Raw genomic sequence first — 144,179 nt, forward strand, 5'->3', positions numbered from 1 at the left:
CACTTTTTTTTTTTTTTGCGCCAGTAGTTGGTGACGTCAAACGCTCCCGTCGCCACACGTGTCGCGCGCCTTCTAGTCCATTTGCTAACCTTTAAGAGAGACGCAATGGACGGCGATGCGAAGAAAGTGTTCACTGCAGAACAAATATCGGACTGGTTCACGTCGGGAAATCCGTTTCATTTAAAGATTAAACTCACGGATGAAGTGACAGAGAGAAATACGGATGAAGTCCCGTCGAAAGAGGCCGGGTAAGAGCAAATTCGATGACAGAAAATCCTAACACGTGCTAGACAGCTAGCATCCTAGCCCCACCCATCTCACCACACCTGGGATATTAATTTCACTGGGTAATTGCAGCCCACAGTCACATCTATGGAAAAAAAAGCTTTATTTAGATTTTTAAAAAAATATATATTTAAGTGTACATTACTTATCCAAGCTCCTCAGGAAACTACTTTTTAATGTTGAGATTTTTCAGTGTCCATAGCTTTTTCGATTGTGTAGTTTTTCAGATGAACAGCAAAAAAAAAAAAAGGGCCTGCAGTTCATTACCAACCCCTTTGACAGGAAATTCCTCAATATAAATTTCGTTCCTGGGATTTAACATTCACATTTAATTTTATAATTAGGTGTAATACACTAAAGACATCATTGATATTTTTGAACATGTTTACAAGTTTGGGAGTAATATCGTTATATCTAATACTAATATCTGATATCTTCAGCTGTTACTGAAGATATTCAAAGTATTTTCATTGAATGTTCCGTTCTTCAACACCAGTGTTTATATGTGATTTATTGAGAATGTCAGGTTCATATTGCCATTACTGTAAATAAATTGTACACTTCACATGTGTTTTGCCATATTTTGTCCCTCCTTGCACACTAGAAAACCCTGATGGTTGCATCTGTTAGAACTGTGAAAATTGCTGACACACTCCTTTATCACAGTAGTCTACAGGTTATTTTCAAGCTGATTTTTTTTTTTTTTTTTTTTTTAATCTGGTCCCCAGTTAAACTGTCCAACAATGCAGCATTTTCATAGACAAGATTTACAGAGAAAATAATTAGGGCTAAAGAAGGAAAGAAAGATGTAATATCTAAATTAAACAATATCACGGTTTATTTTAGCTTTTTATTGTTAAATGTGTTCATAAGCCAAAGATAAATTGACATTTTCTTCACATACTGTGTTCTTTGACTAGAAATATATCCCTAATTTTACACACAAACCCATAGAAAAAAGGAATAAAAATTATAAAACTTTTATTACGTTGCCTTAAGTAATCTAAACATTTTGGTCTCATGCAATGATATATCTACACCTAATACAAATAATCTTTGCATCATGTGTCCATTATGTGGAAACACTGAGTAGTGTGCCCTCTCAAAGAGAAGTGCTGTGTGCCCCTTTGGGTCTCAGAGGAACTGGATAATAATATGGAAGGTCCCAGTCTCTCATGACTACAAATGAGCCGGAGTGGCGCATGACACGGTCCACATATCCAGAAATTGTTGGGATCTCTTCGAATGGGTGGTCTCCACAGCTTGGGACAGTCGGTGTGACAAAGCCCTGCTTCATTTTGTAGCGACTTGTCCAGGTCTCCATTGGTCGGGCTTGCAATCGCTGGACTGCCATGGTGTCTTTTTCATCATTTTCCTTTTGCCTTAGGAAGTCCCGTAGCACCTGCTTGAAGACAGATGCCAGCTCCCACGGACTTATGTTGTTAGTGGCAAGAACCTCACGGAATCTGTGAAAAAAAAATAGACCCAACACCATTATCACACAGTTCTTGAATTGACACCAGATCAATACAGTACACTGGTCATATCCTACATTTTGGGCTTATTATCTTCAGCTGTAATAACATAATTACTAAAATCACCGGACTGGGGTGTTGACTAGGTGAATTAGATGCCAACAAGCAGGCCAGTACGGAAAGGTGTGCCCAAAAAAAGTAATTGGTTCTCTATTGTATGTATGTATTGCATGAAGAGCTCTCCAATATTGCCATACATTTTATCAAAGTGAGTGTTTTCGTATCAGTTTATGTTGATAATTATCACAATAAATATTTCTTTCAGAGAAAAGTGTGGTTTCCTTTGAGCAAAAGTTGGAGAAACCAAATTATTTGTGTTTTAAATAATTAGCAAAAGACATTACACATTGAAGTGATGTAAAAGCTAAAGATTTGGCAATTACTGCTACAAAAATAAAAGAAACGACATAAAAGATGCATCAAGGCAACAACTCCTGTGGTCCTTGATTTTGTGATTTTGTGCTTATTATTTTTTATTTTATCAAAGAAAATTTGAGTGCAGTTTGATTCACCAAGACAAGAATGGCATAAACAATGGTTATTAATGATGTTAAATTCTTTGTAATGGGTAGAACATGTCTAACACAAATTCAGAACAATTCTAAAGATAAAAAATTTGCTGAATATTTATATGTACTCGAGTAAAATTAATTTGAATGACAATGTAAAAAAAAACCCAACTCCAGAAGATGAAAGAAAAATGTATGTTGTCAAAAAGGATTTTTATGGTGGTATTAAATTATATTATCATAATTAGGGTTTTATCACCCAATCCTTGTGTGCTATTATCGTGGTTTCAGTCACATTGAGCTTTAACACCAATTACAATATGATTTTTTTCGCCAAATTGTGCAGCCCTAATGAAAGATGTATTTAAGTGACAAGTGTTTCTTGGACTTATCTGCAGGTCTTGACCCTTGAAAATATACACATTAGAACAAATATATTAAATATGCTGTTGTTTGCTTATATGATTATGGAAGCACACAGTAGTGACCCAGAAATAGTATTGTGGAAAATAAGTAGGTCATTGTGCTTAACCATGTAGAACAATTCTGCACACAGTTTTTATATAACTAAGGCAAACACAGAGACAATGAGTGGAAACCCTGCAGTCTGGCTCCACTCAGCCTAACAGGGCATCCTTCACCTTCACATGTTCACACCACACTTTGCCTGCCCTTGTGACAGTAACACATAATGGCTTTCTTGGCAGCTTGCCCTGTCTCCTTTTCCCTTTGGGTCTTCCCTGCTTTGCCCGCTGTCAGCCCTTGTATTAATGCAATAGCAGCAAGCCAATGTTGACAGCACAATAATGTTAGGACGAAACACGGCACGGATGCTCCAAAACACCTGGAAAGCACGGTGGCGGTGTGGACGGGCGGGATCTGGGCACACAGAAACTCCAGTTGGTGGAGTTCGGATGTTGGGATTAGGGTCCGTAACCTGGGGTATTTCTGAAACCAGCGCAGTCCCAGGGCTGCATGGGCCAGTCTGTGCTCGCGCTCCATCTCCCTCGCCAGCCGCTCTCGTTCCTCCACATGCCACAAAAGCTCTGTGATCAACATCCGGCTGGGTAAGATCCCCTGAGACTTCAGAGGCTGAGTTTCATCCTCAGACTGTCCTCTTGTTTCATGCGGCCATTTCATCCAGCTGAACAGGGGCATGGCAGTCACAGCAGATGGTCCTGATTAACTGAAGAAGAATTATTTGTTATTTTGGATCACGAAGCATTCCATCTACATGTTTTCTACTGCATTTTAACATGAAGAAAAGTCTGCTTTTGTCATAGTGCAGAATCAACCAACAAAGCTATCATTACAAATAATTTTAACCATTTTTAATTTTGACCAAAATGTTGTCTTGGTAGCAAATCATAACTCGTACTTTTCAGTTATGAAGAAAAAGAAACTTTGGTACATTGAGATTTACAACTGTGTCGCCTATTCACAGTTTAAGTCAACACAGAGTTTCTGTGGTGGGTGGTATGACTGCCTCCATACCATATCATATGTACCAACCACATATACAAGTCATATTCAGTAACTGATAACATCCCAGGTGTGTGTATTTGGCTTGTTCTCCAGTCTGGTGAATTCCAGACAGCTTCCACCTGGGATTCAGATGGATTAAAGCCTGCAGGGTCAGAGGTTGTTCACTGTAAAACTGAAAATATTGACTTTTTCAGTCATGGGAGTACTCAGCATTTGATAGTGTAGTCACAGCTGAGTCTTCCACACACCTAAAGGAGCTTTCTGCACATTAACATCTAGCTAAGTAGTAAAAGGTTTAAAGATAAATAGCTTTTACTTACAGATAAAAACTGTCGCTGAAGATTGAGGTACCCAAAATTTTGAGGAAAAATAAACTTTTCACAAAATAAAACTTCCAGGTCTTTATCTTTGTCCCTGCTGGTCAGTCCTTGTAAACTTCTTTCCTCAACTTGCTTTCAACTGCGTCTTTTTATGTCAAATTCCATCAAAGAAGCAGAGAACCGGTGTGTTGGCGGCAGTCCTCTGCAGTCTTGGTTGTCTGAAGCTTCTTTTCTCTATGCTGTAGTTACGGTCTTGTTAACATCACTCCCGTTGTGCCTGTCAGGCAGACTTTTTCTAGGAGAATTAGTCACACTGAGCTTTCTGACTAAGAGCTGTCACCTCTTCTCTCCTTTCACCCCACTCTCCTCTGTGCAGCTTTGTCATGAGGTCTGCTGCTTTGTAGCTTGCACCAAATGTGTGCATTGGAGAGAAAGGGAGAGGGCGACAGTGCATGTGTGCACACAAGCTGTGTGTGTTGTATTTGGGTTCATCTTAGTGCCGTCAGGGTTTGTGCCTGCTGTTAGGATAAACCCCCACCCTTGTGCTTGGAGCGAGTGGGAAGAAGCAGCAGCTGGAAATGCCCTCCCAGCCTTCATGCTGTAGGGCTGGCTCAGCAGTCAGAGGCAGAACTCGGAGCAAAGTCTGAAATGACACCAAATAGTGGAACAGACAGACCTGCCCATGTTTCATCTCCACTTTCAGATATCAACATATCAGTTATTTGTGATGTCACATCAGTTTTGTCTTTTATGAGTAACTTATAATAAATGTCTGGCTTCTTCAACTTCAAATCAGGATAAAAATCATTTGTTAAACTTGAGGAAATTTGACATTTATCGTGATAATTAATATTGATTGGTACTGAGCCTTTTTTATCATAAAAAACTTCTTTTGCCATTTTGTTCTGCTGTAATTATGTTCTCCTAGTACCATGAACAATATATTTTTTTATCATTCCTGTTTAGTTTGCATCATTAAATGCAGTTTATTACATTTGAGCAAATTCTTCAGTCTTACCTGTTTGCGTCCCAAGCAGATTTTTGCACAATGTCTTATTGCAATGGATTGGTTAAGTAATCCTATAAATGTCTAAACAGCTTAAAATTCAATTTAATTTTGTTTCTTCTCAGTCCATCAAACGTTTCTGGTGATGACAGTCTTACAGCTGTGAGTGCAGATGGAGGGCGATCCCAAAAAAGGGAATTTGGGAAGAGTGAGTATTAAAGTTTCGATTATTTTTTCCTTTTCTTTTATACCTCTTACAGCTCACTTATAAAATGTGTATGAATCTGCATCATAATGTTAAAACCACTGTATTATATGTTTGTTTTATTATGATTGCTCAGGTACAGCGCCTCCTTCACTCGCCAACTATGAGTACCCCAGCCTGCCAGTAACCAAAAACAGACAGGAGGTAAACCTGCGTTGTTAATAAACTTTACACATAAACATACTGCCTGATGGTCTCAAAGTGCACTCATCCTCCTGTAGTTCTTTTTCTTTTGGTCATGTAAGGAGGTTTATTGAGTTTGTCATAGTCCTCAGGACACTGGTGCACTTACGCTTTTATGGTCACTGTTATTTTATGCCGCAGGACAAAAGCTAAGTTGAAATTCACTCATCAAAAATGTTTCATACTTGCTGTGTGTTGATTTTTTTTTGATCATGCTGTTATTTAACCTGTGCTTTTCTAATGCAGGTTTCAAAGTTATTTTACATGTCGTTCTTCATTATAGTAATAGAAATGGCCAAAATTGTGTACATATTTTGCTTGTGCATGTGCTTCCAGCTGGTTTCCCTCATAGAAAACAACTCTGTAGTGATCATCCGAGGAGCCACAGGCAGTGGCAAGACCACCCAGGTGCCACAGTACATTCTGGACCACTACAATGAGAAAAACGCCCCATGCAACATCGTGGTCACTCAACCCCGTAAAATTGGAGCCACTAGTATTGCCCGATGGGTTGCTACACAACGAAAATGCACCCTTGGAAGTCTAGTAGGATATCAGGTTGGTGCAGCTTTTGGATGGAATGCATTTATAATGGAATAACATTATTTCTGTGCATTCATTCTTATTTCATATCTAGGAATTTAGATGTAGGGCTATTGATTTTAGGTATTTAATATGTTTATTAATTTGTTATTTAGTTAGGAGTAGCTTTTTGTTTGGGTTCAGCTATGATAACAAAACTTTAAAAGCACATGAAATATCCTCTCAAATTACAATGCATACAAAAGAGGTATGTGCATTGTTGTCTGGATGTGTTGAACAGAGCTCTGAAACAGCATGTCTAATAATAACTGCTGTCTCCTCCACTTGCGGCAAACTTCTAGAGTTAGTGGTGATCTCACTGACACAGACTGCTATGAACAGTCACACTGCAGTATACTTTAAACATTCATTGTCCTTATTTGTTTACCTCAGAGGTGCTTTTTCACATTTGTCATGAGTCTGTCTGAAGTGTCTGTGTTTAGTGCAAGGCAAGAGTGTGTCTTTTTCTAAGTGACTAAAAAGTTGTTTTCATGCACAGAGTTGAGTCTGAGAACTAAAATAGTGTCTCCTTGAGGTTGAAGGTAAGTTAGCATTGGAGGTTATTACAGGTCACTGGTCTTTTCTACAGAACTGACCAGAAGTAGTCATGTTGGCATTTTCTTTTTTGTTTGTTTTGTTTCTGTTAAAGTTCCTGAAATCACAGTAATCTAGAGAAAACACAGTGTGTGTGTGTCTTGTGTTTTCTTTTCCGAGGCAGTATTATATAACCTTATTGACATAAACTAGATTTGTTTTATAAGAGATTTTACACCTTACTAACCTTAAATGCTGCTCACAGTGGAACTAGAATAATCACATTTTTGTGGTTGTATACATGTTTTAAATACCTGTATGAAATTACAAACAGTATATACAGCTTATATGGAATCTCTTGATGTGGTACTAAAACAAATTTTAACAGTTTATATTTGTAAATGAAACTATGCACACTTTAAATTACAGGTTGGTCTGGAGAAGATGGCTACTGAACACACACGGCTAATCTACATGACTACAGGAGTACTACTGCAGAAACTGGTTACAGCAAAATGTCTCACAGAGTACTCACACATTTTTGTAGATGAGGTACTGTTTTATGGTCTATGCTCCATTTCTTTGTTAGTTTGTATCTGAAATGTACATTTTAATGCATTGTCTTAAGTTCATGTTCCACATTGAATTAGAGTATTGTTATTCACTAGTGAGTAAATATTCATTTGCATATTTTAATATTCTCTTAAATTTGTTCAATTTTTATTGCGTTCTAAATATTTACAGTTTTATTTGTTACTATACTATTTTATTTTATTCTATGCGGGCATCGTTTAACCTCTGTCCCTGCGCTCCAGGTTCATGAGCGGACTGAAGAAATGGATTTTCTCCTGCTGGTTTTGAGAAAACTCCTTCATTCCAACTCTCGTTATGTAAAGGTAATTACAAGGAAAACATCCATCTGCTTTCCTCCTTTTGCCTTGCATAAACATTTACTTGCAGAACTAATGCCTTCACAGATTATCCTCATGTCAGCCACCATTAACTGCAGAGAGTTTGCTAAATACTTCGGCACTCCAGTTCGTGGAAAGATGAACCCAGCCTACATTTTTGAAGTGGAGGGGAGGCCCTATGCCATTGACGAGTATTATCTGGATGACCTCCACAACCTGTTACCGCAAAAGGTGAGAAGATGTTAAACTATGTTTGATCCTGCTGTTCTGTGTTCTGAAGTGACACCGTTTACAAACATATTTATGTCCTCACCAGGTTGAGTTGCCTCATCTAGATGACCCTTACATCTCAGTAGAAATGTATAATCTCGCCATCAGTCTCATTCAGAGCTTTGATGAATTAGAAGGCAAAGATTCCAGGTAAGGCCTCATCACACATGTTGTTAGCTACTGTTTGTGCTTGTGTGTATCTGTATGTATGTGTTTGTGTATGAGCAGCAACGCAGAGAATGGAGGTGGTGTGACATCATCAGAGAGAGGCAGCGTGCTGGTGTTCCTCCCTGGCATGTATGAGATTAGCTACATGCAGGAGGCCTTAGCCAAACTGGTCCACAAAAGGTGGGCACTTAAATTTTTTTCTTTGTTTGATTTTGTCATTGTGGTTCTTTATTGAAATGATCATGGTATTAAGCCTGTGATGTTTAAAGTTCATATTCTGTTTCTTGGTATGAGATTTCTGCTTGTGTCCGGTTTGTTTTGCTGGCTCCTTTCTGCAATAATGATCATATTTATACCCCCGCCCACCTATAAATATGGACATACCAGGAATAACAACCGTCTGTCTGAGATTTTTGTTCATCTCTATTCACCTGATTCTTGAAATTGTTTCTTTCTTTTTTTTTTTTTTTTTTTTTTTTTTACATTTTTAACTTGGAAAATTTGTCCAAATAATTCCTCATACATTATTCACCCTGTTCTGTTTAGATTTCACACACATGTTCTGTACATGTACCTTTCTCTTAATTTATTTTTATTTATTTATATATTTATTTTTACAAATTTTTAAAAAGTTTTTCAAAACTTTGAAAATGAGAGTCCAAATTAATCCCTGGGTAGGCAGGGTACCTGTGAGCAAAAGGGGCAAAGTGCTGTGTGACCGAGTGGGCGTAACATCACTAATTTCATTGTGCTGGCTGACTTGCTTCACCTTTTGTTTACTAACTGTGCTTAAATTTACTTATAGATTGCAGGTTTATCCTTTGCACTCCTCTGTGACTCTGGAGGAACAAAATGGTGTGTTTTTGCTGCCTGTGCCTGGATACAGGAAGGTAAAAAAAAAAGTTATATTCTGTCTTGCATATGTTTTGAAGTCTGTTGTACTGATCTCATCTCATGTTTCAGGTCATCCTTTCCACCAACATTGCAGAGAGTTCATTGACTGTTCCAGACGTCAGATATGGTATCGTAATTGACCCTCATGTTGTTTTTTTGTGATATAAAATTCAAGTTGTAATTCATACATATTTTTTTGTTGTTGTGTTGCCCCAGTAATTGACTTCTGCCTGGCCCGTCACATGGTTTGTGATGAAGATACCAATTATCAGTCCCTGCGACTCACCTGGGCATCCAAAACTAATTGCAACCAGCGCAGAGGTAAGCCGCCAATAGCGATGGCACTTCCAAAAATTCTAATTACATTTCATACAGTCATCTCAAAAATTTTTCCTTTCTGTTAGGTAGGGCAGGCCGAGTTTCTAAGGGCTACTGTTACCGTCTTGTTACCAAAGAGTTCTGGAGGAATGAAATCCCAGACTCCATGATCCCTCAGATGCTGGTAAGAGGAGTGGGACAACAGATGTATAATTTGTTTTTCTGTCTTCTTTTTTCGACCGCATTCTTGGATAACTAATTGTTGTCATGCTGTTGCCCTTTTTACAGCTCGCCCCCCTGGCCACCATCATGTTGAAAGTGAAGCTGCTGGACATGGGAGATTGCCGCTCTCTCCTCTCCACAGCCCTCTCACCCCCCAATCTCAGCGACATAGCGAGGACAGTGCTCCAACTCAAAGAGGTCAGTTAGAAAGTGAAAGTCAAAGAAAAACCAGGAATGCCTACTTAAAGGGGTCAAGACATTTGCACATATAAAGTCGTGACTTCTGATGAACCTTTCTCTGAGTATGCCATACTTGTTTATCACTCAAAATGATCTTTCTCATGTTATTGCTCAAAAATAGGGTTGAAGATGGACCTGTGGAGTTGAATTAATGAAGAATTCAGACCCAAGCATAGCATTTACAGTTTATGTTGACCACAGGGACATGTTTTAAAATACATAATTCCATTTTAAAAAAAAGCAAAATATAATTCCTTTAAGTACATGTTCTGGGAGAGTATGGCTGTAACAGTAAGTGTTATGTTGTTGTTTGGGCAGCTGACCACTGAGTTCTGACACAGAATATTAGACAGCGACTTCTGCTAAATGTGCTTTGTGTCAGCTCATGTTAGCATTGTTATGTCTGTTATGTGAGTGTATTGTGGGGCAGACTTTAGTGCATTTCTGTTGGGAAGAGAGAGTATGACATACCAACACCACAAAAATATTTAGTTTTCCAAATACAAATATGCATACTAAAAGAAAAAAGACAAAAGAAAAAGATGAGGAAAAAAAATCAAAGTTGGTGTAAAATAACTCATAAATACAAGTATGTTTAAGACTGAGGTGCTGCCTGATATCTAAGTCTGATATTCTCAGACAGGGAGTTCTAGAGCTGCTTAAAACCTAGAATTAAAATTTGTGAATTGTAAATATATTGTTAAGTTTACTGTTTAATATAAGTAGACCAGATGGATACTTTTAAGAAGTGTGAAGTTTTAAGGTGGTTCAAAACAATTTCTATAAAAGGGGTAGGTTTAATAAGCAACAGTCTCAGCCTACACCTTTTTTCATCTGTCTGTCCATACATACATTCATACGTATGAACCACCAGTCACTCTTACATTCACACCTACAGGTGATTTAGATTGACCTTTAACCTATTAAGGTGCATGTCTTTGTTTTGTTATTGTTTATGATTATTTATTTGATTGCCTGTCTGAGTGGTACCTATTGAAATAAACTAAACTGACAACAGCTACATGCCAAACAGTGATGTTAAATGTAATCAGTAATTTTTCTTAATTGTAATCGTTAAATGTAAGATGATACTAATAGAGCCGGTCATCCTGAAACTTGCTTTATGCATATTTTGTAGATGGGTGCACTGTCTGGAAAAAGTGATGGCAGGAGTCGGTTTGACGATGGTGAGCTGACTTTTCTGGGTAGAGTCCTGGCCCACTTACCTGTGGATCTGTACCTGGGGAAGATGATTGTCCTGGGCCATGTGTTTGGCTGTCTGGACGAATGCCTCATCATAGGTTAGACACTTATTTAGACAAACAGACACACTTATTTAGAATCCAAACCACTATAAGGCTTAGGTGCAGCACAGAGTCATTTATACCAAGATTTAATGATTTATATTTTTAAGTTTTAAACCTTTGGCTCTTGTTTTTATACATGCAATCTTTTCTAAATTTGTGTATACATATCTGGTAAAAAAAAAAAAAAGGGCTGAAAATCATGTGACATTGTATATATGTTTTTAGTTGAAGCAAGGGAAAATCCTGCTAGAGATGTCATTTGCTCAACAAATCTGTCATAACTGGGGCTTAATGCTTTCTGTATTAATGTTGCAATCTCCAAAAAAAATCTGTTTATCAGCTGCCTCACACTCTTTGAAGACCTTCTTTGCCATTCCATCGATGCAGAAGCTCGCTGGCCACAGGTGAGACACCATCAGCAGCTACAGATTGACTCTGCCAGCCATATTTGGGGCATGTTGTCACATAACCCTGTGGAGTCCAGACTTCACTGTAGGCTATCTGAACTGATCTGACACAGTAGTCAGCAGGGTTCCCACGTGTCCTGGAAAACCTGGAAAATGATTGACCAATTTTCCAGTCATGGAAAACATGGAAAATGAGGAAAAAAAGATCAAATGTCTGGAAACAGTTAAGTTATCCTAGAAAATTATTTATCCTCCCCCTGCCTTATGACCTTGTGTGCCTAAACTGAGATGAAACAAAGGAAATTGTTTTTCAGTGATTTATTGAAAATATACAAATATTTTTAGAGGAAGTACAGAAGAGAAAGTAAGAGAAAAGAGAAAGTTGAACTGGGAACTGCCCAATTGAACATTGTAACTCTAGTGTGTCATGCTAATGAAGTACTACGCTGTAGTCTGTGGATGTGTTTGCATTATTCTATAATACATTTGTCATAATTATTTTTCATCGATAAATTACAGCCATAGACTGCACATCAAATGTCTGAGTAATAAACAGGAACAATCTGGGTAAATGCAAGTTACTACTGTAGAAAAGAACATTTCCAAAGAATGAGGGGGACAGGAGAATGTATTGGTGTATGATATGATAACTTGTCTTTGTAACGGCTGAAAATGTCCTGGAAAATAATTTCAGGGAAAGAGTGGGAATCCTGAGTCAGCTGCAACAAGCACTCATATGCTCATCTGTCACTAATCACAATTAATTTAAGGCTTTAGTCCTTCTTTTGTGATATTGAAACAATCAACAGATATTGGCATATCACTAGTGCATAAGTTGCTTTTCAGGCAATGACCATTTAACTTCTTACTCCCAATGGAAATTATGACATTTTTGATGTTATGGATGGACATTTCCAGCAAATAGTAAAACGTTTCATTTCAATCTGCTGCAGTATTTTGTCAGACAATGTCCTTATTCATTCCTTTTTTATATTCCTTCAGCTGTCTGGTAACAGAAAGAGAAAAATATGCCAACTTGCCAATTGTAGTGAATTCAGCTGGATTGAAATGGATGATGTAAGAACACAGGGGAGACTAGCTGGGCAGAATGGACTTAACACTAGACAGTGACTATAGTCGGCAGCCTGTGAGAGTTAAAGACCTCAACAAGACTAAACCTTGTTACCTGTGACATTTGTATGTTAAACATCCTGAAAACATCTGTCTCTTTCTGAAACACAGAGTTGCAAAAAGTTTCAAATAATCCTCCAGATGTACAGAACAGGTGGCTGGTAGCTCTGGGTTTTCAACTGGTTTCACTTTCACTGCGTGTATTCATTGTGGGGTACATGGGGCACGGAATGCACCCCGTATACCCCCCCCCCCCAATTCCACGATCTCTCTGCTTTGTCAGATTGTCGATACCTTCTAATCCTTCACAATCTAATATCATCATATTGCACACCCCTAACATAAATGTTTCTATATTTTATCATTTTGTGTATCCTATTGATTGTCTGCTATTCATCAACTAGAAACATTGTGCCACCATTTTTATCACTAGTTTAAGTCATAATTTAATAGAATTCTATCCTTACACAAAAGGTTATTAGTTATGTTTATGATATGTTTTAGATTTTGATAAGGATGTTTTATTTAATTTTTTTAGTAAAACTAAAAGACACTCACAACTGGACATCAGTGAACGCAATATATACAGACTGAGAATTAAGGTGGTTCATTACTAACCATGGACACTCAGACTAAAAATTATGTTGGGTGAATTTTAGTTTAAGGATGTATGAGAATGAGTGAAGGGATTTTTAAAAAATAATTTTTTATGACGTAGTAACTAAATGATCAATCAAATCCAGACCAAATATTCTCTTAGCAAACTGTCAATTGCAGGCCCGCAGGCAGTTGATATTATCACTATATAAATATAATGATGCATGAGAATAATATTTGTTCTATGTATTTCTTGTTTAATATTTTTGCTCTGATAAATTCTATCTGAAATTTCAGGAGCAAGTTGGCTTTTGCCCGCGGTACCCCCAGTGATTCCATAGCTCTTGTTAATGCCTTCAAGGTATTGTGTTTGATGCCAAGTCAACTGGAAGTTGTGTTGTTGAAGGGATTTACATATTTGCCTATTGGTTGTTTTTAAATCCCTTTCCTGTTGTCTCTTACTGTTAGGCCTGGTACACATCCAAAAAGAAAGGACAGCTGAGACGCCCAAAGGTGAACAAAACAACAAACATCCGAGCATGAGCTCAGTGTAAAGATGCAAACATAAAAACTGTGACATTTTTGGAGAGGTAGAAATGATATATTTTCTGCTTTTATGTAAATTTTCCTCTATCACTCTGCCATGTTTTGTGTTCCTTTCAATGGGAGAAATGAGTGATTGAAAATTGATGCAAATTGAAAACAGCATCAGGAATTTTGTATTTATTACCTCCGCCAAGGAGGTTATGTTTTTACTGGCGTTGGTTTGTCTGTCTGTGTGCAAGATAACTCAAAAAGTTATGGACAGATTTGGACAAAAATTTCAGGAAATGTTGATACTGGCACAAGGAACAAATGATTAAATTTTGATGGGGGGGGCATGGGGGCCCACTGTTCTGCCTTGGCAGAGGTCTGCCCTCCCACCATCAAAAGACATGAACTGATAGGTTAATTGGTTAAACTAAATTGCCTGTAGGTGTGAATGTGAGAGTGATTGTTTGTCTCTATATGTCAGCCCTGTGATGAACTGGCAAAATGTCCAGGGTGTACCCTGCCTTTGCCTGTAAACGGCTGTGATTGGCTCCAAGCGACCCCCCGTAACCCTAGTGAGGATAAAGTGGGTTCAGAAAATGAATGAATGAATTAGGTAGACGGTTTTGTCTGGACTTAACTCACTACAGAACTCTGTCCTCTTCATTATTTCTTACTTAAATGCAAGTTTTTGTTTGTGCTGTTTTTTTCTCTCAGGATGAGCTCGACTGGGGAAGAGAGAACTTCATTCAGATGAAGAGAATCAGGGAGGTATTAAAAACCCAGGAGCTTAAAGCAGACTAAATTTAGAGGGAAACATTACAGTATATTTTGTCATCCCTCTTCCTAGAAAAACTGTCAGATATGTAACAATCCTAAGTTTCCTGTCCTGTCTGTGCATCAGTGTAATTAGTTTTATTGAATTACCTCTGGTGTTATAGTGAAAGTGATACAATCTGTGTGTAAATATTTAGTCCCTGTAATTATAGATTAGAATTTACATTTTTACTACCAGTTCAACTGCCTGAAAACTTCCTTTTTGTGCCAATATTCTAAAATGTAACAGTGTATAATGCGGTTGCTCAGCCGTCCTCAGCAGTAATTCATTGTCCAGGTTGCAGAGCTGTATGAGGATCTAAAGAAGCGTGTTGCTCAGTTCAACATGCTTGTGCCAGATGACACTCAACCCTCTGACTACACCAGTGTGCACAGACAGAAGTTCATTCTGCAGGTTAGATTCAGTGTTGTCCACAGCTGAATGTCCATCCAGTACTTTGTCATTCCGAGAGAAGTGGTCACACCTTTCTGTCTTTCCTAGGTGGTTATTGCAGGTGCCTACTACCCCAACTACTTTGTTCAGGGAGATATAGACGAAGACTTGGCATCCAGAGAGTTGAGTGGTTTTAACCACAGAACAACAGTGATGGTATGACCCAAAATGTTGGAGATGAGTGTTTCACTCGAATAGGCAGACCTTAAAAAATAACTGGCTCAGATTTATCAAGTATAGATAGATAGATAGATAGATACTTTACTGACCCCATAGGGAAATTAACAGTTTTTTTTTTTTAGATGGATAGATAGTGTAATGGTATTAATATCATGTATGTTAGTGTAAGTTGAGGTATGAGATACTTATTCATGGTCCATATGCAGTAGATGTGGACAGGGCCAGGAAAAATGATATTTAAGCCACCTAAAGGAGAACATAAACAGAAGTCGGCATCAGTTCCTATAGATCCGTTTCTTGAATTACTGCAGTGAGCGGCCATCTTGTGTGGCAAGCAGTCATGTTTACTTCTAGTCTAGTGACAGATATGGTTGGAAGCCTGAGGCTTTAGGCTTTCATATGATACCACGGACGAGTCTGTAACTCATAATCACTGTGCCAGAGTAGAATGTTCTTAAAATAGTTATTTGGGCCTGGCCCAGAAATTTGCAGCAGCATGGACGTTACAATAATGAGCAACAAATTAACACACCATGCACAGTAAACCTTATTTTACAGTAACAAAACACCCACAAGATGGTGCGCAAGGATTAATAAGTATGAGGGTTGCGCAGATATCAGCCATTTGGCTATAGCGATGTGAACTGACTGATGATGTGAGCTAGCTCACTGCACTGGTAATGACGTTTCTGGATAATTTCGTTTTGATTTGGAACCAGACTGAATGATACACAGAATTTAAATACATGTTATGTACAAAATAAAATGTAACTTTTTGATAGCTGATGGGAGTAGCCAATAAGATTTCTCCTGTGTGACTGTTTTGCTGTTTCTCAGTTTCACTGTTGCTTCGATGGAAAATAGTAGTGCCGAAACATGGGAACACACCTCACCCAATCCTGCCATGCACATACAATGTTCACAAATGCCACTCTTCTCTGTTATCAGCCAGGACACCAGAAAAGGGTCTGTGGTACATTGAGAATGGCGGACTCTGGCAGTGAAAACACACCTTTCTCCGATGGTCGCATGCTTTACATCTTGGACCCATCTACTTACAAAATAATTGTATGCTTCCAGAGACTTTCATCCTCTCAGTTCATCAAAAGTGTATGCACTAACTGTGTGGATGAGATACTTAGCAATGTCCATTTCCTGAACATTGGGGTACACCTCAGGATTACACGACCACTCCTCTTTCGACATTGTGCAGGGATCCTTTCCATTGATATAAAGCAATTTCTCGTCATATCTTGCCTTGCAAACATCGTCTAATGTGCCCCTGTAAACAGACTTCACTTTGTCGCCAGGACTGGGGGACCTTGTCGCCATGATCTCAACACTCAAAATTGGGTCAGTGAATGAACAGAAAGTAAACATGACCGCTTACCACACAAGATGGCTGCTCGCCACGGTAATTTAAAGAAACGGAAATGCATCTATACCTCCATGGGCTAGTAGAATCGTGTTATTATGTGACTTTTGTACAATATATGATTTAGTCCAAACTAACTAATCTGAATCCAGACTAACCAATTGCAGCAGCAGTAGAACCGCATCCTCTCTCTCCCTCAAGATCAAATTTACCAGCAAATCCATTCATACGCTCACTGACTAGGTGGACTATGGATAAATACCATACACAACTCCACTCCAAACTGACGGTTTGAACAACGCTAAAGTAATGTCAAATTACATGTCTCCAGGTGAGGAACCTCCCTCCTTACAGTTTCCTGTACTACAAACAGCTGCAGTCCATGTTCCGCTTGTGTGGCCAGGTCAAAACCATTTCCTTTGACTGCTCCAGGTACTAATGACATCTAGAGCAAACATAGGCATTTTTATGAGGGACATCAGGACAAAATATAGTAGGCTTGTTATCGTCTGACTTTGTATGTTCTTATATGTACACAGAGCATATGTGGAGTTCTACAGAACGTCCCAGAACTCGGGGGAGCTGCCTGAGGTGTCCCTTGCTCTCCTTCTGAATCAGAAGAGTCATACCCTGGAGCTGTCTGTCTACCCCATTGATCAGATAGAGATGTGTGCAGGGAACAGAGGAATAACGAATATGAAATATTCACGGTACTGTTCTGTCCACACATAATGCAAAATAGATGTTGCTCTTTTCTCTTATCTAAGTGAAAAGGTTGCTGTATAAATTTAAAAAGACTTTAAATATATATGGAAGAACAAAGGTTTTTGAGAGCTGAGATTGTCTTTTTGGAAAGTGGAGCTTGCACCACAGGGTGCATTGGTCAGTGTCCCTTCACTGAGCCTTAATGTAATCTGACATCTTAGCACTCTGCGTGACTCTCTCAGCCATCACTTGAACTCAGAGAGGGGAGGTTTGGGGTAGAGGCAGCAGTAACATCTTTCTCCATCCTGTGACAGATGTAGAAAGGGTGGCATTGACCCATCATTAGTTGTGCCACAAAATGCAGTGAAATCAGAAACTGTTTTTAGTTTGTTACCTTCCCTTTTAACTGTGAGACTGCCTTAACATTTAACCAGAAAAGCTACATTCAGACCCACATTTTGAAGACCTCAATGCATAGAAGCTCTGTCTAAAAACAACACTGAATGTATTTTGTTTGCTGTTGCTGCACAGGGTGAGTGTAGACTTCCAGAGCCAGACTGTCTCCCCAGTGGATGTGGTGAGCTGCATTATTGATCCAGACAAGATTCCTCCCAACCGGATGTTTATAGTCACCATTACTGAGGTCAGTCCCTTACATTCATCCTTACAGGATTCATGTTCTATGTGTCTGTCACTAAAGGATGTATATTTTCTCTGTATGTGGATACCTGGTACAGGTAGTGGAGGTGGGTCATTTCTGGGGCTTCCAGGCTGATGATGCTAGCTTGGAGAAACAACGCCACCTGACAACAGAGATAAACAATCGCACACTGGATCCTGTTGCTGTGTCACTCTACCCAAACCTGCTTTGCCTGGCTCCTTTTTCAGAGGCCAATGCGCAGTGTCTGTACTACCGGGCCAAGATCCTGCACGTGCGTGGGAACTCAGTAGAGGTAAAGAACACTGTTTCGCAAAGTATAGAAGACTCATGGAGGAATAGTGATCCAATGCCTCATTACTCTTATAACGCATCCTTTTTGCTTCTCTGGTCTTCTGGTTTGTGTATGAAATGTCATGTAAATTTTGCTAATTTGTTTACGATTTCCTGGTGGTAAAATAACAGTTTCAGTCCATGAACAAGTTTGAGTCCACTTCATACACTGCCTGTAATACACTGAATATTATAGCAACAGGTTGCACCATATTGTATTAGGAATTTTTCATAAAGCCATTGGTGTTCAGACAACAAAAAAAAAAAAAAAAAAGAAATCTTACAAAGAGAATGAAAGATAATAAAAATAAGGAAAAATTACCTAGGGGATCTGCAAAAATCACTGGTTTATACTGGCAGTAGTTAGGTTAAATGTTTGACTTTTATTACTTTTTTTTTAACTACTTTATTTTTTCATTTGGGATGATACTTTGCAACAGAGTAAAACTAAAAAAAAAACCAAACAACTAAGCGCATTTGTATATCATGTCTGTTTCTAGTTAAAGAAAAAAAACTTCTTAATATAAGTCTTCCTTTTGTTTTGTTATATTTTGTTAAATATCATACATTAGAACAAAAAGATGTCACATTTTCCCCCTTATTTTCACTATTCTTATTTCAAAATCCACACAAGTTTCAACTCCATTACGTTCAACCTGTACAAATTTACTTTTCATGAAAAGGACAGTTTCCCCATTACATAGGTTTCATAGATTGCTTTTACCAATCTTCAAGTTGTGGTGCATCTGGTTGTAGCCACTTCTTGTCAGAGCTTTTTTCCTTCCAATAAGTAGTACTCTCATTAAATCTCTGTCTCCTTTAGTTTGAATGTTCTGCGTCATGGCTCCCATCTACATCATCAAATCATATGGGATTGTGTGCTGACTTTTATTATTATGCAGCAAAGGAAGTATTTTGTATTTAGGAAAATAGTACAGGATTATACTGAAGAGGAAGTCATCTGTATGCCTGTAGGTTTAAAATGACTCATTCAAAATGAGGCTAATTACCGTACTTTCCGGACTATAAGCCGCTACTTTTTTTCTCGTTTTGAACCCTGCTGCTTATACAGCGATGCAGCTCGAGTATAGATTTATATGGGCTAACAGCCTCCAGGGGGCGCTCTAGCAGGAAGCGCAAAAGTGAGACAGTCAGGTGGAAGAGGTGATGCAAAGAGGAGAGGTTTTAATCTTAACTTTTAACAGCCATTTTGTGTGTCATGCACAAATGCTCATCATGGAAAATGCATGAAGAAATGCATATGATGCAGCTTTTAAGTTAAAAGCAATCGACGTGTCTGTCCAAGAAGGAAATAGAGCTGCAGCACAGAAGTACCATTGAGCAAGAACGGAGGAGAGATGCAGAAGGTGTGTGACGGAGCCTTTGAGGCTGTTAAACTCTGACACTGAAGAAGACGACTGCAGTGGTTTCAATGAGCAGAAGGAAGATGAAGATACAGATCAAAGACTTTTGTGGGTTTTTTAACCAGCCGTGTTACTGCTGTTTTACTGCCGTGTTACAGGCACTGTTTGGAAAAAAGCAGTTAAGGTATGGAAATAAGTATTTAAATAATCTTTCTGTTTACCATCTTTCTGTGTAAATGTCTCATGTCACAACGTGGACACCTGCGGCTTAAAGTCAGGTGCAACTTAAAAGTCAGCTGCGGCTTACAGTCAGGTGCGGCTTATATTCTGGTGCGCCTTATAGCCCGGAAAGTACAGTACCTTCTAGACTTGTGTGTGGCACTCGCATCATGATATTGTGAACAGGAGTGTATGGCACTGGTTTAACTACCATTACACAGTATTAACTGTGTGTTGTGCAGGTGTTCTTCCTGGACTTTGGCAATACAGCAGTTGTCACCTGTAGCAGTCTCAGAGAGCTGCCCTCTGACCTCCTGTCTCACCCATTCCAGGTAGATAAATACATGTTCTTCACTTTTCAGACTGACAATGAATAGGTCAAATAACTCAAAAAGTGAATGACTCAAAAATGGCTTGCATCTTTTATCAGGCCCAGGAGTTCCAAGTTATTGGAATGCGTCCGTCAGCCCAGTCCATGATCCTGGGAAACCAGTGGAGCAGCCTCGCCCGTGACCGCTTCATCATACTGGTGAAGGGCCACTCGCTCATGGTGTCTCTGTACTCTATCGTTCACAACATCATGCGTGTGGAGCTGCTCACCATCATAGACATGGAAAACACCAGTGTGGTAGACATCTTGGTTCGGGAAGGTCATGCTGTCAAGGTTGAGGAGAGCTATGACTCTAAGGTGACTATAATTTTGGATTCTAGATTCTGTCAGGTTTTCAGTTGCAGGTCCTTATTGACTGTGTAAACCAGTGAAGGTTTCCTGAATTTTACAGTAAAAGATCAAAACCAGCTTTTGTAGAAAAATCCCTCAGCTCCTGTAGACTTAATGTAAAAGATTTTTCTAATACTGCTGTGTGCTTTTTTTCATGTGCTTGAAGCAAAGCCACGACATACTGATGTCCCTGTACAAGGACATGGAGACAGGGAAATGTGTCCCCAATGTGGTCAGCAGCTTCTGGAGGGAACGAAAGAAAGAGGAAAAGGAGCACATTGACAACCTGCTTGACCACTTTTCCAAGAGCCGCCAGTCCTTTTCTAAGACAAAGGTATGATAAACTGTAACGTGCAGCACATGTGTGCAGCCAGACTAAGCCCTAGAAGAAATCTGATAATCTAAAATAGTGTTTTAATATGTAACACACATAAAACTATAGTGAAGTGACTGGGGATTATTCAGAAGTTTGGCTTTGATGCCAGTGCCCCATTCATTTTCCATTACAACATAAAGAAAATTACAGTATGAGAATTTTATTTTTCATTTGAATTTCAAACACCTTTTAGCATAAACATACACTATATTGCTAAAAGTATTGGCTCACCCATCCAAATAATCACAATCAGGTGTTCCAATCACTTCCATGGCCACAGGTGTATAAAATCAAGCACCTAGGCATGCAGACTGCATTCACAAACTTTTGTGGAAGAATGGGTCGCTCTCAGGAGCTCAGTGAATTCCAGCGTGGAACTGTGATAGGATGCCACCTGTGCAACAAATCCAGTCGTGAAATTTCCTCACTCCTAAATATTCCACAGTCAACTGTCAGCTGTATTATAAGAAAGTGGAAGTGTTTGGGAACGACAGCAACTCAGCTACGAAGTGGTAGGTCACGTAAACTGACGGAGCGGGGTCAGCAGATGCTGAGGCGCATAGTGCAAAGAGGTCGCCAACTTTCTGCAGTCAGTGGCCACAGACCTCCAAACTTCATGTGGCCTTCAGATTAGCTCCAGAACAGTGCGCAGAGAGCTTCATGGAATGGGTTTCCATGGCCGAGCAGCTGCATCCAAGCCAAACATCACCAAGTGCAATGCAAAGCGCCGGATGCAGTGGTGTAAAGCACGCCGCCACTGGACTCTAGAGCAGTGGAGGCGCCTTCTCTGGAGTGACCAATCGCGCTTCTCCATCTGGCAATCTGATGGACGGGTCTGGGTTTGGCGGTCGCCAGGAGAACGATACTTGTCGGACCGCATTGTGCCAAGTTTAAAGTTTGGTGGAGGGGGGATTATGGTGTGGGGTTGTTTTTCAGGAGCTGGGCTTGGGCCCTTAGTTCCAGTGAAAGGAACTGGGAATGCTTCAGCAGACCAAGACATTTTGGACAATTCCATGCTCCCAACTTTGTGGGAACAGTTTGGAGCTGGCCCCTTCCTCTTCCAACATGACTGTGCACCAGTGCACAAAGCAAGGTCCATAAAGACATGGATGACAGAGTCTGGTGTGGATGAACTGGACTGGCCTGCACAGAGTCCTGACCTCAACCCCATAGAACACCTTTGGGATGAATTAGAGCGGAGACTGAGAGCCAGGCCTTCTGTCCAACATCAGTGTGTGACCTCACAATTGCGCTTCTGGAAGAATGGTCAAACATTCCCATGAACACACTCCTAAACTTTGTGGACAGCCTTCCCAGAAGAGTTGAAGCTGTTATAGCTGCAAAGGGTGGACCCACGTCATATTGAACCCCATAGACTAGGAATGGGATGTCACTGAAATTCATATGCGAGTCAAGGCAGGTGAGCAAATACTTTGGGCAATATAGTGTATATTCATTTCAGGCAAGTTACATTTATGTATTTTGCTACTGCCCTTTATTGCAGGTGTCTAGACTCAAACAATCATTACTCCCTGTGGCTATTTTACATATAGGTACACACAGTTATTTTTATCTGTCTGTCTGTCGTAATGCTTCTAGAACAAAACAAGCCACTCACCATTAAATAAAATATGAATAACAAGATAACTGTTATGCATTTTATGGTACAGGACATTTTGCTTATTGCCTTATAATACTCCAAATCATTATGCCATTGGCACACAGTGTACCATTTTAGACAGACCTGCTGAGTTTGAGATCCTGATACTTGCAAATGTGTGTATGATGGTCACAACTGTACTGTCTGTTTTTGTTAGTTTGTCCAGGAGATGGAGCCATTTCATCATCTGACGCTTGTGGTTGTAAAACATAGTCACACCCAGTCTGACTCCTACAACAGTGACAGCACAGTTATTGCTCTTGTGACAAAAGAATGAGTACATTACGTCTGAATTTATCCTTCCTGTAACACCACAGGTTCAACTGCATGGACCAAGCAGTCCATATAAGGCCAACTTCCACAGCATAAGCCACAAGACCTACTACAAGTAAGTCTCATATTCACGAAAACCAACTGAAGCTGATGAGGTAACATCTCCTCCCCTCGTGCTCATCAACTTGTTCTCTTCAGGGCAGTGATAATCGACAAAAACAGCATAAACTCCCTGGCAGTGATTGAAAACCCTCACTACAAATTTCAGAGGATGTTGGTTGCTGGGAATGTGTCTGTCAGCTCGAAAGGTAGCACAGACACAATCATTACAAATAATGAAGACAAACATCGTCTTCCAGATTGAACGTGGCATTTATTTCGGTCAGTAAATGTCAGATTTGCACACATAGTAGCTTCAGACCTAAAAATGTCTTAATAAAAATTGGAAATTTAGGGGTCAAACATTACATCAACTATTATGATGAAATATTTTGTCAGCATCCAAATTTTCATGACTAAAATCAAGTAAAACAAATCATTTAAACATCTTAACTTTTGTAGCTGACTGTGTAAACAAAATAAACTGTAAAGACTTAAGATTCATATATATTTTAATATTAAATTATATGTAATTTATTATATTATAATTTAATATAAGATATAATAAAGTTTTTGCTCTTATGGACCACTCCAGGTAGTCATATTCTAACTGCAGTTGTACTTCTAGGAACACATCTTCTACTGAGGGACACCACCCTTATGCCAGACATCCCCGGTCTGCCTGCACTCACCACCATGCTCTTCACCCCCGTCATGGAGCTACGGTGAGTCAAACACACACACAAAAAAAAGAAGAAAAAAAAGCTGCACACTTTTCAAGATGACAATCAACCACTAAAACATTCCCTTCGTTGAAAAAAATAAATAAAGCACCAATGAAGAGAGGACATGCTACACAGGGGCTCTCTGTGGCCTGGGGTGGAACAGCCAGACACAAGAGGGCATCCTTCCTGAGCACGACATCGAACTCGCCTTTGATGTCAAGTTTGATGTGGAAGACATCACTGAGGTAATGGCTTTAACCACCAGAGGGCAAAATCTAGGGAAAAAATGTAGTTATGGTATTTATCTTTTCCTAAGATTACGTTTGTATTGATTTCTTTTGTACTGATGATTTAAGGTCCATGCATAACATTCGTCAGGCAGGTAAATTTACTCGCAGTATCAGGTATAAATAAGTAGTGTGGTCAGTGTTCTGACCAAGTTCTAATTGACTTTTAAGGAACATTATGTGCAAAAGGCAGGGGTGTGATTCTCTGGTTACTCTTGGTCTGAAACACACTCATTGGAGGCTGCTGACCTGTACCCATACACACTGTGTCCTGTAAGGTGTTTACTTATGTCGCCCAACAGCTAAGAAAAGCCTTCCAGTGCGTGTCAGGGGGAAGTGGATGGTGGTCTGCCATTGCCCACAGGCAGATTATTTTGAAAGAGGAAAAACATAAATGGAAGAGAAAAGTCTAGTTTTATTCAATCTGTCATCAAAGCAGTGAATAGAAAATTGGAATTAGAGTTGAACAGTAATTATGTCTACAGATACTGTAAGTGCAGTATGAGTCGTGATTTTAGAGGATGTGTTGATTTTTGCATTTGTGCACGGAAATAGGTTAAAAACATTATTTTTGTTACAGTGTGCACTGCACAAGTAACTTTCTTCAGGTCTTAAGTCCCTGTAGGACTACAATGTTTAATTTATAGTGATATGTTTAGACACATTTTACTTGTATCAAAAAATTGTAGCCTCTGTGATTCGGTTATTTCACTTTCACCCTTTACAGTTTCATTAATTTATTTAATCTTTTGGCCGTAACTGGCATCACATTCGATTTGCAGCTCCAGCTCTAATACATGCATCAACACTTTGTGCAGGTCTTGTTCAGGTAGACTGTTAACATGTATTTCTGTGGACTGGCTGCTGCAGATCGACTCTCATAACAGATTGGGGAGTGTGGGAATAAAGCGTCATTAGTACCTAGATTTGAATGTAGTGCAGGTTAAGTATGCATGTCATTTCTTCTCAGATGAATGCGTTGCGCCAGGCCATAAACCGCCTCGTGTGTGAAGGCCCCAACGGCACTCTGCATCTGGGGCTGGACAAGCTCGTTCACCTGCAGGACGACTGTCGAGAGCGCCTCACAAGGTCACACGCACACACGACTGTAGTCACTGATGTTCAGTTGTTCAGTGTGTATTCACTTATCTTTGTTTCATTTCAGATTGTACAGCAAGCAACTGCAAAGGGAAGTCGTCCCTCCAGAGTACTACAAGTTACCAGAGAAATGGAACCAGGCATGACATCAATTTGTTGCATTTTTATTTTCATCATTACCTTTGCTACATATTGTGTATTAACCATTTTCAATGTGATTCATCGTATGTATTGAACCTGCAGGTGGATCCTTATCTGAAGATGGACATTGTTCAGCCAGGAGATGGGAAAACCAGAGGGGTTCTATTCCAGCTACATCCTATTATTCTGCTCAACAGCTAAAAAAATCCAGTTACCTGTGCGTTTGTGTTGAAAATACTGTTTGTTTTGCCTGTTAAATAATGGTTGATTATGTTTGAAGGATTTTTAAGTTGATTGCAGCTTACAGCAGCGCAGCAGAATCGGTGGTATTTTCTTTTACATTAGGTGCATTACTGTAATAGTTGATCTGTGTTAAAATAAGCAGCTGCGAGGAATGTTCATGATCATTGATCCAATCCATCCATTGTAGGTTCATGTTACAGTGCATCAGTGGGTCATTAAAAATAGTCGAAACAGATGAGGCTTGTCAGTCGTCATTCAAACAGTCTCATTGTGACTCGACCCATGTTAAATTTGTCACAAAGTCACACACACACACACACACACACACACACTCTCTCCTACATAGGTTTGCCAGAAGTCACTGGTCTGTATTTATAGCTCACCATTCCAAGTGTCCAGTCCAGTGTTTTCCCTGTATACTGTAAATGCTGCAGAGTCACACGGTATTATCACCTCAAACTTAGCCACAGTGTCATTCAGCTCATCTTCACCAACGTGAACTCATAAGTAAAGAGGACATGTTATACATCAACGTACATTTATTTTCTTATTCTTGTAATTAAATACATACTGTAAGTGCAAATAGTTAAAGAGTCCAGGGTCTAAAGAACTACAGAGTATAGTTGAACATAGTACAAAGTTGGACAGTTATTCAAACAAGCTAAATATCACCAGATACTCCTTGTCTTCATAGTAGTTGTACAACAGTACCTAAAACATGAGCGTGTGTATTGTTCCTTATGGGTATACAAAAGCAAAAACCCTACAATTACCACATCTAAGACGCATATTGTTAAATTATTTTGTGCTTGGAAACACCAAAAGGAAATCATTTTGATATTTATATATATTGACATATACTGAGAGAAGCCCCATCTGCTAACTCAGAAACATGAAGCAGTATTTAACATTGGCAGCAGAGCACGTCTGTGGGCATTTAGCTTTTTTGGGCCAAACCGTACAGTTTGTGGTAAGCACTGCAAAGCAAAAAAAATGTAGCGTGATGTAAAAACTGCACAAAAGATATCAAATATTATTTACCCAAGGCTCGACTTCATGCACTTTATAATAAGCAACACAAAAAAAGTCAGTTTCTTTTTTTGTTTCAAGTGGTGTACTCGTCTACCTAGAAACAGGATTATGTACGTGTGACTGTGTTAGTGTTTTTTTTAGACTGCTATAGACAGGGTGAAGGCTTCTCCAGTGGATGCTTTTAGAGAACACCAAGATGACATAGCACTACGCCCCACAGATGACGACCAGGCTCTTGAACAGTGAGCGGGCTGTCTGCCTCTTGAGCTGGACTGGACTGTCAGCTTCACGTTGAGACAGACAGGTTACTCCTCCTTTCTCTTTGCCCCGGGGATCTTTGCTTGGATCCTAGACACAAAATATACACTTCAGTATCATGTTTTCAACACCTTTTGCTGTCTGTTTTGCTAGAAGATGTCAAGCTGATTTTAAACAGTTGAAGAACTGGAGCCACATTTTTTTGTCACTTGCAGAGTTTAAGAAAGTAAATCGACAACAAAAAACACCCTTAACATGAATGGCTTTTGTTATGTTGTTCTAGGATGCTCATTTTCAGCAGTGTCATGAGTCTACACCACTGAAACTGTCAGTTGTGCACAGGAACATTGGAAGAAGCTCTTATCAGCCATTAAACCTCAAAAACTTAAATATCCATTGGCAGCAAAAAGCATCTACTGATTTAAAATGTCTAATAACTTTTGATCCACTAATCCTATCAATACATGTAAATAATTCAGGTAAAATGCAGTTTGTCATCCTTACATGGACATCAGATATGACCCATTTGGACGTTCAGAGGCTCTGTAGTGTCATCTTCTGCAACATGGATTCACCAGTAAAACCCACGTAGTTTAATACATGACAGTGGTTGTAGATGCTTATTCTAATGTTCAGTTAATATGTTTTATTGAAAAAGCCACTTTTTGGTCAGTTTTCTGTGTTTTGATATAATAACCTTTGAGTGTAATCTGAGTTTTTATGAACATCTGCATGGTCAGTGTATACACAAAGAAAAATGCAGTAGATAGACTAGTAAATACTGACAAGTGAGGTTTGATGTAGGGAAAATTTCTGTTGGAAATCACTACAAAAATAGTTCTGGGTATTTAAGGCTTAAGAGTTAATGTGTCCCAGTCTCTGCCATGTGCATGAGTCATGTTGGGAAAATGACATTAAAAATGCAGCAGGTTACAGTTTATACAGGCTATCCACTTAAAAAATGTAGTGATGTTATTTTAATAATCAGAGTTATGTTATTTATTTCATGCAATTACTTTTCAAATCTTTTAAACTGGGCAATGAAAAGACCTAAAAATACATTGCTACAGTAATATTTGAGCCTTTTTTTTTTTTATTTCAGAAGGAAAATACTGATGAATTTCTGTCAGCTCTTATACCATCTATTCTCCCACATGATCGTAACAGTATGCGAAAACTGACTACCTGTTCCACCTCATCCACCTTCTCTCACGTGTTTCTTTTTTGTATCTGTCTCTACCTTTTTTTCTTGAGTATTTGTTCTTTGTTTGCCCTTTTGTATTAACTCTGTATCTGTTTTTACCCCATTTTTTTGTGTGTTTGTCCTTGGCTGCTTATTGTAAAGCGTCTTTTGAGTATTTAAAAAAGCGCTATATAAAACCGATGTTGTATTATTATTATTATTATTATTATTATAATACAATTGATCGCAATTACATTTATTTTGTACTCCTCAACTTTGCTAGGGAGTGGAAGGCATGTACTGAACACTGAGAGGTAGATGCACTTTGTAACAGGATCAAACTGGATAGGTGATAGGTCTGTGTGCCTACGTGGCATGTGAACTCAACACTCACTTCCCCACCACAGAGTTGACCTGGGTCCGTATTAGTCCCACATACTGGTCAATCTGTGCCTGAAACCACAAAAAGAAAAACCTGTCAAGAAACTTGTCAAAACCCACTTCATTGACATTCGTAACTGCGCGTAAACGACGTCCTACCTGATGTTTCTCATACACCACAGGCATGGTGAACATGGAGACCACAGCTGTAATGACATAAGGGGAGTAACGGTTCATGTGGAGGTATTGTGACATACAGCGAGAACACGATCAAACAGGAATACGTTTGTGTCAGCAGCGTCCACTGGCACATTACATTATCTAAGGTAAACTGGAAAAGCAAGCAGATATTGCACACGCCCGACAGCGGAGTAAACATGACCAGAAAATGAATAGATCTGCTTCTGACAGTCTGATACGGACAGAGTGGAAGTTTCTCATTCATAACAGATACTGTAACACGTCAAGTCTTATTGAAGAGTGAGATTTTGACACAGAAAACACCAACAGCCTAGTGAGTCCTCACCTAGGATGAGCAGTGTCAGGCCGTTGAAGAGAGCGCCCACATAGGTCAGCAGCCACATCAGAACAGCAAACTGAAACGCACACAGACGTCTAAATCACCTCCTTGTGTGACAGAATCTACAAATGTTTTATCAGATGTCTTTTTTTTTTTTTTTTTGTGACAGAAGGACCACTAGTGGCCCCATGAGGAGTTTGGACTACTCAGAGGTTACACACTGGATGAGAGTTCGAGGCAAACCTTCAAAGAGTCGACCAGATCTTGTACGAGGAACAGCCTACGGAGCTCCTTCATACAGGTGTTAGAGTACAGCAGAATTTTATCGGCATATTTGCTAATCTGGTCCTGGGACAGAGCGATTTCCATCTCCAGGTAGGCTCTGGTGACAAGTATGAGAGAAGAAAAGGCTTAACATGCACTTCAATACTTCAAATTGACCTGTTAGTGTGTTTAAAAGCCGGCTCACTTGAAAGGATGGCCCTCATCGGTTTTCTGCACGGCCTGAAGGACAGACTTGTAGATTCTGAAGCTGATGGTGGCGGAGAGGGCTGCCAGGGCTAAGTAGGCTCCAACGCTGACCACGCTGAACTGGGTCAGGGAGAAGAGGAGCAGAAGCACGCTGCTGAACACGGCTCCCGACTGCTTCACATTCCTCCAGTAGAGCAGGTCAATAGCTGTGGAAGAAGAAGAGGGGGTGGGGGGGGCAGAAGAAGGTGGTGGGTTAGGAATGGCCACAGCCTGACCCGACCTCCCGCTTTGTGACATACAGTACAGGCATCCACGGCAGGATCCTGTTCAAAGTAGACTAGGCTGCTGCTGCTACGCGCCACACATTTGGGTCAAATCACTGGAAGCTGTTCACAACTCAACGTCCTCGGAGAGCTTCGCCCGTCACGTGATTCTGTTTTAACCCAGCTTCCTAACCCAGCTTTTCATTGGGTTAGAGTGAGCTGAGGAACGGAAAGGTGGTACGAAGGTGTGTGAGTGATGAGTTCTGTCTTTTCCCTTTCGACACACAGTGAGTCACGCAGAGGTAGAACTGAAACAAATAGAACTTTAGTGGTACATTAACTGACTGTAATACAATTAAAGAGATATTTTCATATTTGATCACCGCCACCTTGATACTTTTCACCTATATTGCATGTAATGAATATATTTTACCAGGCAGATTTAATACTTTTACATGGAAACAAAGTAAATCTCCATCTATGTATGTAAATAGATGGACCCCCGATAAATTCACATGCATGTAACAATGCACTAAACGTAAATAACAGTAAATTACTGAAACAGGGCTGCAACTAACGCCCATTTTCATTGTTTTCATCGATAGTTTATTTGATCTGTAAAAGTCCTCAAATGTACTCAAAGTACTCAAATGTAAGAACGCAGAACCATAGAATAAGTACCTTTTCTCCCTTAAAAAATAGACTCTTTTACTCGAATTACTGGCTTTAAGAGAAAATACCTAAAAAAGAATTGCTCCCACATAGATGTTTTTAGGTTGGCTTCATGTTCAATTAGAGATTTATTGATTAGTTACTTTATTCAAGTATCTATTACTTTGACCTGGTGTTCAGTAGTCATAGTATCCAGTTCCTAATAGTGCCAAAGATCTAAGGGCCATTGATCTGTTATCAGTTTTCTCCTGCTTGAACTATCACAATACTATATATGCCTTTAAAAATCTAGTATTTAATTTTTTTATCAAAATAGCTGGAGATCAATTCAGTTCTCACATTACATATGTCATTGTAGTCACATTGCAAAAGTAACAGAAGACTCATTTGTCTGTAATCCATCAGTTCCAACAGCAAGGCTTCATATTTGCATCTGATGTGTGCTTATCACTGACACCTGGTGTGATCTCATACATATATAAACATACACACTGTAAGTGAAGGGGAGGACTGTTTGACTCTGAACGTACACCTGCAGCGCCTGCTTCCACAACAGAATTAATGATTGACCTATGCTCCGTAAAGGCAAGGGCAGGAATAGAAGCACTATCAGCATTTCACAGATAACGGTTCAATGTGACCTGGCCAGGCAAGCAGCTTTCTGGTCATTGATAAAGGATGACGATGCTTCAGTGCAGTATCTCCTTTATGCAAGAACACGTCACTCAGGAGTAAACTACTGAAATCGTAGCAATAGTACTTGTACACGTTGCTACACACCCCCTCTGCTCTCGAGTCTTTGGGTGTTGAGGCTTGTAATTCAAAGCTACTAGCTAAGGATGAGAGAGAGTGATAACTAAGGATTAGACCAGTGTACCATTACATGGTCCTCCTTTGGCAGCCGTCTGTGTCGGCTGGAAACACGGGCCGGTTTCCATGAGAACTGTCGGCTGCTGCTTCTTTCACCTCTGCTGAACCAGCTGCCTCCTCCAGTATCTCCAGCCGCATTGGCACCCTTCATCTGCTGGCACTGGCACTGGCACCTGGAAACCTAGTCTACAGTTTAAGAGTAGGAAGGTGAGCAGGGCAGGGATGATAACGTGAAGTTTTGTGCTCCTGAAGACCAGGAAAAAGACTGGCTAGGTCTCTTGGGTGTTTTACTCTTCTTCCTCTCTGAGCTGTCCGCCTGCCTGTCTGCTCTAATTTTAGCCATGGAGCTGTGAGCAGCATAGTGATGACGGCCATCTTTACTCTCCACTAAAAGGCATCTGTAGATGCCAAAACAGTCAGGGTAAAAAAAGAAAGCCATTGTGACTGAATGAATCTCTCACTGCTGTTATACTGTGAGAGAAACATGTACAGTCTAGTCTTACTCAGTAACATATCCTGACTTGTCTTTCACTCCAAATCAAAGACACTCTTTCAATGACAATAGAAATACAATCCTTGTGCCCTTAACACACTAATATGTCCACAGAAGGCATTTGTGCTGCCAGCACTGACAGGTTATGAATGAGATGCTCTGAGGAGGACACACACACACAGACAGGCACAGGTAGCACATACAGAGCAGCTGTACAAACACACCGACACATTAACAGCTCTGCTAGAGAGGCAGGCAGGTGTTGACCGGCAAAACAGCGACTGGTGATGTGCTGCAGAGTCTGCATGCAGACCCAAAAGTTTTTAGCAGTAGAAGCGTGTACTGACCTGCGGCTCCCATGGCTGAACAGGGAAAGAGGCAGCTGCTTTATCCACGGACAAAAGGAGAGCAGTGGAGGGGGAGTGCCCCCCCCCCCCCTGCATAGAAGGGGAGGGACCACAGCCACACCAGCAAATCAGCATCCGCCTGTGCAGGAGGGGGGGACTGAGGGAAGGGTTGGAAGGGTGGACGTCTGTGGGGTGCGGTTGCCAAAGAACCACATTGCAATCCAGCACACACACAACCGTACTGTGAAACTCTTTTATACCCAGGCTTTTAAACGCAGCCCCGCTGACACGTGACAAAGACTGCACAGTACCGACTAAACTAACGACAGTGTATCAAAATGGAAAATTAAACTGGAGTCTGTTTTTGTCAGTATTCCATCCTATGACTTCAGAGCTCACTGCCGCTACAGATGAAAGGGCTTTCGTAATAAATCATTTGCCTACAGTAGCTGTACTCTCCATTATACTGTTACAGAGGCAAGGATCTGCTGAGCACCTGCCTGATGCAGTTACCATAGTTACCGTGCTCCATTTTCTCCCCACCACTCACTGAGAGAAGACGGAGAGAGGGAGGCAGGAAGGGAGGGGCTGAAAGAGGAAGAGAGAGGGAGGGGAGGGAGGGGAGGGAGGGGAGGGAGGGGAGGGAGGGGAAAGTATGTTCCACTGGGAACAAGGAGAGACTCATTTGCTCGAATCTGGGGAATCAGCTGCACATAATGTGTGTCTACACCCCGACACTGGAAGACAGCCACTCCCTTTATTGTTGAACACAAAAGGACAGTGGCACATTTAACATTGGGCCAGGTTCATATTAACTCTAGCCACAAACAACCAAAGTTTTTGTGATGGATTTAGATGAATTACATTAGCCAGTAAGCTGAGATTTAGCTTTAAACTCATTAACTGCATTAGACTGAACCACATAGGTGATGGTGTTAATATAATTAGTTCAGGACTTTAATCTCGAGCAGACTGAACACAGGATGTTGAGTCAGAGTGCAGAGGAAGTACACAGCCTGCCAAGCCCTGTTTGTTGACCTCACACCCTAATATTCCTTACACATACACATCCCATATCAAACCAGAGCAAATGATTAAAACCAGTGACAATGATACGAGTCCCACCTCCCCCCAGTCCTGTAGTGAAACTAGTTTAGCCTGACCTCATTAAATCACTGAAGACATCCTTGTGGCCTCAAACAAGCCGTCAGCCCGAGTGAGCAAACATGCAAAGGGACTTCAGTTGCCAAGAGTTTTTCACAGTCGAGATGTAGGACTGGAATTCAGAAACGTACTTTTAGGCATCATAGCCTAGAATCCACCAGGTCACCAGTGATCCATCTGGGGGTAGGGTTAGGGTTACATTTGATCAATGTTTGAACTGATGTATATTGTGTTTCAGCCTCATGTCAAGACAAGAAACTAAAAGATGTGCACTCTCTAATGTAATCTAATCTAATATATTTTGGCCTTTCACTGCTTGTTACGACCCTAAGCAAAAGAAAACTGGATGTTAAAAGGTTCTTCCTGAGAGCATATGTCCAATCTATTACTAAAGGGATAGTTTGATTTGTAAAAATAAATAAACACCACCACATGCGCTATGGAAAGTGTCACCCATCTACAGCTTTCTACACTACATGTTAATGTGCTTCTAGTGCTAAATTCTACTTTCTGTTTGATTGAATTTGTTGGCTTACCATAAACATGTCTGACAATGACAACATTAGATAGTAGTCCTTCCGTCTGTAAAAATCTTCCTCAACTGCCAAAATTATGGCCTAAAAGACCACGTCACTTAAAGCAAATGCACTTCAGAGCATTGTTTTGCTTGACTAGTGACTCTAGTAATACAGAAATTTGAAGAGTATGTTTAAGTATCAGAGACTAGAAGCTGCTAGAAGTGAAAAACAAAATGACTCAGATTTTTTGTCTGCATCATTATTGACTAATTCTTGAAGCTCAATGCCAGTACGTCAGTGCTGTGCTGCTTACTGAGCAATCACAGTGACTAAACATAAAAATGCCTACAGTTTCAGTGCAGAAAGTAAATCTGGTGAATTTTATCCTTTGCTGTCCTGCCTGTATCAGCTTAATTTGATGCGGTTAAAATGTGGGCAGATCCCATCAGATATTCATCATATTACACAGTTTCATTTGGGCCAAATTAAAAGTGGACTGAGTTGGTGAAATAATGACACTTGAGGCTTGTTTTTTCTACAAGGCCGCACATGAAAAGTAATTTACTGTTATGGTCTCTATTCACACAATAAGCTGACCACTCTATTGCTTTTTCCACTGCTCAGGCAAACATAAAAAAGATGGGACGAGAGTCAGTGTGGAGAGCAGGACGCCATTTTCTCTCCCCTTCCCTTTTTACGAGCTCTCCATGCCATGGAAACCGACAGACGGAGGATGCTCTTCTCAGGCCCAGTCTCTGCAAGGTGCCATGGCAGCCGAGGAGATAGAGCTGATGTAATCAGGATGGGTGTGCCCTGGTTACCATGGAGACAGTCTGTCAGTACCGTCCGGATGCTCCGGCTGCCTCATTACACAAAAACAGAGCATACGCCATATAAAACCAGCTCCCCTGCACGGTCGCAAAACGGGGAGGGTGATAACAATGACACGCCTTAGTGTACAACACTGGCATCCATATTATCATGCACCCAAAACAGATGGCTCCCAGTATGCGTGTGTGTATACATTTATTTTCCACGACACCCACCAGCGTCTCTCAACATCTCTCCTCCTTGTGTGTTTTTTTTTTTGTCACTCACACAGCAGAAAAGATCAGTAATCAGGGCGTGTCCATGTGAAAGGAGGCGCAGGTAAATATTTGATCCCACAAGATGTGACAAACTGATGAAAAGACAAACGCACATGCAAAGCACACAACATACAGACTCTACTAGACTGCATCTCAAGTCTCATGGATATTTTGCCTACATGCACAGACACCAGCTTAGCTCTCACAGCCACGAAACACAATCGATAAGTAAACACATCGGTACCCTGGCCCTTCCAGCTGCTCCAGGAGCTTTCCTTCTTGGTCACGTCTGCAGTGGCCTGCATGCTGGTGATCAGTTACGTCCCTGTTCTCTCTTTCTTTTCTCCTTTATCTTCTCTGTTTTCTTCTTCTTTGTCTCCCTCTTCGGCAGCACCGACTCACTCACTCATCCCAGAAAGGCATGAATGGTCGAAAAAAGGATGCGGGAGAGTGGCTGAGACGACACAGAGAGGGAGGAAGAGGGAGGGAGGGAGGAAAAAAGGTTTCCAAGGTGCTGCCGGCTCGCGGAGCACACAGACTGATGCTGTGAAGGCAGCGTTGGCTAGAACAGAAGGAGCAGGGAATGTGCGTATGTGTGTGTGTGTTTGTGTGCGCGTGTGATGGTGGTGGGGGAGGGGGGTCAAATTGTAAACACCACAGCACAGTTGCTGCTGCAGCAAACCATCCATGCAATGATTAAGAGCCTAAGGGAATGAGAGGGTGGGTGGTGATGGTCGGAGGATAAGCCTTTTTTTTTTTTTCTTAAAAAGGAAGGTAGAATTGCTTTCACAATAAAAGCCGAAACAGAGTCAGAACAGATTGGTAATAGCGGGTGCACAAGCAGTGGGAGGGTTATCCCACATACGCTTTGATGAGACACCAAAAGCAGACAGATGCACTGTCATGCACTTTACAGCATGTGCTCTGGGTTTCCACAGCAATGCAACCAATGTAACAAACTTCATTAGAGTAATTAGGTGAACATGTCATAATTATATCATGTTAGTAGGAACACCAGCAGCTAATGGGATATTCAAGATAATTTTTTAAGATGCAACAATGGTGTATCTGTTGGCTGTATATGGCTAGACTGGAGACCACATTGTTAAGAAGATAGTGTTCAGTCCTGTTGTAATTTATATAAACACACCAATAGTTAACATTGTGCCAAGAGATCCAAATAGCTGTTTCCACTGACTCTGATCATTCAAGAGCGAAAGTGCTTCTACTTTAATAATTCATGAAGAAAGACTGAGCCTCACTGCACAATGGTTCTTGTTTAGTACCTCCAGGATGTGTTTGTGCGTTATGGTGTCCTCTTTAGAATATATTTGTAATGCAAATGGAGCTTTAAAAAGATCCAAGCAGCGTGGGATGTAAAACGCTAAAAAAAAAACAAAAAAAACAAAACAGCCCTGAGCAGAAAACAGTTCCTTTATGGATAGTTTGGGGAAGACGTCATTTTTGAATCTTATCTGAGCCATCAGTCGGACCCCCCTCTGTTGTCCCCCCCACCCCCCACCCTGCCATACCTCATACCTTCTGCTCACTGCAGACCTGACAGGCCACAGTGCCAATACCAACCAAGAGCGGTAAAAAAAAAAAAAAAAAATCAGGTTTCACTGAACTAGACTGAACATGCTCTCCCATCACTGTTGCTATGGTAACTGGTGTGGAAGTGCCCGTACTGATGAAAACAATTTCTGCTCATCTTTAACAGAGCAATGACCAAGGTGCGCTGTGCCCTCTAGTGGAGGAGAAAAAAACACAAGTGACCTGCTTTTTAGTATTTCCAGAACCTTCTCACTGTCTGAGTAAACAAAATAAGAGGTGCTTTTCTGTTTTTGATGAACCTATGTCAGTTTGTACATGTATATACTTCAAACATATCACTATTAACCACAGCAGAATTCAGTCATACACCGTCAGTTTCAGGATTTCAGTGCATTCATATATTTGGAAGCTGGAGCCAAAGCAAAACACCGTCATGCAGACATCATTTCTTCAGCACCAGAACTATGTGAAATTTACGTGGAAGCCCTCACAGCCTAAGCAGGAATGTGCCCCACTTTTGACAGCATAGGATTATGTAAGCCCAGTGTTTACATGCACAGAAATAACCACCAGTAGAAACCAAAATATCCATGCCAACATTAAATGTGCAGCTTAGACAGCATTAACTCCTGCTGACTGTGACTTATCTAATCCTTAAAGAGTGATGCAAGGAGCCAGATGCAGGACAAGCCTTTTATTTTAATATCTGCAGTTGTATCATTTTATGTCTGTTTCTACTGAGAGCAAAGAGGACAGTAAACAGCACTAATAATAATGTCACTGTTGAGGTTTTTTATCACCACACATTGATTTGATGTGGATTCATGCTGCACTCATTCAATTTGTTCCACCAGTGTACCACCAGGGGGAAGCAGACCTCAGGAAAGCACAAGCCCAAACCAAAGCACTTCCCACCCACCATTGGCACAGATGCACACCCAGCAGTGGTACATCCCATTTCTCTTTTAACAGTTCTTTTAATTCTCCAACCTTGTCAACAAAACAGTGTTGTGGCAGAACACGCAGGTAGCTACCAGATGTAAACAAACACAAACACTACAGTAGCGATGTGATTTCACATTCACTTTCTTCTATTTAGACACAGTCTTTATCCATAAATATACCTTGGAAGGTTCTCAACACAGCACAGATGCTCAACACATCCCCACCTGTTTCACATGATTGCAGTAGTATTTCTGAAAAGCCTGTGATTGTAGCCTATATAGCAACAAAAATTTGATGTGTTTTGCTGAATTCCAACACTGTAACAAAGAAGGGGACTATGAGGGTGCCCAGTTTGAACGAGAAAGAAGTTAGAATTTAGAGGACTAACCTTTTTGCTTATTAAATCCCTCAGGGAAGATGGACATTGCAGGTTTTCCCAGGTCGCCCTTGCCCTCATTGGTGTGCTTGAATGTGTCGTCCATGTGGGGCTTCTCTGATCGCACCTCTGGGGGTACAGCAGCGGTAGGGGGTTTGGGTTTGCTGGGGCGGTCCTCTTCTGTTTTCACTGGGGTCTTGACCTTTTCTGTAATCAGGGGCTCTGCTGGCACTGCCTCTGCAGGGCTGCGAGGAGGGGCAGCGGCGGGGACCAGGGGAGAGGGAGGGCTGGCTCCCTGTTTGGGGCCACCGAAGCCCTGCTCCCTCTTTGGGCTCTCTTCAGATGCAGACTCAATGAAGAGATCACTGTCAAGCTCTGCCTCTCTCTCTTCCCTCAGAATGCTGTAGGCTGTGGGTGGAGCGTGGTTGCCAGCCAGGCCGAAACCACCCTTGGCGACCGGGGGGTTGTCAAAGGGGTTGCTAGGCTGGCTGAATGCGACCTTGCTCTTAGGTGGCTGGGCGAATGGGTTGCTCTTGGCCTTGGTTGGTTCCTCAGACACCAGCTCAATCTCAGAGTCTCCAGACTCGGCACTGCTGCCATCGTGCTCCCTGCTGCCGGCCTTTGTGCCTGGACTGCTTCCGGGAGCTGCAGGCTTCACTGTATCGGCCTTGAACATGTCGTGGCGAGGGAATTCTTTCTCTGCTCAAGAGAAAAAATGATGTTAGATTTTTCATTCACATCACAAATATAGCAAACTGTTCTTAGAGAAGGCAGTTGCTAATTATGGTGATGCCAGTGGCCTTGACAACATTTTTTATGAAATACTTTCCTACTACAGGTGGTCTGATATCATGATAAAAAACACAAAAGGACATCAATTGGTGCTGCTTTTTTCTGGCAGGCAGTTAATGCTGTAATTTTTCAAGCACTATTCAGTAAAGGCATTGTTGCATATAACTATTACTAAAGAATTTCTTGGCATTTCATTCACTGAGATAGGCACATTTCACCTTATTTATCTGTGGAACAGAGCATGAAGACATGCACTTCCAAGTAGTGAATAATCTCACTGGATGTCGGATATGGACTAATAGGAGTATGACATAAAAGGAGAAATCTGCACATCACTAGAGCTCCCACATTAGGGTTTATTTTGTACTACTGCACGTCTTCACTGCAATTTTTTCTTGTCTTCCACATCTGATTTGTTTTCTAGAAACTTTACTGTATCACATACAGCTGTGCAATAACATGATATATACTATGTGATCATAGAAAAATGTAATTTCAGACTTTGGTTAGGCATTTATTTTGTTGTGTCGTAGATTGAAGTGTTTACAGTAATATGTTTTTTCATTTGTGTGATGCTTTACATTCTTCCACATAGTGAAGGTGCAAGAAATTTTCATTTAAGGTAACAAAAATGTTACGTAAGTTCGGACTGAAACAGAGACTACCACTGTTGCTTACCACTGTTTTACTCTTTTATTACCACCTCCTGCACACTAAAATATTTTCAGATTGTATACTTTGATATTTTATATTTTGTTACATTCTTTACTGAAAACTTGCACAAAGGTCTAAATAAATGGGGTCAAATATTTAGTCTTGACAGACTTTATTGTATTATTATGTTACTATATCAACTATCCTCACTGAATTTACAGAAAAAGTGCTTTATGAGAATATGTTTAATTGAAATGATCTGTTGTTTCAGATATTGGTCATACCACTTAGACCTACTATTGTAATGTGAACTGATAGATAAAGGAGCACATATCTACAGTATATCTGACCAAATGGCTGGTGTTGCAGGTGTGCTGTGCCTACGTGTTGGTGAAGCGTTAGGAGTAGAGGCAGGGCTCTCGTCTTCTGGCTCTGAAAGCGTGACAGTGGGAACACCTTGCAAGCCCACACTGAGGACGTTTTCACGCTCAGATACACTGACTGGTGAGGGACGCTTCTCCGGCTCAGCCTTGGTTTCTGGAGGCTTGGACTCGGTCAAGGTGATCTTCACTGGACTGGCCGTCTGAGGGGTGCCGCCCAGGTTCCGGTAGGAACGGTAGTCTGACAGCTCTTCATCAGATGGCTCCTCCACATATGGGAAAGAGTGTGAGCCCAGTGCCGGACCAAGGTTCTCCTCCTCCTCTTCATCCTCATCCTCATCATCATCTTTTCCAGGGTTCTTGTCTATGTAGCTGCCCAGTGAAGTGGTGTTGTGCACACCCCCCTGGTGTTTGTCGTAGCGCTCATCCCCATGGCTGATGTCCATGTAGTTGTAGGATTCTGTCTTGTCTGAACCCAGCAGAGATTTGGGCATATCATCAAGCAGATCGGAAGTCATCTTGGAGTTGGAGCTGAAGCTGTAGGTGTCGCTGGAGAAGTGGGAGCCAGAGGACGGCTTGGAAGGCTCAGACAGGTAGGAAGATTCACGGCCAGATGTGAAGCTCTGATTGGACAGTAGGGAGGTGTACACATCACCATCATCATTCAGAGGCTTCCGAAACATTCCAGACATAGGGTCATCTGCAGAGGAACAGGACAGTAAGAGAAAAAAAGAGCAAGTTAACAAATTAATGTGTAAATGATCTGACTGATGATTACATGGTTGTTAGAAAAACGGCCTGCCTCACATGATTAAATCAGACTTGACTAGTTACAACGAGTCGGTGGTTGGGCTGGTTCTGCTGCCAGGGAGTGGGGCTGTGGCACTGTGAGAGCAACACAGTCATGCTGGATGCACGGCTGTGCAGATCAGTGAGGCAGCAGTAACAGAGGGTACTTGTACCCAGTGCTGGACAAAGGGGGATTGTTCAGACCCCAAAAACCACACTACTACAACCAGAGTCTGTTCTAAATTGTGCAGGCAAAGGGGGTTGTCTGTCTGTGGGTACATCTCTGCTCTGTAATCACTACATCTGCTGTGCCCCCCCCCCCCCCCCGATCAATTACACAACTGTCGTGAACATAAATACACATATTGAAGCCTCAGAGCCAAAGTGCCATTAAAGGGTTTTACAGGAGAGCCAAAACAAATTTTGATCAAACTTGAATCAGTTACTGTCGCCTGGACGGAACACAAAATTGACCTTGTTGTGTTATCAGATCAGAGCAAACATCACTGTGAAAATAGTACTGCTACAGTTTAGTGAAAAATACATTGTATGGACAAAAATGTAATTGAAACACTATCATGATAAAAAATGTTAATGTCAGGCTGATTTTTGAGAGGTGAAGAAAACGTTACTTATTGTTTATAATTATTTATGGTCAGAATGTAACAAATATTTCAGAAATCTAGTGTTACAACATTTAAAACAATAGTAATCAAAAAAAGTCAGTGTTGAGTCAAATCGAGTTAAAACAAACTCTCAAACATTTCATAAGCCATTTGACGTGAACATAATCAACTCTAAAGACAAAGTAATAGCAGTGCAATGATATTTATCATAATATGAATTTATATCATGACATGTTTTATTATTGTTTTGTCGCGCAGACACCTGTTAGCAGTGAAACACCTGAATTAAATGTGTCCTTTTGTTGATATATGTAATGAGCGTTTTAAAATTGGTCACAAGATCAAACATGATGTTTTGGCAATAATATTTTCAACAGATTAATGCATAATATTGGTCATAATGGATCAGCTTAACCAAGCAGACAAACCTGTTCGATGATGATGATGATAAGAAGAACTATCATGCATTTAAGTTGTTAGAGTTTTAATATGTTTAGATTGTATTTTATTTGAAATCCCTCTATTTTATTGTGTTGTTGAGCTCCTTGTAGGCGTTCTTCCATGAAAGGTGTGAGATAGACTAGACTTAAAATGGACAAATTGTGTTATTGTGTAGCTGTGAATTTGTGCATGTTCTCTATAGCTTAATATTCACTCAGTGGATGTATGTGAAAGTTCAGTCCAAATATGTCTGCCAGTGCAGCAAGCGAAAGAAGAATTTACAGAAATATTGCTTTTATATAATCAGGCCAGAAGTCAGGGTCAAGTCAAGAATTTTTCACAAGTGTTTATTGAAATCCAGCTTCCGGTCATGATACCCTTTGATAAACACACACTCTCTGCTCATACAAACATGCACTCACAAACCAACAAATCACCAGATATCTAATGTCAATGTCTCTACTGGTTTGTGTACAAATCAGAGTTTATTTATACTTGAATAAAAACTGGGGCCCTCCTTCTGCTTTTGAGCCTTGCTTCTGCCCAGGCAGCGGTGGTCTATAAATAGTGTTGGTCCAGCTGCTGGGCTGGATGAGGGGGTTGATCTAAAATAACAGCCCTGAGGTTAGCGCTGGAGGATGCAGACTGACTGACAGAAGACCCAACGGGTCAGGACGTCCCGTCCTCTTCCTTCACTTCCTCTGAAAAGCCTCGCCACCCTTCCCTTCTGTTGTCCTTCCTGCTGCTGCTCTCTGTGCTCATGCTGTTGCACACAGTCATTAACAATACATCATACCGCAGTACAATGGCATAAACACAACACACCCATGCTGGGATACAGGGGGAGGGGTAACATGACATAGTGGAAAGCAGGCCCTCCTGAGCTTCAGGTTAAGACATTCAAGTAACTTGTAGAGCGACATCTGAAATGCCTCTGGATCGAAACAGCATGTAAAATACATGAACACAGCTGGTGAACCATGTTCAGATGAGTGACATGAATATCCCTGATGTGCAGCTAAAGCAATGTATAATCCTCTTAGCCTACTGCCATGGTATAGGTCCCCTCAGTCATCACCGCAGCAACACCAGAATAATCAAACACTGACTGATTTACTCTACAGATACATACTGCGCAGATGTGGGAAGCACTCAAAGCCACAACAAACTGTGAACAAAGATGAGGTCTGGAACTGCCAGTAGTCATGTGGACTGTCGTAACACAGTGCCTCTGTCTCTCTCATCCTATTCCTTGTTACAACAGACTAACTCACCAGCAGTTACATCAGGCTTGTGCAACAATTAAGAGGCTGGATGCATGTCTTTAACTGCCATGAGGGTATCCGCTCTGAGCGGACAGTTAACAAACTTGGTGCTGAGATAAAGGCATTTTAAATCTGCTGATATAATGTAGCACTGAGGCACAGGGGGAAAAAATCACAAAGCTGAAACAAACGCTTTACTGCACTCAGATGGGATTGGACGCGACAACAGAGGAATTCTCAGCTCACATTGTCGCCACATGGCATAATCATGTCACTGAAGGGATGGCACATTTAAATAAATAAGTCCTGGTGGATGTGCTGTGGAGGGCCAGTCCTTTTGTTGTCCTCTGTGCAGCCAGTGCAGCTCCGAAACTAATTCAGCCTGACAATCTGTGCTATGCCAGCGCTGGGCTCCTAATTATCAGGCTACACACAAAAACATGTGAGAACAAGCCATATCAAAAGAGCCTGACTTGGAAAATGAATATATTATCACTTTGAAATGCAGAGTTTACAGTGCTGCATAACTGTGCATCAGGGTTTCCCCCTTGAAGACACCTACTGAGCTGCTGGAGGAATAAAATTAATCAACTAACAAAACAACTGAGTGAGTGGCTGAAAAGCTGCAAAAATAATCCCTAAATCCCGCTTATAAACAGCTTTGCAGTGTCAAAAACATCATGCAGATTCTCCTTTTGCAGCCAGGAGTTGAACACACAGACAGAGGAGATGCTACTGGCTCATCAGGTCAAACACCGACGACGACAACAAGCCACATTTAGTTATAAAAAAAAATATGTTGGTTTGTGTTTCCAGGCACATATTACAATTCACCCGCTAATGTTTCAGCTTTCCTGTTAAACATCTTTAAATCTGCTGTGTGGCACTGACTCCATTTCTCTATCCCTCTGACACTGTGAGCTGTGGTGTCACCTTTCAGGAGTTCTCTTTCAGTCCATGACCTTGTGAAAATGACCCTGTCTAGAGGGCTCATTTGTGTCTTTGACAATAAATAATACACTGGAGCTTTATTATTTTGGGAGTAATCGATGTCTCAGTGTTGCACTACTTCTGTGTTGTTGAAATTTAAAGTACATGCAGATACTTTACATGAAAACATCAGCAACATGACAAAACTAGGGTGCAGATCTGGACAGAATTATTAGTTTTGCTGTAAATAATATATTTTAAAGCTTACCAATATTAATTCAGTTCTATCAAAGTATGTTTCCATTTCTAAGTTCTTATTAAAGTCAACTTTGTTACAGTATAGCTTTGTTTTCTTGGGCACCAGCCTTAGTTTACGCTCATAATGTATTGATGTAATTATTGGCAGAATAAATACATGAGCACAAGTCACACACAACGCCACTTTAATGGCTGTAAAGAGGAGGAAAATGGAGAACACAAAGACAGTCTATAGTGAGGGCTGAGGTACAGCAGAACTACTAACAGAGGTCGATACGGGAACAGCTGTGCTAAAGGTTTGAACTGCTCTGAGCAACATTGATCCTAGACAAAAGCACGTACAATTACTGTTAGAAACATCGGTACAGCTACTATTCTTGAAATGACTTAAGGGCTTGCAGGGCCCCAGCACCCTTTAGCAAACACAAATCAATCTATAGACTCTTTAAATAAAAGCTAATCTGTCCCTATTCTGAATCTAAAGCCATGCTATGTACAGTACCTGCATGCAACTGTATTGATCATAGTTTTCTTGCCTGGATAGAGCTTTCTGGATGGATGGAGAGGATGTGGGAGGATCCAGACTGAGTGTCTGCAAGCTGCTTACTTTGGTTCAAAGCTGTCAATTTAGCGTGACTTTGGATTGGCATTGCACTTTCATTGAACAGACAGATTTTTCGCATTAAATAGTACAGATGCAGGCAGGAGGGCTTGGCATGCGCAGGCTACAAAATAACCTACACACAAAAAAATTCACACAACTACTCTCTTTGTAAAAGCCTGTGCTGATAGTAGCTCTAATCCCATGGGCAGTTTTGCAATAGGCTGCTCAGGGATTACTTTACGACCGCAGGCTCAAGAGCCGGACACAGACAATATGATCTTTCCCAAAGCATCATATTTCACATACTGCCTTTTAATTGTTTTGGGGATGAACACAGGTGATCAAATGACATTAGAAATCTGATTTATTGATATCATAAGAGCAGCAGTACTTTTTTTTTTTTTTTTTTTTTTTTTTTTTTTTAACAGCCCCCTGCAGCTGAGCTTTTTGGATTTGGCCTGTTATTTTTTCATGTGTCCCTTTATCCCTTGGCATTAGCTAATTGGTCCTGGAGACAGATGAGAATGAATGGGATTGGAAATCTGTCAGGTAGCACATAGGATGAGCACTTAGGCTGAAATCATTCAGGGAAGCGGTGCCATCAGCTGCAACACAATATACTGGACACAGTTTATTGCTTACTTAATCATGCAAGGTGCCAGACAACACATTTTTAAGAGCTAATGGAGGTAAATGCAGAGGGTTTACAAACACTGACATCCAGCTGCCTTTCTCAGGCATCGACAGTTATGAGCCTGGCCCATGACCAGATCTGAGATTTTAGCATTTTTATAGTTATTAAGTTTTCTGATTAAATACATTTACTTAAAAACTCTCTACTTTGTCTCTAAGGCACTGCCTCCGTCAGTCTGACACATGGGAGGAAATTCTGGCAGAAAGACTTTTTATTGTGCCATTGTAAACGTGTCGATCTCTTCCTAAATCTCACCACTAGATTAGGTGCCTAAACCCAATCAAACTGCTTCTGAAAGGTGACGATTACAAAGAAAAAACTAAAAATAATAAGACAAGGCCTAGAATCGTAGTTTCCTAAGGGTGTGAACCCACTGTCTCCTTCATGACCTGTGTACAGTACATTCAATCGCAACAATCACCTTCACTTATGGATTTTTTTTAACTTTGTATACATCCTCGCTTGACTTCCTATGGCTGTTTTAACGTCTCCCAGTATCAGCTAATAAAGACCCTGTGGTTTTGAGCAGTGTCCTGCCCACATTATCTGATTGGGTATGGGCCACAAGAAGAACTTTGACTAATGCATATTGTCTAAAATCCATAGGGTTTGATGTGAAAACCAATATTATTAGAACATGCTCTCTGTAAAAGTTTGACTGTCAACTTAAAGGCTTTTCACTAAGGTTTTGAGATGTACCTTCTAGTTTGATGCCAAGATTTTCACTTTTACTCCAAATGCTTACCACTGCCACATATCGCTTATTGGTCTCTGTGATTACTAATATTGGTATTGGCCTGGATATTAAAACCAATCAGTTGTTCCCTTGCATTGGAGGCAGTACAAATATTTTTGCCTTTTCATTCCAGACACGTGAACTACCAGCTTTTGCCTTCACAGACTCGCCTCCCTCACCATTAAGCTGCCCCCCTCCTCCTCCCTTGTACTATCTTGCATCTTTATCATTTAGTCTGAAAAGACCTAGCGCTGTTCGGCCCCCTGGGAACAGGAGCAGAGCTCTCACCAGCTAAAGGCACAAATGCACTGTGCTGGCTTATGCAGTCCACTAAGTGCTTTCTCTATCGCAAAGATATGGAAAAGACCCAGCCAGACATATGCTGTCTCATCCTTGTCACTGATGATATGCTGAAATGGATAAAGACTCTAATCCACCTTTCAGGGAACTGGATTCTGGGAGAACATTTTTCACTAGGGATCCTCTTTGTCACAACATGATGAAGTGACCGTTATAAAGCATGTTAAAAGTGATTAAGAGCTGCTGTAGTTACAAAAATGAAAGTCATTATGAGGTGTCACTGTCTGTGTACAAGCGAGTAAATATGCACTTAGCTATTTTCTTCCATGCCAAGGAGCAGGGTAGTGCTATTAGACACACCATCTGCTAGTGATGAATTGAGCTGTGAAGTTTTCACAGCACATTGAGGCCTGATCATGATGCAGCAGTATCTTCCACAACTTTCCTTCTTAGGCTTCTTGAGTCACTCACAGGATGGGAAACTGCATACTGCACTGTCTCTGATCCAGGGCTAAGGTTCTGGCCTATGGTAATTTAATACAGCTGAAATCAGCATAATTGAAGTCCTGCGGGTAGATCACTGTTGTGAACAAGATTTAGGACAAGCACGGATCGATTACCTCAAGAAGAAATTGTAGACACCCTGATGGTATACAGTTTCTGGCTTCATTCTGTTAAAAGGTGAAACTCCTATGAATTAGCTCAAAGTTTGCCAAACTTGGAATATTTTTTAATGATGATGAGCAGGAGAGAAGCAAAGTGAGAGTGAACTGTTAAAGAAGGAGCTGTTAGAAATGAACGTCTTTGACAAAGATCCGAACAGACTATAACATGTCTGGTCAAGAGGAAAATGCCCACTCTGCCCTGCTAGATGTGATGAGATCTGCACTGTTCCCACCAAGAACATAAGTGACAGAGTGGATTTACTTCACTGGTTTGGACACAGCTCAGCAGGACTCACAGCAATAAGACAGCGCTATTCTCTCTGTTGAAGGAATCACAACACATTCTGTATGTGTAGATGTGTGTTATTGTCTCTGTTACACAACTTTGAGCCGCTCTACAAAACTATTATGAAAGTAAAGCGATGTCAAGACAGTCTAGGAACTGTAGAAACACTGTCTACTCAGTGAATTTTATTCTATAATTTAAAATCTTTACCTACACTACAACACTATCTACATCTTGCACTGTCTGTTTATCTTTGTACTACGTTTAGCTTAAATGAGCACTGACAGTTTTTCTATTATGTCTGCTTATCTGTAATCAACGACGCTCCTGTGTTTCAGTGATATTAAACATATTAAACTGGGGCTTTTCTAATGTTTTGAGACCAGTAGCAGCCGGTGGAATCAGACAGCCCTGAGCAGCAAAGAGAGGAAACTAGGCAGCGTTTTTTTTTAAACATTATCTCATGAATTTTTCAGTGAATCCGTGAATGAAAGTGCAGGGCTCTAGTTTGGCTTGCCAAGTGAGCCCTGTTTCTTCAAGATAAAAAAATAGCAGCATTAGCCGGGCTGTGCTGAGGATAGTGATGGACAGAGAACTGAGGTCTGCACGGTGTTCCCACAAAAACATTGCCTCCAGCAGCCAAAAATATAACAATATACCTGGCAGGGTCTAAAAGAGTGCTACAACAGACATGCAGGCTTGCTGTGACTATAATGGTTTACTATTGAATATCAGGCCGAGTAAAATCTTCCGGTCAACCCTGGGGTTACAACATGTTCTCTCCAGTCACAATACAATCTCAGGCTTAGTGCTATAAATAGATAATCATCCCTGTACCCAAAGCATATAGTAGCATTCATTTTCACAGAGATGGTACAGCAGCAAGGAACAGAGTGTTCATAGGCTGCTAAAAGTTCAACAGGCTATTTGCTGAATGAAAGCAGCATCCTCTGAACCCTCCATGCAGATTTACAGCTTCATCAGCCAAGTACCTGCGTTGGCTTATAGGGGAAAAGATGGAGCATCTACAATTCATAACACCAAAACTAAAGGCTGTAACTGGACCAGAGTGGGACTGATTTAGTTGGAAGACACAGACCAACAGGCCCACAGCATCACTGTTATGGGATGAGTCAGTATGTTCTGATGGAAGTTCCTTTTCTTTGTTTTCCAACAGAAGTTTGAAGTCAGCTGATAGACAAGCCCGTCTGTCTGTCTGTATGTGCATCAGAAAAAGCCTGGAGCAAAACCAACCTAATGTAGCTGAAACAATGCTCCACATACTGTACGTAGCCTGGGAAATGTGTCGAAACGTAAGTGCGATAACTGCTCGCTTCTTTACCTGTAGATGCAGTTTCCATAGCAACGGGAGGCCTTTTTCCGTCGTCCTGGAAAGGATGAAATTGTTGATCCAGGTCGCCTGTCGCCTCGCCGCCTCTTGGCTTAAAATCATCACGTAGCTCGTCAAACCGGGTCGAAGGGTTCCCAAACAGGCCGTTCCTCTCATAGTCATCCCCGAACCACTTCCCCTCCGAGCCGAGCTCCTCAGCAGACATGCTTTTTTTTAATTATTATTATTATTTTGTATTTGTATTTGTCCCTGTTGTCGGACAGAGGATAGAGCCACTAGGTTGTTTCCAGTGAAATCGGCGGCGGTGGCGGCGGCACCCTTTGCGCTAGGGATGAGTGACGGAGACAAACACACAACAATGCGGCTCCTCCTGGCGTCTGTCAACTGGAGCGGATGGGAGACGCCGCGGATGAGGCGGTGCGGTCGATCGGGGAGCAGGAGCCGGAGTGAGGGTGATTGTTTTAGTTCAGTGCTCCGGCGGTGACGTCATGGTGTCCGTTGGCAGTGGGCACTTTATATGGGGCAGAGTCAAATGTGAAAGGCACTTTAATACACAAATAAAGTGGCTGCAGATTCACTCAGTGACGGCAAAACGATGCTTGATACAGACGCCTGCGATTAGCAACCGTGACGTAGCATCACCTGCAACAAAACGAATACAAAAAAACGAACAGAGGGTGCTTCAAATTGCACAGAATGTCAAGTGTTGTGTTTTCTCTGTGAGATAAATAATACTCCGTATCTTTTATGGCTCTGTAGAAAATTATCCTGCAATGTGGCGCCCCCGCGTGGTAGTTTTAAGGACTAGCAACATAGACTAACTTTTTTTTTTTTTTTCTCCTCATACTTTATTTACATAATACTGTATAGAGCAGGGGTGTCAAACTCATTTTGGTTCAGGGGCCATATTTAACCCAGTTTGATCTCAAGCGGGCCAGACCAGTAAAATAATGACTTAATAACCTATGAATAATGACAAATCCAAGTTTTTCTATTTGTTTTAGTACCAAAAACCCCCAGTTAAATTATGAAAATATTTACATTTTACAAAAAAGATGTGAATAACCTGAAAAAACAGAAATTTCATTTGAAAAATTAGTGCAATTTTAACAATATTATACCTCGACTTATTATTTGTACATGTACATTTACACACAGTGTTACATAAACATTTGGTAACAGGCAGAATATTGTTAAAAGTTTGGAGTTTGGAAGTAAAATTTGAACAGTTTCTACAATATTACATCTCTTATTATTGTTAACACAACTACAGATCACAGTGGATCCATAAATGCTCAAAACATTTAGTAACAGGCAGAATATTGTTAAAATTGCACATTTCGGGTTGTTCATCTTTGTTTTTATGTATGTATTTATTTGCATTTTATTGTGAAAGAATAGTTTTGTAAATGTAAATATTTTCACAGTGTAATCTTATTTTTTTCACTTAAATTTTTTCCACATAATTTTTCACAAAAAAAATTGTAGTTGTCATTATTTATGGGTTATTGTGTTGTTATTTTTACTGGAGATCACATTGGTCTGTATGTGGAACCTGAACCAAAAGGATTTGGACAACCTGGACCGTTCAGGTTAAGTTTTGCTTTTTTATCCTGCGGACCAGAATGGAACCTTTGGCAGGCCAGATTTGGCCTGTGGTGTAGAGGGAATGCACTACGTCACTTCCCCCCTTGGGCCACGCCCCTCTAAGTCAGACTGAGTGGCAAAAACAAACCGGCTCAACATGGCGGAGCATAGCAGTAACTACAGCAAGACCTGGAAAAATGTGGAATATAACATGAAATTAAAGACAATTAGACTCGACACGGATCCATACAACTACCAAACAACAAGTGGTCTACGAACATTGATATGTGAAATCACATATCCTGAAATGAATATGTACCTGATTTCAACACCAGGAAAATCCCCAATGTAAAGGCTGAAAGCATACAAAAGCCAAAGAGTTGTTGACATCCTTGTCATCGTTAATTAGAGGATTACAGCTGGTGAGTGCTTTCAATTCAACATACTATTGTTTTCGAGGTTTTATGTCAGTGCAGATGTATTTTCTTGGCGGTGACTGCCAAGGTAAAGGCCCAGCAGTAGTGCTCACAGTTCACTACTGATTTACTGGAGTTGAACCCTTAGTATTGACCCAAGTGAGTGGATGATCTACTGGTACTGTGGAGATTTAAGTAGAGTTTACATCAAATACTTGATACAACACAGCTACAACAGCTTTGTGCTAGAGTACCCCCTTATTTGGAAAAATAGGTTAGCCTCAGTTTAAGCTAGTTTACAAATCATGTAGAGCACAAGGTTCAGAATCACACAACTGAAGACAAAAATGTTTCAGGTATGAAATATAGAACGAAATGACACTATGCTAACATTAAGAGCTTTACTAAGAAGTAACGTGAGCCAAAACGATATGTAATTTAAGGTATGATTTTACGCAAGAATACAGCATAAATTAACGTTACCTGACACAAATCCAGGTTTCGTTGCCTGGATTCCAGTTATTTCGACGAATTGCAGCAATCCATCTGCTTCTTCTGTCTTTGGCTTTAGGTAGCCGCTAAAACGATTGCTCCGAGTGATTTTTAAACCTATTTGTGCAATCAATGGTACGACAGCTCTTCCCGATTTTTTAGATTGTTCTAAAGTTTTTGCAGTATTCAAGCCAAAGCTGCTACTCATCTCCCTCTTTCTGCCACTCAGTGGGCATAACCGCAGTGACTTCCGCTAGCGGTGACGTCACGTGCATACCCTCTATACACATAGATCAGAACATGGCATGGAGGAAAAAAAATTATGCTCGAGGTGAGGCAGGAAGAAATTAAATACAATTACATAAGTAGGTAAGTAAATAAAATAAAAGTAAAGGAATAAACAAGAAGAGGAAAAAAAATAATAATAATAAAATAAAAATAAATAAATAAATTACAACTTAAATTCGTCACATAAGGCTTTAGTCTTCACAGCTTTAGGGTGAGTGGAAAAGTTAAGTGTGTCTAGGTAGGATTTCAAATAAGATTTAAAGACCACAAAGCTGGGTTTCTGATTGGCAAATTTGCTTGTATGTATATGAAATTTAGCTAATAAGGAAATTAGATTAAGAATAAACAATTTCCGAACAGGCAAATCAGTAATAAAGAAACCAAATAAAATATCTTCAATTTTGAAGTTAAAAGAAATATCCAGCTTTCTATTTAAAAAAAGATTGATATTACACCAAAAAATTTGACAAAAGGCACACTCCCAAAACAAATGAGTTAATGTTTCATCCGAATTATGACAAAATGAGCAAAAAGGGTCGACATTGATCTTATACTTAATCAGAGCTGAATTAGTTGGATGCAACATAGACTAACAGCTCCTTAGTAACCAGACGCTTTTACACGGACACAGGTTGATGCCAAAACACTGTTAATGGACCAGTAAGTATTTGCTAAAGGAGGAGAATTTGTGTCAGTGCGGGTTAATTTGTCTGCCATGTAAGCTGGGGTAAAACTTTTTTATCTCACTGTAAATTATATATAGCACGGACCAAATATCCATTATGTACTATATTCATAACACTATTCACCAAGCTAGCTACTAGCATAACTTTGTAAGATAGCAAAGTTAGCATCATATTGTGGTGACATTTAATTGCCTTTTATTACTTCCCCTGGCTGCAAGTGTAACTGCCATTTCCTTTTCTTTTGTCCATAGTTTAATTATCACTTAAAACATAGGTGTCAAACATGCGGCCCGGGGGCCAAAACCGGCCCGCCAAAAGTTCCAATCCGGCCCGCGGGATGACTTTGCAAAGTGCAGAAGATATTAACAGTCAAGGGCATCAAACTTGAAAAGAATAGCATAATAACCTAGAAATAATGACTCCAAATGTTCTTCTTGGTTTAAAGGTGGGGTCTGAGATCTTAGAAAATGGTTCGAGCTAGCTACATTTTGAAAATACTCAGTTCAAAGTCCAAACCCCTTTCTTCAGATGTCCCTCCGAAGCCACGCCTCCAGAGTAGTGACACGTGCAGTGCTTGTTCCTGAGGGTTCACGAGCGCTGCACAGCATCAATTTGCCGGCTGAGGCTCTGGACCCGGGTTGTGCTCCGACGCCGTCTACGGTCCGGTCCAGTCCGGCCGAACCGTCTCCGACACCAGCTGAGGCTCCATCCCCTGCTTCACTCCCGTACGCCTTGGGCTCCTACCCCGACTACGGCCCCGGCTGAGCCTCGGGCTCGCGTATCCATGCATATAGCTCATTCAGTTTCCTCTAACACCCCCGCTCTTCCAGAACAGCCCCAGTTCAGACCTATGTGACTAATGTTACATTTCCTAGTGGTTTATGTTAGTGACAAAACAGTTCGCTGGTGAACTTTCCATCCTAATATAACTAATATAGCCAAGTTCTGGCTACACTTCCTGTACAAGCGCTCCAGCCTCTGGGAACGCGAAGAGGGGGGGAGGGGTGAATGGCAGTTGAGTTTGATAGACATATCACCATCCAGTCATTTTGAGTGGGCGCTCAAAATGATTGGATGGTGTTTTTTCAGTCCTGCCAGTTCCACAGGTGACTGATTTTTTTACAATTTTTGTGTTAGAGCATTTAATTAGTTGTAATCGGGGTATGAAGGCGATTTTAAGGAATATAATAAAAAATTCTCCAGAAAAACATGTCAGACCCCACCTTTAATGTGAAAAAAATAATATGACGTTATGCCTATAAATAATGGCAACTCCAATTTCTTCTCTTTGATTTATTGCAACGAACATTAAACTCTGACATCCTTCAATAACTACACGTCAATAACCTGAACAAACATGAACAACCCGAAATTTCTAAAGAAAAATACGTGTAATTTTAACAATGTTCTGCCTGTTTTGTGTCTTGGTAGACTTGATCTGTAACGCACATGTATAAATCATAAGATGAGGCATAATATTAATCAGATTTTTCTTATTATTTCTTATTTTACTTCAGAAATTTCATTTTTAGGTTATTCACATCTTTTTTGTTTGGATAGTTTGTAAAATGTAAATGATTTATAATTTAATCTTATTTTTTGCATATAAAAAATTTGGAGTTGTCATTATTTATAGGCTATTATGCTATTATTTGACTGGTCCGGCCCACTGGAGGTCAAATTGTGCTGAATGTGGCCCCTGAAAGAAAATGAGTTTGACACCCCTGACTTAAAGAAACTCACAGAAATGAAACGCTGTAGATAATAGAGGGAGATTAATAAACACATTTTCTCAAAGGTAGGTCAGCTGCTGTGACATTATGATACAGAGCAAGAAAAAGAAGCCTCAGAGTGATGAGGAGGTGGTCAAAAAATTGGTGAGTATAATAAAACTAACATTTTTATCAAAATTCTATATCTTTTCTGTGTTTTCTTGTCTTAACCTCATCTTTGACATTACTACTCTAACCACAGAACACAACAGGTTATGTTACAGTTTCAGCTAACCTCTTGAAACCCAAATATGAGATTAACTACATTACACTGTAGGATTCATGCACTTTGGACTTAATTCTGTTGTCCTTATCAGTAGAAGCTTTTTGAGCCAACTAGTGGTAGCGAAAGTACAATACAAATATCAAGTGTAACTAGATGAAATCCAATAAAATGGAAAGTATTTTCAAGTGTTATGGTCGAAGCTTGTTAATTTATGATTATAATAACAATTGCAGTTTGACGTTGCATACAAATTTGCCAACTTTTAGGAATAGTAATAAGTCAGGACACTGATCATTAGGTTCTGGTGTGAGGACAGTGGGACTGAAATAAATGCAAAGCTGTAGAAGTCATATAGAAAACTCTAGGGTGTTGCAGAGAATAGGCTCTCCAGGGAAATCTAGTGTGCAGTGTGTTACAGGGAACTGAACATGATTGTGCATCATTTCACTCAGGCCAGTAAGCATAAACAGATTGATCCATCAGATAAAAAAGCAACCGTAGTATGGAGAGTGAAGCAAGGAAGATAAATATGTAGATGTGTTGTGTTCCAGCATTGAAATAAACACTTTTTTCCTCATTACACACTGATGATACACCACTGTTATATAGTAAAATCCCATTCCCATTAGAGGAAATTTGTTCAGTGACACATTTTCACACTTATCAGGTCCTACTTATCCAAATGCATACAAAATAAAAGCCAGGGTCTAAGAAAGATATACATTTTTCAGTGCACTTTTCTCTTGCTCTGAATGTTTTTCTTAACAGTGTATGGTCAATGGCGTGTCCTATGAAAAAATTGCACACGAAGGGATCAACATTAGCTCCCTGGAGATCTTTTTCTCCGGTTTCCCCCGCATGGTTGGTCTTTCGTTCTTCCCCAGGCTCTGCCATCTTACTATAGTCGGCCAGAATATAAAACAGATTGAAGGACTTGAGTGTTGTCCTCTGCTCTGTGAACTCTGGGTAGTGGAATGCCATCTGACTGTAAGTCTGTCATTCCAATTTTTAATTTCACAATAATACCATTTTCATCTCAGTCCATAGCTGTAAGAACTGTATGAGATATTGACCCTGACATGTACAGATTAGGATTTTCTCTTTTCCATCTTTGTTGCAGAAAATATCTGGACTGGAAAATTGTCTTCAACTAGAGAAACTCTACCTGTATGACAATAAAATCACTGAAATAAACAATTTGGAAATGCAGATCAACCTGCAAGTCCTGTGGCTCAACAACAACTGCATAACTGAGATACAGGTTTTGGATCTACCCAGCTAATTATCTATCTGTATTTATTTTATCGCTATTATGTGATGTTTTACCCTTTGGCGTTATACAATTTAGATATATCTGTTCATATTATTTCTTTCTCAAAGTAGCAGACCAGTTATTAGTTTTCTGCTTTACATGGTTGTTCTGTCATTTAAGGGCTTGACCAGTCTTCAAAACCCTGAAGAACTAAATCTTTCTGAAAATGAAATCGAAAAGATTGGTAGGTTTTTATGATCCCTTTTCTTCTGCTTATACTGCTTATATGTGTGTGAATTGATTTATTCATTTTTCTTTTCTAAGTCTGATATAGGTTCAGTGTGCTTCTTGAATGAAAAAATAATCAAATGTTTTTTTCTCTTATTTAAGGGCAAAGCCTTGATCTTAATGTCAGTCTTCAGAATATTAATCTATCTGGAAACAAGATCAGATCCTTTAAGGTAAGATTAAAAGCAGAAATATGCTTTTCAGATTGATTCTTTAGAAGTTTTCCAACTTATTTGGAAAAAAACAACTCCTTTAAAATCCTTGGTCTGAAAAAAGGGCACTTCCAGATTCTTGTGAAATGTCAGGGTCTCGGCCAGTTCAGATACTCAATCATTTTTTCAATTGACAATTTTACAAAACCTTCAAGACATATTAAGCCACATAATTTCATTTTTTTCATTCCAGTTTCAATGCTATACATTCATATTACATCTATTTAAAAAATAACTCTTAAAGAGTTTTTGATGTCCGGGTTTAATGCTTGTTAGGCCGTTATATATTGGAGATGACATTTGCACTGAGCCTTTGTCTTGTTCAAGGTCATACCCACAGGAAACACAAAAACTTATGTGGTTCAAGCTTTGATCGAAGTTAACATCTCAAATAATATTCTTGAAATCCACCTTTTGTCCCACCCTAGGTGGCTTTATAGAAGCTATTATTTTCATTCATTGCCTAGTATATTGCAGGGGCTACAGAATCAAAGATGGGTGTTTCTCAGTCCATCAAAGTGCCTATGCTTTTGTCATGACAATGTGACATTTCTTTGTTGTTGATGTTTAGTTTTTTTGCTTTTCATCACTTGTGAAGTAGGAGTGGGAAGAAAGGAATGGCAAGTTCCAAAGGAAGTATCTTGGCTATTATGGCATGTGTCTAGCATTTACACTTCACTTTCAGAACATGATCAAAGAAACAGAGTCTTCAGAGAGTAGCTTCAACATTACACATAATTTTTTTTTTCTTATTTCTCTTATAAAAGTTACCCTATGAATCAGACTGGTGTTCACAGTTTCGATCCTACCACTTTACTCTTTCTATTTACTGGTAATTCAGTAATTAGTGGAGAATGTTTTTGGCTTTTTTTTTTTTTTTTAATATTTTATTTATTGAGCATCAATGTTACATGGTGCATATCTGCACATGGCACATAGTGTTCACATAACAATCATAGAAGTTCCTTCAAACAATGCTCTCTCTTTTTTTTTTCTTTTTTTTTCTTCTCATAATACACCCCCATTAATCTAAATTGCCCGTAGGTGTGAATGTGAGAGTGATTGTTTGTCTCTGTATGTCAGCCCTGTGATGAACTGGCGACATGTCCAGGGTGTACCCCGCCTTCGCCCATAAGTAGCTGGGATAGGCTCCAGTACCCCTGTGACCCTAGTGAGGATAAAGTGGGTGCAGATAATGAATGAATGACTGAATTCACCCCCCACCCCCACTCCCCCAAGAACATACAGGGCAACAATCCACAAAAAGAAAAAAAAAATAATAATAAAAACAAAGCATATACATATACATAGGTTCACCACTGTCATAGCCATGCGGTATACGTTATGATTTACAAGTGCAAATGCAAGAGGGCCGTTAAGTAGGTACTTTTGGCATCTTTTTGATCAAGTACATAAATATGCCATATCAATACATATGTTGAATTCCCAACAAAGCAAATACATTGATGTGAAGATTAAAAGAAACTGTGTCGTCTTTTGTTGTAACAGGAGCTGACCATGCTCACCCACTTACCCAATCTGAGAGTCAGCACTGCAGGACCACACATCAACCCCAAATCCAGTTTGTCTGCTCTGCAACTATGCTACACATATTCTTTATCACATGCCAGGTCTCCAGTACCTCGATACCTATGAGGTCTCGGGAACGAAAGTCAAGGAAGTAGCCGAGGTGCTGAAAAGTAACATTAACTGAGTTCACCTGAGTTCATATAACAATCATCATTCATTGTCTTGAGTATATTGTGCATCCATGCATTGTGTTTGACCTGCTGCAGTGTTTATCCTGCTTATCCTGCTGTTAATTCTGTGTTTTTCTAGGCCATTGTAGTGAAGAAAATATACTACAACATGCGTGTGCGCACTGCTCAGAGAGACCTTGCAGAAATCAAGTTAAGCTTGACAGAGAAGAAGAAAATACTGTTACCTGAAGAATCCATCAGAACAATCAACTATACCCTGAAAAATGTGCTATAGAAATATGTTATAGTGGATTTTAGCAGCTGTAATAAGACATGTATTATTATTGTCAGTGTTATTTTGCCATTGTTTACAGCAGCTGATTCTGTGCTCATTTAGGTTCATAGGATTGAACTTTTGTTTTTTTGTACATGTTCCTAGCTTGAACGCGACCTCTCCAATGTGCAAGTTGGCCGTAAGAAGTCCGCCTGCACAAAGGATGATGGACCACCTCATCTGGTGGAGGGTTTGACTGACAGAGATGACCAAACCACTGGCCTCAATCTTGATCCTAATATGGAACAAAAAATACTCAACAAGATGGATGCTCTGAGGGAGAGACTGGCGGTGTGGACCAAGAGGACTGATGAGTCAGTTTGTGTATTTAAATACAGAGAAATGTTCTAGCTTCAGGAATTTGGATTTCAAACCATGCAGAACTGTGTTTTTTTCGTAAATCAATCAATAGGAAATGATTAATAATTACTTTACTATCTAGGATTGAAGCCTTGCATAAAAAGGAAGTAGCTCAGGTCGACAACAGTTATGGATTATACTGTCCAGTTTCTCCTGATGGGGCTAGAAAGTCTTGGAAATATTCGTTTAGAAGAAGGCTGCTCCACAGACTCTTGGTAATTAGTTTCCCTTTTTATTGTAGCCACATCTATCGAGACTGTGAGAGAGTATAAATCGCTGACACACCTCACTCAACTCACAGTTTTTATTTCATTTGTAAAACAGGTTTACTCTCTGTTGTGACCTTCTTCTTTCCCGCTTCTCTCATTCGGACTACAAGGCTCATGGCATTACTGGTATTAAGACCAATAGAGTCATTCGTATTCAAAACAGTGCTTTGAGGCTTCGATTCGAGGAAAAGCTCCATGCACTGATCATGGGGGATGAATCTGGAATCGTTGCACAGTAAGTTCAATTTAACTGTCCTCAGTGTCCTAACAGAACCATCTGATGTCAGTTATTGTGTTTCTAATCTGCTTGTGTTTTAAATAGGAATTACAGACGACGGCTGGAGTACTTGTTTTTTGTTCCTGACCCTGAAAAGAACTCTGAAAAGGAAGAAATTTTGGACATTGCTTTAAAACAGCAAAACAATATGAGGTAAATTGTAGAGGGCTTTCTTTAAAGCAAGGGTATCAAACATATGACCCAGAGGCTAAAACTGGCCCCCAAAAGGATCCAATCCAGTCTGTGGGATGAATTTGTGAAATGTAAAAATTACTTTGAAGATATTAACAATCAAGGCTGTCGAAATCGTTTTAGTTCAGGGGTCAATACATACAGACCAATTTGATCTTGAGTAAAATACTATCATAGTAACCTAGAAATAATGAACACTTCCAAAATTTTCTTTTTGTTTTAGTGTAAAAAAGTAAAATTACATTACATTTTTTACAAATCATCCTTTCACAAAAATTTGAAGAACCTGAAATCTTGTTTAAAAAATTTGTGTAATTTTAATATTATTCTGCTTGTTACTAAATGTGTTGTGTCTATGTAGATCCACAGTGATCTGTAAGTTGTACATGTGAAAGTGACAAGTGAGACATAATATTGTTAAAATTGCACTTATTTTTCTGAAGAAATTTTAGGTTGTTCGTGTTATTCACCTTTTTTTAAAGGATAGTTTGTAAATGTAAACACTTCATTCATGTAATTTTACTTTTCTTTCTTTTATTTCACTCTGAAACATAAAGAACATTTTGGAATTGGCATTGTTTATAAATTATTATGTTATTATTTTACTGGTCGTGCCTACCTCAGATCATATTGGGCTGAATGTGGAACCTGAACTAAATGAGTTTGACACCCCTGCTTTAAAGACTCCTCATATCATCTATGCCATCACTCAGAATATTTTCACCTCAGAAATGAATGCACTTGCGTGAACATTTACTGCTGCAAACCACATTAATTCATTTTTTTCCCCAGTGTTTTCGTTTCATTGTCAAAATAATGCTGACTTATTCCATATTGACCTTAAACTAGGCCTTGGGAAGAGAGGGTGCTATTCCTTTGTCTAATAGCCTGAGTGTGATTGATCAGCCCAGAGTCGAGTATTCACTCCTCAAGGCCGGCAAAGGAGGCCACAGGCAAAGTATAGACAGATCACCCTTCAGACAAGGTGAGATTTTAGACAGTATTATATCCTTTCATTCTCTTTGCCTTTGATTTTTTTCCCCCCTCACAAAAATAACAAAATGCTATCCTTTTTATCCTCGTAGGTCAAGTTATTATTTCCAAAGTGTACGTGGGAAACAGCATGCCTATCCAAGAGGGCGAACCTGTGGACAGGAACCGCTATCCCACTGTCTTTTCTGTGTATCGCAATATAGGCGCTAAACACAGAAATCCAGTGAATGATGGTATGCTGCAATTCAAAGGAATGAAAATAACCACTTTTGTCCTTTATTGTGGCACAACAATATTTAATCTTTGTGTGTTTTCATTTAGAGAGACCTCACTCTGCCAAAGCACACAGTGGACCGGAGTGCAGTCTTCGACAAAGACAGTGGTTTATGTTTGACAATGAGCTCGTCTTGCCGGAGTACGTTGTGTTTTTTTGAATACATTGTGGAGGTAATTCATTCATAGGGTCATAGGATATAGTTCTATAAGTATAACACTCTACAAATCCTTGGACTAAAAAGGTTTGCTTTTCTTTAAACCTTTGTATGCTCTGTTATTAGGACCAAGGGAAAACTACACAGTCGGTGTGTAGCGCAGGAAGAGATGATACTTCTTCCAACGATATTATCTTGGACAAAGATGTCCTCAACATGGAACCTGTGTTGAAACCACAGCCCCAATTGTTGAACTTGAATGATAAAATCTTGCTTCAGGTTGCTCAGGCCAATGTTCTAAGTCAGATAACAGTAAGTATTGTGTCTCCTTCAAATGCATGTTAATCTGATGCTGTTTCATAACTTGAATGCCCGCATATTAAATCCCCAGATACTCAACCTCCATGGAAACAGACTGAACAAGCTAAAGGACATTTCTCGTCTAATGGCTCTGAGGCATCTTACCATCAGCTTCAATGACGTCACACCCCTGGATGACATTGGTCACATGGTAAGAGGGACATGGGGAAAATGAAGTGGCATTCTCTAATGAATAATTTCTTTAATTTGGAGTTTTATGTGGAAACAGAAGGCAGCAGCACTTACTAAATTACTTACCATAACTCTTGGACCAAATAGTGTGAGGGGGGTCAGAGGGTCCGATCCCTCCTTGAACTCTACATCGGCAACAACCAGATTTCCACATCACGAGATATATATATTATCTGAAGGTGAGCATTTCATTCATTCATTCATTCAAGCTTTATTAAGGACACAAAAACTAGGTCCATAGGATAAGATAAAAACATACACAATAAAAAAGAAAAGAAATAGCATAAATCCATATGTTACTTACACATAAAGGCTTGATTGCCAGTGAGACCACATTTTAGATGTAAACCTTACAGAACTAATCTTGGGGCAGACCAGGGCTTGTACAATTGAATTAGATAATTGTATAACTCTGCACATGAATGAATAAATAAAATGCCATATTGCAGCCACATAGCATCGAACACTACAACCCACAAACATCTGACTGGCACTATAATGTCTTGGAACCCTCAGCAGTATCCTCATCGAGTCATTATAAGCAACCACTAGTTTGTGCATGGATCTCTTTCTGTAGCTGCGCCACAAGTGCGCAGTATCTAGAGGAGAGCAGAAGGTTCTGAAAATTGCAGTTTTTACATTAGCAGAACACATATGGAACCTACGTTAACTTAGATTTGAAATTATTTGAGATTTTTCCCTCCATGTTTATGATACTGTCACTTCTTTTCAGGGGTTATCAAACCTCATCATTCTGGATTTGTATGGGAATCCATTGGTTGAGCGACTGGAAAACTATCGGATATATGTGGTGTTTCATCTATCCTCCCTGAAAGCTCTGGATGGGGTTGCGGTGGTGTGTATCAGCAACAGTGAACAAATTGAACAAATCAGCTTGGTCTAACAGAACAGTAATCATAACATAATAATAATGATAACTGAACCCAATGTGTTCTATTTGGGTTGTATTCGTCAGGAGGGAAATGAGTGTAAAGATGCAAAGGACATGTTTGAGGGAAGATTAACAGTGGACATGGTAGCTGAGAAGCTGGGCCACTCTAACCCCACAGATTTATCGTATCTAAACCTGCAGTCCTGCTCAATCAGGTGAGTTTAAAAACGCTCAAAACAACAGCACAGTAAAAAATATAACTGATATGAAACTATACAGTCGCAGAAAAAAATATTAGACCATCAAAAGTCATCAGAAACAATGATTCTGCAATCAAGTACTAACTCCTGTGTGTATCATGTGACTAAAACAGTAAACACTAAAATTATTGATGTAAGAACTTAGGTGATTTTGGTTATTATCAAGAAAACATGGAAAATGGCTAGATATCAGCTCTTAAATAACACTCTTATGAGCTATTTTTGTTGTTATCATTATATTTGTCCAAACAAATGTACCTTTAGTTGTACCAGGCATTAAAATGAACAAGGAATTGAAGAAAACAAGGTGGTCTAATAATTTTTTCCACGACTGTATATACTAATTTTGAAAGGTATTTTTTGTCATTTCTTCCTTACAGGAGGGTTGATCTGACTCCAGCTGAACTGTTCTGTAACCTACGCAGTGTCAACTTGGACCACAACAACCTCACCTCCTTCTCAGGCCTCATTTACCTGCCAAATGTTAAAGTACAAAGGACACTAAATATGAAATGTGTACAGACAGGCTACAAAATGGATATTTTTTATATACTAAAAGTTTAATTTCCAATGTCACCGACAGCATCTGTGCTTGAACTACAATCAAATCGAGTCCATCCTGCCGAAACGGAAAACTCGAGCTCATCTGACAGACAGATACTGCACAATAAAGTCCGCTCCAGTGGCTATGGGCAGCAGGGCCAATCCAAAGGCAACAGGTAATACGGCAATGCTTTTTCAGTTATTTACATGAATGAATGGTCATATTGATGCTGTGGAATAAAACTGTAAAATACACAGAGTAGCCGCAGAGTAAGAGAAGTAGAATCACGTCTGAATCTGAATAGCAGCTGGTAATTATAGTGATCATGTATTTAACCCTCCTACCTGTCTGAAATGCCTATCATCTGGCAAAGCTCCTTTCAGAGAGGAGATTTTCTACAGCCATAAATACAGTAGTGGGGGCAGAATTTGGCTCAAACCATTTAGATAGATAGATAATAGATGTACTTAATTGATCCCAAACTGGGAAATTACAGTGCAGCAGCAGCATGGCACACAGTGGAAAAAAAACTGAAAAATAGAGCACAAGACCAAGCACACTATACAGAATAAATTAGAAGTGTAAAAACAGACCTGGATAAAAAAATACAACAACTGGTTAATTAAACTGTAAGGTACAAAAATAAGCTGTAACGTGCAAAATAAACTGTAATGTTCAGTATGATGAAGGTGTAAAATGCATTGAAGGTACAGTTTGCTGAAATCTAATCACACGGTTTTTGCACAGGGACACACCTCACATATAAACTTTAAAAATCATTTTACCTGTTTATTTTTTGGTTTTGAGGGTCTTCGACAATTTTCTGGCATAAATGTCTCCATTCTTCTTTATAAAAACAACTGAATAAAACCGAAAACAGAAATGTCATATTTTATCATCAATTCCACATCATTTTCTAATGTTGGAGATTTGGCTCTTGATGATAATCTCATTTCATTCATTAGCAGCAATTTTTATTTCTATTTAAGTTATAAAATTTGTGAATTTAGTCATAGTGGTATTTATGTTATTTGTATTAAATCTGCCCTGGCTATTTTTTTTGTTTACATAGCCTGTAATGCAAACAGAAATACAGTTTTTATTTAAGTGTTTCAGGGTTTGATGCTAAGTACTATCTCTTCCTCTTTATTAGTTGAATGTGCATAAATATATTATTATTAGTAAACCTAAGAAGCTGCAAAAAAACCAAAAAGACAATTTAATCATTCCTCTCCGCTATTTGTCGAACAATTGACTATCAGTCAAAATGGATTTAGTATGACAGTCTGACGCTTCGAAGCCTGACGTATCAACTGAACTTGTGGCCTGTAGCCATTAGGGGGCAGCACTGACCAGTCAATACATAAACTTTATTTGGATTGATTTGTCTGTAAAAAAAAAAAAAAATCTACCAGCTCTGTCATAAATCCTCACTGTATGTACTATATACATGTTTCAAGACATGTATAAAATTTTTATAAAATTTTGTCAATATTTGTACTCACTTCATATATTATTACAGACATAATTTGAGTATTAAAATGTTTATTTATGATTATGTAACACTGTGATAGATGGAACGATCCTCAGTGTCTTTTCTTATGGAGAAACCAATCCTTTCATAATGCCGTTATAGATAGGCCTTTGTCTGCTCTGTCTGTGATTGCCTTTATGTAGTCCACACCTGTGAGGTCTGACAAGTTAAATGAGGCAGCAGGAGGCACAAAGAGATGTGCTTTTAATCACAGAAGTCACAAACTGTTATTCTGTGCTGGTGTTTAAGGGATGCTGGGCCCATTGGCAGTCTGGAACCACTGATGGGGAGCCTGGAGGTGCTGCATTTGAGTCACAATGGCATCTCCAATATGGCCAATCTGCAGCTCAGCAGGCTAACAAATCTTAAGGCACTCTTCCTTCAAGGTATGTATGGTTGACGCACCACCCCTCCTTCACAAAGCCTGTTAAAAATGCAGTGTATAGAACCTGTGAAAAGGCAAGTGCTGAGGCCAAGTCTCCGATAGACCTCCCATAGACCAAGGCCACGTGGGAGATGAGACTTCAAGAAAAGACTAACTGGCGTTCTTTTCAACAGCTTTCGATGGCTTTTGATTGAGTTTTGCTTTGTGTGTCTGATTTGTCCCACAAAGCTGACCCTACGAGTCCTGCCTCTGTTTACTTTGAAGCCTCTCAAAACAGTCTTTTATGCCTCGACTAGAAAACAAATTCCATGAAAATATTTATACAGCACGACAACACTGCCTTTTTAAAAATTATTATTTGAAGTTGGGCACCTGTTTGGCTGTGTGTCTGGAGATATTTAACTGCTTAGAGTTTTATCACAGACTGGCTGTATTGTTGGAAACATCTTATCGTTACTATATATCCTTTCTTTAGGTAACGAAATCACCCAGGTAGAGGGCCTGGAGGGACTTCATCAGCTAAGGGAGCTTGTGTTAGACAAGAACTGGATCAAAACCTTTGCAGAGAACTCTTTCATAGCTCAGACTGTTCTGTTAGAACTGCGCCTAACTGAGAATAGGATCAGGGAGCTCAACCACCTTGATCCTCCGATTGAGCTCCGCAAGCTCTTCCTTGGCACGAACAAGCTGCAGGTATTCTTCAGTTCAGTTTCAATTTATTTTAAATATGCAACAAAACAAACAAAATAATCCTACCTTAGTGCGTAGAAATAAAACTGATTTCAAGAAAACATGAAAACTTATACATGTGCATGAAAATAACATATAAAGACTTTATTCATATAATCAAAAAGGAAGAGGAAGTGTAATTTATTTATTCCCACCCCTTCTCCACACAACAGTCTATCATTTAACTTTCATTAGCATAAGGCTATATGAAAAATCAGTTCCCTCGGATCTTTTTGTAAATTGTTAACCCCAGTTGTCATTTTTACAAAATACACATACATACATACCTACACACCTATATTGACTTACAAAATATAAACAAATATATGGATACACAATTGAAGGCAACACAAAATAAACAAACAACAAAATAAATAATTAAGTACAGTGAACAAAAACAGCAATCAAAAACAAACTGACAAATGAACAAACTATTCTGCTAAGGCATCACGGTTCTATTTGTGTATATATTTATACCATATATGTTTATTGTTAATGCCTGAATGACACACATGGATTTCTGATTTCTTGAGGTGACCACCAAAGTCACAGTACAACCAACTTTTAATGACCGGTTTATATGCAAAGTGAGTCACTTATTTAAGAATGTATTTTATTCAGATTGCAGCACTATTACTTTTTTCCACATTTACGAAGTAAGACATGAAGTATAGTAATCATAAGTCATTACAACCCCACTGTGGCATGCGAGGGGTAGCATTAAGGAGAATCGGGTTTGATTGAAGGTCAGCGCTGTATGTATGAAAAACGAGGGGAACAATCAGTATAACGTGTAATCAGCCTCTCAGTCTGCATCTCCTTCTCACCAAGGGCAAGTGATTTGCACTTTTGCCGCCCGTTGCCCTTCCCCTTCACTTCCTAAATGTTTTCATGTATTCAATTAAGACATAAAATACAGCAATCATCCCAGCACAGCGGTTCTCACAGTGGGGGCATCGTTGAATCAAAGCCAAGACGAACCATAAACCTGGGAATGAGAGAAACATCCCCATGCCTGTTGCGTGCCCAACCTCTCATGAGATTTATGAGAGCTCACATATGTAATCTCTCCCATCAGCTGCTTCTGCCCTCCAAACACTAAAATTATGAAAGGTTCAGCCCTGATGCATATGTTACCAATGTGTCATGGGTCATAGGCACTGGGGAAAAATAAAACAAGGGTAGGGAGTAACAAAAAAACCCCAGTGATCTTAAGAATATTTCTTTCTCCAACACGTGTTATTGAAGTTAATGAAAAGAAAAAGGCTACAAATAACAATGAGAAAATAAAATGTCAACTAAAACAAAGAAAAAATGAAAGAAAATGAAAACTAAATAAAAACTTAAGTCAGTTTTGTTTTCATTTTCCCTCCGTATTAATATTTTTTTGGTGCACAACAAAAAATGTTTCTGGATTATTAAAAGCACTTTATTTGCACTATTGGCCTACACAGACTTTAATGGGCAACAAACAGAAAGCCTTATCTAAAATATGACGAGTATGAATAAAAATAAATTATAATGATTTAGAACAAAGATGACACAGAAAAATAAAATGTCTTTACACCATTTATGACATTTAATATAGGTTTTGTAAAGCATACAGTATTTCCTGTCATACATTGTTTCATCTTATGTTTTTAAGCTTCCATGAATCCATAAATCAGCTTTTCTCATGACACCTGAAATACTAGCAATACAAAAAAAATTGACAGAAATTGAACACTAGTCAATTCCTCTAAATAAAAATACAAACAAAACTACATATTCACACATAAATCTAACTAGAACTAAAATGAAATCAAACTTATTCCACTAAATAGAAAATCATAATAATGAAAATGTCAAACGTGTATTAACTCTGTTCTCTGTATTTTAAGGACATCAAAGAGCTTGATAAACTAAAGGGACTCCCTTCACTGACTGAGCTTTCTATTGTTGGCAATGCTGTAAGTATTAAGTATTATATTTGTGCTTTAAACATAACAGCAGTAGGATTGGCTGTACATAGACATCTTCTACTCCTTTTATAGCCCTTATGAACTATTTTAGCCACAAATTATCGAATGACTTTACAGACTCACTATCTCACTTTCACAATCCGAAACACAAACACAGCGTAACTGTGGTTCCAAATTAAGCGATTACAAGATGGGCCGTCTGCTGCGCATAACACTGGCCAGCATCAGAGACAAATCCGTTGACCAAATGGCAGAACACTATTGGCCGGGTTACACCACCCATCTGGAGCTTATGGATCAGGCCTGAACAGAGCCTGTAGCCCAGGGCCTCCCTCTCATCCACAGCCCCAACGTGCAGCTGTGGTAGCCTCTTTACTGCTTGACCCCATCCCCCTTCTCTTCCCATAGGGGGTTTTGTACTGTGCCAGGGGGCAGGGGCCAACAGCTACCCTTGAGACAATACCTCCTGCTGTTGACCACTTGAGATCGCTGCTTCACCCATGTATTCCAGCCAAAATCAGTCCCCTCTGCTGCACTGGGCATCCATTGGCACACACTAAGTTTTTCACAGCAGCAGTGTCATGCAGGAACATGCAGTTCTGGACAGGCTGGATTTGGACCCTGGCCACAGGGTGAGCTCAGCTGGGATGGGAGATATCTGCTGCTGTCCACTGGGTCACTGGAATAGATGTAGACAGCAATACGACCATGTTTATCCCAGGACTGGGTTTATTCAGGCTCCAAAATTTAAATTGCCGTGTTGGATCACCATAATTTTAGTGTTTTTATCAAACAAGTGCTTTTGTCCTTTTCCAGGTGGCTTGCAATCCTCTCCACAGACCAGCAATGGTTCTCCGTCTTTCCTGGTTACAGGTTCTAGATGGAGTGAGGACACCTCAGACCAAGGCTGGTCTCTGTGGTGTAGATGATGCAGTGAGAACACACAGCACACAACATGAAACCCACTGTATTTCATTAAGGACAAACCCACAAAAGAATACAAGGTTTTTTGGGGACATGGTTATGAGGCCCTCATAATCAAAATACTGTAGGAAGTAGAAAAGAAGCAAAATGACAAGAATTAAACAGCAGCCACCAAAAAAGGGAAATGCCTGGATCAGACTCTTTCAATCTGAGTGATTTTATGTCCATGTAATAAGAGACAGGGACCATAATTCTCCCACATACATTACACATACAAGTGTGAGTGTTATGCCCCCTCTTACAGATTATTACTTGTTTATTAAAAGCAGTACTGCTGATCAGTGTGATTTGGATTAACGGTATGTATGCTCTAAACTGTGACCTTCAAATTAAAGCAATACCGGATTAATATTCATAATCTGTAGAGAAATGGACTGTCGTGTTTATGATATAGTAAAGAGAACTGACTTGTCATTGACCTTCTGTACCTTATGCAATTTCAGACAAGAAGCACAAACAAAGTACAGAGTAATGCTACTCGCAGTGGCCAAACTGAGATTACCCTCAGACAAAGTCGGAGAACAGGAAACACCCTGCCAACCACGGGCCTCCTCTCTGAAGGGAACAGAGTCGGTATGATGTATTCCAGCCAGGAGCCAGACAGCAGGTTGGTTTTGGTTTTCAATTTGTCAGATCTCTTTTAAAATTATACACTAAACTGAATTTTCTAATGCTTGTTGTTTCCAGATTTCCAAATGGTGGGAAACCACCACCCATGTAGCAGCAAAAACAGGTGGTGGATTCACAGACACACTGATGACTGTATCAAGTCCAAACATAAATGCATGACTGTGGCATCGTTATATTCCATATTTTGAGCATGCAGGACACTAATGTTCTATATGACATTTTTACACTTTTTCGTTGTATGATCTTGTATGTCTAACTCATTACTTTAGACATATAGTAAAAAAAAAAAAAAAAAAGATGTAAACTTGATTTTTTTGTGTGTTTTTTTTTAACCGGGAAATCATCTTTGCAGTTCATTGAATTTTAGTTTAAACTAAAAGAGCTTAAAGGTTTTAGAAAATTAGGCATGTCTTGCCTTCGTTTCAACAGCATTTTTAATGACAGTGATTTAATTCTTTTTCACATATTTGGATCACTAACCACGGTAATCTGAGGATGAGAGGTTTTAGTGTCATTTCTACTGCTTTCCCAACTTTGGCTCCGAGCAAGTGAAAAAATACCCACAGATGTAAGGGCGTGTGAGGCTGGCATGTTGCGTCGATTGGGTCAAATGGATCCCCAACAAGTGGATAATCCAGCTTTAGCACACCTCTCTGTGGACAATAATCTGCAGTCAGTCAGATAAAGATGTAATCTTGAATGAGGTCCAAATGGATTTTAGAGATTGTCAGTTTCATCATGTTAGCCTCTTTCTGAAAAACCTACAGTTTTCTCTCTAACAGGCAAATCTCATGCGGTGTAACTGGAAGTGAACCAGTCACCAAATGACATGTATGTTATTCCAGAGGAATGCTAGATTATAAACCTCCTTGTTTTACTAGTTTCAGTTCATTCTAATAGTCCTGTGGTCGTCAAGCTTTTTTTTTTTTTTTATATTTCTAAATCAAGTATATGCCTTTTGCAAATGCAACGGTACTAAAAGCTAAAACATTTCACCAGAAAACTTTAAAACCCTTAATGGTTTCCACTGTATCACACTAGAATGTATTAAACCTGAGCTGCCTTTTATGCATCAACAATGCCAACCTGACCACTAGGTGTCCTTAAAGCTCCATTACCTCCCCCTTGATCACTCTGCTAATAAGTGCTCAATGAATTTACCTCTAGCCCTGTTACTCATAATTTGTCAGTTAAAGGAGGGCAATGTGTGTGTTTAACATTTGCGTTTTCTGCCCGTGTAGCCTTTGTAGAGCATGAGAGGCAGCAGCCAGTTGTAGGCAGCAGAAGTGAAAAGCTCTCCCCAAACAAGCTCCTCTAATGCATGTACTTAACTTCACTTAATTTGTGTTAATTCCCAGCATTACGCACAGCTAATGACTGTGCTAGTGAGTGCACTGTCATTACCTTCCTGTGCCTGACATCAAATGGCAGCTGATGGGCTCGAACTAAAAAAAACCCCAGAAACTAATGCACAGATTTGGATGCTCAGTGAGAGCGCTCTAATGCATTAGGTATTGCAAAGGATAATTGCGTCTTATATTTGTATACTGTGCATTATGGATATATATCAGTGTTTAATGAAATTGTATTTCTGTGTCAGTGTAGGCACATAGTACATATACCAGTTCATACAGAATGTTTCTTTTTTTAACATTAAAATGGAATTTGCATAAAGATTGTGAATAATTCATCAAGTCTGAGAGAAGGCAGTTGCAGTGCTCTCTCTCTCTATTTCCTCGCTTCTTCATGTGAGTCGACCACATGGTTTGTAGCTGGTTTAATGGGATGGAATGTGACAGGTTATGTTTTCATCTGCCTGATATGGAGCCAGGCTCTGGAGGGAGGGAACAAGAAAGAGAAAAAGATACAAGGCGGAGAGGCAAAGTGAGTTATAGCTGTAGTCTGGATTTTCAGGATTAGATGTGTTTGTGTGAATCAGTTATGTACCAACACACAAACAAAGACACACACACACACACATAGAAAAACACATGCTCTGTATGGGGCCATTACTGCTGGTCCACTAACTGCCTACATTTGCTGTGTCTGTGCATTCAGAGCACCATTAGTCCAAGACTCTGTGAATAATTGCTGAATGGACCATGTTTTCACTGCTATCTACTCAGGTTCCAGTGTTGGGGGTTGATGTAGTAAACGAAGTGAGAGGGATGAGGACAGTGATTGATGTTTGACACTGGTCAAAAAGACAATACTGTGTCTTGTACAATGCGTATAATGAATAAACTTTTTTACATTTCACATTGTCCACCTTTACAAACTACAGAAATGTTCTGGTGGGTGTTTGTATTACTTTGATATCTCTTGAAATTGTTATAAAATGAAATGTTTCTTCAAATCATTTCAGCTGCTGATGGCAACCAACTGCAAGGCATCATCAATTATTTTGTTTTCCAAAGGTACATATTATGTCCCAAGTTCATTTTTCCTCCCCACAAATACATCCTCTATAGAAAACCAATCTTGCCATATTGCCTCTCTTGAAATCTGCCATTGAGTTATTGTTACTGCTTGTCATTTTCCTGTAATTTGTTTCCTGTGAAGCTCACTGGAATAAAGAGGGAATGGAGAGAGAGGAATAAAAGAGTGACAATTAGAATGAAAGGGTAAAATGCTTTTATTTTGTGTAAACATTTTGGTGAGAGCACGCCTCGCAGAAGCAATAAATCTTAACTGCTATTCATTTCTCGACTTGCGTGTGATTTATCACATTATTGAACTTGTGTGTCATTTATCACATCATTTCAATCATACAAAGTGTGTTGCCTTACAGAAACAACAAAGACAATAACAAAACAAAATAACCCATTCTCTTGTAAATTTATCCAGAGTCAATTTTCAAAGCGCTGTCAGATGGTCTGCCTTTTGTAAATCGACCAATTTGGCATCAGCCTTTTTATTTCAACAATATTTGCATTTGTGTTATTCCTTTAATGAGTCTGAAGACTTAGTTCAAGTAGATACAGTATTTTTTTTCTCGGGCAGCTGCGACAAAAATGGAGCAATGATTTTAAATGAGTTGTAGGATTAGAAGGTGAAATTCATGTTGTGAGTGACAACCTTTTCTGTTGTTTTGGGTTACTGTGCCTGACACAGGGCAGAAATTACTTTTTTTAAGATGATAAGAAAACACAACCCAGTGCCCAGCCTTATCCCCTCAAACAAAGTGAAGAATAACAATAGCAACAGCAACAACATCAATTTAATCTTCTTTTCTCCAGATTATTATGTTTCTTTGTGTTGATATTGTTGACTCTTCAGTTGATCACTTCATGATGCTTCTTTTTTCCTTCCTTTTTTCCAAATAAAAGCAATTTGGAGGACCACACACACTTTCATTATATTGAAATAATAAACCTCTTACAGTCTACTAAAGAATAATTCTTCAGTATTACAGAGACAGTAATGTTGACTGAATACTACATTCCTAAATTCCTAATCCCATGTCATGTTTTGGATCAGATAAACACATGTTGAAACATGATTTAATTTTATTGCAAATACTACAAAAAAGGCATTGTCATTCATAATCCTTTGTTAATTGCACGTACTCTTATATAATAAAATAGTCTTGGCAACTTTTCATACACTAGCTACAGCTTTATTCCAGTTACATACTTAATTGTCACTTTTTACTCCAATCTAATCTCACAATCAGATGGTTGTTGTCACAAAAATATTTTTGCTCAATAATTTAATATTCATACTTTTTGTGCTTTATCTTGTGAAAATCAACTTTTTTTTTTTTTTTTGATTTTCCTATATTTTTGAATAGGCATTTTTCTGTTTCTCTGCCAGGATCCCCTGTTAAGGCAGCTGTAGAAAACACAACCATATATCTGCGTTTTCCCCCCATTTTTCCCAGTGTTTGTGTGCTTCTATTTGTGCGTGTGTGTATTGTTGAAGGACCAGAACTGGGTGGGGTTAGAGGCGGGGTTTATAAGTTGCGAGCCAATCAACGAGCTAGCTCGACTCTATTCTGCCCTCTAATTGGCTAGAATTTGCCAGTGTATCATGCCGATGTGGCTTGGTTTACTAGCTGCTAGCTAGGAGCTAATAATAATATTTTCGCCTGTTTTTCCCTAAATATTACCTGCAGCATCAAATATTACACGAAGGGAGTCTGCAGACGGTTGTTCTGCTGTTAAAGGTAAGTCCGTCTCACAGCGGTGGGATTGTAGCTTGTCAAAATGGTATTATTTACCTTTTACTGTTAGCAAGCTAACGGATAGACAGCTTGAAAAGACTTGCTGGTATCGCTAGCTAACGTTTATGTAGCTAACAAAGGTAACGGTAAACATACATCAAAAACAGCAGCTTCATAGCAGTTTGCCCGCCGCTGGGTACATCGTTTGGGTAAGAGGGGTTACATTAAAATTTTACGGCTCCTACCTAGGACAGGTTAGTAGCCCACATTAGCAAGAACAAGCTACTGTTTTCATGACAGCCCATCTCCTGTGTTGTACTATTATTGTTATTTTTATTATGGTTTGTTTTTTAAGCTACCTTGAACGGTTTGCAGTTGCTGACTGTCTCTAAAAATCCACATGGGATGCAGCTTTATTATCAAAATTTTTAAACTACCCACAACATAAACAGTCCAGTCAGCTTCAGGGATGGTAACGTTATGTATAAATTTTTCCTGTTAATCCTCGTATTCTTTGTATATTTCCCCTACGGAAAGATTAAGACTGTAAAGACAACTATTAATAGATGAGGCATTCAAGATTATTTTTTTCCTGGTGTAATGAAATGGCATCAAAACTTTTCTATTCTACCTGTGAGAAGTGATGTCCTCCTGATTTGGCTTCTAAAAAACAGAATAATACAGGTGACCGCAGGGACACATATACTCCACTTTGGTGTAGAATTGAATTTACAATACAGTCAAATGTAATATCGAAATCACAGAAGTTGCAGTGTAAACATACATGTAAAATGTGTCTTACCTGAACCATTATACACGAAGCACTATGGTGTTACAGATGAACCCCTGCCAAAAAAAACTGATCAAAATTCTCAGATTCTTTATTCTTACATGTCAATATGTTTGGTTTCTTTCCTTCTCTCTGACAGTTTGAATATCTTTGAGTTATGACCAAACAGTACATTTGAGGACATTATGCTGTGCTTTGGGGAAACAACTTTTTTGGTTTTCTGAACAAATAATTACACAAGTTATCATAACTATATTTAGTAGATTAATAGTAGTAGTGGCCCCAATATGCAGCCCAAATTTAAATGAAACATGACAGTTTGTGCAAGTTAAACCTGAAAACCACATGCTCCGTGTAAGGGAATATAATTGTTTGGCACAAAACTAAGTCAAAACCACTTTATTTTTATATATTTTTATATCAGTGAAAACTAAAAGCAGAAAATAGCATTAGTATAGAAAAACAATCACAATATGATTTTTGTTAGTTACTTATATACTGCTCAGCCTTTCATTAAAATTAAATTACCTACTTCAGTATGCTAGTATATTGTTGGGTCACTAGTCCATGTAACTGAATGTGTGCTCCATTGCAGACTGCTTCTTTGCATCTGGGACAATGAATCGGAACCCTCCTTCAGCTGTGTGGAGATGACCTGCCACCCATTTGGGAATGGTCAGAATGGGGCCAGATGTGCCCCTTCTTAATGAGTACAAGCAGGAGTTCTTCTGGAAGCGCTTCCCCCAGACTGTGTTGGGGGGTCCACGCTTCAAGTTGGGCTACTGTGCCCCGCCATATGTCTATGTCAATCAAGCAGTCTTGTTCCTGACACCATGGCTTTTTGGGGGAATCAGTACTCTGTTATGTCAGCTGCAACTGCTTCAGGAGCTCCATGCTGCAGTACTCTCTGGTATGCTCATGCTCGGGGCTGCAGTGGGTGTCCAGGCCCTGGCAATGTATGCTGCCCGCCGGAGTGGCACAGTGGAAAGGCTTGGTGCCCCCAACATCCTGGTTGATGAAGAAGAAGTGGAATTTACCCACTGCGTAAGCCCAGAGACAGTCCGCTTCATTGCCCCTGGGAAGAGGTTTGGACTAAATGTAGTGTTGCATTCAGTCCTCGCTGGGTTACTATGTGGCTTTGGGACCTGGTATGTGTTTCTTGGCAGACTGACTGCTCTATACAGCAGCATCGGTGTATCCCTGGTTGTGTTTGTTCTCAGCTGGGTGACCCTATGTATAGCTGAGTATTCCCTCATTGTAAACACAGCCACTGAAACGGCCACTTTCCAAGCACAGGACACTTATGAGATTACCCCACTCACTCGGCCCCTGTACATTTTCATTTTTATCGCTGTGGACTTGGCTTATAGGTAGGCAGTAATAAAAAGACTGTCTGTGTAAAGCAGACATCTTAACTATATTTTCTGTTCAACAGAGTCCAATCTCGAGTAACAATTTCACTGTGTTGCTACAGGTTCTCAGGTACTGTCCCTGAGCTCCACCTTGCCAGTCAGGTTCTCCATGTGCTGTTCCTCTTTCTACCTCTGCTGTGGGCACTAGGAATACTGCCTCCCCTCGATGCCCTGCTCCTCTGGGGCATGGAGCAGGCTCTTGTGTTTGGCTTCGGAGGCTCGCCCATGTCCAGCAACCTCAGGTGTGTGCTGAAGCAAGTCTCAGTTGTAGTACACTTAATTTAATCAATATTGAGAAATATACTTTTGTGTACTGATAGAAAATTTGAGCTGGGAAAAACAGACTTATTAAAAGTGGTAATATTATTTGCAGATTTTAAGACAACAGATACACTGAAATTAAAATTAATTTAAGTATTTGTCTTAAGATCTGTGCAAAGTTAAAATATTCAGATCCTAAGGAGCAGTGTCATGAGAATAATTTGTGTATATGAGTTTTAAGTTCTGATACTAGGTCACAAATTGTTTTAGGGATCATCCTATGTGAACTCACATAAAATTAAGAATTGTTCTTAGGTCATTTATAGGATTTTCTGGGGGAAAAAAACGTGCAAAAATATTTACTAAATTCATAGGGCCTGAAGCTCCACTCAAGATTTTCAGATTTTTTTAGATCTTTGTAATTTGGGCAAAATTCTTACATACTCACCCTAAAAAAATTCAGGAATTTCTGTTGTTACAGAGGAATAAGTAAGTTGTAGACAGGTTATATAAATACTGAAAACAATCAAAAGCTTGATGTTCGTAAAGACAGTATGTTTTGAAAATGAAACCTTCTTTGTTCAAGTAAATTGTGTTTGTCATTTTTGTTTCAGTAACAACTGTTTGCATGACTACATGTTGATACTTAAGATCCACCTTGTTACATATGGTGTAAATTTTAACCCAGTCCAGTGATAACTGATACTTGGTGAGCCTTCTCTAAAGGCCACACTTTAAAAAGCACAAGTATTAATAGTAGAGCTTCAGGTCACATACATTTAATAGAAGTTTTAAGATAATAGGTTTCACGGAAATCAACAACATGCACTGATATGGACTGATCCATGGGTTAATAAGTTATTTGTAGTGTTTTACATAACAATTTCCACAATATCTCTACAATAACTACTTAAATCCATCCAGAATATGACTGGTATGTCAGTTTTGTTTGTTTGTTTTTTTGGGGGGGTTAATATGCAGTTTATTTTCATGTTGTTATTGTATGAAAAACCAGCTATGCATGTTATATTCTATATATTTATAAATATTCCCATTATCAAAAGGGATAAAGGTTTGTGTAGCATCAGTCCTTACTTGGTGTGCACTTTGTCCCACAGGCTGCTGTTGATGTTTGGCGCATCTGCCACTGTAGCTGTGTGTAATTACTTCATCCCATCAACGCTGGGTGTGGTTCTCTTTTCTGTTTCTATGGGATTTCTGTTGAGTCTGGACCTCAGCCAGATTGGCACGCTCTGTAAAGGACATACACCAACCTTTGTGGACCATCGATTGCGTAAAGGAGGGTCACCACCACCTCCTTCTCCCAGTTCCTTTGGTTGGAATCTGGGCTGTAGGGAGCTGCTACTATATTTGAGCCTGCTACTGGTGGCAATGGCAGAGGCAGGACTGTTGCATCACTTCCTCGGTTTAGCTCAGTCCCAGAGCTTTGTGACAGGACCCCAGGCTCCTGTCAGCTACCTCCTCCTTATACTCTTCTGCCTGTGCTGGGCTCTAAAAGAGATCCAGGGGGCTTATGTATTTGGAGGCGTGTTTCTTAATCCACTGTATCCTAAAGGCATGTCCAGTGTCCAAACCTTCAAGCAGAGGAACAGAGGTCTGTACATAGCTGCAGCAATCAGACGAGTCCTTCTTAATCTTGGTAAGACTTTTTAAGGTGCATTTAAATCTTATCAAATTGTTATTAACTGGATTTAAAATAATCGTATCATCATAATAGTTGTGTGACAGCAGCAGTGCTTCTGTGTACTTTGCCTGTTATCTACTTTGTTTTACCTTACAGTGTCTCCTCTTGGAATGATCGCTTTCCTGTCTATGGATGACTCTCTTCAGCAGCTTCATAAGGCCTCCCTCTGTGTGGGATTTACCCGGGCCTTCAGAGTGGTATGTGGCATACAACCACACACTCTGGACTTCCTTTGTCTTTCTTTAGCCAGGATGCTACTTGTTGATTGTGGCTGCGAGACTCATTTTTTGTTGACGTTTTGTTGACAGGTGTGGCAAAGCTCGGAGGATGCCCTGCTCCACATGGTGGTGGTGATCTTGGTGCGGCTTGCAGCTGAAAACAAAGCGCTGCCAGGGTGGGACAACCTGGGCACAGGAGTTCAGCTTCTTTTGGTGAGATCAACACTATACTAACTAGGAGCACTCGGAGAGCACAGACCTCCGCCAAGGCTGATCAGTGGCCCCCCGTGGGCCCCCCCACCCCCGATCACCACCAAAATTTAATCATTTCTTCCTTATCCCATTTCCAACAAACCCTGAAAATTTCATCCAAATCTGTCCATAACTTTTTGAGTTATGTTGCACACTAACGGACAGACAAACAAACAAACAGACAAACAAACCCTGGCAAAAACATAACCTCCTTGGCGGAGGTAAAAATGTGTCTTTCTCCACCATAGATCCTCTGACCTCATCACCTAAAACTGCACTACATGTCATTTGGATTGTTGACACACTTGAGTATCAGCATATTTTCATTGGTAATACTCTTGAAAATGCCGTGTTTATTTTTACCTCCACCAAGGAGGTTATGTTTTTGCCAGGGTTTGTTTGTCTGTCTGTCTGTTTGTTTGTCTGTCCGTTAGTGTGCAACATAACTCAAAAAGTTATTGACAGATTTTGATGAAATTTTCAGGGTTTGTTGGAAATGGGATAAGGAAGAAATGATTAAATTTTGGTGGTGATCGGGGGTGGGGGGGCCCACGGGGGGGGGGCCACTGATCAGCCTTGGCGGAGGTCTGCGCTCTCCGAGTGCTTCTAGTTAGTTAATACTTTACATGTAAAGGTGTACAGTAGTTATTTTTTTCAGCAGATGTTAGGAAATTCTTAATTATTTTGCTCAGATTGCAAAAATAATGATGATACAGGTGCTGTGATAATATTAGATGCAGATACCAGAAGTTCTGTCAAAAATTTTACATTGTATTTATGCTATTTATACTATTGAAGCTTCCCTAAAACTTGATTGAAAAATTGCAGTGCACCTCTAACATAGCAATATATCTTCTATATATTTTTCATATATGTTCATAAATATATTTTCAGTATATTTTGCCTTATGTCATGTGTATCACATCTTCATTCTTGACGATTCACAATTCAACATGTAAAATATTAAGCACTCCAAATGTTGTGAACTACACTTATCTGTTGATTATGTGGGGTCACCCATGAAGACCTAACGACTCGGTTTCTGTTTTTCTGCCTGATCCAGGTGGGCCTCCTGATCGACAGATTGACCCAGTTCATGGCCAAGCTAAAGTTCACCCTGACTGTGCTGGTGACATCTTGGACGGAGAAGAAGCAGCGTCGTCAGTCAGCTGGAACTCTGCTGGCTCTGAACGCCTCCCTGTGTCCACTGCTGCTGGCAGTCGTGACCCTCTCTGCCCTGCTCTCTGCCCCTCTCTTGCCCCTGTTCACGCTGCCCATCTTCCTGGTGGGGTTCCCCAGGCCACAGCGTAGTTGGCCAGGCCCTGTGGGAACAGCCTGCCCCTGCCCAGACTCCATCTTTTACCAGCAGATGAGTGGAAGTCTGGCCTCTGCTCTGAGGATGGCTTTTGCAAGAGGGTCACTGGGTTAGTCCTTTTCCGTGACTAATATTCTATTTTTGCCATTTTTTCATAAAACTTTGAATATACACTTATTATTTTAGCACTTAGAGGATCTGTCAGTATTCAGCTTTAGTGGTCAGTCATGTATGTGCTTTTGTGTCATTTTACCACTCAATTTAAATAGTTTTTAGACCCAAATATCTATATCTATCTATCTATCTATCTATCTATCTATCTATCTATCTATCTATCTATCTATCTATCTATATGTATATATATATATATATATATAGATAGATATATAGATAGATAGATAGATAGATAGATGAATTATGATTTTATTTTTTAACTGCAAAATTATCAGAAATGCTAATAATTTGGGTTTGTTTACATGGTGTGTTTATCAGCCTGAAAATCAACAAATATTTTGTATATAATCATTCCTAAAATAATTCCTAAAAAAGTCTTTTCTTCTTCTTTTTTGTTTTTTATAAAAATTACTTTTTTGCCTCAGTCATCAAATACGCAATTTCTGGTCAAGTTCGTTGTGTTTCCTGAAAAAATGACTGGCGACAATATTAAACATAATTTAAAAAATTGTCAAAATTGGAATAGCAGTCGACTGGTTCTAAGTTTAGTAAATCTTAAACTCACAAAGAATTAACAAAGTAAATCAAGTATTCGTCACTTTGGCCTAAACATTAATTGGTTACATATAGTAATCTTCCTATTTAAATTCCACAGTAGCAAACAAAATAACATATTTTTAAAGCAAATACAGTGTGTTTTGACTTGTAGTATAATTGCAATGACTGAACGTTCCTCTGGGTCAAGTTGGGACTGTGTGCAGATCAAAGAGCAATGAGGCATCACCTCATATGGTTTATTAGTAAGAGGAATGTTGTTGTGAGCGGCTCTTTGGAATTGCTGGCAGTAATGCAAGCTCGCATGATCCTGCTGAGCTTCCTGTGAAATGACCCAAAAATAAAAAAAAGAGCTCTGATCTGTATTCATTACATCCAAATGTTTCCACACTATTAACCACATAATGCTCTTAGGCCAAACCGAGCTGCTGCTGCGGCTGCTGCTGCTAGGATTTTGTGCTGTGCTCAGTCAGGAGGGGGCAAGTGAAAAAAAAATTATGTATAGAATAGAATCCTTATTCATGGAATGATGATTCAAATTGATGACGTAAAACTTTAATTTAAAACAAGGCCTTCATCGTTGTATAAGTATAAAAAAAAAAAAAAAAGATTGTTGTTGATAGTCACAGTCTAACAGTATTTGTAGTGTTCCTGTGTGTTGCTCACACTGGGGGTTGCTGAGCAGTGAGCAATGAGCAGGAAAGAGCCTGCCTAGCTTGTCACGTCTCATCATAAGGTAACGGCTGGGATTATTGCGAGATGTCATTATGGGACATGACATTATCCTTCAGCCATGCAAACACAAGTCAACTTTAAACAAAGCCCCTATCACCTTGCCACTGCTGCTTATCATCTCTTTAGAAATGAATATGTCTGATCCGTCTGCCTCTACAAGTGAAAATTCTTTAGATTGTATAAGAGGAGTGACTTTTTACAGACTAATGGAAAGCAAAGCAGAAGAAGGAATGCAATATTTAGATCTCTGTGCAGTCAGTCACTTAAAACAGTATCATGACCTTCCTGTATGACTCTGATGGTATGCTTCTCCCTGCAGCTCATCCAGTAGCCATGTTCTCAACATAGTCAACAGGGATGGACAGCTGATGCAAAATGAAAGAGATGTGTGCCACGAGTCTCCTACTAATGTGTTTCATATGATGTTTCCGTTTCTCGCTCCTCAATTTAGATGTCACATCTCTAGTATGTTAAATTTATGGGATGGCTCATGTTTTGTTCTGATCTCTGTAGGTTCTTTAGCCCCAGGGTCTCATTTTCTTGGGCGATTTCAGGACCGTATGGTTTGGATAATGATCCTGGAGAGAGGGTATGGCTACTGCACAGTCAACATTAAGGTATGATGACTTTTTAGAGCTTTAGTTATTATTCAGTCCATCTACAGTTACAAAACTATCTGTCATACGTTTGGTAATTGATATGGTAATCCACTTTGAAGTAATTTTATGCATAAGAGTTGAAAGGATCTGTCTCTTCTCTCTTCTTACATTTGAGCATTTCCTGGTTTACACTTTCATTTGTGGAAAAAACAAGTCATGATTATGGTATCATCTTGGGCTTTAGGATACAGTTATTGACATTTTTCACTGTTTGCTTATATCTTATATAACTAGAAAAGCACTCGGGAGAGCACAGACCTCCGCCAAGGCAGATCAATGGCCCCCCCACCCCCGATCACCACCAAAATTTAATCATTTGTTCCTTGTGCCAGTATCATTTCCTGAAATTTTCATCCAAATCCGTCCTTAACTTTTTGAGTTGTCTTGCACACGGACAGACAGACAGACAAACCAATGCCAGCAAAAACATAACCTCCTTGGCGGAGGTAATTAGAATAACAATTATTAGTGATAAGCCTATACATTTTTGTTAATACTTCCATCATGGAAGTTACGTGATCATTTGTGTTTACCTGCATATCTGTCTATAGGATTCAGTAAAATCTAGAATAAAATAGATGTTTATTGCCACTGTTACAGGAGCAATGAAAATCAGTTTAACAGCAAACACTTAAAGTGCATCTACTGCACTGACTGATGATAACCCCCTTAAATTTAGGAGATGGATGAAAATATGTGGGATCTGATCAGATAAATTAATCTGTAGCACCACTTCACAAAAGCTGATGATGGTCATAATTTGTGGTTAAATCGTATTTTGAGATGAGAAGAACTGATTGGCTTTAGTGGTTTGTGATCAGTGTGCCCTTCTATTTGTCGACCTCAATCACTGCTTTTATTCACATAATATTTCCAATGTTTCAGGGTTTGGAGCTTCAGGAGACATCTTGCCACACAGTTGAGGCACGGAGGGTGGACGAGGTGTTTGAAGCTGCGTTTGAGCGGCCCGAGCGGCTCGGTTTCACCCAGGGCTTTAACCTGCACTGGGGGAATGCTCTCACCCCATGTGCTGTACTCGCAGTACGTGTCTATTCAGATGCCCGAAATGTGCTCTCTGGCATCATCGACTCACACGATAACCTGAGGAAACTGCAGGATGACTTCCTCAAAGCGTTGGTCTGGCTCCTCCTCCGGTACTGTGTTCAGAAGCATAAAGGGTTTCTGTGGAGCTGTGAAGAAGGGCTGGGGGTCGGAGGCAGGAAGTCACAGTCTTCCCAGCTGGCCCAGACCACATGCACTCAGCCACCTGAGGCCGTCATGGTGGAATCCAATGGGTCTTCTCTCAGGTTCAGACAGGACAGCTCCAGCTTGACTTCATTTGGTGACTGGTCAGATGAGGATGACTTGTTTGGACCTCAACCTGCCAGACGCACAGTGGCATTAGTGACTGCAGAGGCCCAACCTGGACACACAATGCTGCAGACTGGGGCCTCTCTGCCAGGTTCTGTGGAGATGGACAGTCTTTTTGAAAACATGGCCCTCTCTGCCCTGCAGCCGTTGCAGCCTCTGGGACTGGGCATCGGGTTGCCAGCAGTGGATAAAGGCCAGAACCCAGAGGTGTTCAGAGAAAACCCTGGCTCCCTCCCTCATCTGAATTTCAGCTGCCCCCAGTCAGAGGTATTCAACCTGCCGGCAGGATGGAGGACGGCACCGTTGCTGCCATCTCGTCTGATGCAGCTCAGACCTTTGTTCCCTGAGGACTGGTTTCGGTTTGCATTGGGGCGCTTTGGACCTACAGTGCAGGGCGAGACCTCAGAGGACATGACCAAAGCCCTGAAGGAGGATGAAGCCTTGAGAGAGCTTCATGCTCAGGTTGCTCTTTCATGTCTCATCTCACTTGGGGCAGAGTCGGCCTTCACCAGTCCCAGTTATGTCTACAGACTTTACTGTGGAGATGTACCGTGGACAGAAGGTCTCGACTGGCTTTCCTCCAGTAAAGAACTTTACCAGCTTGCACTTCAGGCTTTCAGGTAAAAGACTTCTCAGTTTTGATCATTTTCATCACTACAGCTTATTTCTGTAAGATTCCTGGTTTGAGTGCCACCATGTTTTTGTTCTCTTTTAGGTTCAGTTTCAAGCTGCTGTTTGATCAAGCGAGCCTTGGGCCTATGGAGTCCCCTGAAGAATTGTTCAGCACCTTGGAGGATTATGAACGGGACTGGTACATCGGCCTGGTGACGGAGAAAGGCTGGCATGACAGTGTCCTTCATGAGAAACCATTCCTGTTCTCATTAGGACATGACCTCGCCATGGTAAATAGACACACCTGACATTGTCCCCATTTTGTGTTTGTTTTTTTACTTTCTACACAGCAACACCAGTTTATTTTTTTTTAGTTAAACGTCATAAGGCACAGATCTGAAGCATTTTTGAGGCTAAGGATCTGTAACTGTAAGAGATTGAGTCAGAAGTCAATCCTCCTTCATGTCCAACTGGTTTAGGATGGCCTGATACCATGTACAAAAACATCCCACTGTCATACCTATTAAAATAAAATGACAGATTTGAGGGACACTCCAGCTTAACTATCTTTTGTCTAAAAAGTTACATAATCCACTGTGGTTCAAAAGACTGTATGCGTGGGATAGTAATAAAGCTAACTGTCAATGTTTCATTTATACTTAATTCATTAGTCTTTGGATTTAGCACCATTAAGCAAGAATTCCTTGGTTGGTGTCATCATGGATTCACATTAAGTTGTATATTCAGATATACAAATACAAAAATTATCAATTTAGTAGTTTCCCTCCACCCCCACCCCACACACACACACGCAATGACTGTGAGGACGCACTAGAGGTTGCAGACCCCTGTTGAAACCCAAATAAGAAGTAACATGATTGATTTGTGACTGTTCTTGTCCACAGGGTACATACACGGGGCGAGTTCTATCCCTTCAGGAGCAGCTGGTGCAGGTGGGTCGTCTGAACGGGGAGGGGGTACGAGGACAGTGGGCAAACCTCTCCTGGGAGCTTCTGTACGCTACCAATGACGACGAGGAACGTTACAGCATCCAGGCTCACCCCTTCATGCTAAGGAACCTAACTGTTCAGGCAGCAGATCCTCCTCTAGGATACCCCATTTACTCCTCTGCCCCCCTTCACTTCCCCTGCCTCTGACCCGTGGGATCTTCTGTCCTGCTCTGTTTATCACTTAGCAGCTAAAAAGGCTTTTCAATTGGTACTATCGTGGCAAAATGTGAATTTCCCAACTGAACAGTTATAGTTAAATTCACATGGAGGAGACGGACTGAAACAGTTGACTCACATAAAGTCAAAAGAGATGTCTGGTTGGAAACCTAATTTTTCACATTCATTTAATTTCTTGGTGCTAAACATACCGCACCACAGAGGAACAAACAGTGGCGTCACTGCTGTACAAATTGCAAAATTTTAAACAGACTTCAACTGTCAGTGTGGACTACTTCCCACAACAGCACATTAAAGATACACATCTTTGACACACAGTTAACCATTCATTGATTTCCACTACAACACATTGAAATTTTGTGGTTTGTTTATTAATGTTTGTGCTTAAAAAGTGAAAACATTTGCCCACCTCCCTTTTAGGAGACACCTGCGAAATACCTCTGGTTTTATTGTACTTTTTAGATTTCACAATTTTCAGGTAACTCCAACCCCATGTCCATAAAAAGGGACACAAATTTTAATGTTTTTTATTAATATATCAAGGATGTGCCTTGGATATGTCTTGCTGTATGTGTAAAGTGTTTAGTGCTGTTGTTCTGTTTACAATTCACTTGTTTACAATTTAGAATGAGTTGAATGGTTTTGTCCATAGTATCTTGTAAATATTGTATTTTTTTATATGTATAACTGTATATATTAAAATAGCTTGGCAGAAGCAGTTTTGTCGTTTTGCCGACTTTTGATCTGTATCATTCCAGTGCTTAAATCAGTCATGTATGTACGCCGCCTTCTTCATTATATCTCCATTTTAGCTCTTCTCCTATTGTTCACATGATCTGAGGAGGTTTGTTACAAAAATATAGCATTTACTCTCCAAGCAGTGGAGGTTTTTCACAATAGATGAAGAAAAATCAGACTTAGTTGAAGTGCTAAGCTTTGAGGCATTTTTTAGATGAAAAACACTGTGCGGGATGATTAGGAATGCAACATATTCGTCTTCTTACGGATGTGGCTTTCAGGAGCTCTTAGGTTTTGTGAAATACGCCAAGTCTGCATCCTGCAAAAGAAAAAGTTGGTTGTTAACATCGATAGTGGATTGTTCTGGATCAAATCAAAACTTGACTATTCAGAAATGCTGAATGATTAATTTCTTTGCCTTCACTGCAGTGACTTTTAGGTTTCATTAACAGTGTGTCTGCAAATCTTTAAATAGTCTTTGTCCTAAATGTGTGCTTTAATTATCCTTAAAATTGATAAATATTCCTTAAATCAACACTCAAAGGTCTTCAAAGTTCCACAGACACAAATGGTATTGCCATATTTGCTTTGTAAATCTTGGTAAATTGTTATTTTTGTAATTAGTGTTGATCATTTTATTATAACAGATGGGAATGAGTGGAGCCTCCAACACTCCTTCATGGGTGGAGGGGTTCAGGTATGAGCTTTAGCCACTAGAATGCCAGTAGCAGAAACATTAGTCACGGACAAATGGAAATGTAACATTAGCTGGATTGAAACATGGTTAAAACTGGCTTAAGATGATAACTAAGAGGCCTGTTATACTGTCATTTTTGTGAATGTAATTTTAAATTTGACCAAAGTTGCCTTGGAAAATATCTTTAAGTCTTAAATTTGGCTGCCTCAAACCTGCAGATACAGTGATGAAGTACTGCATTTTATAACTTTTTTTAATATTTTTGTCTCAGGGAACAAAATTCAGTGGGACGTTACATTGGCCAGTCTGATCATGACCTTTCTGCATGGCCCTCAGCTGTCACTGTCCAGCAGAGGCCACCAGACACACTGGTCAGTCAGTTGCCACCGCGGGGAAGTATTCATGCTCACTGTCATACCCTGGCCACCGCCTTCTTCTTATGTGACTCAAGCAAGGTCAGTAACAGCTGAGGCCCTTCAGCTCTTAACAGACAGCTCTACGTAACGTATGCCATCTTCTGCTTTATTTAAGTGTTTTCAGACTCTTCTCACAGTGACAAACCCCCCGCCCCACTTCAGACAGCACAAGGTCAACCTTACAGAAAGCCCAAGTAAGCACAGTAAGTTGACCTTATAGAGACAACAATGTGATCTCATCATGTGTGAGCATTTCCTGTTCCCTGAGTAACACAAAGTCAAGCTATGCTCTCATCCCATTATTACATTAACATCTGGACTGAGACGTACTTTTACATATGGAGCATTTGTAAAAACCCTGAAGGCACAAAAGTTAAAGTTATGGGAAACACCTGTGGGATTCTTCAAGGCTTTTAATACCAACAGAAACACTACAGGCTAAGTTAAATCCTTAGAAATGTAACGCTCTCACAAAAAAGGCCCCCTGTTATGGATCATATTATGTTTAATGAGCTTGATTTTAATTACTATGCACAATGTAAGAGGGTAGAGTGATGGTATAAGTTAATTTATGACACATGCTTTGCCATTAGCTAGAACATGTTCTGTTAAAGTTTCAGTATGTAAAATTTTCATATCGAGTAAATGATATTTTGTTTTTATTATGCATATATGCTTAAGCGAAGTTTGTTTTGGAGTCTGAGCCAGCTGTTTGACATTTGCTAACTCCATTTCTAAGACAACTATCTCAGTCACTTAAATCTATGATAACAGCCTGAACATTGATTTATGTCGAGAATTTTCAAATTTTTCCCAAATCCTTATGTTTGATTCTGAGTTCTTCGATGCTTCTACTCTGCTCCTCTACACAAGCAACTCCACCTTCTGTTAGCTTAACAACAGGGTTCACTATCACAACATAATACAGACTCCAACATAAACTTCGTGCAAACCTGCTCAAATTTTTAATCAGACTAAACTTTTAAATCTTAATTGGGAAGTATTTTATCATAGCACTGTTGTTCGCTGAATTCTTACATGAACTTGTCTGAGAAGAAAGTCAAATTCTGATCCTCCACTTGGCTCTGTTTTCAGGCTGTAGTAAATCTAGCTGGTGACAGAGGAGTCCAGCTAATCGCGCATCTCTTCAGAGAGGGTTCAGGACAAAAACAGGGGACTGACAGGTTTTAACAACTTATCACTGTCAAGACTATGTCAGACACATTTGTATTTTTCTAGAGGTTTCATGGTAGGTCTCCTATTGAAGCACTTCATTCAAGCACATCATTTTTCTTTATATTCAATCTGAGCTGCTGAGGAAGATTGTGTATTTTTGACTTTTTTCTTAATTTCTGCCTATCGTAGCTTGGAATTACCTTATTAAAAAGGTTACTTGCTAGTGTTCATTATGATGTTGGCATGAATGCCACACTGAAGTGTATTCAGCTTAAAGAAAAATAAAGTCCCTCTATAAACCCATAAGGCTTTGAATAGAAGCTTTTCATGTAGTATATAACCAATCCAAAATTATTTCTTTTTACTAATAAAGATATCTTTCATTTATGCAACATACTAGCTTTAAATACTTACAAGACCAGCTTTGAAATTCTGCACTCTTTTCCTGCCTAGAATGTCTGTGGCAAACCAGGCGATAGTGGGAGCGTACTGCCACATGTAGTAAAACAGGAGGAAGGGCTGCTGCGCGATCCACATTTCCTTGACACTGTTGGCAATTCCCACCAGCATTAAACGCACACAGCGGCTGGTTGGCATCTTGTGTTCTTGGTTACAAGCTGTAGCCACAGGCTTAGATGAGGAAAAGAAAGATAAATCACACAGCGGCTTGATAGTGTCACACACTTGCAAAATATTACATTTCTACCTTTACCTTGTTCAGTTCTTCTGTGAAGGCATTGTGAACAATTTTCGACTGCACTGGCCCTGGACAAACTGTACTGATGAGGATCTTAGGATAGTCTGTCAGCTCAGTCCGAAGAGAATTAAAGAAGCCCTATTGACAATTAAAGAAATACAGAAAATATCACATAAAAACAGTACAATATAGATGTGAGATCCAGCAGTTGCTATCCAAATTTCCCCTACCTGAAGGGCATGTTTGCTGGCAGAGTATCCCGTTGCCAGGGGCGCCCCAGCGAGGCCGACTACGCTGCTGACCGTCACTATGCTACCAGAGCCTCGCTGCGTCATGTGAGGCAGCACTTGCTTTGTGAGGGAGACCGTCCCCAGGAAGTTGAGGTCCATCAAGGCCTGGTACACATCAGTACTGGTCTCTAAGCACAAAGAGCGCTGGCTGCGGCCACCGTTGTTTATTAAGATATCAATCTGAATTGGCACAGATGTAAAGACAATGACAAAGGGCTTTTAATTATAACAGAATACTTAAAGGTGCAATGTGTGATATTTGGAGGGATTTAGGACCTGATTGGAGAAATGGAAGATGATATTCATCAGTGTAAAAATCACAACAAAATAATAGACAGTGTTTTTGTTACCGGTTGGTCTTATGCCATGTTTTGCTACCGTATTTCTACAGCAGCTCAGAAATCAACTTTTTTTTTTTTTTTTTCCACTTTATACTGAATAGCATTGAAATTTATCCTCAGAAACACAAGACTGTCATGTCTGACCCGTACTTTATTTAGTTTCTCTATTCAGTTGTATCAGTCAGCAACATCATTCGATTCAGTACAAAATCAAGATTTATCTGGTTCATTTAATAGTATAATAGGACACATTTGCCAGAGATGTTTTCAGAAAAACTGCAGTATGAATACTGTGTTTTATAAAAACTTAACGGCTTCTACACTTTGCTGTTTAGAAAATCATATGAGGATGTTTTAGACTTCTAATACATGTGCACATCTAACCTTTCCTAAGAAAGTTAGAGCAATTTATCAGCTAAAATTAAGAAATTCTGATGAATTAATTGTATTCTATTAATATTATAAGTATTGGGGCTTCAACACATTTGCTATAAATCCCCTGAATGTGTTAACAGGGCATATGTTACCAATGGCATGGTGAGAAACTCCATTTTACTTGACTTTTTAAAGATTATCAGCAGGATAAATGGTTCAAAAGTTATACCCACAGATGATGTTCTTGGTCTTGGAGGGTTAAGGTTCGGCTATGTTTGAGTATGGAGTTAATCCATCCTTCACTAAAAAGCCTAAGCAAACACTGACTCTAATTGGGCACTTCTGTTTTTTGCAGCCATTTTAGGGAAGTTGCGTGTGTGTGTGTGTGTGTGTACCGTACTGCAACATCACCACTAGATGTTACTAAAAATCACACACTGAAACTTTATTTTTAACCACAATATGTAAAGCAAATCAAAAATGTATCTGTTTCAAATAAAGCAAAAAAACATGTACCCTGTTCAATTAAAACATCAGCTACTTTTAAAAGATGCAATTAATATTTCAGCCATATGAAATATACCCGCTGTATTAAAAATAAATAAATAAAGGACTAAGAAGTATGTGTGGCCTTACATGTCCAAAATACTCAAGTGCAGCTTTCATTTTTGCCTCATGGGATGTCCTCTCCAACAAATCCAATGGAAGAACAAGAATATCCTCATCTTGGAGATTGGCACACTCTAGGACAAAAAATGATGACAAATTTAGGCTTAAAAATGAATGTGATGACTGTTATTACACTGCAAACTGACAATAAGATTACTTTGTGAGCTCAGTAAGAAATTCTCTCACCTAAACATTTACGTTTCACCCTATTGAGCTCATCCTCACGGCGAGCAGACAGAATGAGACGTGAACCACACTTTGCCAGTTGATAGGCCAACTCTTCACCGATACCACTGGAGGCCCCGGTGACCCAAACCACCAGGCCTTTCAGCTTGGTCTCTGGTGGACAACAAGAAAAAAGGCCATTTTTAGCATTTAAAGTCCTGTGGATACACAGATTACAGCATATGTTTTACTGAGAAATACAGGGTGAGGAAGCAAAATTTACAATGAACATTTAGTTGTTTTTTCTCAGCAGGCACTACGTCAACTGTTTTGAAACCAAACATATATTGATGTCATAATCATACTTAACACTATTATCCATACCTTTTCAGAAACTTTTGCCCATATGAGTAATCAGGAAAGCAAACGTCAAAGAGTGTGTGATTTGCTGAATGCACTCGTCACACCAAAGGAGATTTAAAAAATAGTTGGGAGTGTCCATAAAGACTGTTTATAATGTAAAGAAGAGAATGACTATGAGCAAAACTATTACGAGAAAGTCTGTAAGATACTATTAAAGAAGAATGGGAGAAGTTGTCACCCCAATATTTGAGGAACACTTGCGCAAGTTTCAGGAAGCGTGTGAAGGCAGTTATTGAGAAAGAAGGAGGACACATAGAATAAAAACATTTTCTATTATGTAAATGTTCTTGTGGCAAATAAATTCTCATGACTTTGAATAAACTAATTGGTCATACACTGTCTTTCAATCCCTGCCTCAAAATATTGTAAATTTTGCTTCCCCACCCTGTATACTGCAGCATATAACCGACATCTAAAAAAACCAAAGTTAGGAATAGAAACTGTTAACGCATACAGTAAAGCTGAAGGTAATACAGAACATGCGCATATCCGTTTACTGTCTTTGAGACTAGAGATTAGATATTAAAGCCTGATCTAATAACAATAGTTTGGAGCTGGGAAAAGCTGAGGAGTTATTATATGAGCAATATCATCCCTAAGCCCTGTCTGCATGAAAACATATCACGCATGTCTAAATTATGATTGGGTCAGTCCATCTCAGATCACCTAATAAAATGGCATTTTTAAAACCTCACCCCCTCCAATTTTTATGAAATGTGGTATATGGGTAATTCATGGCCAGAAAAGCCAAAATTTCAAATTTTAACTTTACTGTACCAACAGTTTTCAAGATATGGCAATTTAATTTTTTTGCGAAAAAGGCCATGGCAGCCTAATTTCAAATTGCTGTAACTAAGCAACCACCAGTCCATTATTAAAAAGCAAGGTACTTCTGTAAAGGGGAGACCATAAGGAATCTAAATCTAGCATTATTTTGTACATTTAGGTACTTTTGAGTTGGATAACCTTTTGATTGATATTTTGACATTGAAACTGACACTGTGGGACATGCCCGACCTCTTTGACACCATTATGAAAAATGTAGCCCTATGTGTCAACTACAACATACAAAAAAATAATTGTGGGGGAGATGGGGTTTAACTCACTGGGTGAACTGAGATGGACTGACCCGATTATTGGAAACGAGATTTGAACTGAACTTCTAAGTCAATACATAAATAACTATTATACACTAGAATCACTAAACATTAAAATCAAAGTAAAATATATGTACATGTGGAGCTGAAAGTCAAACCATATAATCTGGGTAAGAGCTATTTTTATATTTTGTTATTTATGTTGTTTTACCTCAAAATCAGTACTTCCAGTTTTGAAGCCTAATATTATCAGCACCAACTTTTACTTACACTGATTCTTTATGAGACATCAGCAAGAATGAATCTCTGCTTAACACCACTCTAAATATACTTACTCTAGTACTGCATTTCAGTGTAGTTTGTCTTGTATACTTGACTACTGATAAACTCAATACTACAAACTCAGCTGCATTTAACTGTGTATTAATGTATTTTAAGCTTTAGTTCACCTAAAGACTATCTAAAAAACAAAAAAACAAAACCATGAGATCACTTAATAAAATATTTTAACAACAAAATCTTATGTATTACACCTAAATCACCAATTTTTCATTAACTTTTATAATAATTTTACTTTGCCTGTAGATAAAAAATTACCATGACACAATTTCATATCATCACAATTTCATTTTTATATTATACAGTGATTATTTTTACTTTGCATCATATAATTGTTTATTAAGTGTCATCATAATTTTGTATCGAGATCATTTTTATACTGTATTGTGATCATTTGTGAAATATTCCATCATGATCAGAAATTGCTTTGGTTACAATACACTATCAAATAAAACACACTGCATCAATTTTTTGTTGTTATTCTAAATTCTACTTGCGTGTGGTGAAATGATGAACAAAACACTATAATTTTGTTTGTTTTATCCCAAGATTTCTTATTCTTTTACACTGTATAGCAATAATGATTCAACATTTATCCTGATAATAATGGATCACTGATTTTTTTTTTTTCTTTTAGATTCATGATCATATTTTGTTTGGAGGTAGAATTTAGCTGCACATTAATTTCAAATACCTATAAAAACATTAGGTGTGGCCTTTAAGAAGTTTTGAGTTCAGCTGAGAGCCATATTGAAATAAAACAGAAAAACCTGAGCTAATTATTGTTAAATGGAGAGTTCACAGTGGTTCAGATCTATTCAGAGCCATAAAAAACATTCGACATTTGTTATTGTTTTAGAAACTCTTCTTAAACATCAGTCAGATAGTTTTCTCGAGTTATGAATGAGAATGATCCTAAAACAGACATTAGTGTAGGACAGGTTTAGCTTCTTAAAGTCACCTGGTCGGTTTCCTACCAGACTCGCCCACAGGAGAGTAAAGTCTGCATCTGCGAAAATAAAACACAACAAGTAAACGAGTAAGTAAAGGGGTACGAGATACCACAGAGCAGTTACAACGCACAAATCCATCTGCAGGCGATGAATGAGCACAGAGCTAAGCAGCTACTTTAATGGAAACTCTACCACAACATAAGAAACGACATGTAAACGTCACTTCCGGTTTGAGATTTTCACATTAAAAGCTCACGTATGAACAGCAGCGGTTAATATAGATACGAACGATCTGTGGTAGAATGTAAATGAATAGTTTTATTCATTTACAACACTTTCACTTGAGTATTCCCATTTTATGCACCCTTACACTTCCACCCCACTACTACTTATTAGAGTTTGACTGTTACTGTAATGTACTATGGTTACTTACATTTTTAAAAAAAAATTTAATTTAACCTTAATTTAACCAGGTAAGTTAGTTGAGAACTGATTCTCATTTACAATAATAAATAATAAAAGTTATGTCATATTTATATTTATATTACTTCAGTCCTATACTCTTTAAAACCTGATGTGTCATCGCTGACACACCCTGCACTTAAGCGGTTTGGATGGCTATAACTCTTTCACTTATTGTGTAATTGGAAAATTTCCAACTGTTTCTGAAACCTGAGACATTGCGCTTTATAGTTTTTATTGGGTCATTACAGTAATTTCACTCATGCCTGTACTAGAAGCTGGAGAAGAAGCCATTTTATCAGTATTATAACATACAGTAAATTGTAAATGACTGCTAGATTTTGAAAGATTTGGGATGGGGATAAAAAGTGCTCTGGAAAAATAGGCAAATGGATTCACTCACAGCATATTTTCTAAACTTTTTAAAGTCAAAATAAGAAAAAAAGAAGTCCAGGTGGACCATTTTAGGCTTAGGGTTTAAAGGGTTAATTAAGAGTAAGTTTTTGTATGTTCGTCTGATTTTTATTTCACAGCTTTGTGGACAGCTCTTGCATTTCACTGTTCATACCATGAGCATGTGACAAATAAAACTCTTGAATCTGCAGAGGCAAATATTTCACTTAGAATCCACTTTCAATCAACTAGTTCTGTTGTACAGCTGTAGTTGCTTATATTGCATCCCTGTCCAGTGAAAATATTTTATCCTCAAATATGTGGATTTTTGTGATAAACTGAAGGATTTGGAGTTATTTTATGGGATCAGGAATTTTTTTTTCTACTTTACAATAATTAAACTCTTTACAACCCTTTTGGATTCCTTGGAAAATGTGTTGTTGTAAAGTTGTAAACAGAACTGTTTTTACTGATTTCATGATAAGTGGACTTTTATGCACAGTTCTCACAGGACAGCACATCTACTAACGTATAATGAGCTTACAGAATATGATGCATTGCTGATTAAACTGCCAAATGCTATACAAAGAAGATCAAATACGTCTATCTACATTGGTAACATACACACAAATACAGAGGTGATATTTATAATACATAATTAATACCTCATTTATAAGAGTAAAATACCAGCAGGAATCATTTGACTACTTTCCTATTTTATATTTTGCTATTAATGCATATGTTTACTTTAAATAAGGTGCTTATAGTGGAATATTTTCACATTGTGGTATTTGTGCTTTAAACTTGAGTGAAGGATCTATGTATTTCTACACCTTCCTGGGCTCCCTTTCCCATACCTAATAAAAATATGTCAATTTATTGAATGAGTCAACTCTAACCACAGCAGTGCTGCAAAAAATGTGATGTCTCTGAACATGATTGCTGTTACAAACCAAGACTTTCTATTGCAGACTTTTGGCTGGTTATGACTGGTTTCATTGTAGCTGCAGGCACTTATTCTACACACTGAAAGAGCCCACATAGACCACGGACAATGGAGTGGCTCAAAGTTATGACAGAGACTGCTCCTTTCAAAAAATCTGATTCCCTGGGTAAATAATGTTCAAACTAAAACAACTTAAATGTGGCAGAGATTTATGATACAAAAGGCACATAGTAGTAAAAGAATACAAATTATTATTATTGTTTTTAAATTTTTAAAATTTTTTTTTTACAGTACTTTTGTTTGGGATTTTTCATCCTTGCTGCCTTTAGACTGTTGTATTATTGCAATGTTTAGGCTGCTGTTTCTATCAATATTAACTGTAAAAATGATTAAAAGCTTAAATGAGAAAATGCTTCAAAAGACAAATAAGAGACTGAAAAGTGAAAGCTACAAAAGTTGATAGTCACCTCAGTTTAGTGCTGTGCATTGTTATATCGTAGGATTGTAAAATGATTATTGCACTTGGTATGCACATGTCAAATTAAACATACAAAAATCCGTACATATAATAATAATAATAATAATAATAATAATAATAATAATAATAATAATAATTCAGTAACGGTGGATTACATGGATTGCAAAAGACTGAGCCAAAATACTAAGATGATTGATGAATGACAGAGGAGCATAAGGAATGCACATAGCTACACATATACAGCTGATTCACTATAAATGTGTGCGCATCTTTCACAGGATGTCTGGGATTCCAAACATGGAAATCTTAGGACATAATGCATGATACTGGCTTCATGTCTTCAGTTCAGCAGGCTGAGCACACAACTCTACAGGGATGATGTCATGTTTTCGAGTACGCAACCTGCAACATCCGGGTCTTGTCTCTGTGGCTCTGTGCTCCTCTGTAGCTAAAGTTAGCTAGCAAGCTGTCAAGCTGTCAAGTGGAGAGGCTGGGACAAACGTTTCAGCTTCCCCCTGGCTTGGCCGCACAAAACTCGGCCTATAAATTCCCTAGAAAACCTTTTAGAATATACTTTAGATCGCCAGCTGAGATAATGTAATTCATCAGGGGCGTACGCAAAGAGGGACCTCCGCATTTATACAAATTATATGCACTGAGTCTTGAGTGACGACTGCTCATTGCTAGCTAACTGGCTAGCTAGCCTAGCTAAACCACCGCAAACAGCCAAGTTTCGTCGGTGTACCCGTTCTGGTGCAAACCACAACTAGTCAGCCCTGGTCACTGAGGCAGATTTCGTTCCTGGTGTATTGGAAATTTGGTAAGTCACGAATTGGTTATAGTTAAGTTACCAACTGTTGATGTACGTTGGTTAGTTAGCGAACCTAGCTCTGTTAGCGTGTAGCGATCGTACGTTAGCTAGGCCGTGGGCTCTCCTTGACTCAACGTTACCTTAGCAAACATGGAAGAGGGAGGCCTGTCAAAGTTAGCTCTGAGGGACAAGGGTCAAGGCCCGCACATTTATTTGGGTTGTGCTTTGGACTGGCCATAGAACCAACTTTTTCACCCGCAAATACAACAGCACAAGCTTTCCTTACATAACAGTTACATGATGCAGATTAGCTTACTGCAGCGTTAGCATTAATGCTGGATTTGTCAGATCCCCTGATATTGTTTTTGTAGTGGTTATCGAGTAATATATGGTCAGTCGCTTAGCAGACGATAGCTGTGCAGACATGTAACGACACCTCAAACTACTTTTAACCTTACTAGCTAGTGTGTTGAAGTGCATTGAGAAGGTCAGAGAGATGCTGCCCAGAATTGTGTGAAAATGATTAAACTTTTGTTGTTTTAACGATAAACTTGACTATCCAGTTGTCAAAGGGCGTTTCAGTTTAATTCACGCTAGCAGTGTTCCCAATGTGTAGCCAAATGTGTACACGTCTACTATTTTTAGGTTTAAGTAGGGGGCCTGAGCTCAGATCTATGATGCTAATAATTTGTCATAAATGGATGGAAAATGTACTTTCTCTCTTTACCCAATACGTGAAAAATGTATTGCGTAAAATCTAAAATCCCACTCTATACCATGGATACATGTAGTAATTTTAGAAAAGAATATAGTTTTTAATATATTTAAATTAATATAGCTTGAATCAAATCTGAACATTTAAAGACCCTGTAGTTGTTTGTTGTAATGACAGTGCTTACATTCTGGCATATCTTGTAAATGGTTTTATTTTTCCCCTTTGAAAAAATGTATTGCAGGTTTTAAGAGGGACACAATGGGGGCATTTCTGGATAAACCAAAGATGGAAAAATACAATTCCCACGGTGAGGGTAACAGCCTAAGGTATGGTCTGAGCAGTATGCAGGGCTGGCGAGTAGAGATGGAAGATGCACACACAGCAGTAATTGGTCTGCCTCATGGTCTTGACCTCTGGTCATTCTTTGCTGTTTATGATGGGCATGCTGGCTCTCAGGTCGCCAAGTACTGCTGTGAGCACCTGCTGGAGCACATCACCAGCAACTCAGACTTCCAGAGTGCTCTACAGGAGGACCCCTGTGTAGATAGTGTGAAGAATGGTATTCGCACAGGATTCCTGCAGATTGATGAACACATGCGAACCATCTCAGAGAAGAAGCATGGTGTGGACCGCAGTGGATCTACTGCAGTAGGTGTGATGATTTCTCCAACCCATGTCTATTTTATCAACTGTGGCGACTCACGGGGACTCCTCAGCCGGGGTGGAGCGGTGCATTTCTTCACACAGGATCACAAACCCAATAACCCCCTGGAGAAGGAAAGGATCCAGAATGCCGGAGGTTCAGTCATGATCCAGCGAGTTAACGGGTCCCTAGCCGTGTCGCGGGCTCTGGGAGACTTCGACTACAAGTGTGTGCATGGGAAAGGTCCGACAGAGCAGCTTGTCTCTCCTGAGCCAGAAGTTTATGCAATAGAGAGATGCGAGGGGGAAGATGAATTCATTATACTAGCATGTGATGGCATCTGGGATGTCATGGCCAATGAAGAACTGTGTGACTTTGTCAGGTCAAGGCTAGAGGTGACTGATGATCTTGAACGAGTCAGCAATGAAATTGTTGACACCTGCTTGTACAAGGTATGTCCTCAAAACCCAAGCTGATATTTTGTACCTTTTTTGCTATCATTGTTAATATAATCATAATTTTTGTTTCTTTACTTCTTAACAGGGAAGCCGAGACAATATGAGTGTTGTGTTAGTCTGTTTTCCTGGGGCCCCAAAAGTATCACCAGAAGCAGTGAAACGGGAGGCAGAGCTGGATAAATACCTGGAATCCAGAGTAGAAGGTAAGGGAAAAGAAGTAGATTTGGTAATCACAATTTGAATTGGGTAACAAATATTGGAAATGGAATATTTAGATATGAAGCCCTTTTAAAATGCTTTTTTCCTTATTAGGCTACAAATATTTACATTGTGCAATTTGTGTAAAGCCAGGGAACTAGAAGGAAAACAATGACATCCTGTGATTTAGTTATAGTTACTGAGCATATAAAAATTTGGGAAAGAAGAAGACATAAAATAGGAATACAGTAGAGTATGATCAATGTCTTTAAATGTTATTATAGTTCAGCATGTGTGTTATGTAATGTTTGAAGCATTTTAATGAGCATTTAACGTCTTGGGCTTATTCTTGAGAAATGAAGCATGCATATTGACACAACACTGTATGTATTTTATTAATGCTGGAAAATGTTAAACATGTTCTCTATATTTCTAATAAATTAAAATAAGGCTACAGGATTTTTGTGAAAAAATATCTCAATTATTGTGGACAGTTTTCCATCAAATTTCAGACTATTTGCTTGGTTTTCAAGGGAAATGCACAATTCCTTGATGAATTATCAATTGAAATGTTACTTTTTTTAGCTCAAACACACACATTTTAACATGTATTAAAAATTATTTTATATCTCTACGCCCAGTGTCACTGATTTCCAAATATCATCATTAAAGTGCAGCCTTTTGAGATTTTATTATTGCACAAGTTTTCTATGTATGGGTTCTAGTGAAAGCGTATAATTTTGTTCTTCAACAGAGATCATCAAAAAGCAGGGTGATGAAGGAGTCCCAGATTTGGTTCATGTAATGCGGACGTTAGCGTCTGAGAGCATCCCTAACCTCCCTCCTGGAGGCGAGCTGGCAAGCAAGTGAGTTTTGTGTTCAGAAGTACTGACATTACTATGAAACAAAAAAAATTGTTGCTAATTTTTCAGTATTTTTTTAAAAAAATTTTTAGCAAAACACTGTCTAACCTTTCATATGCTAATGTCATATATGTGTTTATGTTTAGACGAAGTGTTATTGAAGCGGTATACAACAAACTCAACCCTTACCGAAGTGATGACACAGTAAGTATTCCTGCTTGTCTTTTAAAATGTTTGTAACTTCATGTCAGTGTGCCTTGTTTGGTGCATGTATGCTTTTTGGTGCGGCCAAAGGTTTTATGCATGTTATTATTAGAATACTAAAAATGAACAATCGAATGGGTTGATAATAATTGTTAAAGCTGTAATGAAATGTCCAGTTAAAGCACCACTAAATTCCTGTACTCCTACAATAGTTCTGTATTTGTGACATAGGCAGAAAGTAATTAATTGTTCCCCTAAAAGAGTACCAGTCATGCCTTAGTCACATCACAGTTCATTCTGAAAAGGAACACTATTGCAGAGTAGGTTTTGTGCCAGAAAACTTCAGTCTCGTACCGCATGGGTTAATTTTACTAATTAGAGCTCCTTAAATCAAATGGAAGAAGAGTTAATAAGTGGAATTGTCTGGTGTTTGTGTGTATAGAATTAAAATGTGCATTCCCTTACACAGCGTTTAAAAGGAACACAGCTTATCATTCGTTTGCATGCACACAGGCTGCAAAGCTCTTACCCTCATACACTCAGATATTGTGCTTTTAAGTTTTCATCAGATAAGCTCAGTGTGGGTCAGCTGTGTTTTATTTGTGTATATCATCTTGTCCTTGGCAGTGGGTATTGTCACTTTGTATCAGTAATTCATTTTTGTATCACACTGGATTTTTTAAATTATTGCCACCACATCGAATTATCTTAGAAATTAGGGTACGCTCAAAAAGCTGTCAAGACCCTTAACTTTTTCTGTGTTATGTGGTGTAGCTTGAAGGCAAAATGATCTAAATTCTTTTTTTTTATTGCCACTAGTCTACACAAAGCTGAAATTAGATGTTTTGAAATGTTGGTCATGTTATTCAGGCTAATATATAGTAATCTTATTTTTTCAAAAGAGGCTGCAAACAATTGTCACTTCTTCTAATTCAAGATTTCTGGGCATCAGTTGACTTAAACTTAGCACCTTAAATTCAATTTCAACTCAGTTTTATTTGTAGAGCCCAATATCACAACAAGGTCACTTCACAGGACTTTACAGAATTTGTTGAAATGATTAAAAAAAAAAAAAAAAAAAAAAAACAATGAAAATAAGGAAACAGTCAAATAATTAGTTGAAAATAGGGATAAATGAATGCACAGATGTGCCACAATATTTTACAGTTAAAAATGGCATATAAATTGTAGTTAAAACTACTTACAAATATACAGCTTTGGAAATAATTGATAATGTCAAATTTATTGTTATTGAGGAGTATACTTAGTGAATATTTTATACATGTTTTATCATATTTTACCTTAAATTTCCACACAAGACACCTCTGATGACAAATGTTGACTTTGTTTCAGATGTCTTAATATTTCCAAAGCTGTATTTAACATGTCGAGGGATTGATTTTACACTAAGTAAAATAATTATTTATATATTTCTCTGGTAGATGTGTATTTATTATTAAAATTTTAGCATTGTAGCGTCACCAGATTCTGTAAAATACTCTATATTTGGACCCACATATATTTGGACAACTTTGCTGTTACAAGCAAAGAAATATATGTATTTTGTTAGAATGTTGCATAATAGCACATTGCATAGTGGTTCCAGAGTTTAGTGGTTTTTAAAGCAGACCACAAAATCTTTTTGCTCTGTGCTTTTACTGTTCACATGGTCTTTTTGCAAACAACAAATACAGTATGCTGAATGCTTCCTTTTTAATAGATTTTAGGGTATTCTTTTTGTCACCTGTTTTTTTTTTTTTTCTCCTATTGCTTTGTGAGCGGTCCATGTCTGTATGGCTTGGCAGGTTGCCTAGTTTGGTAAGACCTTCAACAATTTCGGTCTAATTGTAAAGGATATTCACTGGGGAATGTAAAGCTTTATGTAGACACAATCTCAAATCTGTGACAAGAAATCCCAATAATTGAGTATGAATCAGGCCTTTAGACCACAAAATACAGAAAAAGTCAGCAGGTAAATGGGAACAAATAGATTATTATTGTGTACAAAGCAAACAGTATAGCAAAAAAAAAATCTGTGTGAAAAGATATCAGATGTAGTGAGGAACTGAATGACTGCATTCAGGTTGAGGTGGCGACAGGTCAGCTTAGTGGAATATTTTTCTGTTGCTTGTTTGTGACTTAACCTTGAAGTCTCTGTGGTAGGTATTTTACATTACTTCTGTTGGAGTGATGATTTTCATCAGAAATAGTCACACTCTACACAAGTGGCGTACGATTTCTCTCAGAAGGCTTTTGTTTTTTGAGTATTGGTCCAGAAAGAAAGAGGTGGCAGTAATAGAGCAGGAGCTCATGGTCAGACCAAGTGAGCAATTTCACATAATAGAATCAGTATATTAACATTTTTAATAGTGTTCTATAGTAACAAAAAAAAAAAAAGAAAATCTTAAGAACATAGTATCAGTTGTGTTTATTATTTCTTTTCTTAATGGTAGCGGTATATGAGACTAAAAAACAAGGATAACCAAGGATTTTCTAACAAAATAAAATGGAAAGACTACACATTTTCTCACAAGAAATGTTAAAATGTGTTACTTTACCAGTTTTACGTTCATTTTATTTTGGAATTCTGCTTTTCTATTCCGAAATCAATATTTTTTGTACATAGAATCTAAAATAGTAAAACTCAAGGTCATAGTTTTGTGATAACTTAAAAGTTAACTGAAAGTAAATGGAAAAGTAGAAATGCAGAGTGGAAATGTTGTGAGTACAGGGTTGCAGATTAATAGAGTTTAAATGTAATAAATGTACTGTTTTGAGGACAAACAGGTAGAGTGATGCTGAAATACTATTTTTTTTCCCATCTGTGAGCAGTACATCATGGATTTCTAAGAAGCTTTTTCTAAATGGTTGGATCTTGCTATAAAGTTATTGTGTTGAGTGACAATCAAAGATGCTTTAGATGCCGAGTTACCAAGTGCTGTACTTTCAAGTCTACTGTAGATGTATGAAACATTGAACTAATAGTCAAATGCAGGTGAAAGTTTTTATCTGCAGGCAAAAATGGTAATTGTAAAGTGTGAATGTGTACATGTGTTGTGAAAAAGCACAGTCAGGGTTCATCTGGTAGTTGAGTTCAATGGAAACGCCAGCTGTGAAGGTCACTGCAAGTAAATGGCATTTTCTTTGTTGTGACACTTTCAATTCGAACAGTATCGGATATAAAAATGGTGTTTCTTTCAAGTACTTTATAGCCACTGGTAGGACCACAAGGATTGTTTAAAAAGTTCTTGATGTATCCTGTCTGGTATTCACTGTCACACATTTATGCGATAAGCCATCCAGGTGACATGGACGTTTTATGCTTTTCTTCTGTAGCTGATAATTGGTGACCTTAATGCTGGTATTTTAACTTGTAATCTTCTTCTCCTCAGTCCAACCAACCACCATTAGTTGTGTAGTTCATGGAAATAAATCTCCACAAAAACTGTTATTTAAAAGTAGTTTTGTGGGGATACTGAATCATTTAAAATCCATGAAACTGTTTCAATAGAGCTTAAAAACAAAGCGTATTTAGATGTTTGTCATGGGTCTAATTGGTAAAACCATCTTAAATGTACTCCAGACTTGAGTTGTTTCATTTAATTGCTGTATTCTTGGAAAGGACTGACTCGTGCACCGGAAACATCATGGGCACCAATTATCAGGAAAAGCAGAGTTGCACAGGTTGACCATATGATTTTACACCTGCCATCCAAATAGTAACATACAGTTTTGGATAGAATTATTAGACCATCAATTAACTGCTGTGGTAATATCCGATATAAAATGACCTTGAATTGGTTTCTTGATTGATTAGATGTTCTTAATTTATGTTACATGTCACTTTAAATACAGTAGATTTCCGTATTAAATTTGTAACATTTCATTTGTCTTTTGACAGATTTTTACCTGATGTCTGACTTTTCACTACTGTGTCACATTGGTCTAATAATTATTTCCGAATCTGTATATCTGTAGATTACACAGGTATCTTGTATATTTACAGTAGAATCAAAAAAGGGGCCTTTCTACTTTTCTGTCTGCTCCTGATGATTTACATCTATCAGTTTGTTTCATAATTTTTTTTAGACCTGTCCAGCTATTAATAGAAATCTCATGGATATGAGAGCCAGAGTCTGAAGGGTTTTTACTTCCTCTCCTTTCTTATCAAGGACTCTGCGTCCACAGACGACATGTGGTAACACAACCTCCTACCACTAACACAGCATAGAGTTTACAAACCACCATCCTCTCAAGACCCACAGCAGCTCAGCTCAGCAGTCTGTCTCTCCGTCACTCTGAGCTATTGGTTTCTAAGAAGGGAATTTCATGGGAGGAGGAGGAAGAGGAGGAAGAGGAGTTGCATGCACACAAACCTGGAATAGTGCAGCACCAGTCCACTCTGGAGTTCAGGATCCCCACCGTCTTGTGTCCCATTTATGTTCAGCCACCTTAATACTCTCCTCTAAAGTAATCCATAACAAGTGAGTCCTCAAGGTTTTCTTTCTTTTTGTTAAATAATCAGCTTAAGTAGTAAGATTTTTTGCTGTAATTAATTTGATTCACATTTCCTTGTGTGTGTGTTTGTATATTTCTGTTTTTGTGAAGTGCAATTGTCCTGTACAAACAGCCTGTATTTAATGCAGCTTGATTTTAAGTTAAAAAATGAAAGAAATGAAAAAGAGAACCTTTTATGCACTATCTGCCTTTTCCTGCTCTTCTGGAATTCTAACAAATGTCTATTCAGTGAATATTACTGCTTGTCCTCCAGGCACAACGTCTCTGTGCTTTTACTTTTCTTTAATATTTTTTTTTTTTTTTTTTTTTTTCAGTTAGTCTATGCTCCTTTAAGAAACGGGTAAATTGTATAGTTGACAGCACAGTAAGCTCTCTATATCACACCATTTAAATCCAAATTATTTTTTCCCTGTGCTTTTTTTTTTTTTTTTTTTAATTGTATTTTATTTTTGTAAGTGATTTTCTGTACATGCTCATAATAATGGTTTCTCAGTCATTTTGGAAGTGTGAAGTGAAAAAAATGACCTTTTTCATTTCTTCAAGGCATCTGATAAAAAAAACGACAAAAAAAACCCCACCCCCCTGTTAACACGTTTGTCTGTGCAAATAGATAATTGCCAGCGTGCGTGGGTGCTTGTGTGTATGTAAGTGCGCACGTGTGTTTGTGTAAAGGCAGATCCATATGTGCAGCGCAGTTTCAACAATGAAACAATTAAAATTTGCTAAGGTGATCCAGACACCACACCAGGCTGGAGTTTTAAGGGAACTGCTGTCCCAAAGGTTATCCATTCATTTGCCCTTTTTCAGCCAGTGTTTCATATCATGATAGGCTCTCACTAAGTGTTGATAGCAGGGTTTACATGCTGTTACGCTATTTGAACAATTTAAAGCTATATATCAGAACTATACCAATCCTGAGATGACACAAGTAGCTCAATTTACCCATGGTGCACAGTGGTTTGCAGCTAATTCACCCATTTATGGTGTCATATTAAAATATCAGTTTCATTATATGCGTTGTCACCAGTGCCCATTGTGGGTGCCATATGATATATGATCACTTGTTTCAGCTTTATGACAGCCTATGCCAAGTTTTTTTTTTCTTTCATGAGATTCAGTTTTTGTATGTGGTACAGATAGAATTTTAGCTTTTACTTTTAACATTATCTGATCATCTGACTGATGTGAACAGTTTAAGCACTGACTATTTTAGACAAAATCACTCATTACCAGTCGGACGATAGGAGAAACTGCTGACTCTTAAACCTCCAAGATTAATACACAGGCTTTTTATTTGGACATTCAGACCAAGAACAAAACCGCTATCTGCAATGAGTTTTCATGGTTGTATAGCACCTTTTCATTCCCATTGGTTTCCCTCTGCTTAAAACCTTCCCTCCCCCCCGAGCACCACAAGCTGAGCACAATACAGTTTGCTGCTATAGTGTATGATCTGTGGGTTGATTTCTATTTCTTTTCTCTTTTCAGTTAATTTTCCCTTTGTAAAGATTAATAGTCACTGACTAAATCTGTATTTAACACACAGTAGATATTTTTCTTGAAAAGAAATGGTTTTATTTCAGATTTATTTTCTGCCTTTTTTTTTTTTTTTTTGTCTAAAATTGCATTGTTGGAAATTTATGTATGTATATATTTTTGACTTAAACTTTAAAGGAATAAATCATGTCGCTTGAGCTAGTTTTTTTGCCATGGACAAAACGTGATTCTGGTTTGTCTTGGGATGCAAACAAAGGTAATAACTCTAAATCACTGTGGTGTGTCTGTTCTCCACTGAGGGTGTGAACAGGTTTTATTATAGAACACACAAGTGATGTACTAAATTATCAAAATGACAATCCTAACTATTTCACTGCATTTGGGTTTGTGGTATGTACTGAATTTTCACAAATGTATAACTACAATCTTGAGTTAGCTGCTTTTTAAATGTGCTTTGTGGCAAAAAGGGCCAAAGACCACTCAGATATTGTAATTGCCTAAAAGCATATATATAATCTAGTAATTAACATTTTATTAAGGAAAGACTGATTAACTTGGCAGAAGATCTTAAAAGTATGCAGCCTTTGGTGTTCACTTTATTTTTTTTAGGTTTGTAATCGGTGCTGCTTAAAGATCCCTACGGAGTTTTGACCACTGGTGAGACTGTAGAGACGTGTTCTGGTGACACATGATCCACATTTTAGCTGATTGCAAGGGCAGTAATGTGGATATAAACAGTTAGTGGTGGTTATTTGGCATGAACACACCACTCCACCAGTGAATTAAAAGACACTGATGTAGACAGTGAAGTGCAGTGAAAAACAAGATAAAGGTAAACGCATGCAGAATACATCAGATATGCCAAGAGACACTGAATATCAGCTCCATTGGGTGTCTTTAAACAACCACAGTCACCCTGCTAACACACAAAGAACAACCAGTCATGAATAGTAAACTACTGAAGTGGCATCCTATTGAGTGACTGTAAACAAATCTTTAACAAATGGGGAAATTGACTGCAGTCGTCGGAATGAAAATATAGTCAAACATTCACTCGAACAGCACAAACTAAACCGCGAAACATTGAGTCTGTTAATTACACAGTATTGTATTGCCTCCACACTTAACTGAAAACTCTCTGAAACAAGTTTGGCCATGTCGGGTTAAAGAAAAAACTTGCTAGTGTGTTTATAAACGCCTTTTTTTTATTTGGCTGAGCAGTTTGTATTTCTGTAATATTTAATTTTTGCTGCGCTGCTTGAACTTCACTAAATGTCTCTCTTTACCAGTCCTCTAGTCGCAGCTGCTTGTTGCAATCCTGTAAGTGTTGATCTTAAGGTGACATTTCATGCTATTTTTCTTCAAGCTAAATAAGGAACAAGCATACTGTGTTTATTTTGCAACTTGGGGCCATTGTGTAATCTTAGATAACCCTCACACCCTCAGACTGCCCTGCACTTGCCCCTTGTGAATTCTGCAGTTCCCATCGTGGTGGCCCTTAAACAATGCTGGTTAATGAAGCTTTTCAGTTCTTTCACCCCCTGAAAACAACTAATGTAGACTTTAATATTCAGAATTGCTGTAGGTGGAATGTTTAGCAGATATTGAAAGTGGCTTAGCTGTGATTTGTCACATCTGGGTGTCTCTACTTTTTATGTAAACTATCCATCCCAACGTAAAATGAACAAAAAATATATCCATTTATCTTTTAATTTTTCATGAAACTGAAATACCTCATGACATTTATCAGAAGTGTTTTTACTTCATTTTTTTTCTTTTCTTTTCTTTTCTTGGTCTTGTATTTTGTAGATCCCCACTGTTCCGAAAGCAGTTTAACGGAGACTGACTTTTAAAAGAGCAGAGTTTCTTGTGGTTGTCCCCCAAAACTTCTGATTTGTTTCGGAATATGTCTGTGCCCATGAAAGTATTTGACTGAACTATTCTAACATTAACAAAAAAAAAAAGTAATGGTCAATGAGTGACTACTGCAAATTATTTTAGTAATTAGAAGCACTATTGGCCTTTTTATAGAAGCAGACCCCCACACACACAGTACCCATATATTATTAGCAACTTCTCCACTTGTGTGATGCTCGAAAATCTTGAGATGTGTTAAAAATTGAAAGGTTCTAGAAATGTGAGATGTGTGATGTAATAGGTGTAACTAGATGACAGTCAAATGCACTGATCTGTATAATCAGCTTTTTCCTCAGAAAAATTATTGTAGAAAACAGATTATAAAGCTATTTACGGAGTTACCTTTGGTTGCCCGGAATGCATCCTGTATATTGTTGTACAGAAAACTACCTGGCAGATGTGGAAGAGATTTTTTCTTGCGCCCTCTTGTTGTGGCGTCTACTGTGTGACCCTTAGCAGTGGTGGTTTATTTGTCCCCTTATCGGGTGACCTGAGCATCACTTAGCTGACCTTTCTCAGCTCATAAATAAGCTCACCGATTTGCCTTACCCAGTCTCATAATGCCCCCTAAAGTACTTGTTCAATACAAACACTATGAGGTGTAACGCTGCTGCTGCCGTTCCACTCTTGTAGGCTCAAAAATGTCTCCATGTTAGGGTACTTAAGCTATCAACAAAGTGACTTTGTCCTGGTTTTCACAAGGTACAACATTTAGAACATTAATGGTGTGTATGCTCTTTGTTTTTCTTTCCATATGAACCCTTTTGAGTCTTGATCTTGAAAGCATATTTAATTTTTCACTGCAGATGATGTCATACTTTTAACAAATGCAAGTGTTTTAACATGGTAACCTTGTACGCATTCGAAATGTGCATACATACATTCATGTCGGCTATATTTATGATTACATTCAGAAATAGCTTTAGAGTGCTGTAGATAAGTATTGTCATTGTTGATTCAAATGCTTCTCAGAGGCCTCTGTGAGTGATTTTACAAAGTTCAATAACTGTATATTTTGTATTATGTTTTAGCTCCAAAGGAATGGCAGAAAAAAAGAAAATGTTTAAAAAAGCTTTGTTCCCTGAACTAAATTGTACTATTTGTGTTGTCGATTGAACAAATTGCATTCCTTGCTTGTGAATTGATGCATTTCTCTCCCTGCTCCTTAAATTTTCTCTCCTTTTTTCCCCTCCTTTCTTTCATTTTTTAGCCTTTGAATAAAATTTCTAGTTTGCAGAATGTATTACTAAATAAATGGGTTGTCATCTTGTACCTCTCATTTCATCACTTTTTATCCGTTTGCACAAGGGAAACTTTATGTGATTGCAAAGAAAAAAAATACAGGATGGGTGAAAAACAGACTTAAGGGAAAGGCTGGACTATATAACTGAATAGTACAATCCTTTTCAGTGTCCATGCTGTAAAAGGAGTAATAGAAGTTGTATTATATCCAAACATGCTTGGTAACAGCAGAAAATCTTAGTTCAATAGCGTTATCGTATACTGACGCTAGAATATGGAAGTGCAGACTGTACAGAATGACTGTTTTTTGTTTGTGTAAAGAATTTTGTGGTAATCATTCAACTTCAACTTTTTTTTTAATACTTGTGTCCTGACAAAGAACCCGTAACTTGGAATCTGTGCCAAACGTGTCTCCAAAATGATGACCTTTAGCATTACATCGGCATATGCAGTACTGTGCACAAGTCCTAATCCAACATTAGGTTTGTTGGTTCAGTAAAAGTTCTAATGACCACACATATGCATTTGTCTCTATTAAGTTCCAATCTGGATATATTTGAAATATGTACAGCAGTAAAACAAAAGTTTCAGGTTAAAAACAGCATCTATTTACCAATGTGGTAGTATTTGGTGTGACCTTCACATGTCTTTAACCCTTTTATTCAGACAATATGAGATTTATTGCAAACATGTTCAGATGTTTTACACCAGTTTTCATTCAACATGTTAGATGTTTCTAATTGTTTGTGCTGCTTCTTGTCATGGGGTCAGAGGTCACATTAAATAGTGACTTTAACCTTTATAGCCCATTTAATTCAGTTTTTGTGTGTCTTCTAAGGCTGTGCACATATTTCCTGTAATTTCTTGCTGTATCTGAAGAAAAAGACCATGAGAAATAAATATGTATGCCCCTTTAAATCCTGCAAAAACAACAAAGCTAAAAGTGATCTAAGACTTTTGCACAGTAGTGTATTACATCTAAATGACAGTATCGACAGATAGCGTTGTCGTTTGCTGTCAACTGACCATGAAAGTACAGACTGTACAGAATGTTTTTTGTTGTGTGAAGGATTTTGTTGTAATAATTCATCTTCAAACATATGTTTTTTATACTTGTATCCTGTCTTGACAAAGAGACTCAGAATGTGTGCCTTCATTTCCTCCAGAGTTGTCAAAAAAAAAAAGTCAAAAATCCAGGTTTCTCACATTATCAAGTTGCAGATTTAGGCTTTAACGCGTGTCATGTAAAAGCTCCGGTTGGTATATTATAATTGAGCCATTTCAACGTTGCATGTTCTGAGCCCCGTGATCCCTAAAGCACGGCGTTGTGGACTTATCTGGATATCAGAGTTGTGTTCGTCTCCCGTCCTCTTCTGTCAGTGTGTGGTGAGTGCATGGAAGGGGCTTGAGCTCAGAGGGTGGGTCAAGCCAGTCCACAGCCACTGGGATTAAGAACCGTGGGAGGGATTACTTTAAATGTCAACATAATGTCATGAGCTGTGTTAGAAGGTCAAACGTTCAAACGGTGCTCAGTGGCGAGCAGTTAATAGATCAGGTACAATTTAGATTGTTGTGCTTCCTGTGATGAATGGACAAGCATGCTAAAACAGCCCAGTATTTCTGGACTGTTTTTCATCAAATATCTAGACTTTGTGTGTGCGTGTGTGTGTGTACTGCTGGCTATACAATAATTTGACCCTAGGGGATAATAAAGTACCTTGAACCCTTGAAACTTTGAGATACTTGAACTCTGAGTAGCTGATTATTTCACAGCCTCTTTTGCTCAAGTAATCCTTCTTTACTTTGACTCCTAAGTGCAAAAACATCCTAATAGGGTTAACCTGCAACCAGAGGGGGGCAGTGTTAATAGCTTGTTGACAATTTGTTGAAAGTTAATTGATATAGTTTCCTTCAGTTGTTTTTTTTAACCCTTTCATGCACGAATTATGAGAACCTTAATCAAGATTTTTTTTTCCTGAGTGTTTTTATTCCTCTTTAGGCATGAAAAAAAACAATGCGATTGAAAATGTTCTTATGAAAAATAAATAAAAATAAAAAAGTAAAAAAAAAAAAAAGTATAATAATAAAGAAATTTTCTTATGAACCTATTTTTCATGAAGTTGCAAAAATGTCCACTTGGACACCATGCGAGTAATTTTTGAAGCAAAGAAACATGTATTTACTGATAAATTGTGTGAAAACTATTGGGGGGCGGGGGGGTGCTTGTGATTCTGGGGGTTTATGCTCAGGGGAGATCTACACAATGTTACCAATTCATGTCAGAAAAGATATGTAGTGTCTTAAAACTTTAATAAAGATATGTGTAAAAAAATAAAAATCCATGAATATACAAGAGAACAGCTGTAGAATAACTGTCCACTGTAGTGTCTGCTATGCATGAAAGGGTTAAGCATTTCAAGAGCATTGACTTTTTAGGTATTTAGTCCTAATATTTAGGTGAAATTATCTGTAAACAGTTTAAATACCTGAATACACAGCACAAAATGTTAACTCCACTGTATTTTTTTTATACTATTTGTTTTCCACTTGCACATTTGTCCCAACTAAAACAGGAAAAAAATCATGTGTGTTTGTTTTCACGTGGCCTCATCTTCAGTTGATTCAATCAGAAGCTGCAGCAAATGTGACTCAGTAACATCCCGGGCCACCTGTGCACTCCTAATGAATCACTCTGCCCTGATATCCCTCCACATCAAAAAGTGTCCGCGTCGGCAGAGGCCATCATCAAATGGAGCTGGCTCGTCATCTGCCTGCCATTGTTTAGCGCATGTCATGCTCTGCTTCTCATGGCGGAAAAACCCATTTGAGCTTGACTAATGCAGCCATGCAGACATAGCAGTAAGAGGTGGGGGTGGTAGGGCGCACTGCGTACTCTGGATGGTTTCTACACTGAGGTCACTGAGCTCCACATTTGCTAATTTGCTCTGGAGTGCACTGGGGAGCCTTATCTTTCAGAAAAGGAGGGACATTTTTTTATGAAGCACCAGAGAGGGATGGGAAGTGATGTTTCCAGTCATCTACAATGGTATTTCTTTTGCAAGGTTGATTGAAAGTGTTCATGATCAGGATCAAACCCAACAACGCTTGGCCTCTGTTCTGTGTAGCATCTGCCCTCCACCTCCTTCCACCTCCCTCCACCCCCCCCCCCCCCCCCCCCCCACCCCCCACGCTCTCCTTCTCCATCTCCTCTTTCTGTGACTGTTCTTGTTGCCCGAGGTCACTTTGTCACAGAGAACACAAGCTTTTCTCACTTGGTTGCAGCGATTCAATGATTGGTGTGTACAAACAAGCATTTCAAGCAAGGATGACATGTACCCACCTCCCCACCCTGCTCCCTCACTCACTCCCACCCTACCCCCCTCCCCCCTTACCCAGCCTTCTCTCTCTCCTACAGACACAAATACTTCATCCAACATGTCCTTCCTGCTCTGCTTCGGTCTTGCTCCTGTTCTGTCTCTCACTTACTCTCGGTGGGAGTGAGTGTCCCCTGCATGAGGTGGGTTACACAAGCTGCTGCCCTGGGAATCCCGGGCCAGCTCATTATCCCGCACCCCTGAGACACAGCTCACTGTAAATTAGGACATCAAATGATGCAGGCTCATTAATGCGCCACAGATACACTCATTAGCATCAGCACCTTTCCTTGTTAGAGCCTGTATCAGCATTCGCTCCCACCACCACATTGTTGTGTCCTGTCATCCCTCCGCACTGACTGGAAGATTTAGGATTAATGTCAGCTCTAGCCAGCGGGTCAGCACTGTTGTGGTTCAGATACAGGGCTGATTGATCAGTGGTGGCGGGAAGCTGTGGAATTTGTTGACAGCTGCCCACTATCCCCACCACTCTTATCCATATTTCATTGTGTGGAAAGAGAAGAGGGGGGGCACTCTCAGAATAACTCCTGTCTGGCAAGTGGCTGACTAGTTCTATGTCACGGCTACAGGGGGTGGAACAAATAACTGAAACCCCTTTCAAAGAGACAGGAAATACCCAGTTTGTTAATTCCTGTCATGTTCTGTTCATCCTGGTGTCTATTACGAGCCCCACAAATGATCCTTAAAACTGCTAATTTATTATTTAATACATACCTCTGTAAAATGATGACCTTTATCATCATCTCAGCATATACAGTACTATGCAAAAGTCCTAGGCCAACATTAGATTTGCTAGTTTATTAAAGTTCCAGTGACCACACATGCATTTGTCAGTTTATATTAAGATCCAATCTGGATATATATATATATATATATATTTATAAAGTATGTACAGCAGTACAAACAAAACTTTCATGGAAAAAACAGCTTCTATAAACCAGTGTTAGTATTTAGTGTGATCTCCATTTTCACATAACATGTCTTTAACTCTTAAGTTCAGACAATATAAGATTTATTGCATTCATTTTCTAATGTTTTATACCAGGTTTTATTCAACACATGTCAGATGTTTCTAATTGTTTGTGCTGCTTCTTGTCACGGGGCCAGGGATCACACTAAATAGTGACATATGCATGCATGTCCTGTATTTTCTTGTTGTATCTGAAGAAAAGAGAATGAGACATAAATGTGTATGACCATTACAACCCTGGAAAAACAACAAAGATAAAGGTGGCCTAAGACTTTTGCACAGTAATGTATTACATCTTTATACCTGCCATTGAAATCATTAGTCCAAATTCATGCATAAATCCATTCAGTCTTATGTTTTCGCAGTTCTGAAAATTTCTTCCATATATGCAGTTTTTGAAATCATCAGAAAACCACCTTGGATTTGTGGTGGGATTATTTTCTGCCTCATATTTCATTTTATTGAGGGACAATTATAGAGCATAGACTATTCCTACAGACCAAAGCATTTATAGCCAGGCTAATTTGCTGTGCCAGTCCCTAGCTGCGCTTTTAAAATACATGAACACAGTACAAAATACTCACAATTAATGTTACTTTACAGATAAAAAGCTGTCTCTCATGAAGAACCAAAATGTCCATCTCCTCCTCATCACACATTTCTCTCCACTTGGTAGCTGATGCATATGATCGAAGTTTATCAGAAATATATTTGCCCTTCTAGTATTTTATGCTAAATATATTAAATGTACTTTTTTTAAAATCAGATTTTATCATCCCTATCACAAATCGCTGTGATCGTTTAATCACTTGGATGAATTTCACACACATTATCAGTCTGAAAGTTCTGTATTATTATTATTATTATTATTATTATTATTATTATTATTATTATTATTATTATTATTATTATTATTATTTATGATTGTTATTATACATACTATTTCCAAAGTTGTGTGTTCCCTCTGATTTCAGATTGCTATTCATCGCTAACTATTTTGGTAATGTGAAATTCTAGAATAGTAATAGAATGTTTAATTTCAGTGTGCTTTACATACATTTAAGGACCATTAAAGAGCTGCGACATTGGAAAATCTCCTCAAATATGTAGCAGTAAGACATACAGTGCAATAGTGGTTGAGTTATAACATTAAAGCATTAAAGTGTTTTAAGAATGTCACATTGTGGAATAATCATTTTAAAACTTTTGCTACTTTTAAAAACTCTACAAGAAATTTAAATGCTTTTTTTTTTTCAATAGTTGAGTGATTATAATGTACTCAAATGTACTTAAAAATCAGCACCTTCTCCACTTACGTCCGTGATAACAGGTTGCACACTGATTTCTATGTAAAGGACTCATGTCTGATTTTCTGTAAAATTGTGTTCACCTTATGTTTCAGTACTTCTCCTCTACTTTACAGCGACAACAATGTCCAACACTAGCTACAATTAGCATGGAAATACACCCTGTAAACATCAACAAAACAGCCAAATTATGACACAAGCTTCACAAAAGCACATGTGAATGTTACACATTGGACCTTTAAATTAGTTCATACAAATAATAGAACATACAACAAAATGAGTAATAAACTGAAATGGGTTTGCCCGTAATATACACACATAAACAGGCTGCAGAAATATAGGTTATACATGTAGGCTATATAAATAATCCACACATATCCAATATCACCAGTGGAATAAACCAACACTTTTAACAACATTCTTTATAAAGCCTTGGAAAATTCACCACTAGTCTAAAGCCAATTCATTTACCCTATTAACTATTACCTTTTTCTTTGTGTGTTTTGTTCTGCTGACAGATATTTGTTTGGAATCTTCTGTCAATCCATAGCGGCATTTTTCATTATTGCTCTGTTTATCTAAGACCATGTATTATCCTTTACTGTGAAAAAGTATTGATGTGACTCATAGCAAATTATTTTTTCCTTTGTACCTGCTCAGGCTTTTGTTGTTTTAAGCATGTTTTTCTTCTCTCATGTCTGTGCAAATGTTCATGATTGTCTTGCTGTCGCTCCGTCCTCAGTGCCCCACTCAGATATGTTTTTTTTTAATTGTTATTTTTTTTTTATAATAATAACATCAAAAGGTTTTGGTTGGTTCTGTTTTTGCGTATTATCTTCTTTGCATGCCGTCTGAAATCTGTCTTTAGCATGCAGCTCATGGGTGATTGAGTCATTCATCCTGCATGTCTTCACTTCACTTCATCTGTATCTGTAGAATTCACTTCATCTCCACCCTGCTCTTCTCCTCCTCAGGACGCAGACATCCTCTTCTTCCGTGGTTTCAGCTAAAACAACAACTAGACTTACCGATGTCAAGCAGTCATTTTTGCCCTTATATTGTCCATTTATGCATTTACATGCCTAATAATTTTAATCTCTGCACACATTTCATATGGTCAACTAGTCAATCATCATTTGAAATTCATTTTTACTTATTGTCAAAATTAACCACATGACCACATCTGTGAGTGCCATTGCATAACATCATTCAGAACAATGGCTTAAATACTAATTTGAACTCATTATACTTACAGGGTGGGGAAGCAAAATTTACAATGGACATTTAGTTGTTTTTTCTCAGCAGGCACTACGTCAATTGTTTTGAAACCAAACATATATTGATGTCATAATCATACCTAACACTATTATCCATACCTTTTCAGAAACTTTTGCCCATATGAGTAATCAGGAAAGCAAAGGTCAAAGAGTGTGTGATTTGCTGAAGGCACTCGTCACACCAAAGGAGATTTCAAAAATAGTTGGAGTGTCCATAAAGACTGTTTATAATGTAAAGAAGAGAATGACTATGAGCAAAACTATTACGAGAAAGTCTGTAAGATACTATTAAAGAAGAATGGGAGAAGTTGTCACCCGAATATTTGAGGAACACTTGCACAAGTTTCAGGAAGCGTGTGAAGGCAGTTATTGAGAAAGAAGGAGGACACATAGAATAAAAACCTTTTCTATTATGTAAATTTTCTTGTGGCAAATAAATTCTCATGACTTTGAATAAACTAATTGGTCATACACTGTCTTTCAATCCCTGCTTCAAAATATTGTAAATTTTGCTTCCCCACCCTGTATGTCTTTGTGCAGGAATAGGAATCAGATTAGTCTGTGGAGAGGTGGATTCATCTCTCTAACCCCAAATTCTTACAAGCTTTGTATTTGACTGCAGAGAAAATTACGTGTTAACCTTCACAGATTGTGATTTTTTACACCTAAAACACATTGATAGGTGTTATTTACATTCTTCTTCCAATAAGATGGCTCCCCGGAGATAGAAAGAAGAAAGTGTGAATATCTTAAACCAACTTTTCTAATTTGTTGAATGAGAAATTATCGACAAACTAATGATTCACTATAATTATTGGTTGACACATTACACTCACACTTCTGCAATGCCGACTATCGTATTTTAAAATTTGTCGAATGTAATGCAGAAATGAGAGGACACCAAAGTGGCCTAAGGCACAGATAAAGGCTAAATCTCAGCTAAGCAGCACAAACCTGTGAAATTTATCACATCTAAATGGAAATCACAAAAGACAGCTTCATCACGGCTGACTAGAGTAAGGGAAACGGTACCTGCAGTGAAGGTTTTTTTTTTCCACATAAAAGGACTCTTGCACATTAGTTTCCTTACTCTCAGCCACCTGCATTATGTGATCGTATTTCTTTGGAAGCAGAAGAAAAAAAGTTGTAAGTGAAGAAGTGAATTCATTAAATGAAAAGTCCAGAATAATTTTAGTCTGTGGAGACGTACAAAAGGTTTTTTAATGTGATGTTTTTGATTTCTTTCACTAATGTTCCAAACATTAATGTCTTGGACTATCTTTAAATCAAATTAAGTTTGCAATGATTTAGTCTTTACAGCTTTATTTTATGCTGTTGTTGCACTTCTTTACATGCTCCCACATTTAACAGGATTCTAAAATATAGTGCAATGTTGACCCTCTGTAGGCTGTGGTGTCCAAGGCCATGGAGACATGAAATATTTGCCTTGTTATTCACATATATTCAGCGAAGATATCAAACAGTCTGTTATTTTTGTCTCAGTTTTGTGTCTGTCATGGTTGCAATATGTTTAGCAGCAGCATTAACGACTGTAGATTTGTATACCACTGGGTAACTAAAAGAAAATATCGCTGCATTTCAAAGGGATGCGTGAAGAACTTTTAAAAATAGCATTCTACAAATGATATTAACTGGCATTAAGTAAGGCCTTGAGGTTGGTATTGTAAGCCTCTTTTCAGCATGCTCAATTCAAGAGGCTTGGGTTCCCCTGTTTTTTCCTGTCTGAATATACAGCTCTGTTGTTGTGTTGTCATTTACTGACCTCACCACATGACTGTTGAATGAATAGTCTGTGGTAAATAATGGTGCTGAGGCGACTCGCTGGTTCTAAGGCTGGATTTCCCAAGTAAACAAACAGGTAGCAGGTATTTGTTCTTGCTACATGACCACAGTGTATTGAACCAACACAGCCTGTGGATGAGCGCGTACAAGTCCGAAATTTAACTGTACTGTACTGTGCCGTACTGTAAATCTCTGGGACATGTTTATGCCCTGAGGGATCAATGAGAATATATCAGACTAACTTAACTTTGTTCTGTCTGAAACTGTGTCCACGAATAAAACCTTAAATACAGCTTTCAGTCAATTGTATGTTGTGTAATTTCAAAGACGATGTATGTGCTCTGTGTTTTAGGTCAGTTGCAAACTATGACGAGGTGATCTTTGAAACGACATCTCAGAGGTTAAGTGGCTTGACTCTCTTTGTCATCATCTCATTGTGCCTCTCTCTATACCTCACATAGATATGCTCAGTCTTATATAACACATTAGTATTTGCCTACACTAAATTTAGTACAATACAAGAATGGAAAAGGTCAGGAATTAAGCAGACTGGCTTTGAGGCTTCAGTTTCCTGAACGAATGTGTGCCTTTCCTTGTCTATAAGTATACACTGAATGTTGCATGACACTAATTGTCAGCCTTAAAGCATTCCTGCTGCATATCAGTGAACTTGAACGGTTAAAATTAATTAAGGTCTTTATATGCACTTCATGCTGTATCTAATATTTTATGCAAGCCATGAGAGTGCATAGAAATATGCCGGTTTGTTAGACTTTCTACAAATGAGCATCTTTATCAGACATGAACCACATGTCAGCAACACCCATTTGGTCAAGTATTATTTCAGTTTTTAAATCATTTGCTTTAGGTTTTGTTTGAGTTATGACTGAGTGCAAATTATCTCTGGTTCTTTTTACAATAAAAAAAAAAAGGGTGACCTTAGTCATGTCCTTCTGGATGAAAAAAAAAATTAAGCACATGTAATTTCATTGTCTTAAAGGGAAGAAAATGTGCAAAATGTTGAAAATAAATTTGAATACTAACTGTAAATAGATTCCATTAATATGTTATTGTATGTATAGAGTTTTTCTGAACATTAAGGACACAAAATGGTAAACTTTTTAGCCTAGCAATAAGACTAATAATTGGAATTTGTGGCATTGTCACTGAGAATTTACTGTGAGATATCTCTGTAGTATCACTGTTTTCTCACATCATCCTCATACCTTGAGTGCTCTTTATACTTTCACAACACAAAGAACTCTCTTTTAACCTAGATCATACAGGGGAGCTGAGTGAAACAAAACAAGTTCATTTCAAGGGTTTTCAAAGTTTCTTATTTAAGTTGGTATTGTAAGCATTGTATTTCAGCAAGCAACTATGCCAAGAGACTGCAAGGTGTGTGATCTGAATGTATAAATCGCATTCATCCTCTTCTTTCTTCACTCTACTACCTCATTTTGAAACTTGATTCTTGTTTTTGTTTTTGTTGTTTTTGTTTGTTTGGTTTTTTTTTTTTACTACAAAAATGATTAAGGAGAGAGACACTTCTCAAAGCATCTTAATCTTATTTTACAAAGTAATTGTGTCCAGCCAAGTGCAACACATTTTTATGTGGTCTTTAAGATGCTTAAAATCATACCTTAAAAATAACACATCAGATGGTGGAGTAATATATGCAGATATGTAATGTCATATACATATAAAGGAAGAAAGGGGGAGTATCTACATTTGGATAGAGTGCATGTGTACCTCTTAATAAGAAGACTTTATTTAAAACAACACAATAGGTTCTTTTTCCTCAGCACTCTCTCTCTCTTTTTTTTTAAATTCTTTTGAGTGAATGATGCAGAAAATTTTGAACGTTAACAGAAATCCTGCAAAAACACACATGAACTGGTTAAAGTCCAAAAGGTTTTATAAAAGAATTGCAAATGAATTGACACAAATTGGCACCCCATGCGCATTTATAGAGTGAATGACAGTAAAAAAGGTCTATATATGTGATATATGGTACTGTGCATCTCCTATAAACCAAAGTGGTGAATGTATTGTGATCTCCCTTTAACCCTGTTTGTTCAGATAATATGAGCTTTATTGCATTAATTTTCTGACATTTTATACCAGCTTTCATTCAACGCGTTAGATGTTTCTAATTGTGCTGCTTCTTGTCATGGGGACGGGGGTCACACTAAATAGAGACTTTAACCTTTAACCTTTTACTTTGAAGGCTGCACACATATTTCCTGTATTTCCTTGATATATCTGAAGAAAAGAGAATGAGAAATAAATATGTATGATTCATTTCAACCCTGCTGAAGGTGACCTAACAGGCCTACACTGTACTGTATGCGGTGAATATATCTGTGAATGCCTTAAGACTGCTTGTATTCCATTAAGTTTCTTCTGTATATTTCCACTGATACTGAAAAAACATAAACAGGTTCATAACAAACCACCAGAATGCACTCAAAATATCAACCGAAAACCTATATCTATGAATGCATTACAATGATCAAAGTTAACCCTTTCATGCATGAATTATGAGAACCTCAGCTGAGTTTTTTTCCTGAGTGTTTTTATTCCTCTTTAGGCACGAAAAAAACTAATGATTGAAAATTTTTACGAACCTTTTTTTTATGGAGTTACAAAAATGTCCACTCAGCTGGACACCAATTTTTGAAGCAAAAAAATATGTATTTAAAACCCATCATCAGAAAGTGATAAACTGCGTGAAAACTATGAAATAAAAACATTTTTCATGCAGCTAATCTGATGTTTTCTCACATTTTAACATACTCTAATACTAGTTATTACTAACTTCATGCAGACAATATAAAAAAAACAACCCTGTTTGATTAAGAAAACTGTTGATTTCAGTCTAATAACAATTAGCAATTGATTTGACACATGTTACTGTAATGGTATGAATTACAATGTATTATGGGATGATGCATAAGCGTCCACTGTGTCGGCTGATATGGAACTAAAAACAACAAAACCCATGAATATATAAGAGAAGAGCTGGAGAATAACTGTCCACTGTAGTGACCAGTATGTATGAAAGGGTAAAAGCTGTCACTTTCTAACAAACAGTTTCTGGAAACAAAACATTTGCTAAAGCATGACTTCCTGTAGTGTTTGTCTACATTATGGTGAAATATAATCAGTCTAAGGGGTTTCTGGGGTGCAACCATGGCAAAAATTCTGGTGCCATTCAGCCACAAACACCCCCCCCCCCCCCTCCCCTTTCTCTCTGTTGCAGCAGCAGTCATTAAGGCATCTGATGACTTCCCTGCCCAAACCAGGACCTATTTTCTGTTCGTCAATGATGATTACTCAAATTTGGCCACAAGCTTCCTTGCCTGTTTTGTGAAAGGCTTTCCCATTCATTATTATCTATGTGAGGAAACTCCTATTTTGGGACTGTGCCTCAGTATAAAGACACGTGTTATTGCCTTGTCTGTGCCTTATACACAAACCAATTCAACAACAGGTGTGAGAGGAAATGCTTTTTTTTTCCCACTCTCTGCAGAAGGATGTTACGTTTGGAGTGTGTGGGGTAAGTGTGAGAGAACAAAAGTCGCTGGCAAGGGGGCATTCAGCCTGCAGGAGGGTTTCCTCACTCCTTCCTCCAGTGAAGTGAAGCAACAGAATGTTAAAGCACGGTGCATGCACTGAAAACCATTCATGTAAAATCTTAAAGTGTACTCTGAGTAAAGATTAAAGTTGAAGCTCTGGCGTTCTAAGGTGTGACTTGAATTGGGGAGCATGATAATGGCTAGGCAGATGAAGCCTTATTAATGGTATGTTGATTTGTAATGGTTTTTCTTTAATCTCTTTGATACCTTTCATTTGAGAGGTGGGATGCTTGGCCTTGCCATCAGCAATATTATATATATATTTATTTAAACATCATGCTTCAATCCCCTTGAAGGATGTTTTATGTAAAATATGCTTTTTGTACCCCGCAAAGACATTTAATCAAGATTAACCTTGGTATTTTAGTAGCCAGTGGTCTAGCTTTGTGAGGGTTCATAATAGAAGAAAATTAAGCATTACTTTGCTGAGGATCTGTTCTTGTGGAAAAATTATTATTATTTATTGGAAGAATTTTTTGGCAGGTTTTTAACGAACTTGGAGAGCGGCATGGCATTTCTACTTTCTTTATCATGACGCACGTTGGAGAGCCCGGCCTATGGCTCTGAGCTGAAGTTATTTTTCTGTTGAATCTGTGGAGTAAATGTTGTTAAAATGTTTTCAGATGTGCGTGTGTGAATTCTGTCTTCCTGGTGGCAGGATTATACAAAAAGGACAGCTCAGATTTTCATAGTAGAAGGGTGGGGCTGGGGTCAAAGATGAACCCTTTAGTCCCCCTTTTATGCCTTCACTGTAGCATATACATTTTTTATTAGTTCATTATATTTTTCTTTTTATCTAACATTGCCAAACAGTTTTATACGTAATGTCTTTCCGGATAAAAATTCAGTACTTGTTGACTCATAATAACCTACGCACAAATGTGAGGATTCCATACATTCTGCAAAATTATTCCAACTTAGTTTTTGCTATATGATTAAATGTAACCTAATTAAGGCTAATTAATAAATATGTAATAGTTATCATTGGGATTTATTTCCATCTTATTTAACCATTTCATGCATGAATTATGAGAGCCTTAATCAAGAGTGTTTTTTATTCTTCTTTAGGCATTAAAAAAAACAATGCGATTGAAAAAATTTTATGAACCTATTTTTCATAGAGTTGCAGCCGGACACCGTATGTTTCATTTTTGAAGCAAAGAAACATGTATTTACTGATATACTGCGTGAACTCTATGAAATAAAGACATTTTTAATGCAGCTAATCAGATGTTTTCTCACATTTTGACACACTCTAATACTAGTCACTACTCACTTCATGGAGATAATATGCAAAAAAAAAAAAAAAAACAACTGTTAATTGCAGTCTAATAACAATAACAAATATTTAATTTACACTCAAACATGTTAGTGCAGATCAGGTTTATCAAGAACAGCAAAGTTCCAGTAATGGTATGAATTGCAGTGTATGGGATGGTGCATGTTGGCTGATATGGAACTAAAACAACAAAATCCATGAACATACAAGAGAACAGCTGTAGAATAGCTGTCCACTGTAGTGACCACTATGCCTGAAAGGGTTAATTTTTTTTTTTTTTTTTTTTTTTTTTTTAAATTTATTTCAGATTTACTTTCTCTCGCGAAAGTCTTTGCGCCGCAGATTCGTGCGCCCCGGTTAAAAAACATATCCTCTCTTATATCCACATCCTATATCTCAGTCAAATAAAAATGATCTCTGTTATTGTCCAGAATACTTCACCTTTTCTAAAATACTTTAATCAGTAGGCTACTTCTAGTAGCCATTAGCCTTGTGGAAATGTGGCAGCGGGGGAGCACTGCTCTTGTGAATGTTCATTCATGGTTTTCAGAGCATGGCAGACTCGAGTATCCTCACATTGTCCGCAAAAAAAGTGCGGAGAAAATAGTTTTCTTGGGTGGTCCGACTCATTAATACACTCCGCACTTCTTGATTTACGGCTCACAGTTCAACTGCTGCCAATTAACGGGAAAACACACAGAAAGGAAACTCCAAAGAAGGGGAGGAGGAGGCCACGGAGTTTCCTCCTGTTGGCACAAAACTGAGTCAGGATGAACCTGCCCTCCACATCAGGTAGGACTCCACAAACTTCCTAACTTTGACTGCAGGATTCACATGTTACCTGTGTTTGGAGCACAAGCGCGTCTTATCCGGTGTTTATCCACGTCCAGGCCTGATCCAGACGCGTCAGATTCACTAAACTAACGCCGCGATTTTGATATTTATTTATTTATTTATTTTTGAGCAATGTAATGGAATTACAGTGCATTCATTATACATTGCCTTTTATATAATTTTCCTCCCATGCCCACACCAACCCCAAGGCCCTCTGAGAAGGGGCAACAGCAGGAATAAGAACATTAGAACAAAGTCTCTGAGCAGTAGAAAATCAAATAAGTACAAGCAGTAACAAATCTGTGATACACAAAAATATTAACTGAGCCAACGGAAATAGAAGAGAATTAACCCTTTCATGCATGAATTATGAAAACTGTAATCAAGATGTTTTTCCTGAGTGTTTTCAGTCCTCTTTAGGCATGAAAAAAACAATGCGATTGAAAATTTTCTTATGAACCTATTTTTAATGAAGTTGCAAAAATGTCCACTCAGATGGACACCATGCGTTTAATTCTTGAAGTCAAGAAACATGTATTCACTGATATACTGTGTGACAACTATGAAATAAAAACATTTTAAATGCTGCTAATCTGATGTTTTCTCACATTTTAACATACTCTAATACTTACTATTCCTCACTTCATGGAGATAATATGTTGGAAAAAAAAAAAAAAAAAAATTCTGTTTAAACCTGTTAATTACAGTCTAATAACAACAACAAGCAATTGATTTACACTCAAATATGTTAGTGCAGATCAGGTTTATCAAGAACAGCAAAGCTGCAGTAATGGTATGAATTGCAGAGTATGGGATGATGCATGAGTGTCCACTGCGTCAGCTGATATGGAACTAAAACAACAAAACCCTTGAATATACAAGAGAACAGCTGTAGAATAACTGTCCACTGTAGTGACCACTGTGCATGAAAGGGTTAATATAGATTAATAAATTAATTAAGAATACGAAAAAAAAAAAGACAGCTTGTAGATACATGTGCCTACTTTAAAATATTAGGTATTACATAAATGTGTCAAACGTGAAAATAATCGGTAAACAGAATGAATTAAGACAAAAAACATCACCTACACAAACACAAAATAGAGATTAGCCAGGAAAGAGAAATTTCAGTTTGGTACATTTTAACGCAATTTCAGACCATCATTCCCACATTTGTGACAAAAAAGTTAAATTTTTTGGGTAGGGGGAACTATGTGACTAAACCATCAAATCTGATAAAAGTTATTAAAATGCTGAGCCCCAGTAAAAGAGGAATGGATTGGAATCATAGAAGAAATACACCCTAACCCTAATTTCTGGAGGAAGACAATCCTCCATTTTAATACAGCAGTTCCTCAACCTATACATATACGAGAGTATGGGTTTAACTGCAGAGGAATATTAGAGTCAGAACTACTAGATCTACTTCAAAACACTGTCTGCACATGACAATACATTCACTGTACAGGTTCTAACTAGTGGAAAATGTATAAATCTATTGTATAAATGTACATAAACCAATATATATGTGGAATAACACTTTATCATACACATTATACCTTCAAAACATCAGCAAAACAGCACTTTTGTCATTTGTTTTCAATTAATCTGACTAAAATATGTAACATTTAGCACATTTAATCTGAGGCAGATAATTTCTAAAAAGAAAACATAAAAAATTGTAGACCAATGTATATGTTAAGTGTCTCTCTGCTCCCCTCTCTCTCTTTCTTTGTGCTTTAACCAAAAAGCAAATAACCAAACAATGATTTTTATATCTAATAAGAGATATAAACTGGTACATTTATCCAACTTACAATATCATTGTATTAGTATATTTGGTTGCTCTGGAAAATGAGGTTACACGAGTTGATCTTACACTCTTACCTGAATCTGACTCTTTATTTAGAAAAATGAAACAACAATCGTATGTCCATGATGAAACTGGCTGGCTGCACACACGCACACACACACACACACACACGCACACACACACACACACACACACACACACACACACACACCTACACACACACACACACACACACACACACACACACACACACACACACAATAGGAGTTAATGGGCATCCAGTCAGTTATCCAGTCAGATAAAGACAGTAGCACCTTGTCTTTAATCTGAACACATGCATAGACACAACAGCAGCTTCTGTCAGTCCAGTTCAAACAGAGGACAGAGGTGGACTGAACCACATGGAATATTTCCTAGCTAGAGAAAACATCAGCTAACTCCCACCTAACAGCATAAACAGTGATCTACGTTTCAATGCAGCAAAAACAGGGACTGGTGATGATAATAATGTGTTGGTATTAAGTAGTAGAAGTAAAGAAATGTGTCACATGTCCTGGTTTAAACCAGGTACTTACACCACTACTGCATCCCAACTCTAGAAGGCAGTGCCACCATGCACTGTTTTATACAGGTGGAGCCCAGAGTCCGAGTGGGGACAGGGGGGAGGGATGTAGTGGATCAAACCATTTTTGAGACAAAGTGGAGGGTGAGGGGGCTGTATATTTGTTGTTAAAATATTACGTTTAAACCATGTACTGTATATGGTTTCGACATTTTTCTAGCATGTTAAGAATGGACATAAAGTAAACAAAAAAAAGAAAAATTTCAGCAACCTTAAAATATTTTAGGGGTGCTGGGAATCAATTTAGGGGGGGCTTCAGCACCCCCCAAAAATGGGCTAAAAACACCCATGTTGCCACTTATTAAGAAATTTAGTTGAGGAACCTTGTAGTGAGAGCCTAATCTTTTCTCATTTAAGAAAAAACATAACATCCCTTAGCCAAAATGAAATAGACGGGGGTTTAGGAGATTTCCACGAAAATAAGATGCGTTGTCTTGCAAGGAGGGATGTAAAAGCTATTATATCAGACTCTATTTGGTTTAAACAGGAGTCAACAGAGAGCCCAAATCGCTATAAAATGTCAAGTATTGATATTCCAGAAAGTTGAGATTTTGATAAATGGATTCTATGCAACAGTTTGAATTCAATAAGTTGTAGTCTGTAGGCTGGACCGTATACTAAGAACAGCTCTATCCCACAGCTGGTCGGCAAGGTTTAAACCTAACTCACCTTCCCAAGAAATTCAAGCTTTAGTCATCGAATCATCATCAAATGAAATTAACTGTACATAAATTTTTGATATAAGAGATTTCTTTTTGGGTTTCAAAGTTATGATCGTCCCATGGTTGTTTGGCAGGAAGAGAAGGGAAACCTGTAAACAGAGTGGAGGCACAGTGCCATCCTTACAGAGGTCTCTGAAACACTTAATGCCTCAGCTCTGCCAAATCGTAAAAGTGGAATCAATAAGTGAAGGGGGAAATGGATGATTTTTAGTTGTAAGTATGAAGGTGGAGGTCGACAAAAATTTAAAGTGGCACCTAACTGAAATCAAAACCAAGTGGAAAGCACCGCTGGATTGCTTGTGAAACTGGAAGGATTCAACGGGAAGGATGTGGAGAGTACTGCCAGTAAGGAAGATGAAGAGAGTGATTGAGCCTCTAATCTACACCATAATAAACCTGGGGATTGACACCACAAAATACATTTGTGAATATGCGCTGACCAATAATAAAACATCAGACTGGATAAATCGAGACCACCATTGAACTTACATTTTTGCAGAAGTGAAAATCTCACCCTGGGAGGTTTACCACCCCACATAAAAGTTGAAATAATCTGGTCAAATGATTTGAAAAATGTTTTGGGTAAAAATAGAGGAATACATTGAAACAAGAAAATAAATGTGGGCAGTAAAGTCATTTTAACTGCATTAATTCTACCCATTAGTGACAAAGGCAATAAGTTCCACCTTGGCAAATCAGCTTTGGTCTGATTCAACAATGGGGCAAAATTAGCAACATAAAGAGAGGATAGAGACTGAGTCACATTAATCCCTAAATATCTAAACCCTGATTTGCTAAGTTTAAAAGGAAGATCCAATTGTTTGATTAATAAAGCAGTAGAGTTTATGGGAAAACATTCACCCTTAAGGAGATTGACTTTATAGCCAGAGACGGAACCAAACTTCTTTAACAAAGATAAAATTGACTTGGTACTGGATAATGGATCTGATACATATAGGAGTAGGTCATCAGCATAGAGGGACAATTTAAGTTCCAAATTGGACTAAGAGACTTCACAAAATAATGGAAGGGATTCTAGAGCAATAGACAATGGTTCAATGGCTACGGCAAATTGTAAAGGGGAAGGAGGACACCCCTGTGTAGTGCCCGTGATAACGTAAAGTAACTCGAGTGAATGTCATTAGTATTAATGCTAGCCAGGGGGGAGGTATAAAGAAGTCTGAGCCATGATAAAAATCTGTTACCAAATCCAAATTTGTGGAGTGCAGCAAAAAGATAATTCCATTCGACACGATCAAATGCTTTTTCAGCATCGATCGAAATGACAACTTCAGGAACTGGGGAGGGATCCTTGGAAAAAATCACATTCAGAAGTGTGCGAACATTATGAAAGAGCTGGCGTCCTTTGATGAAACCATTCTGTTCTTCTGATATGATGGTAGGAAGAATCCTTTCAAGGCGAACTGCCAAAGCTTTGGCTAAAATTTTGACATCCACATTCAATAAGGACACAGGCCTGTATGAAGTGCATGATTCAGGGTGTTTGTCGTTCTTTAAGAGAAGACTTATGGACGTCTGAGTTAAAGTCTGTGGTAGTGAACCACGTTCAAGGGATTCATTGTACACTAAGATAAGAAGAGGGGCTAGTTTATCGAGGAATCTCTTAAAGAATTCTATGCCAAAACCAACAGGGCCGGAGGCCTTGTTACTTTGTATGGCTTTAATAGCTATTACAATCTCTTGCAAAGTGAGAGGAGAATCCAACTTATTAGCCAACTCTGTGTCAACAGTAGGAACAATGAGATGTTCAAAAAAGGATATAATTTCTGTTGTAACTGGTAGAGATTCTGATTCAAAAAGAGAGGAGAAGTAGGACTTAAAACCTTTATTGATAGTCGCTGGATCAGAAGTTAACAAGCCAGTAGAATCTCTAATTTTGGGAATCAATCTGGATGCTGCCTGTCTTTTCAGCTGGTGTGACAATAATCTGCGTGATTTATCACCATGTTCAAAATATTTAGCTCGGGATCATATAAGAAGGCGTTCTTCATATATCATTAACAGGTCAAACTCTGATTGCAAATTGAGTTGTTGCTTCAACAGGCTTGGGGTTGGGTTAGCTGAGTTCAATCTGTCTATGTCTAAAATTTTAGATGTGAGTTCTTGTAATTTTGCCTTGCGTACGTTATTAGATTGAGCGGAGTAAGAAATTATTTGACCATGTAAATATGCTTTGAGTGATTCCCATAACAATGAATAACTGGTGGAGTCGTTTTTATTTAGAGCAATAAAATTGTCTATCGAGGAAGACACAAAAGCATTGAATGTGTCATCAGAAGACAGAAGTGGATTGAATCTCCAAGGCAAAGGTACACGAGAATGATCATGAAATTTTTTATTCAGAGATAGACGAGCGTGATCTGAAATAACTACCGGTTGGTATTCTGAAGAAATAACTATGGAGAAGAGAACTGTCAGCAAAAAAAGTAATCAATATGAGAATACCATTGATGTACTTGTGAAAAGAAAGAAAATTCCTTAGCTTGGGGATTGATGAACCTCCAGGGATCAGTAAAACCATTTTTTGACATGAAATTGGAAATTGATTTTGACATAGAAGATTTGTTACGAGGATTCAAATGGTCTAAAGAGGGACTGATGACACATTTTAAATCACCACCTATTATCAAAAGATGACTATTTAAAAAAGGGAGTTTACCAAGTAACTTGTCAGTAAAATTTGGATCATCAAAATTCGGCGCATATATATTCACCAGCAGTACAGGGTAATTGTAAAGAGTGCCTGCAACAATTAAATATCTTTCAATTTTATCTGCTATTATTTTAGTAGCAGAGAAAGTCATTCTTTTGTTGACCAAGGTTGCCATGCCTCTGACTTTGGAGTCAAAGCTTGAATGGAAAATATCACCCATCCATGGGCATTTGAGTCTAAGTCGATCCCTATTACGCAAATGAGTTTATTGAAGTAACACTATGTCAGTGTCTAAACGTCTTAGATGAGAGAATATCTTTGATCGCTTAATTGGATTATTCATACCTTTTACATTCCATCTTAGGAATCTAATACTCGGTCCATTATTATGGGTGTGACAGTTATTATTCATCACTAGTGTTGTTTGGAAGAAAATATGATCATCTCACCCTCCACACCTAAGGTAATATAAGAGGAGAAAAAAGGACAAAACAAAGACACATATCTATGCATACAGAGACATACCCAAAGAACCAACAACCCAGACCACCCACCAACCCTCCCACCCACATATCAAATGCTCCCATCCCCAAACGATAGGAACAATCATGCAGACTCCAGTGGGAGCCACTCTCAAAGAAACAGAAATGCTTATGACTGTGTTGCTAGGTTAAACAAATGAGCATCCTGCAGAGCAATGAACTACAGATAAAAAAATATGTATATGTGTGGCACATGAAGTCAAAAATCTCAGCTATTATTATATAACAGTTGAAATAAAAACAAAAACAAAAAAACAAATGATACCATGGCCTCTAAAATAAAAATACTGTAGTAGAAAAAAGTTAAACACAGCAGTGATCTGGGCCACGGAATTATAGGAGTATGATTAAATAAGAGTGAACAAAGAGAAATGTAATTAGTTCTTCAGTAATTGACAGGTTAGTTCTCATTGGCAGTCTCTGTCACAACCATAACATAAAATTACATTTCCCCAGTTTACTCACTAATCAAAGGGCTTAAGTTGAGCAGGAATATTGCGCTCGAGGTGTCATCACAGGAAATCAGGATACAGTTTCACTGGTTATCTTTTTGATGAACACCGTGGCTTCTTCTGGTGAAGTGAAGTTGCTTTGCTGGCCTCTCTATACGCCACCGGGTGGGACAGAGCAGACCAAATCTGACTCCCTTGATATCACGGTGGTCTGGGAAGGCAGAGATGGTCATATTATGGAGTTTTACCCTCTGCAGCTCTCTCAATTTTCTGAGGATAGTGGAGCAGTCTGAATAATAGTGAAACTTTACTACAATAGCATGGGGATCCTCACCAGGTCTGGGCTTCAGCATCAGAGATGGATGGGCCTTGTCAATGAGTGGTTCCTTATCTAGACTGAAAGCCTCCATCAGCAGCTTGGACGCTCCATCTGTAGACAGGGAGGCCGGCTCGTCCTCTGGGACATCGATGATCTGAATGTGTGAATGGCGAACCCTCGACTCTAATTCTTCACATTTATTATCCAGTCTTGCACATTCTTTGGATAAGTATACAACCTTATTCTGAAGTGCAACCAAATTGTCCAAGTGGGTGGAGAGAGACTGTTCCATATCAGCAACTGTGGCTTTGAGTCCCGTTACGTCAGATTTTATGGAAGAAATACTTCCAGACAGTTCTGTTTTCAGTGCTTAATAGATGTCAAAGTATCACTTAACGCTTCTTGGAGCTCTGTCTTGAAAGTGGCCGCAACATCATTACAGGGCGCGAGCAGGAGCTCTGTTTTGAGTTCGGTGATGTCTGTAGTAGGAGTGGTGTGCAGGTGAGGTTAGCCGAGGGGTCAGAATCAGCGCGTACCAGGGTTGTAGCATGCACTGTGGGCCGCAGGTTCACCTGAGGGATGTTATCAGTCTTCTGATTTTTCTGAGGTATTTTTGTGATAAGAAGCCACAGAAGCCAAGGCAGTAAAAGTTTAGCGCAAACATAAGCAATGAAAGTGAGGCAAATAGTGGCACTTAATGACTAAAAGTACGCCAACTTTGCAGGAGCTCACCAACATGTGTCTTACGCCATGTTCTACTGAGCTGGAAGTCCGCATTTTGATCAGTTTTGTCCCTTTTTTTGTTTTGGACATATCCTACTTTACATAAACACAGATTTTATATATATATATATATATATATATGTGTGTGTGTGTGTGTGTGTATATATATATATGTATGTGTATATATATATATATATATATATATATATATATATATATATATATATATATATATATATATATATATATATATATATACAGGGTGGGGAAGCAAAATGTACAATATTTTGAGGCAGGGATTGAAAGACAGTGTATGACCAATTAGTTTATTCAAAGTCATGAGAATTTATTTGCCACAAGAACATTTACATAATAGAAAATGTTTTTACTCTATGTGTCCTCCTTCTTTCTCAATAACCGCCTTCACACGCTTCCTGAAACTTGCGCAAGTGTTCCTCAAATATTCGGGTGACAACTTCTCCCATTCTTCGTTAATAGTATCTTCCAGACTTTCTCCTAATAGTTTTGCTCATAGTCATTCTCTTCTTTACATTATAAACAGTCTTTATGGACACTCCAACTATTTTTGAAATCTCCTTTGGTGTGACGAGTGCATTCAGCAAATCACACACTCTTTGACGTTTGCTTTCCTGATTACTCATATGGGCAAAAGTTTCTGAAAAGGTATGGATAATAGTGTTAGGTATGATTATGACATCAATATATGTTTGGTTTCAAAACAATTGATGTAGTGCCTGCTGAGAAAAAACAACTAAACGTTCATTGTAAATTTTGCTTCCCCACCCTGTATATATATATATATATATATATATATATATACATATATATATAAAATCTGCCTGCTCATTCATTTGCAGGGTCACTTGCTTGAATGGGAAATAGGAAAAGCACACCACCACATAGCCTTCATGTTGCGTTCAGTGAGTGACACAAGCACAAATGCTGTAGCACTTTAGTTTTTAACTTCAAGAGGTCCTTTTCAATCTTTATCTTTATGTAGATTTGTGGATTTAACTGCAAAAAGAATATTCTTGCACTAATCGGTCATTCACAGTTTCTATTTCAGATTTATATTTGTAATTTCAAGAAAATACCTCCGACCCCTTACTTAGAATTCACCAAGAAAATTAATGAGTTGAGTGAGGTCAAAAATGATGTGAGTTGTGGCTTTTTGATGAATAGTATTTAGTTCTTTATTTCCACTTTACCATGCTTCTTATTTCTGCATTTGGGTTACATTCATGTCTTCTTGTCGTGCAGGTCTTCATGTATTTCACCTGTTGTGTAAATGAAATAATTTTAGAAGATAAACAGAAGAAAATATTGTTAGTAAACCACTCATATTTTTTTTTTTACCCCATTCCAAAATCTAGTCACCCTGCAAAGCAAATCATTAAAGCAAACTATTATCAAAAATATTTGCAGTTATTACAGGCATTATCCATATCATAATGCAGTTTTGTGTTGATTTAAAGCAGCTCAAAAAGGCATTTCAGGGGGTTACCTTAGAGCAATGTAGACTCATAATGAGGTCTCAGACGACTGTAGACCTCAATTCTTCAAATTCTTAGTCTATTTGTCACTAGATAATGTTTCCATGTTTTCTCTTAGATTCATCTATGAATGTTGGTTTCTGCTTTACATTTCTTAGGGTGTTGTGAATCAGTGGCTTTAATTATTTACTTTTGTTTTTTTGTCTGTAATCAGCAGCTGCCTGTTGAGGTCATGCACTTTTGCATGGTATCCTGTGACCTTGTCAAAAGCAATCACCGTGGCAACACACGGCTATAGTTTTCCTTTCATTTTAAGACATAATCTCTTTAATTGGTGTCAAAGTTGGGGTGCTTATGGTGAAAGTCCTGAAAATACCCACAAACACACACATACAGACACACTTGTTGACACTTAAAAAAATAAAATAAAATAAAATTTAAAAAAATTAAATAAAAAAAAAAAACTAAAACAAATGAAAGAGGGCCTCGTCAATGTGCTGGAAGTTCTGTAGTGGGAGGAGAGGTGTGACCGTGGGCCCTCTAGCCACTCCACTCTGACAGAACCCTTGGACTTTAAGTCAGTCCCATGTGACCCTCAGACCTCTCCTTTTTACACCTGCTCAGTCCCTTCAACACACACCAAGAAAGATGACATTGAGGAATCTGTTCTGACTCTCACTTGGCTCAGATGTATCACACAAATGTATCTGATTTATACAGAGAGATGAATCATCACTAGATGCACTGCCTTTTATGGTATCTTTAATATACCTTAAAAGGTAGTTTTAGTCCAGTCAGGGTAATGTTGCAAATTACTGGGAATGGTGATATTGAATTTAGAAGCTATTTGCATCATTGTGATGATGTTCTCATATATAAATCAAAGCATTAGACAAAAACATTTGCTCCCATTTTACATTTGATTGCATTCATGAAAGGGTTCTCAATTGAAATTACAGAAAATGTACTATTTCACAATTTCCACTCAGTTTCTTTGGTGCACTGAGATCAGTCATTCGTACAATAAATTTAATAAACTTTTTTTAGAAGCTGTTTTAGAGAGGTGTTGATTCATGTTTGATTGTTTTAGGGGACTGTAGTTTGTGGCACTTTTGAATACACTGGCTTAAACTGACAGGCGTCTCGTATTTTGTTCTCCGTCTTTATGTCTGCTCAGTATCTCTAATATCTCATTATGAGGCAATACAAAAAGCAGCAGGTTTTAGGTGCACCTAATAAAATGAGGACATAAAAGTACAGCCTCTGATTTTTGGATGATTTAGCTGCTGTGGAGCAAATATTTTCCAAATTCATTCACAAAAGTAGATAATCGGCAGGTAAATGTTCAGCTCAAGGTGCTGAAAGCATTTAGGACAATGTTCTCCTCAGCCACATATGTAATGCTGTAAAATGTGTAAAAGCTGTTAAGACTCAATGACATGAGGTGGATCACAAATCATTATGTTGCACCTGCAAATAAAGGTGTAGTGGTTCACTGTCAAGGTCATGTGACCTGACCTTCGATGTGGAACGTGCACTTGAATATCAGTGAGCAGAGGTCAGGTTTGTTTTTTCTCACCTATGACCTCTCAGTAGAGTCATGCTTTATTGAGGGCTTTTCTGGGGACGATTGTGACTGAGGCCTGGCATAAACCAATTAAATCACTGAATAGCTTTCCACGCAGAGGGTGATGGCAAACCTTGAGGATTTCAAAGACACCATCGGCCTCTAACGTAAATTATATGTAACATACCAGATGTCAGGAGAATCAAACAAAAGGCACCAGTAAGCTGGTTAAAGATGCCACAGAATTTGGTTTTAGTACAGCTCAGCTTTGTCAACAATGATTAAACCATTAAACTGTGGGTATATTTTTCTTTATCTCTGGCTCTGACGTTCACCTGACTGCTCCTCACCTTTGCCACTGCAAAGAACTGAGTAGCAAAAGGGGAAAGGCAGATGAATACAGAAAATACACATTTATAAAACAGGAAATTGGGGGCTAAAAAGTGCAAATAATCACTGGATGTGAATGTGTCCATTGAAGCACTCTTTTGGGTGCTAGTCCGATGCTCCCACTAATGGTCTGATTCACTGAAGTAGCACCAGGAATGCTAACCTTCTCAATGCTTCACAACTCCGGGCAAGCATGGCAGCGCTCCCATTTGTGGATGTGTGTGTGCCTCGCTGTCATTATCCTTTCTCCAGTAAAAAAAGAAAAAACCCTCTTTCTGGAATATTCTCCCATCCTGTAATGAACAGGGACTACATATTTATGTTTTTGCCAGAGAACACTTGAAACACAAGAGGGGTTAGAGTAAAGAGTGGGGAGGTCTTTGGACCATTTTCAATATTTCCCCCTGGTGCCCCATAGGGCAAGTGAGGGGTTGCTTCTTTACAATAATCAGGTGACCAAGGAAGAATAGTGTGGCCTTAACAAGCCCAAATTAAAAAAGAACATCATTTTCATTATGCAGTCAAACACAATTACAAGCTAATGTTTTCTCTGTGGAGCTGCCCCTGCTTTCAGGGTCTTTGTCCGTCGCTCCTTAGTGTGTGCAGAGAAAGGCCCCGGTGGTCAATGGGCAGCTGAGTGGCGTGTTCAGCGGAGGCCCACATCCTTAGCCCCCAGCGCAGAATGCGTTTTGTTAGAGGAGCAGCCATACATTCTGAGCAGATTTGTTGAATTAGAGAGCGCAGCGGGAGACGGGGAAGCGGGGGGTAAGTTGTTGCTAGGTGACTGACATACAACTGCAGCATGCCAGTTTTCAGAGCTTGGCACTCCTTGTCTGTTTTCCCTTTTTTTTTTTTTTGTTTTGTTTTCCTTCTTATCAACCCCCTCCTCCCTGCTCCACCCTCCCATCAATTCACTTGTCTAGCTCTCCTTGTTGTTGAAGTGCAGATAATAAAATGAAGAGAAAATAGACAAAACATGGTGAATCATGGAGGACTCTACAGTATACCTCTAGCACCAACTAAGATCCTAGTCATCAGCTTTTCAACTGTGTCGATACTTAAAAACCGTACTACTAAGTGTTGTGGGAAAAAAGAAATGCTTTTATGAGGAAAGTAAAGGTGGATTCCCTCTTTTTAATGCGCTAGTTAGTATAGAATCTGACATAAAGCATTAGCCTCATGCAGACATTTTGTGCCATCAGCAAAAAAAAAAAAGTCTTTTCCTAGAGCTGCAAAGTGACACACAAGGACAGGCAGGATTTCTCTGAGCCCTCATTTACCCGCAGGCATTGCTGCATGGAAGATTCCCATTTGAAACATCACCATGGTCAAAAATGAATATAAATCACAATCATAGGTACTGAAGTGATCAGCTCCATATACCAAACATTATTTAATCAATAATTAAAGTAAATATGGGGGTTATTTTCATTTTTTTCTGACAGACTTATTGAATTTTCCTTAGCAAACACTTCCTTCAGTGCGTCCTTGATTAGCTGAGTATGTCATCCATCTCCTGATTTAGCAGTTTGACCACTTACCTTGTCAATCCCATCAGTGCATGTCAAGCACCTCGGCTCACTGCAGCCACACTGAGCTTTTTCAGATGGAACTTCACAGCAACACAGAAAAAGAGGAGAAGGATATCTGCTATGAAACTGCGTAAAGCATTTAACATTCATAATCTGAAAGCTTTCTGAAACAGCATTGGTCTTTATATTAAAATTCACAAAGCAAATCTGCCCATCACGTAACAGTCCCATGCATGATAGTTGATGTATTTTATTGTATTTTTACGTATGTATGTACTTCTTTGACATCGCGAATACAACATAAAAAGCAGCTGCTGGTGCTGCTGATTGTGGAGAGGCATTACCCGCACACTTCGTCTGTCTTTTTGTCTGAAAAGCTATTATACTTTCAAACTCGGACTTTTTTTTTTTCGGTTATCTTTGAACATCATGTATTCATTCCATGCCAGCGCACGGTGTAGTGATTCAGGGTCATCTGGATTTTTGATTTCCCCCTCAGTGTCGAATTTATTTTCAAGCTCTGTCTGAAGGTCAAAACCAAATACACCCAAACTAAAAACCCATTGTCGATCTGTTTCTCCACCTCGTGCCTCCCTATTCCCTTTCACCAAGAAAGCATCTTTCATTCTTTGTGCTGCCGGGGGCTTATGAGACTATCAGGGCACACCTGTGCCCTAAGGAAAATTCCCCTGCTCTCTCTAAAGCTGTATTATTCAGCACAAGGCCATGACAGTCAGTGTTTCTAAAAGCATTTGGAAGATTGTAAATGGTGATGCTAAAAACTGTCAGGAGCCCACCAAGGCACTGAAAAGGAAGATACTATGTACAATAGCTTAAAGGTGGAAGGCCAACAAATGGTTTGAAAGATATTGGCATCACATTTGATTGGAAATTAGCTAAAATATAGATGGAAAACAGCTTCCAATATCTGTGAGAGTGAAAAGAAGTATATAATGTTACTGTATAATGCCTCTAAACAATAGAATGTGTAAAAACATGTAACCTTGGAAGATAATTTGCTGATGTTGTATCTGGACATGGCTGATATTCTTTTTTCTTCCTTTCTTTCTTGTTTTTCTTTTAAATCCACCTGTTGAATTGACAATGTTACATATTTCATGATTAAAAAAAATTGTTCTCTTATTAATAATAGCAGCATTATTAGGTAATTTAGTTAAAGCATTTTTCATGTTGATCTGCTCATTTTATGTATGTATTTATTTTTTCTTGGTTAAAAATTGTTGACCAATACTAGTGAAATATTTAATATCTGATTAGGCCTATTTTAGACATAACAGTGAAATAAATTCCGTGTGATTATTTTTATTTTTTGTTTTCATCCTGGCTGTGAACTACTTCCAACCTAAGGCACAGACCCGTGTTTTTCCATCTCATCCTCCCTGTTTTTTTTTTGTTTTTTTTTTGTGATGTGGTGCTTTCTGCCAAACTGTTTGGCAAGGCCTTAATGCAGAGGTTTACGACTAGTATGCTGGGCTTTGGGTATATTTCTACACCATTTTCAAAATTACATTGAAGCTTTTACAGCTATTTTCTAAATTGCTTTTTTACTCCTTTAACTGAAGTGTTAATGGCACCAAACTCTGCTTTGGCTTTTGCTGTATCTGAATTAACATCATCATCACCAGCTCACATCCAGGACTTTTGCTGATCATGTTTTTGACTTTGCTGTGATATTATTTTTTACCTCATTAGAAAATCCGCTTGCTGACTTTAGTGTCTTATGGTTGCTCATTTACATTGACCCGAATCCTCAGCATGTCTGTTAAGCAGAGTGATTTAATCTTCCCTGGCAGGAGCACCCGAAGCATCCTCCCGCTTACCCTCCAAACATGCATTTTTAATCAGTATATTAAGATGTCACATAACAGTCTGAGCTCATCACAAGTGCCACTGGCCTTAGCAGATATGGATTCAGCTATTTAGAGTAGTTTCAGACCCTGGAGGCTGGCTGAATGATGATGTGTAAAATATATTTTTTTCTATACTGAGAGTGGCAGTGGAGTTGAAAATGAAATGTCGTATTTGTGTCTTTTTTGTACGATATGGCTGAATGTAACACTGACTATGCGAAAGAGAAGAGTAGGGACCAGTGAGGAAATCATTTGACTCATCTTCTCAAGGTCTCTGAAGTCTCCACAGGGCCTTGTCCTTGTGGCAGAAGACTGCTGATGCCACGCAGTGCACTGAGAGGGCTGTGCACGGATAAATATTTGAGTACGTGTGAGTGGCGAAAGCGAGATGACTCTCAGCCTGTCAGTTGTGTTTGGAGTCGTGGCATCAAGCGAGGACCTGCTCAGTGACACCGGGTAACTCAAGCAATGACATGAACACGTACACATATACTTCCTCTCTCTCTGCCCAGCATCGCCTCACTCCCTCACCCCTCCCTGTGTATCAGACGCACACACATAGCCCTCTGAGCTACCCCCTGTCAGAGGCATCACCCTCTAGGTACAGTGGTGAGCTATGTGCACACAGTGATCAGGCAGCTCAGCAGCTCTGCCTTCTCCTGCCTCTACCTAGACGACTCCCTTCATCCTAATGAGCTCTGTCAGAATGGCATTTGACATAAGCCGTCAATAAAGCACTGCTGACAGACATTAAGACTCAGTAAAATCCAGGATATCCCTGGCCTCTGCCCTTTTTGTAGTGGCAGAACTCCCTGCTCTGAGTTGGTGCATCATACACGTCAGACTCATACGTTCAGGTTTTGATCTGATTCAAAAACAACAGATGCTCCTGTTGTTTCATGTCATGGTTAATTCTATCTGTCAGAAGGGTTGGGGAAAAGTGAGTCACATGATTAAATTAGCTGTTTAATTACATTTTGCTGTAGTTTGTTGGTAGTTGATTCATAGTGCAGTTACACAGAAACGTAAAATATTGGTTTTAATTTTTGCTTATCTGCAGTAACTTTTTCTGGAATATTTTGCCATCAGTTTAGCTGAGAGATATTTTTGTTGTTATGAAGTTTTTTCTCATTTTGTTATAGTTCCATGTCCTCTGTACATTGGCAATTTGAGCTTTTTTTTTTTTTTTTTTTTTAAATACAAGGTAATTTGAAGTACTTCTCCCGAGGGCAGAATTTTGTTGTTCAACTACTTCCAGTGTGAAGCCATTTACTGTTAACCATTGTCATCATAATAGTAACATACACAATTAATACACTTTATCACGCTGCATAAAAATAATAGTTTTATTTATATGTCATGTATTCATTTTCAGCATGCACTTAATCACTTATGTATGTCTGTCCACTTTATGTTATATAAAATGTATTGTGTTTGCCTCACAGCTTGTACTTCTGAAATTTCTTACATAAAAACTTCAAATGTATTACTTGAAATTATTATTGTCAATTTGATCCCAAATTCAAGGTTTCTGTATTTAATATATTTTCATAATCACAATATTGGACAATGTTATTGCAGAATCTTCTGATATTGGGCAGGTTCATTTGCGAAGATATAGTCAAAGTATATGTATAATTAAATATTTAACATATGGTTTATTGTATATGAAATAATACTGAGCACAGGTGTGTGAGTTCCTTTATCTCTAATGCAGTTTTCAAAGATACCACTTAACATGGAACACCGTGTTTGTAAAGCCTATAATATCTTTTATCTTGAACTGGAGTTCATGGATGGAGATTAATAAACTCTGATTTTTTTTTAAACAACAACTTTATCCAATAAAAATAGATACATAGTGTAATTGTACTGCATTGTACACTGAGGCTCTTCTGAGTGAGCCTCGCTGTGGCTCACAGACTGCTGCTCATCTGAGGTTGGCTCTTAAAACGTTCGGTTAGGAAACAATTTTGCTTTACGGGAAACTAATCAACATAAAGGAAGCTTTCTGATCCTTATAGTACGAGAGTGTAACACAATGAGGTGCTTGGTATTATTCATTCTTCCAGCGCTAATGGACACAATTCGAGCTGTTTTCATTTTTTCCAGCCCCTTTTCTCATACTGCCACAAGACATATGGCAGATTATTACAGCAACACAAACAAATAAACAGACAAAATCAATCCTCTCTGCCTGTTGTACAAGATTCTTTACTACAACACGTTAAATAGCACACATCACAAAAAGAATATGTGTAAAGGTCACTGCTGAAAAAGCTGCGATATTGCAGACAAAAGAGCAAAGTCTGTCACTAGAAGAGACATTTATTGACAGTAGCCTATGAATATGTGTGTAGGAGGAGCAGAGGCTCTTAGACAATGTGAAGTGGAGGTGAAGCCCAGGCGGCTCGGCTGCAGCGATATGACCTGTGCCCTGGCTCACGCATCATGTAGCTCCGTGGCGCCAGAGGACCTCCTGACCATGATGAGTTTTGACTCCTGTCACCTTTGGGTGTCGTCAAAATCCTTTGACATGAACAAGATTTTTTTTTTCCCCCTGTTTTGGGGGAGAAGCTTTTCTACGGTCTTAAATGCTCTACGGGTGACCACTGTCTCCATCAGGGAGGACAGAGAGATAGGCACTTTGTGTTGGATTCCAGATGGAAACAAAACAGAAGCAGGTTGTCAGGAGATGAATAATTGGGAAAACTTTATTCATAGAGGGTTGTTCCAACAATGTCAATAATGTCATTGCAAACTCAGTCAGAAACTTTCAATGCATTTGTATCATAATAGACTTAAAGATTAGGATCTTTGAGATGTTATAGAAAAACAGTGCGTTTACTCTTTTATCGGAAGCCTGATGCATTGTGAAGTGTCTTTGTCAGAGAATAAAATAGAAAATAGGAGACAGACATAGAGTGTGGGTGTCTGCAGATGAAGGTCTAAAGACCAACTATTCAATCAACCCACCTGTTTTGACAGTTTGTCAGAGCTGCACCAATATAATATATTCATGGAAAAGGTTTTGAATTTGTAAAAAAAAAAAAAAAAAAAACCTCACACAGTACCCAGATTTGACAACTGGACTGTTGTGTTGAGCATTCAGAAAAACGCCTATTCTGGACAGTTTACATTCATTCACCATTTCCCTTGACAGTTGAATGCAACTGAAAAACAAGGGAATGATTCAAAAGGAAAGCACACCAGTATAACTGCCAATTTCTCCTATGATTTGTATGTGGAAAAATCCCTTCTGTTCTGTTCACTTCCAAGCATGTACATGAACAGAGGATTTACTGTTCATACTTACCTGATTGGCATTATAGTTCTAACAGCGAAATGCTGCCTCACATGCACAATCACTTTGTTGTGCAAGTGCTATAGGTGATGTATGCATTTGTTCATTTGCAATTTTGTCACTCTATTGCTCTGCCTCAAATACACACACTCACAAACAACAGTAATATATAGTGCCGACGTGCAACATGTGCTCTCCCTACTTTCATTTAGCCCTTTATCTGGATAGAAATTGACTGCATTCAAGAGTGGAATGGATGTAATAATTGCATGCACTCTATAACATGCTCTCTAAATGTGTTTACAAAAAAGGGGGGTTTCAAGGTATTCCTAATGGCTTTCTGCCAAGGATTTGAGGTTCTCTTTTACAGTGTTGTTTGTTTGTAACATCCAAATGTAGTTCTCTCAATTACTGTACATTTGCGACCTGTAGTGAAGCTGAAACATGGAGATTCTTGGATACAATGAACTTGTGCGATGATGCTGTTACATTTCCAGGTGAGAGATGTTTCATAAAGCTTGGTGTAACATGTGAATGCTGCAGAGATTTACAAAATGGAAAGTCTTTTGAGCAAAGCGTAGCGATACTCTCTCTTTTGTATAGCTTTACTATGTATATAAAGGACTGTTCTGTTGGTTAAATGACTCTTTTCACTGGGCAACACTTTGAATATATACTCCAGTCTGAATATTCACTGCCGTTGTCAATCTCGCCTCTGCAAGACACATTATAGAAAGACATATTCTTTACACTACACAAGTGTGAATTGGCTTAGTGGATAGAAGGTCAAATATCCTGCGCGGTGAATTGTAGTGGTCTGGCTGAGCTGTGTAGTGTATGGTCTGTGTAACAAAAGCTTGGGGGAGGAGTATGTGTGTCAGGGCAGGGTTGGCCATGTGTGTGCGCCCCCACGCTGACTGCTGCAGTGTATTGGATCTCCTCTAACCCGTGTCAGCAGGGCTCTGTGACTGAAAGGCACTGGATTACGTACACTGGAGGCCAATGGGTCAGTGGATAAGAAGTCTTCTCTGTTACCATAAATCCACAGATTAAACGCAGCGTCGAGAGCTAGTGCTGCCCCGGGGGTAAATGGGTCTGAAAACACAACTCTCGGAGAGCTTTAGCTTAACCCTTCTGTCACCGCAGTGCCACAAGGCAGCGTATCAACCAAGTGACTTCTATTTAAGTCCCCACTGCACGAGGCTGGCCTTTAAATACATCCGGGTCATGTGGGGGTTATGGGGAGTGTTACTGACATGATATCTTAATTGGAAAGTTAATCCGGTGCTAGGACAGCTGACTCTAAGTTAAAACAGTCTGTCGTGTAGGGGGATGTCAACAAACACTGAACTTCAGCACTGAAGCAGCCTGTGAACATACACCGTTATGTTTGCATCCTCCATCTTTGCCAAGCAGAAGTGCCTACCCGCCTTGGGCAAATCGCAGCACACATTAGCATTGTGTGCCACTGTTTTACATCACAGTCTGCCTCCTTTATTTGCTGTTAAGTGCCACAAACACAGATCACATGATAGTTACAGTAACAACTCTAAGGTGATGTGTTGTTTTAGATGTATATTTTAATTCTCCAGTGGCATCTTGTGCAGTGAACCTTTTTGGTTTGCGTGTTTGCATATATCTCAGTGGGCTTATGAATATGAAGAGGAGCAGTGATGTGGGGGAGGGCGTACGCAGAAAGAAAGGTAGTGTAGGTTTGTATGGGATAGTGGCAGGATGACTGTTGGTGACAGGCTCTTGTAGCGTCTCGTCTGCTCCACTGATCCTAGGGAATCTGGGTCATTTCCAGCCTGTTCACATGTAACTATTCCCCACTCCTTCCCTCCCGCTGCCCTGGGCAAGCTACGACCCAGCTACATGCTAATGATAACACAAAGTAAATGCACTTGTCTCTTATTGTAAATTGGGAAAAAACTGAGAAGTGGTCTTGCAGCAGGGTGCACTGGATTCTTTTGACTGCCTTGCACTCCTCTTTTTATATATCTTTTTGCAGCAACATTTTAGCAGACGAATGTGAATCTAGTATTTTTCCTCAATCTGTTCGCTTAGAGCTTCAAAAATACTGCAAAATGCTGCTGGTCTTAATATCCTTCACAGTCACTTCAGGTAGTATTGAATGTTAACACCCAGAGTTCCAATATCATTATGCTTTCATTATAGCAATTAATATGTAAGCCAAAAAATGGTCTGTTTAGTAGATTTTCAGGGTGTTTAGTTACACCATATGATCCTAAATGGGGTTTTCTGTAATTTTTTTTAGCACCATAAGGACTTCTTGTACATAATATGCTGCTTTTAAATCTTTATTAAAAAGCATTCCTATGTCTACACATACAGAGAGGTTCAAAGTCAGATTGGTATGTATTGTCCAGTGTTTCTGTTATTATTTCCAATCCACAGTCTCTGAAAGATCTTTAAACAGCCTCTCTGTTCAGGGATTTTACACAAAATAAATAAGAGGATTAATGATGAAATGATGAAAACAGAGGCAGACATGTGAAAAGTGCCAACAGGTCGAATATTGCAGCACCAAAATGTGTTTCGCCTGAAAGAGGACTGGCAGTGGAATCCATGAGACAAAAGAAGAGGAAAAAACAGACGTGTTTGAATGAGATCCACTGTGTTGCTCTGCTGAATGTGCGGAGATATTGGTGTCAGGAGGCCTAGTATCTCCTGACACAGTGACATATAGGCCTGCGCTCACAGGAGCCTACACCACCATTACAAGATTTATAATTTTATAGCCTCTTATAAATAATGTAAAACACAGTGGTGGGGTATTTCTTTTAAAAAAACAGAAAAAAATATCATGTAAGTCAGACGAGATCACCTTGAAATAAAATGAAATTCCATATCGGAGGAATTTCATACTGACACCTGTTTATTGGAGCTGTGACACTATGGTTCAGTGTGTGGAAAAATTGTGTCAAAACCTTCTTTTTTTTTGCAGTTATAAATGTTTAATCGTTGCCTATAAGTCAGACGTGTTGCTTACAGAGCGCAGTCTGCAATTGTTATTTCCAGCCTTCCGTTTAAGAGATCCAAAACTCGCCTATCTTTTATTGATGCGCGCTTCTTTGGAAAAAAAAAAAGTAGCATCAGTCCTTGTAAATTTAGTTTAGGACGTGCAGCCTGCAGGGATGAAATATTTACAGGCAGCTAAATATTTCAGACCAGCACCTTGTCGGTCGCCCTCGCAATTTACTTCCCCTGCTGCATCTGATAGAGCTCTTATCCTTTATTTACCAATATTTACCGCTTGGAAGCCTATGATAATGTGATGACTGACAACCTGCCCCAAGAGAAACAACTTCTATCTGTCTATAAGTGTTGATCTATATTGGAATTTGGTAAATTCATGTAGATGGTGTGGCCTGGTGGAGTTATGTCCCCGTATCATTATTATGCGTAAAAATAATGGCGTCTGGGTTATTAAAATAAATAAACAGAATTATGTGTGATGCTGCGGTCTCCCGTAAACCAGCAAGAGAATGAACAGCTTCCTGTGCAGAAGGCATTTCATAACCCCGCATCGAGTGTATAATTCATGCAAAAAGAGCCCGAAGGGGATTCAGTTCAAGTGTGTGTGTGAATGCGCGTCCATGATAGACATAGAGAGAGAGAGGGAGGGATGGATGGAGGGAGAGAGTGAGGAGGAGAGGGTTGGGGGGCCGGGAGGAGGAGGGGGGGTGTATCTGTGAAAATAATATCAGGCTTTTCCGTCAGAATGAACTTTACTACTGTATCCAGCCATGAAATAATCTGACCCGACACTTCAAACCATCTGCGCTATCTATCCGCCCTCTTATTTACTAAATCAGCCTGTGCACAAAACGGAGTGTGTCTGATACTAACGCCGTGTAGCCTGGCAGGGCCACGATAATCCTATATACACAAAT

At 38.8% G+C, this 144,179-nt stretch overlaps 7 protein-coding genes and 1 long non-coding RNA gene across 12 annotated transcripts; 5 read left to right on the forward strand and 3 right to left on the reverse strand.

Moving 5' to 3' along the window:
* Nucleotides 1-1,105: 1,105 nt before the first annotated feature.
* Nucleotides 1,106-4,613, reverse strand: rd3l (RD3 like). Of its 2 annotated transcripts, none has more exons than XM_030125933.1 (3): nucleotides 4,282-4,613; nucleotides 3,174-3,517; nucleotides 1,106-1,751 (listed from the first exon to the last, which is right to left on the reverse strand). In XM_030125933.1, the coding sequence occupies exons 2-3, from the start codon at nucleotides 3,485-3,487 to the stop codon at nucleotides 1,388-1,390; spliced, it is 678 nt and encodes a 225-aa protein (XP_029981793.1). In that variant the 5' UTR covers nucleotides 3,488-3,517; nucleotides 4,282-4,613; the 3' UTR covers nucleotides 1,106-1,387. The 2 variants fall into 2 exon arrangements, with proteins under 2 accessions (XP_029981793.1, XP_029981792.1); XM_030125932.1 differs by having other exon boundaries at nucleotides 3,174-3,515; nucleotides 4,135-4,611.
* tdrd9 (tudor domain containing 9) lies at nucleotides 4,518-26,449 on the forward strand. The gene is made up of 35 exons (XM_030125954.1): nucleotides 4,518-4,522; nucleotides 5,266-5,348; nucleotides 5,482-5,549; nucleotides 5,925-6,146; nucleotides 7,134-7,256; nucleotides 7,520-7,600; nucleotides 7,682-7,846; nucleotides 7,932-8,035; nucleotides 8,114-8,233; nucleotides 8,859-8,943; nucleotides 9,017-9,074; nucleotides 9,164-9,268; nucleotides 9,352-9,449; nucleotides 9,554-9,685; nucleotides 10,866-11,028; nucleotides 11,375-11,438; nucleotides 13,467-13,530; nucleotides 13,638-13,682; nucleotides 14,418-14,471; nucleotides 14,815-14,931; nucleotides 15,019-15,126; nucleotides 16,857-16,957; nucleotides 17,065-17,235; nucleotides 17,762-17,873; nucleotides 17,968-18,183; nucleotides 20,047-20,136; nucleotides 20,235-20,492; nucleotides 20,692-20,859; nucleotides 22,879-22,949; nucleotides 23,033-23,142; nucleotides 23,562-23,658; nucleotides 23,765-23,903; nucleotides 24,916-25,034; nucleotides 25,111-25,183; nucleotides 25,287-26,449. Exons 1-35 carry the CDS (start codon nucleotides 4,518-4,520, stop codon nucleotides 25,383-25,385), a joined length of 3,888 nt encoding a protein of 1,295 aa, XP_029981814.1. The 3' UTR covers nucleotides 25,386-26,449.
* On the reverse strand, nucleotides 25,952-48,538 carry rtn1a (reticulon 1a). Of its 4 annotated transcripts, XM_030125928.1 has the most exons (9): nucleotides 48,325-48,538; nucleotides 39,393-40,088; nucleotides 37,575-38,261; nucleotides 29,271-29,478; nucleotides 29,045-29,183; nucleotides 28,808-28,877; nucleotides 28,441-28,487; nucleotides 28,295-28,353; nucleotides 25,952-26,807 (listed from the first exon to the last, which is right to left on the reverse strand). In XM_030125928.1, the coding sequence occupies exons 1-9, from the start codon at nucleotides 48,536-48,538 to the stop codon at nucleotides 26,765-26,767; spliced, it is 2,163 nt and encodes a 720-aa protein (XP_029981788.1). In that variant the 3' UTR covers nucleotides 25,952-26,764. The 4 variants fall into 4 exon arrangements, with proteins under 4 accessions (XP_029981788.1, XP_029981789.1, XP_029981791.1 ...); XM_030125929.1 differs by lacking the exons at nucleotides 37,575-38,261; nucleotides 39,393-40,088; nucleotides 48,325-48,538 and adding an exon at nucleotides 34,932-35,273 and having other exon boundaries at nucleotides 26,725-26,807; XM_030125931.1 differs by lacking the exons at nucleotides 37,575-38,261; nucleotides 39,393-40,088; nucleotides 48,325-48,538 and adding an exon at nucleotides 31,918-32,031 and having other exon boundaries at nucleotides 26,725-26,807.
* Nucleotides 48,539-53,622: 5,084 nt separating this feature from the next.
* On the forward strand, nucleotides 53,623-68,050 carry lrrc9 (leucine rich repeat containing 9). Its single transcript, XM_030125955.1, is given in 31 exon segments — nucleotides 53,623-53,679; nucleotides 54,569-54,787; nucleotides 54,921-55,061; nucleotides 55,233-55,296; nucleotides 55,443-55,513; nucleotides 57,062-57,093; nucleotides 57,095-57,242; nucleotides 57,392-57,538; nucleotides 57,692-57,900; nucleotides 58,029-58,065; nucleotides 58,067-58,161; nucleotides 58,271-58,450; nucleotides 58,538-58,617; nucleotides 58,620-58,645; nucleotides 59,534-59,669; nucleotides 59,770-59,910; nucleotides 59,999-60,102; nucleotides 60,104-60,124; nucleotides 60,235-60,420; nucleotides 60,500-60,611; nucleotides 60,805-60,839; nucleotides 61,394-61,516; nucleotides 61,637-61,767; nucleotides 62,193-62,301; nucleotides 62,396-62,459; nucleotides 62,462-62,531; nucleotides 64,140-64,276; nucleotides 64,751-64,968; nucleotides 66,885-66,953; nucleotides 67,782-67,898; nucleotides 68,018-68,050. Coding segments are annotated over 31 exon segments (3,312 nt in total).
* A 416-nt stretch (nucleotides 68,051-68,466) lies between these two features.
* LOC115413759 (uncharacterized) lies at nucleotides 68,467-71,048 on the forward strand. The gene is made up of 2 exons (XR_003934511.1): nucleotides 68,467-68,556; nucleotides 68,637-71,048. It is a non-coding gene; the product is annotated as an uncharacterized LOC115413759 (long non-coding RNA).
* Nucleotides 71,049-72,607: 1,559 nt separating this feature from the next.
* On the forward strand, nucleotides 72,608-84,708 carry pcnx4 (pecanex 4). The gene is made up of 11 exons (XM_030126778.1): nucleotides 72,608-72,747; nucleotides 74,130-74,904; nucleotides 75,009-75,188; nucleotides 76,326-76,867; nucleotides 77,009-77,109; nucleotides 77,221-77,343; nucleotides 78,446-78,806; nucleotides 80,675-80,778; nucleotides 81,706-82,811; nucleotides 82,907-83,093; nucleotides 83,709-84,708. The coding sequence occupies exons 2-11, from the start codon at nucleotides 74,207-74,209 to the stop codon at nucleotides 83,958-83,960; spliced, it is 3,654 nt and encodes a 1,217-aa protein (XP_029982638.1). The 5' UTR covers nucleotides 72,608-72,747; nucleotides 74,130-74,206; the 3' UTR covers nucleotides 83,961-84,708.
* On the reverse strand, nucleotides 84,149-92,589 carry dhrs7 (dehydrogenase/reductase (SDR family) member 7). Its single transcript, XM_030126809.1, has 7 exons — nucleotides 92,375-92,589; nucleotides 89,576-89,728; nucleotides 89,357-89,463; nucleotides 87,945-88,184; nucleotides 87,730-87,852; nucleotides 87,432-87,647; nucleotides 84,149-85,047 (listed from the first exon to the last, which is right to left on the reverse strand). The coding sequence occupies exons 1-7, from the start codon at nucleotides 92,502-92,504 to the stop codon at nucleotides 85,006-85,008; spliced, it is 1,011 nt and encodes a 336-aa protein (XP_029982669.1). The 5' UTR covers nucleotides 92,505-92,589; the 3' UTR covers nucleotides 84,149-85,005.
* A 2,496-nt stretch (nucleotides 92,590-95,085) lies between these two features.
* ppm1aa (protein phosphatase, Mg2+/Mn2+ dependent, 1Aa) lies at nucleotides 95,086-107,741 on the forward strand. The gene is made up of 6 exons (XM_030126807.1): nucleotides 95,086-95,465; nucleotides 96,413-97,266; nucleotides 97,358-97,475; nucleotides 98,225-98,336; nucleotides 98,480-98,537; nucleotides 102,710-107,741. The coding sequence occupies exons 2-6, from the start codon at nucleotides 96,430-96,432 to the stop codon at nucleotides 102,737-102,739; spliced, it is 1,155 nt and encodes a 384-aa protein (XP_029982667.1). The 5' UTR covers nucleotides 95,086-95,465; nucleotides 96,413-96,429; the 3' UTR covers nucleotides 102,740-107,741.
* Nucleotides 107,742-144,179: the final 36,438 nt, after the last annotated feature.

The sequence above is a fragment of the Sphaeramia orbicularis genome, chromosome 22, assembly GCF_902148855.1.
Source record: "Sphaeramia orbicularis chromosome 22, fSphaOr1.1, whole genome shotgun sequence".
Taxonomy (NCBI): domain Eukaryota; kingdom Metazoa; phylum Chordata; class Actinopteri; order Kurtiformes; family Apogonidae; genus Sphaeramia; species Sphaeramia orbicularis.

What these genes read in the sequence shown, in the direction of transcription:
- rd3l (XM_030125933.1), bottom strand. Translation starts at nt 3,487, where the DNA reads ATGCCCCTGTTCAGCTGGATGAAATGGCCGCATGAAACAAGAGGACAG. An exon ending in ACCGCCACCGTGCTTTCCAG is followed by an intron (nt 1,752 to 3,173) that starts GTGTTTTGGAGC and finishes TTTTTTTCACAG; the next exon opens with ATTCCGTGAGGTTCTTGCCA.
- tdrd9 (XM_030125954.1), top strand. An exon ending in CTGTGCCTGGATACAGGAAG is followed by an intron (nt 8,944 to 9,016) that starts GTAAAAAAAAAA and finishes CTCATGTTTCAG; the next exon opens with GTCATCCTTTCCACCAACAT. An exon ending in AGTCCTTTTCTAAGACAAAG is followed by an intron (nt 20,860 to 22,878) that starts GTATGATAAACT and finishes GTAACACCACAG; the next exon opens with GTTCAACTGCATGGACCAAG.
- rtn1a (XM_030125928.1), bottom strand. Translation starts at nt 48,538, where the DNA reads ATGTCTGCTGAGGAGCTCGGCTCGGAGGGGAAGTGGTTCGGGGATGAC. An exon ending in TATGGAAACTGCATCTACAG is followed by an intron (nt 40,089 to 48,324) that starts GTAAAGAAGCGA and finishes GTTCCTCTGCAG; the next exon opens with ATGACCCTATGTCTGGAATG. An exon ending in GATGAGGGCCATCCTTTCAA is followed by an intron (nt 29,184 to 29,270) that starts GTGAGCCGGCTT and finishes ACTTGTCACCAG; the next exon opens with AGCCTACCTGGAGATGGAAA.
- pcnx4 (XM_030126778.1), top strand. Translation starts at nt 74,207, where the DNA reads ATGGTCAGAATGGGGCCAGATGTGCCCCTTCTTAATGAGTACAAGCAG. An exon ending in GCTGTGGACTTGGCTTATAG is followed by an intron (nt 74,905 to 75,008) that starts GTAGGCAGTAAT and finishes GTGTTGCTACAG; the next exon opens with GTTCTCAGGTACTGTCCCTG. An exon ending in CTTGCACTTCAGGCTTTCAG is followed by an intron (nt 82,812 to 82,906) that starts GTAAAAGACTTC and finishes GTTCTCTTTTAG; the next exon opens with GTTCAGTTTCAAGCTGCTGT.
- dhrs7 (XM_030126809.1), bottom strand. Translation starts at nt 92,504, where the DNA reads ATGGATTTGTGCGTTGTAACTGCTCTGTGGTATCTCGTACCCCTTTAC. An exon ending in CACTTGAGTATTTTGGACAT is followed by an intron (nt 88,185 to 89,356) that starts GTAAGGCCACAC and finishes GTGCCAATTCAG; the next exon opens with ATTGATATCTTAATAAACAA. An exon ending in CCAGCAAACATGCCCTTCAG is followed by an intron (nt 87,853 to 87,944) that starts GTAGGGGAAATT and finishes AATTGTCAATAG; the next exon opens with GGCTTCTTTAATTCTCTTCG.
- ppm1aa (XM_030126807.1), top strand. Translation starts at nt 96,430, where the DNA reads ATGGGGGCATTTCTGGATAAACCAAAGATGGAAAAATACAATTCCCAC. An exon ending in TTGACACCTGCTTGTACAAG is followed by an intron (nt 97,267 to 97,357) that starts GTATGTCCTCAA and finishes ACTTCTTAACAG; the next exon opens with GGAAGCCGAGACAATATGAG. An exon ending in GGAGGCGAGCTGGCAAGCAA is followed by an intron (nt 98,337 to 98,479) that starts GTGAGTTTTGTG and finishes GTTTATGTTTAG; the next exon opens with ACGAAGTGTTATTGAAGCGG.